At 33.8% G+C, this 116,344-nt stretch overlaps 1 protein-coding gene across 1 annotated transcript; it reads right to left on the bottom strand.

The window, feature by feature from the left end:
* Positions 1–7,094: 7,094 nt before the first annotated feature.
* LRRIQ1 (leucine rich repeats and IQ motif containing 1) lies at positions 7,095–109,394 on the bottom strand. Its single transcript, XM_031507743.2, has 27 exons — positions 109,227–109,394; positions 108,588–108,750; positions 107,320–107,431; positions 106,335–106,405; positions 104,989–105,091; positions 104,082–104,248; positions 102,142–102,216; positions 100,777–101,964; positions 99,826–99,978; positions 98,504–98,654; positions 94,449–94,642; positions 93,414–93,541; positions 87,365–87,438; positions 86,988–87,081; positions 84,074–84,250; positions 76,699–77,175; positions 74,648–74,786; positions 72,124–72,243; positions 56,851–56,940; positions 56,029–56,153; positions 55,329–55,424; positions 54,907–54,992; positions 45,648–45,749; positions 25,580–25,703; positions 23,979–24,039; positions 19,086–19,206; positions 7,095–7,333 (listed from the first exon to the last, which is right to left on the bottom strand). The coding sequence occupies exons 2-27, from the start codon at positions 108,714–108,716 to the stop codon at positions 7,194–7,196; spliced, it is 4,497 nt and encodes a 1,498-aa protein (XP_031363603.2). The 5' UTR covers positions 108,717–108,750; positions 109,227–109,394; the 3' UTR covers positions 7,095–7,193.
* Positions 109,395–116,344: the final 6,950 nt, after the last annotated feature.

The following is a 116,344-nucleotide window of genomic DNA, read 5'->3' as shown; positions in this document are numbered from 1 at the left end:
AAAAATCTAGACGTGAAAAAGCACGTTATTAAGTTTTACGGCTGAGCATTTGCTTCTTCCCCCACCCTTACCCCTGGAATTCATTTCCAAGGAGCGGGCCGTCCCCCAAAGGAGCGGACAGCGAGTTTTTAGTGAACAATTCTAAACTACCCCTTTTGCTCTCCCATCGCGAACACACGCTGGGCTGTAGGGCACTGAGAACTAGCATACCTATGCAATAGAGCGAATAAGAAGCCGTCCATTGCAAGTTACCCAGCCTTCTCTGAAGGCAGTTTGGTACTGGGACAATTCCTAAAATATAAGGGCTACATTACCGGAGCGACACGAGGCTCTGAATATACTGAGAGGCCTGGAAAGTGTGTGGGGGGCTGCCTTGTCATCTCAGATGAATTGATCTCTTCTAAGGCATGAAATATGGGTCGACATTGTGGTTTCTAAGCACGAAGGTAGAGGAAGGTGTGAGACAGAAGGGGCAGGGTTTAAGAAATAGATCCCTGTTCAAGTTGGAGGTACTAACAAATGGATGCATTGAGCTGCTTTGACAAGGACTGCCGGTTTTCAAGGCTACCTCATTTGAAATAACCCTTGCTTTTTAAACATTTTTTCCTCCAATGTGATGTGTGCTAGATGCGATTAAAAATATGTAATTCAGCGATGCTGAAAGCCACAGAGCAATTTTATTCTGGTCTTTCAGCACCGCCTCTGTACAGTCTCAGCCTTATTTTGTCATTTGCTGAGAGCTGCCTGTATCTTTTGAAACGCTAGCCTGCATTAAGGAGCATCTATCCCCGAGCCTTTAGACTCTCTGCTGACCAGAAACGGCTAGATGGATACAAAAAAGAACGTAGTGGTTAACCGATATGCTGCTAATATTTCATCCACGGGCCTCCTTCTCCTCCCCGCCCCCCCCCCCCCCCTCCCCTCCCGTTTAAAACTTCAACTCTTGGAAAAACATAATATTTTAAGCTTTCCACACAAATATTGATATTGGCAAATAAAGCCAGCCCCCAGCCTTTGGTTAGAGACAGTCTTCTTTTTGTTTCTACCCTGGGCAATCCAAATTAATCCACTGTATTACAAATTGCCTCGAAATATTTCACTTTTCCTGACAAAACCCATACCCGGCATATGTCAGTCACTATGAGAGGCATTTTTCCTAGTCCGTTTGTGCGCTGGCTCTTTCTAGACTGTATCAGACAGCGATGGGCGGCAAGATTACATGACCCAGCAGGAAATTCTCTTATTTCTGTTTGCATTTGTGCTGTGGCAAGGCACAAAATATTTAATGTTATCAAGTAATCAGGTAAAGCAAAACTGCGTAAGTTTGAATCTTTGTCTCGCCTCCTGTTCGCAGGGCAAGAGGTGTCCACCAGGTGAAAGCAGGTCCCCCACTTTGGCCATTTACCATCACAGCCAGCGCATCTCTCCTGAGCAGGGACAAGTCCTGAGCAGGCACATCGCCCTGGCCGAGGCTCTGAGTTTAACTCGGCACACGGCCAGACTGCACATTACATGAAAGGCAACAACTTCTCGAGTCATTACCTGAAATTAAATGCGAATGCAAAGAGCACAGACGTGAAGGGGCTGTGTAAAATGCAGCTCTTTGTATTGTTTTTCGTTTGTTTTGTTTGTGTGATGCTTGTAACAAATTTATTTTCGGCCAAATGTCGCACAGAAATCCATGTGTCTGGACCCGCACTGGAAAATGAAGCAGTGGCTCGTGGAATGGAAGCCGGGATCTGTGCCGGTTTCCCGGACACAGCCCCTCGGTGCCGCTCCGGAGCGGGGCACGCAGCCGCTCCGAGCTGGCACCGACCGCGGCCGCGCCTCTCACAGAACCTGCAAATTAGAAAGTAAACTGCGAGGCAAGAGAAAAAGCCAACAGAAACTGCCACTTCTCGAGAGTACGAGGCCGATATTTTTGTTCTCTTATCTCTTAGCCGTGCTTTTGTAATCTCGCAACAATCCTTTTTTCACGTATAGGACACCATCGTTTACAGGAAAACTGCTGGAGAACTGTATTCAATCGCACGAATAGCAACCTATTAGACAAACGATCCAAGCTTACGGCTGTACCTGTGTTCTTGTAATTAATAACCTCTCGAACATTCCCTACCAGGTAATGGTGACAAAATCCACGCTATTTGGATAAGACAGCTCTCATCTCATGATCGGAATGTAGCAAGAATACACAGCCCATTTTATTTGTGTACGCTCCTTTTTTTTCCTCACAAGCACAGAAAATTGTGCCGATTTGAAACAGAGACATTTATCCTGTATTAGAATTTAACTAATTATAGCACTCTCTCCTGAAAAGCTTGGCAGCAGCTTGGCTGTGGCTCAACTATTTGGTTGTGCTTATTTGCATTCAGGAGTGGAGTAGTACCTGGTAAAAAAAGAAAGGTGCTAACCTCTGGTTTCTTTGTGTAAGTGTAATTTAACAAATGAGTAAGTTAGGAATAAAGAAAACCAGACCTTTAGCTAATAACAAACGTGTTTTTTATCACTTCTTAACTTTGTGAAATCGGCATTTGTTGTTACCTACGTAAAATGCTCTTAACTGCTTTACTGTTAAAGAGCCATCAATTGCATCTCAGTCAGAAGTAATTTATATCTTCCTAGATATTTGGCTTATTGAATTTTAACGAAAGAAAAAGCCTAATATAAGTAGCAATCAATCAACTATGAAATTAAGAAACGGTTACTAACTACAAACAAATCTATTTACCATTCGAATAAAGACCAGGGGAGGAACAAATGCTAGTCCTTGGCAGCTTGTTACTAACCTGTTGTGTCAGCATCTGTCACCAAAATAATGGAGAAAGTGATCAGAAAGGACAATCCAGTTGTCTAAATGACCTGTACATAACAATGTAGCTCGTAGGATCATTAATTTCAACTTCCAGCCCTTGTAAGGATGGTCAGCCTGTCGAAGTTAGACAATATTTCCACTAAAAATCTCTTCAGAAATCTGGTCTCTGTTCATTTGGTATCATGGAACTTCATTAACATCTCTCCAATAGTTATTTTATTGCTAACAAACCTTCAGCACAACTTGGCAGCAGAAGGCACCAGAAAGTGCCTTCAGGATGTAGCCAAGGTCAGCATTTTCCTGTCCATCATCTACCTTGAAAACCAGGAGAGCAGTTGTCCACGAGACCCAGCCCTACTTTACTTTATGTATGCTGTTACTTGCAGGCCATATCTGCTTCCTCCCCCTACATTTGGCATATTTTTCTGACTTTGTGTGAGAAGAGAGGTGTCCCATTCCTATTTAACCACACTTGCATCCATGACCAGTTGACATCCCAATTTCATATTTATATAGATAGAGATATATGAAAGTATATGCAAAAGTATGTATGAAAGAGTATATTAATGTATAGATACATATTTCTCACACACGCTCTAAAAACTGCAGCGACTGATACATTAATATTCAAACACAAATATTTCACAACTGCTATAAAAATAGTTAATTTTCCACTTATGACTGTAGAAAAAAAATAAACAAAATGTTAAAATCCCAAGTTGCTGGGAGTTGTTTTGTTCGGTTGGTTTTTTTCTCCAGCTAATACAGCTAAGTACAAACTGCTTGGAACTCAGATGTAACATCAGGCAATTCAATCTTTTGTAATATAATTAGGAGTTCTAGTCCTGCTTTTTTGGGGCCATGTGGTAATAGCTACTTTTCATATGTGTTTTTCTGACAAAAGAAAACTATATTAAGATTGCACAGTATCCCATAATATTAGTCTGGCTTCCATGAATGCTAATAGAAGGAATTTCAGTATGTATCAAGGAAAGACTGTACCTTCCTAAACATAGGAAGGTACATTTGTCATTCAGGTGTGGGTGATCTGACATTAACACCTCGTTAAGATGCAGACTATACCTTTTGGGGAGGTTTTGTTGTTGTTGTTGTTGTTGTTGTTGTTGTTGTTTTCTGTTGCTGCAGGTATTTTTCCTGATGCCTCGGTTGAAACAACAGAGAGTTTAAAGAACTCCTGAGCACACCTTCAGGTAACTTGCACAGGAAAAAAGTTCAGGGATCTCGTAGTTCCGGAGAGCTCGTAGAAAGCTCTTCACTTTGCTTTGGCGAGTAACACCCATCAACTGATCAACGCATAAATGCACCTTGTTGTTTTCTTCTTTGTTTCAAATGAATGCTTTCCTACATTCCCGGGTCTCAAGTTTCATACATACAAGGAATATTTTTTTTTAAAGAGCTCATTCATACGAAACCCCTCCTCCTTCATGTTAAAGGATCTTCAGGGAACAGAAAAAAGGGTCAAGGAGATGATGCTACGGAGCCTGGAAGTCTGAAGCACTGCAAAGGCAGCAGCACATCCAGGAATGCAGTTTCAAGGTTCTGTGATGTAAGTTTTGCTGGACTGTCACTGACTCACAGCCACTTCAACATCAGAACAGATCAACAGAGAAACTTACTTTTAAGAATATAATCTTTTTCCTAAATGGGAATTACTGCATCAGGAGAGACAAAGAAAAATGGGGAAAAAAAAAAAGAAAAATAAAACAAAATGAAAAAGAGATAACTAAAAGAAAATCCTCAAAAGACTCAAAAAAACCCCATAAAACTGCTTGCAGAGTAGTGCTCGAAAAATTCATGTCATAAATATCCATCACATATATCATCTGTGTTACCTCTGACCTTACATACTCTATGAATGTGACTATGAACACCAAGGCATGTTGGCTGCTTCATCTTATCCCTGAATGCAATAAAGGTCTTTCTGCTAGCTTGAACAGAAGTTGCACCTTGCAAATTTTTCTGCATATGGTCAGACATGCTGTACTTTGAACACTGCAATTCTGAGAAAAATTTGTTGGATACAATAAGACCTCATCTTACTACACATTGCAATGTTATGTAATGGAAATAGCATGTTTTGGCATACTTTATACCTTAATTTATGTTTGGTATATTACTTGACTTAGGCAGACTAAGCATATTATGAACCTAAAAGGCTTGTCAGTGAGAATCAGAATCATCATTCCAATTTATAATTTAGTAAACTATATATTAAAAAGCTACCATTTATCTATCTCAAAATAAAAGGCCTTAAAAATGTTGCCAAAACATTTTATTTAGGCTGGAAGGTATTTCTCATTCAGAAACACCCTGAAAACAAACAGATTAGGTATGATAATTTTTATACAGCAGATTTTTTTTTCAATATAGATGTAGATGCAGATATAGATGATACAGATATAGAAAGAAGCATAAAATCTGAAATGTCCCTTATTTACTGCTTTGGTGATGTGCAGTATATTATGGATACTCTAGACAAATAGAGGGGACAATCTGCAAGAAGTTTTAAGCTATGAACCTCTTGATTTTGTATTTTGATTTCCAGTTAATACCTTTAACAGTGGTTACACACACTGCCAGGTGTAGCAGCAGAAATTTTTAAATAACAAAGCTTTTCCTACAAAATTTATAACCTTGATGTTAAAAGAAAAATCACAAAAGCTCCAGTATTTGTTGGTGACATTTAAAAGTCACCAACAAATTATTATATTGCAGATCCTGAAATCAAGCTGAACACTATACATTTGGAAACTAACTAGGTAAGATAAACATCTACTGACATTTTATTCCCTGTTGACAACAACAGCATTTCTATAGTCAGGTTATGCAACCTGACCATAATTCCCCAGAAAGGCAGATATCTTTTCTGAAATAGAGTGCATTGACTTTTCAAAAGCAGAGTGATAATAAAAACAGGACGGTGGTTCAAACAAGAAAAGTTATTTACTGGAGGTTTTCCATGAGATCAGACATCTTTTTATCTGAAAATTAATGCAAATATTCACAAAAATAGAGAGAAATGCTTTTAATCCATAGTTAGATAGGTATGTCAGCATAGAAAACACTTTAACATCATATGTTAATTTAAGTACATTTTAAAAACAGCCACAATGCAAGAATTTATATTCTTCACTGACTGAAGTTTTAAGCCCCATTACACTCTCCATCTCTTTCTCTATCTATAGCAGGTTGTGGCTTACAAAAACAGACAAGGAAATACCAAAGACAGCCTTTTTAAAGATCCAATTAGCAACTTATACCCTCAAAGTGGAAAACATTAAAATAATGTTAGGCTTTGAAATCAGGGGACATTTCTGTCCTGTATGCTGATGGACAAAGCATTGGCTACAAGTAATGAGTTAGAGATCCATGAACAGCTGAAAAAGTATTTCTTTTTCTCTAGATTTCCTTGCACCACAAAATATTTACACGAGTCCGACACATTTACGCATGGGTCTGTCTATGTGAAAAAATTAAGTTGGGTTAACGGTAACATATAGATCTAATTTTATATTATTCCAGAACTGTTGTATTGTGTTATGTTTCTGTAACAGTTCTGTAAGGGTTTGCCCCTCCACCCCCCATTTTCTCCCTTTAGCCAGGACCCAGGAGAAAATGGGGGGTGGAGGGGCAAACCCTTACAGAACTGTTACAGAAACATAAAAACACAATACAACCCAGAACAGAATAAGAATCTCTTATTTTTTTTAAATCCTCTAGGAAACAGAAGTATTTGAAAGTACAAAACCATAACAGGTTTCTTTATCATATTATAACAATAATTTATGATGAAAGATCTAGAGGACTACTCATATTCCTAATAAAAGGAAAGTGCATGATCATAATTTGTATTGCTGGTTCAATAAAATATTCTGAACAGACTTCTCTGAGAATGGCATTTCTAGCTGTTACACCTCCCAACACACTTTGCAAGCATGTATTTTATTTTGTGAGAAAATGAGAATTCGGTGTTTCAATATGTGACATACATCATATGAACATGAACCCTTATTACATTTGGACTTCTCATCCAGTTCTTCTAAGCAAGCCTAAACTTAGTCACTGTACAACAAACCTTGTAGACTTAATCAGTTCTGCATCCTATACCACATAAACATATAAGCAATTGAAAACACAAACTATGATAGTTTACTGACAGGTATAAAATACTTTGACCAAAAAATCCCACAAAACCCAAACCACTGCAACCACATATAATAAAATAAGTCAAAAGTAGTTAACTGAAACTTGTTTATTGGTAATAAATGAAAATTCAACAATTGCTATTCAGAGGCTTAAAAAGAAACAGGTCTCCATATGCTTGCTGTGCTTGATTAAATCAACTAGTTATCTCCAATATTCAGCTAATATTTTTAAACTTTTGCCTTTTTTTGCCTGCTCCCCATCCTCCGCTTAGCTGCACTGGATGGTCTCGAAATGATATCCGTTCTGTATGAGATGGACCCAAATATGATTTTTCTGGAGTAGAAATACTCTTTTCTAAACAACAAAACAGACATGAAATTAAAAAATCAACCAACCAAAACTCCCTAAATTTCACTGTATCATATTCTTTTCAAGACAATAATATTTGTAGGTCTAATTAGCACACAATTTCTATAGTTATGTTTCACTCACCATTTAAAAGTAATACAAGTAGTTTCACAAGGTAGTACTTTAAAAATATAAACTCCTTATCCAAAAAGATGGCAAAGTTACTAAACAAAATTACCATATTTTTAGAAGTGTCATTATCTGTCTTAAACACTTACAGAGACACTCAATGCTTTTCACAAAGAAACTCTGTGGATGAAGAACTAGTTCAGAAGATCTATCTATTTAACAATTTTTTGTGGTTATGTTAGACCAAATAAAAGAGAGTTTTCTTTTGTTCAAAGCTCAGGAATACTTAAATGCTGGATGGTGCCACAGAAAAATTTAAGAACACATAGGAATATGTGAAACACTCACTTTCATTGTCCTGCATACATATTCTTAAGTAATTTCAACAATTGTTTCTAAAACACTCTTCAGACAATTATTTAAATAAAATAACCAGTAAGCATGACCAAAGATATAATATTTATTTAAAATAAATTAACATTTTACACCTGATAATATCTTTCTTTGGCACCTATAAGAAAGAAAACAACTGTGGAAGACAACCCAAACTCTGCAAGAGAATGATATGATATTCACAATACAGCAGTTCATGTCTGTGAGTGTACATATATATATATATATATATATATATATAATTTACATGCTAGCTTATCAAATATGTACTTTATGAACAACTTTTTGCCACTTACCAAAGGAAAATATTATTGCCTACATAGTTTCAGTATTTTTAATATTTTAATTTTTTTTAGTATTTCTCAAGAGAAAAAAATAATTTCTCACAATACATTGTGACAAAATAGTAGAACATCATTCTGTATACCAATGTATAAAACATAGCTATAAATTTCAAAGAGTAAGAGTTTCTTTGTTTTCTCATGGATGCTTTCCTGTAGCCTTCTAGATCTAAGTGTCAGGAGGTTTTCCTAGCCTACAGTTCCCTTTGTTATGAATTCTTAGATTATTGCAAATGTATCTTAATAAACAGTTCTTTTGGCCACCAAGAGCTTTCAAGTATTTTTAACATTATCTCTATTCATCTTCTAATGTAGTAGGCTCTACAGATGTAGTCAATTCTTTTTTACTTAAAATATATAATCTACTCTAGATGTATCTCCTAAAGATTTAAAAGTCTAATATTTTGACTTTACATCATTCACAATTTCCTTGCCTTTGGATTATTTTATTTAACACCACAAATGGTAGCAGATCTCTCTAGTAGAGAAAGGCACTTGTTAAAGATCAAAGAAAATAGTTAATCAAGCAGTAAAATTTTCATTAATTATTTTGCCTGGGAACCATAGCATATTCACTAAAGACTGAAACCCTCAAATTAGTAAATAAGTGTCTAATTAGTGAAACTTCAAAATAAATTTAATGTGGTAATAATATTTTTAAAATTGCATGCCTTTAATTTCAAGAAATATTTTATGAAATTGAAAACATTGTTAAACAACAAAAATAATTAAGACTGGAAATTTTTGTTAAAATAAAAACAAAAAGGAAATCGCTATTGCACATTCAAAGTGGAAAACAAAATTGGGGTTAACTTATATTTTTCTGTGCACTCATCTTCAACATGATATCCACAATATAGATAAACAAGATATAGCAGTTTTTTCTATATTTTGACAAAAAATAGATTTTATTACATTATTTCATTATTTTTAAAACAGAATAAAAACAGATGCTAGAAAGAGCCTATGAATAATTAACTTGAAAACTAGTCTAGTAGTGATAGAGTCAATATAGGAAGACAGTCAATCAACCTAATCCTAATTGCCTGCTCTGGATTATTTCTGGACTAAGAACCTCACTTGTTTATGAATCTACGTGCACTGCTAAATAGTATTTTCATAATGGATTTCAGTAACCTGTACATGTAGGGTTTGGCCTCTCCACTTGTAATTATATACAATGCATTGGAAGGAATATATTGTCCTTCCATGAGGTTGAGATATGTATTATTGTTCATTAAAAAATCCCAAAGACCTGCTGTATGCAGGTTTAAAACATCAGAGGTTGTTCCAAAGTCTGACAGTCATGGGTCTCTTTTTTTTTAATCTACTCTCATTAGATTTTGTAGCATCTGCTTTAAACTTTATTATACAATTGTGACCTAGACAAACTGACTTGAATCACAGACTACCTGTAGTCTTACTTTCCACCCTTTACACAGTTCTCGGCACTATTCAGCCAAATTAAAGAAAGCCATTGTAGAGAATGATCAACTAATTTGGAATGAAGTCTTTACAGAGAAGCTTGTTGTAAATAATTCACTGTAAATAATTCTCACTGTAAATAATTCCCTTTGTATGTCCCATCTTTCTAACTTTGAAACGGGCATAATTATGTTTGCATTTCTGATTAAGTACTTTTGATATCTACTAAATAGTACTAAGAGATGGGTATTATTATCAACGCTGCTGTTCCAGTTATCAGTGGTGGAATGATGAAAGACAGAGCTGGCATGGAGTACCAAAAGCCTATTCCCTGAAAAAGAATTCTCAAGGATAGCTAAATCACACCACCTATTCAGATCACAGCTATTTCTCAGATGTATACTAGTGGCCATTGTAACTAGTCATTAGCTAATGGCTAAATATTATTTATGATTGAAAAATTGTGTCCTAAAGCAAAGGTATAACGGTATATGAAGCTATTAGTCAAATATGAGAAAGGGTTTTGTTGCAGTTCTTTCTCCTAGAGTTTAATGCAAGACCAAATAGAAAGATTAATGAAAACATAAGAATAGATTCATAGATTCATGAAGGTTGGAAAGGGCCTTTAAGATCATGGAGTCCAACCATTAACCCAGCACTGTCAAGTCCGCCACTAAACCATGTCTCTAAGCATCACCTCCACATGTTTTTTGAACATTTTCAGGGATGGTGACTCCACCACTTCTCTGGTCAGCCTGTTCTAATGTTTGACCACCTCTTCAGTGAAAAAAAATTTCCTGATACCTAATCCAATAATGATCCAATAATGAATGGAATGTGCTGCAAATATGGGACTTACCTGATTGATCATACATATGCCCACAAATTACTACGCTTTCTTTTACTTCATGTCTTTTGCTATTCCAGTGAAAATCTAGGTATGAGTATTTCACATGTGCTCAAGTAAGAACAGCTTTGCACTTAAGTGTAAAATGATCATCTAGGTAGAATTTTGCAAGAAGTAAAAAAAAAAATTGCACATAAACTAAAAAAACCAGTAACTTTGTTATCAATACCTGTGTTTGCAAGAGATTTTCTGATTCTGATTTACAAATGGGCAATTTTTTTCTTCAGAAATATTCAGTAAAGACACCTCCATTATGAAATGGCTAGAATTTTGTCAAGATCAAGGGAATGAGAGAAGACAAGAGAGTCTGGTAAGGGATGACAGTGGCACTTTGAATTGATAGACAGAACCTAGAAGTAGTCCTTAAAACCAGTCTTGTTAAAAGAAAAGTCACAAACCAGAAGACAAACCTGACATTCTGAAAACCCTCAACACATATCAATTGAATCCTTATTATGTTTTTTTCTCTTATATTTATTGATTGGGGGTTTTATTGAGGGCCCTTACATATTTTTCTTACAGTATTATTAATGATTGTGAACAGTTTTACATCATGCTTGGATTTCCAATATCTCCATTTCCCCCTAAACTGCAGTGTATCTTGCAAATGAATGATTTTGTTTGTGAGTTAATTAAGAGAATATAGCATGTGAGTAAATCACATTACTGCTATCATAATTTCTTAATTGGTAAAATAAAGATGACATATATGACATAATCATATTTTGCTATAAAGAGGCATATATTTCATTAATATGCATACATATACACATTGGTATGCACATGTGCATTTGTGATTTATGAATAATTGTAAACATAATCATAATACTTTTAGTTCATGTTATGTTCCTTAAATGTATTTGTAGTGGGCCTTGCCCAAAGGCAACAACAGAAAGATTCACAGCATCTCAAAATGCTATATTTAGTACCTTTACTAAATAGAATTAGGTGAATATATTAAATGTAAACTAACATGTTTACTAAATGTAAATTAGAACAATTACATTTGGTTTACTATACACAGTAATGATATTTTTGACAACTATTATTATTATTACCACTACTTGTACTAGAATTAAACAGAATTATACTGGCAAGTATATTAAGTATAATTTAACAGGGTATGTGGTTATTCTAATACCAACTAATGTGGGAACAAATCTTAGCCAAGAAAAGCAGTTTAATTTCTGCTACACTAAAGCAGGCTTTGAAAGACAGGCTCTAACACTTATTTACTGTACATTCATTTATTTGTAACAATTTAATATATGAAGCTCCAGTATAGTCTGAGAAACTTTCAGATGCCTGCATATAGCAAAGTATTTTGAGCTTGTGCTGAAAGCTTGTCTTGGGATAATGTCACATGCTTCTATTTCCAAGCAGTCACTTTTTGGTTGTTTAATCTGTTTTCTGCTATCAATTTGTTCTGGTCTTTTTTTGGTTAAAGCCTGGGTCTTTTAACAAATGTCAAGGTTTACATATCCACTGTTTTGATAAGTAATGCAATATGTAAAATGCTTTGAATTAAATTTTCGGTGTCCAAGAAGAAAAGCTTTGTTAAAAAGGTTATGATAGAAATTTTATGATGCATAGTAGACGTCATAGGACATTTATCGATCCGCCTAACATTGTATGTCTGGAGATATAATTTATTCCAAAGTCCTTACCATATTGTATTACTTAAAAGCAAATACAGCGTAAGAAGGCATGGAGAAAAAAACTTCAACATTTTAATGAAAGTGACCAGAACGAATCCTTAGCAGCAAAGCATTTACATCAATTTAAGCTCTGGAAAGAAGGTAGGCTCAGCAGGTCTGTGAAAAAGGTAAACACTAAAATATCAGATAAGTTAACCTTTTAATAATGTTACTTACGGATATTTTGAAGTGAGATTTTTTTTATTTAGTTGCATTGTTTGCATAAAAATAGTTATTGTACTGCAATTTTAATATTTCAATATTTTTATTTAATATTTTAATATTTAAAAAAAATTCAATATTTTTTAATTTCAAGATAATATTTAGACAGCATTGAAAAGTCTAGGGATTGATTTATATAAATACCTCATGATATGTAAAGATAGATCTCCTTTTTGTATGGAGATCTGATGAAAGGTAAATGGTGACTTTTGTTTGTAAATCTTCATGACTTCATGCTGGTAGGACTAGAGACTAGTTCTAAAATTTTATAGAAACAATGAACTTAAATTTCTTTGTTTATCAAACATTGATGCTCTTCTAACTAGATCATGCTGACAATTACATACTTGAATAATCTGAACTCTACAATGTGACTTAGTCACATGGAGTTGAAAGAGATAACAATGTACAAGAATATATTATAAACATTTATTCCACACAGTTAAAATAAATGTAATTAACATAGTGCTCCAAATAAATTCCTGTAAAATATAACTAATTTCTATTTACAAATAAAGACTTTCAGCACAACTGCTTATTAAAGCCCATTTGGGTTTCAGCTCCTTATCTATTTCCCCAATTTTAAGGATAAAATTGAGTGTCTACCCAAAATTTTCCAAAAGGTTGGTCACTTCTAAGAAAATACGTAAAATATTTATGCTGCCCTTTGCAGACAGACCCAAAATCTACCAAATAACAGAGCCTTTCTTGTGGGATATGTCCAAATCTGGATCAAGTATATATAAATTGAAATTCTTCCATGATCAGAGAAGGAATTATTGATCTTTTGGGAGATAGTCACTAAAATACCAGTCAGTATGGAAACATGCTTTACCATGACATTACATGGAGCTAAGCAAGGCTATCCCTAAAGGTAAAGGTGCAAAGTCAGGGAACTTAAAAGCCTGCTATTTCATGTTGTCTGTGGCAGATGGAGAATACCTACAGGAAACATGGACAGGATAAGGATCAAAACCCCTACAGGAAGAAGACTGAGTGAGGAGGCAAAGGGCTGCAACTAAAATCCAAGAGAGAAACGAGACTGACTCAGAATCAAGGTGAGAGAAGCTAAAGCTAACATGGTAAACAATGCCTTGGCACAGCTGGCACTAGAGACTAGAATGACTTGGCAAAGAGACTGACACAGAGGAGGGAGAAAAACATAGAGAAGAAGAAAACTGTGAATTGGCAAAGGGGAATTTTGTAAGAATAAAGAAGATGGATTAAGGGGCACTAGATGGTTCCTAACTCTCAGAATTAACATAATTTTAAAAAGCAAAATAAAGGTAATAATAAGAAAGAACACAAAGAATAAGTACATTAAGAGACTGGACTTAAGATCTGCCTAAACAGTTCACAAAACCAGGCCATATTTGGAGGAGGTCTAAACTACATGATGATGAATCCGAGGAATACTGTCAGAAATAATTTGGATTCAAAAAGAAACAGAGAGTGAGAGGGAAAAAGTAATCAGACTGTGATTTGTAGAAACAAACAGAAGACTTGATGGCATATGTGGGAAAGAAGAGTGGATGGGAGAGGAAGCTTGTGCTGCAATAAGTTGGAGGACAGAAACAAGAACCATTCATAGTGAAAGAAAGGATTACAGAACACAGGTGTGGAAAAAACAGCAATGAAAAAGAGACAAATTAAAAGGAAAAAGCAAGGAAAGAAAGAGTGCCTTGGGAAAGAAGATCTTATAGACACATATTTACTATCAGTGCAGCAATCTTAAGAAGTAGCCAAACAAATTACTGGACCTTGCAGTGAATGGATTTGAGAAATATTTTTGAATCTACTTAAAAAACATCCTACAGCAAAGGAAACATAAAACTGTTATTACTTACTCAAATCATAGGACAGAAATCCTTATTGTTGATCTAATGGTTCCATGGTTCTAAGTAGATATCTAAGTGAACTATAAACCAATGTCTCAACATAGATTTTTTTTTAAGCTGGTTTCTCTTCAAAAAAATCCCCAATGAAAAACTCCCAAACCCTAGTAGAAGAGTATGAGGCTGTTAAAATTAAACACTTAAAATTTAGAATATACCTCTGTATATCTGTTCTTGAATTATTTTCATAATTGGAAGCATAGATGATGAAATTACGTGAGTTTTTTCTCCTTAGCCTGTTAAATTCAATGAAAGCAAGTTCTACATGCCTTAAAATCTGCATTTAGGTAATTTTTTAATATGCAACCTCAAAGTCAATTAAGCAGCATCTTTCAAATTTCATTCTCTAGTCTGTTCAAAAAGATTAGGTATATGTTGTTTGAGTGTCAACCAATACATAGAAAAATATTGACGTGTGAAAGAAATGTGCACAAGAAACCCCTTGGTAAAATATGAGCAAATTCATAGAGAGCTTAAGAATGAGATGCTTATTACAGAGTTTACAAATCCTAAATGAAAGACAGCAGTCCTTGAACTAGAATATATAGACAATAGTTATGCTAAGAAGAAAGGAACAGGAAAGCAGTAGTTTTTTAATGTGAAGCTGTACCATACACTGCTTATAACAAAGTTGAAGGGTTTCTAACAACTCTCATGAAAGAAAGGGAGGCAAAAAAAATCAAGGTGGAGGTTCTATCAAGAGCAAAAAGAATTGAGTAAGATTTAAAAAGGAAGTGAAATAAAAGCTACTGTGTTTTTTTCCTGAGTTGGAAGACTTTTCACTGAAACAAAGGCATAATTAAACTTCATTAATTTATTTTCACTGACTAGCAGAATATAAAGTTTGAATTTACTGGAGAACTAAAACTGATAAATGTTTTTTAGGGGAGATATACATGGGTCCATTTTTTGAATTAGGGGTATTAAAGGAACGACAAGGTTCCGGTTTTAATTTATTTAATTTGTTTTCCTGGAAAGCAGTTTTACTGATATCAGAGGCTTCCTGAAAAGCTCGAATTCAGGGAAGAGAAGAATTAAGAATTCTGGGCAGTATATCAAATAAAACTTAGAGGCACAGCTCCCATTACATTTCACTTTCAAATTTTGGTCAGGAGATTGCAGTTCCTAAGGCAATATAATGAAAATAAAGTTTAAATTTGCAGAGAAAAAAAAAAAACCCACAAAATTGTGATGACAGACAATGTAAAATATGTAGGAGACTCATCTATATGTCCAACATTGTTTGGTCAGAAACAGATTAGGATGATAGAAGGTAGCTGATTGTCATAGCCTTACTCACAAATTGGATATTAACATATGCAACAAACCACACTTTCTAGCTTGGTACAGAAAATGCTTATCTTCTAACTCTTGCAGAATATTTCTATGCCCATCTTGCAACTTAATGCTGACTACAGTACCAGTGTTCAGGAAAATATTAAAACAAAAAATTCAACTGGAAATTTATACTAATGTTTATGGAGTTAATAAAAACAATAAAGAATGGTCAGACCCCCTGCCTCCCAATGAGCCCCACCCCCAAAAAAAAAAGAAATATAAAGTAAAAAATAGTTACTAAGGAGCATAAAGCAATAACTAAGAAGGAATATTATATTCCTTCTGGAACATAATATAAGTATGGTCTTAGATCATAATGTACTGGCCATTAACAGATGCAAAGTCCTAAATTAGACAGATAACTATTTACTCTAGCTGAACAATGGCTACTCTTTCTTTATGTTATGCATTTAAAAAAAAATATTTGGTCCATTTAATGAATAGTTAGTTTTCCCTTTGAACATGTAACAGGGAAGCAAATCAAATACTTTAAAGTAAACAAATGCTTTCCTTAAATCAAGATATACTGTTAAAAGCATTCCTTTTATTACTTAATTAATTTAGCTTTGTCAAGGAACAGAATTAAGTTAGTTTAGGATTAATCTATCCCATCCAAATTTTTCAGAAAAAAATAGGAAATTTGGCTTTTAAAAAAACTTAAAATAGTTTAAATCAGAATCCAAAAAACCTGCCTTTGGAAAAAAAGATCTATAGAAAGAAAATAAAAGTTTGGAAGTTCACAAAATATTTCTTAAAATCTTGACTTATCCTTTCTAAAATACCCTGTGAATTTAAAGATAATAACTTTGAAGTGTAGTATGTTTTGTCTAACAAAGACATGAGAATTCATACATTTCCCTGTATATATAAAAGTTATTTTATTTCAGCATCACATGAATTTGATCAAGATTTTTTAATAAATATATTTAAGAATCCATTATTTTATATTTGTAGACTTTCTTCTCAGCCCATAAGATCTCAACAGTTTATTTATACAATTTCTAAATTACAAGTTATATATAAGGAACATGTATGATACTCCCAAATAACAGATCTTGATTCCTAACAATAATTGATTTCTGAGGAACAGCCACAACTATGGATGTTGTAAAGGGAACTCAGTAACATTTTATTAATAAAGCTTGTCAAATCATTAGGTTGAGATCTGAAAAAATGGTACAAGAACTTAAGAATTTATTGAAATGACAGCACCTCTAAGGTGACAGCATCTTTATAATAATCTAATATAACTGCAGGTTAACTCAAAGGGAATCCACCTACTAAGTCACTGAAATAGTTCCTAGGCATCTTAATTTAATATTTCATAAGGCAAAACCAAGAGAGACTATAGAACAAGAAAGGATTCTATAACAAATACATTCTCAGCAAAGGCAAATTTATAATTTTTTCAGATTAAAGATATCATGGGGCTAATGATTTTATTCTGATAATTGAAAAACAACAGTCTTTGGCAAAGAGAAATAATGTAATGAACATATTTCTAAACTTCATTTCATATGAAATGCAAAAAGGGGACGCTAATGTTTGTTTTTATATATCATAAGTGACACAATTGAATGTATCATCACTTTTTAACTTCTTAAATCCATGGTGATAAAACTTATAAAGACACATATGCAGAAACATATTTAAAAATACATAAGACTTGGGCTTTTTTTCCTTAGTTCCTGGACTACTGAAATAAGAACAAATATATAGGTATGGTGTAGTAAATGTGTATTTTTGTAAAGTATATTAGCAGACATTGTAAACTCTCTCTTTCTCTCTTCACTCCTGTCCTGCCACACTTATGACTCTGCCAGTTGGTTTTTCTTTCCTGCTCCTTTCTTAATCTCTCCTTTTTGAAGGTATAGTGCAATGATACTTTTTTATTTTCCAAAGAAAAAAAAAAAACCTGTTCCCAAGATCCACACAGGTAAGTTCTACATGTTGAAAGAATTAATATTAATTTATTTTTGGATAGAATTCCAATATAGGTTACAATCTAAACAACATTTACACTCTAATATGAATGCAGTGTATACTATTTAACTCAATTATTCAAGATATGGACACATTCTATTCTGGATATATGAATACAACGATAATTTTGTCATTGACATCGTAGTTTAGAATTATCACACCTAAATTCGGGATCTTAGCAGTTAGGAGTCTCATCTAATTTAAATGGTATGGCTTCATCACTAGCCAATGGAGAGAAACAAAAAAAACTAAGGACACAATTCATTATTTTCTAAGATGGCTGGCACAAAGACAGAATTATGTTATTTTTCCATTGGTACAATTAACTTAGACTATGATGATAAATTTTATGTAATCTAATTTTAGGAATGTAAAACAAATGAATAAGCACAAACATATTGAGTCACTGTATTTTTTGCTTGTGGTGAAGTAATGTAAATAAATCTTCATTCTAAAGCCTTTACAAAGTATGTCAGAAAAACAGAAGTTTCAAGTATTTTTATGTTTTTCTTGAGTTTTCTTTTTTTTTATTGAAAGTGGAAATTCAGCATATATGAAAACATAATCAAAAAGTAAATCTAGCAATTTATATATCTAAAGTATATGAAATATCTGATTACTATTTTGACAACATTTCAAGAAACTTCATTACTTACAAAGTTTTAGGAATTTTGATAATTTTGCCAAAGTTATTTAATACAGCTTAAATTTTCTGTAATGTGCTTTTGGGGGAGGTTTATGTTTTTATTTATTTGAAAAAAACATTTTACACAAATAGAAAAATAGAGTATGTCATATTATCAGAAATACATTAATTTCTTCAAATTTCTTCAGTTACATTACACAAAATAAGACATGAAACTTAAAATTCTATAGATTTGTGACATTCAAGAATTAGTTTTTTTCTAGGTATAGATTATTTTGTTACCTTCTGTGGTATTAGAGTGGTGAAAATATAAGGCTTTAAAAGAGTCCTATAATACTGAGCTGTAATAAGTTCAGTGGGATCATAAACTACAGCATGAGTGGTAATCACCATGACAGAAATCTGTGCCTTGATTTGTGATATGTGTTCTGGTGCTCGGGTAACAAAACATGCATTTTTCCAAGCTCTTTTGGAAATAAAATAAGAGGAAGATTAAAAACAAATCTTTTTCATACTTTAGGGAAAAGAAAATCTTCTCAGACCTCAGCCATGAGAAGATCTATCAATACATCACAGGGAACTTCCCATTAAAATCACAAGAGGAAAGTCTATTGATATTATAGCTTTTAAACTGAACTGTAGTAAATGTATGAAAAGGCTTTAGATAAAAAAGAAACAGAAGAATAAGCAGCATGTGTTAGTAAGGATTCCAAGCATGCTCAGTTCTACCTAGCATTTTAAAGTGATCTTTAATACTGATATTGAAAAGAACCATAACTTACTTGAGGATCTTGCTGAGTGTCTGTGTGGCGGCTTATTTTTTTCTCTGTTCTCAGTCAAAGCACTTCCACTGGCCATGGAAACAAGGTCTAAATCCATGTCTTCTCTGCTTACAGGGCTTGCCTGGAAGCAGTGGGAGAGAATGTACACAATCATGAAACAAAATATAACATTTTCTGAATGTAGCTCACATTACTCCAAATAAACAAACAGGGTCTGTCAAACAACCTTCTTCAAAATGATACCACAATCCTTTTTTGTTGCCTAGGCTGAACAAATGCACTATGTCAAAGCATTTTTGTAAATAAGAGCCGATCTTAAAATTGTGGTTTGTGATCTGAGTCAATGCAACAACAAAAGAAAACATTTTAGTACAGTAATTTTGAAGAAAATCAATCTTGCATAGGGCTGATGAAACCTTAAACAGCTTAAGATCATTTACTGACCAGTCTATAATTTAAGTTATAGTTGAATGTCAGAGATGTCATATTGGATTATTTCCTGCAATATTTATGCTTTATCCAGGACACGTATCACTTCAATCAGTCATGGGCCCAGTGAGTAATTTAATCTTTAAGATTTTTGCTAATTAACCATAACCATCAGACAGCATTTTAATTATACTTTAGGCAAGAGTATTATATTAATTATAAACTCCTGACATCCAGTGATGGTATGTTTTGACATGAGGCATGTTACCTGCACAAAAATATGACAAAAGAAAAATGAAAATCGTGTTTCATTTTAGCAATGCTATTTTGGGAACATGTAGGGCAAAGTTTAAAAACCAACCTGGAAGATACCTCCCACTGCAAATTGCAGATTGCTATTTTTGCAGAAACAATTTCACATTTACTGAAGAGTGAAACAAAAAGCTATTCAGCAATAAAAGCAGCCTCTAACAATAACAAGATACTGAGGGCCAGTAACAATGATGGGGAAAAATCAGACACTGCTGATGAATAGTCTACAAAAGTCCCAGCATTCTCGAGTCAGGCTGGAAGCACTGAACATAAGAATTTACTTCCCTAGACTTTGGACCTTCAGAAGTGAAGTCCAGAAAAGCAGATTCAGTCTTTCCTCTCTCTGGGCTGAAGAGCTAGGTGTCTTTCACAACTAGATGTCAAACTGGGTATTTATTAAAAAAAAAAAAAACAAACTACCAAACAAACTACAAGAAAGGAAAAGACTCTGCTAGTGGTAATGTCACTAAACTTTTGCTTAACATTGTAGTAGCAACACTGCTCAACCAGGTATCGAGAGACTGGGTCTCAACTACTTCCTCAGGGGGCTAAAGCCCATACCTCCCTTTTTCTCAGGAAAGTGCTGTTACTATGAAGTTGCAGGCCATTCTGGAGGAGACAATTTCCAGACTTCCTGTTCAAACTACCTCACTGTACCAAAAGCAGCACTGCACCAATGCAGACAGGCTTTGTAGTCCAGTCTAACTTGGAGAACTCAGATGAAATGGAGACCTGTTTCATTTCCTTGTCTTTACTCAGTCACTGTTTAATGTAAAATTCATTAAAAAGTCCATGCATTTTCAAATCAAAACCTCCAAAGATACATAGATTTTACACTCTTCCTTCATGATTGCATTCCCTTTGTGTCCGCACAGAAAGTTTATCCCTTGTTTTCTGATGCTTACCTTTTATATGTTTAATGATGAGGAATTTATAGTTTTGCTTTGTGCAGCTAGTCTTTATTATTGCTGTTAACATCAATATTTAGTTTTCTCTTCCATAGCATTGCCAAGAAGCTTTGAAAAAGAAATGTGTTATCCTGCCAATTGTTTCTATTTTATTGACCTTAATATTTACAGTTGCTTTAAGCTTGTGAGAGCTTCCTATGTTCAGTCTTTGAACTGAAAGCTTTTAGTCTTTCATTAGTAGAAATAATGCAATGATTGTGATGCTCAAAGAGATTCAAACCAATGGAAGTGATCATTCTTATTTCTATCTAACCTGTTTAAACACACAAAAAAAATTTTTTAATGTTCCATTTCCCAAAGATTTGTGACCATGAGGCCACAAATTTTATAGAGCTAGCCTTTCCATGGTAGTATTATCCAATCCCTACCATCACAGAAACAAAGGCTTTATCATCATCTTTGTTATTTTATTTCAAATAAATGATAGTGTTTTCACTCAATTACAGTCAGACTAATAGTTAAGGCTGTATTAATCACTGGAGCAAACTTAATTTTGGCTTTTTAAAGAAGCTGATTAAAAGTCTTCTGAAGCTAATTAAAATCTTCCCTTTTTTGTTTATGATTTAGAACCAGAATTTGGAAGAAATTTAATATACTGGCACAGTTTTTTGCAGACTGTAATATTAACTTCCATCTGTAGTGATCACCATAGTCAACTCTTGAGACTTTCTGGCATTTTTTTTTACTACCACAAACCTTTCTTATTAGAATTAATTGAAAATTAATCTCAATCAGGAGGAATCTTTGCCTTGAACACAGCTTTGCATCTGTATATTTGTCTATTTCTAAGTAAAATTATCAAGATGTTCTATCACCTTCAGAGATAAAAGGTGCTTTTGAATTTGAGTTACATGTAAATGTTTGGAGATACTGATCAATAGTGAAGGGGTTAATCCTGTAATTTAAACTAAATACAAGTAAAATCAGGAAGTCTATCCTACAGGCTATTCCACAAAATCATATTAATTTAAAATAATTTAAACTGTAAGTCATCATGCCTTCCTAAGCACTTCAATGGTATTACTAAGGAGAAAAATCATCAAAATTACGAAGATTAACATAATAAGGTCTTAGATTTACTGAAGGTTACTACAAAGCAATAATCCCCAGTGAAAAGACTTTATACGCAACCACTGAAATGCAATTTTGTATCCTTGAAAAAGAAAGTCTCAAATTACTGGAATGCCCACAAATATCATTTAGAAAACTATATGAAACTTTCAGAATGCAGACTTATGGAACACATAAAAAGCAGGGGTTGTCTAACACATCAGAAAACTTCATGTTCGATCATATGGCATAGGTATAAACAACTGGAAATGACCAGGAATGCTTTCCTCTTCTAATGCTTCCTCTCTCTCTTTGCTTTTAATATATATTTTCCACTTTCAGTTTACAAGAATTTTTTAAAATAATAATTGCAGCTGTTAACTTGATTTTTATCATGATTTCATAGCTTTTAAGTAAGCTACTGTGCCAAAACAGTAGGAGCATATTCACATTTCACCCTTTAAGAGAGAACTCATATAAATTTTAAAACCAAAATTCTCCAGTCATTTGTGTGTACAAACCACATCATTATTTTACTGCCTGCATAGTACTGCTTTCTGCATTAGAGATACATTGTATTCCATTTTCTATTTTTTGAACCCTCTATTGCATTTTTTGCTGTATTTCATTCATGTGGAACAGCTATGTTATTTTGTGGCACAGGCTGTGACAATTCCATAACTTTGCCAGTTATGTGGGCACACCGCATAATACTACTGTGGGATTGCAGTAGTATTTTGTGGACAGAACCGCTTAGTACAAATAACATACAATCTACCTATGTGCACATATACTTACCAATAATTACATAATATGTAATTTAGATAACATTATTAAATTATGATTTGCTCAATTTACTGTTAGACTCCACCTAACAAATAACTATTGCTGCTGCTGCAATCAAACCCTACAACAGTAGTTTGGTTCATGCTTACAGCCTTTTAAATTTTATAAGAACCGAAGAATTGGACAAATTTGCCAGAGAAAAATATTTAACAAAATCTGACTTAAAGAACACAGAAATAGTAACATGTAAGGCTTAAAATAAATTTTTTTTCAAAGTTGAATTTTATGAGAGTTTATGGAATCATTTCCAAAATGTGCAAATTTCATAGGTTGTAGAGCTAAAGAAGGAAGAGGTTAGAAAGAGGCAAGATTGCTCAGAGAACAAAATGAGGCATATAGCACATAATCTAACTGGGAAATACTTTTAATGCAATATTTTACATCATGTATATATATATTTTACATCATGTATATGATGTAAAATATACTAATTCTGCCTAGCTTCTAAAATTTTGCCCCATGTTTTACACCCCACAAAATTTTATCAATAAGAATATTGCCAATATGGAATTAAAATGTAAAGTCTATATATATAAACATAGAGTGAATATGCATTGACCTGGAGGCATCACAACTGCTTATTATAAAAGGAGCTTTTGGGTATCTCTGACACAGTCTTTCAATTTTGTAAGTCTTCAAATTGTTAAATTGCTCGCATTTCCCCTCCTGCCAACTTATATGACTACCTGTTTCAGAAAATCCAATTTTTAAAAATGCTTCAAAAAGAGTGAATAATGAAAAGAGCAGAGGGCATTTTAAGATCTAAAAAAAATATTAAAAAGAAATTGTAGGAATTAGTATGACTTCCTGCAATGTTTTCAATAATGTCAACATATTAATATATCCTTCCAACTTACTGTATTTCAATCAATAAAACTGAAAGCATATTAGAATGATTTAGGTATGTTAGATACAGAATTTGAGAGTATTTAAAGTTGTTTAATTGACAAGAATACACATTTTCAGTAAATAATGTAGTTGGTACTGAAACTTATTTAATTTTTTTCAACTTTTTTTTGAAAATGCAGGTTAAAATGCTTTAAAAAACACACAGTAGCATTTGATGTCTTAAAAACAAACTCAGTGTCAGATCATGAAGCTAGAACCCAATGCACCTACATGGGGTTTTGTGATATTTTCTTCTGATCTCCACCAGGGGATGACTCGATTGCCAAATAGAGATAACACTACTGAATTATATAAATCAAAAAATTCTCCTGTTTTTACACCATGTATGGATTGGAAAGACCAGAATTCTGCAAAATCCCACAAAGAAACAGGTTCTTACCACAAGTTGTACTTGTCTGTTGTCACATATCGCAGGATCTAACTCAGGCAAAAAACGACAGCTGTCAAAAAATGTAGAATATAAATTTCAGTAGCTCCCACTGTACTGGGCTCACTAAAATACCTGTACAGAACCTTTTCAGGAAACACTCATACTTAATTATTTAAAATAATTCAATGATTAAGATGCATCAGGGAAATTAATACTAACTGATAAAGTATCAGAGGAATTACTATTAATATTTTTGTACTTGATTTTAAAAGTAACTAACAATTGTTTATTCAAATGATAGAATATTAAGTTAAACTATTCTAACCAGCATGTTGTGTGTTGACATAAATTGTAGAAAAGCCAGTGTTCACATTACTTTTTGTAGGAATAAAATTGTTTTCAGCTGAATAAATATATCAGCTGTTCTAAATTGCCTACCAATGAAGTTTGAATGGAGATCAGTTGGACTTTTGGCATATTAAAAAATGATATCATGATCCTTACAAAAGTCAGTACAAATACTAGGGCATAGCATACACCTGGAGAGGTAGCACAATAATATCTTAGAAAATTTATAGATTGCTGTGTCTTCTTACTTTTAAACATCATTACCTGTTGTATTCCAGCGTTTTTATTCAATTTAAAAGTTATGGAAATTATCTTAAACAAACACATTGAGTATTTCTTATGGATCATGATTGAAAGATAAATATTTCTGCAAAGCCAAATAAATATTACCTAAGGAACATGTTTTTCATATTGTTTCTACAATCATTGATACAAGCAGGATATGTGGCGTATTTTTCTGCACAAGACAGTACAAATTGCAGCCCATTGTATTATAAATAATTTTAAATTAAAATAATGATAAAATTAATATACCATTATATAGTATTGCTTGCCTACTGACACTTTGTTTGGTTTTCTTAGAGATGCTTGGCAGTGTCTACTAATGACTTCATTAAGATAACTAATGCCTTATATTGAATTTATGACCAAAATACACTTGCTATGTCCTCATGTTAGTTTAGGCAATATGAACCTTTCCCTTAATTGTATTGACATTTTACCTGTTTAATAACCAAAACTGAACATAGAAGGAACATGTTTACAACATTTTAGTACCGTGTAGTTTAAAGATGTAAACTCTGGGTTTATGTTTTGAAGACAAAATATAAGTACACACTCTTTAGTTATAGGAAAGTATTTTTTTACTTCCTTAATCAAATCTAACAATGTAGCTAATGTTACAGTTGATTTAATTACATAAAACCATAATATATACCAATAACATTATAAAATATATGATGAATAAGCACTTTTTTCTACACTCTTTTCAGTCTAAAACACACTGCATTGCTAAAGTAAAATGAAGCAGTTATTTATGATAAGATTCTGAAGATTTTATAATTTCAATTTCTATGTGGAAGAAGTATCTATGCAATGACTACTAAGCCAGTTCTAAAGGGTGCCATATTTGGGACCCAGAAATATGGTGTACTGTCTGCTAGCTGCAAAGCCATGTTTGTTTTAGAACCATTAATTTAGGTTTTAGTTTACAAGACAAATTTAAAATTAAAAAAAATCTCATTTAAAGGCGATGACCTCACCACTTCGTATTTCTGGAACTGTCTGCTTCATAATCCAAAAGCTGTGCATGAAGCCATTGGTATGTGAAATCTTTTCTCTGTAATTTCTCATCAAAAGTAGCATCCAGCTGAGAATTTTTTTTACCTGGGAAAGAAGAGAGACACTCCTGTCTTTTGCTATTATTTTAAAATACATTTTCTTTAAGATTTCCTAGATAAACTTGGCATTATAGCTTCTTGGAAAAAAAAAAAAGCAATCACTTCATTTGCATGCAGAGTCCAACTATTTACAATTCCTTCAGATATATTTAAGAAATACTTTTATATTAGTTTTAATTTTATGGTTTGTTTTCTCTTTTGGGATGTAATATCAGGTTTCTGAATAAATTTATTTTATTGGGAAATAAATCTATCCTTTGTTATGAAATCTATATAGAAGTATATGTTATACATAAATCGGTTGTAACAGCTGCAATGAATGTTGCTTACTGTGTTATCTCCATAATTAAAATATGCAATCATTTATACTTATAATTCTACTTAGCAATCTATAAGGTTAAAAAAACAAATCACTGTTATATGCAAGAGTCAACACATGGCAATCTTATTACTCTTATCTGTCTTTTACTGATATGATCTATTAAGACATTTAAGACATTTTAATGGCAATTTCTGATTTGGATTCCAAAGCAATTGCATTTATGATATTATTTTTCAGAAATTACTACCTACTCCTGGATCACAAAAGACATTTAAAGGTATAGAATAAAATAGTGACATTATGGGAAAAAAATTCTGTATATCCTTCAGTTTTTGGACCATTCTGCTGAATAACGGACATGGTAAGGAGCATGAGGAAGAGGCTGTCAGAGTTGGAAGAGCGCACAGAGGAGCCATCATTGTTGCATGGCAACATCCATGGATTAGAATATTTTTTTATTTTCTACCCTCATACAAAAACTTTATATGTTAAATCTTTTTAGCACCTTCAACTCAGGGCTTTTACGAGACATTTGAAAACTTTTTCTTTTTTTGGTACAAATGTTTGTTTTCTTTCTCTTTGATGTAATTTCAGATTACACTGATTTATTATCCCTCTTGCTAGTTATTCCTTTTGTTTTTCTTTCAAAGATTCTTCTTTCCTCAGTGATAGGTGAATATGGTAGCTACTAGAAGGTTTTTAGCAAACTGCAGGAACACTTGAACCAGCAAAGACCACTTTACACCAAGTCCATTTGCTCACTATGGATGATTTATCTTTCAGTAACTCCAAAGGGAAGGTGGGGTGGGGACCGAGATAGCAAAAGTGCCATAGTTTTCATTCATGTTTTGACATTATAAACTGAATTTACAGGATATTAATCAATTTACCTTTCAAGGGATTTGGCATATTACAGGTAGTATTTTTAAAATTTAAATTAAAATTTAGAATTTACTTTGCATAAACTGCAAAATATGCAGTTTTTGCCTCACTGGCATTTTACCTAGCTTTGCTGTGAGCTCATTGCTTTCAAATTTTAGGTCTAAGTTAAAGTATCAAAGCTGCTTATTTCATAGTCTGAAATACAAATAGGTTTTGTTTATTTGTCTTAGTATAGGGAGTCTCTATTCAAACCAAATCCATTCCTTAGGCTGAATGTATTCATGGCAAGGTCTTGGTCCACAATATAAAGTCGTATATGTCTTGCTAGTCACTCACAGACTAGAACTTCAGAAAAAATCATCCTTAGTTAATATAAAGAACTCCCATTTACCACCTTAGAAAGACAGAAAATGAAAATCTTCGATGGACAGTCACTGTATCAATGGAAATGAGGGTGTGAGGGCTGACTAAAAAAGTCAAGCAGTGAATTACTTAATCCGTGCCAAATATTGAAAGACTGATATTGAAAGACTGTTCATCAACTTCCTTTATTAAAGTGGGAACTATTTATTTTTTTCTAAATTTATGATATTACCTTCCTGGTTCTGGACTACAGTTATCTAACCTTCCATTTTGAAAATACATAGGTTCCAACTCCACTGTTATCCTTACAGCTCTTCATTCAAAGACAGATGCTGATTTATAACAAGAATAAGACATGTTGTGAGTGACTTCCTAAGAGGACTTCATCTGGAGATTAAATCTTTCACGTTTCTTCTCCAATGAGGAATAATCTCCCAAGAAAACATATTTATTTTTATTCTTATCTATATTTACAGAAAAGTTGGCCCAGCGTTCCTATCTTTCTAAGAATAAGTATGTCTTGCAATTAAAATCATTTGTACTTATGCATTCACTAAAGCGTTTTTATCTTTTTCTCTATTAAAAGAGAAATCAATATAGGGGATAAACCAGAAGTTCATGTCTGAGTCTGTGTCAGCAATGGTTGAAAAAAGATGAATGTGCAGTAAGTTATAATAAAGCTTACAAAACATATGAATGCTTTTAACTTGGTAATTTATTTTCCAAAATTATTTAAATAAATTTCTTTAGTTGCTGTTTCAATTTTCTATTTAATTATGTTTGAAACACAACAGTTTTTATTTAATAAACTTTTAATTTATTTCTATTTTTTCATGTTGATTATTTAAACGTAACTGAAACAAAAATGTCAGCAAGGTAAAAATGCAAACAAGAGAGCTTTCTTCCTTAAAATTATATATGATCTTAGAATATTCTTGTTCATATCAGTATTAATAGTGGCTTTTTTTCTCAAACAGGCAGATGATCTTCAAGATTTGTTCATAATATTGCAGAAAATTGTATTCTATTTTCTTATTTGAAACATACTCATATCCTTGCTTTTTAAGAGCAGTATCTAGTGTTTTTATTCTTACAAAAAAAAAATCTATGTTATGAATTAAACCACTTTTCTATTCTATTTCTATTCTATTCTATGAATTATCACTTTTCTATTCCACTTATGAACATCATGTGTTCAAGAATCTGGTGTATCAGTATCATTAACATGCATTTGCTTGGTAGCTTTCTTAAATTAGGGCTATGTATTTTTAAAAAACCTGGACCTGATTTTGTAGAAGCATTAACAGTCATAGAAGTTCCAAGGAGCTGTAAGCTTTCTGTATCTGTGAAATGGATCAGACCCATAATCTTTAACTGTTAAATGCGGACAACTCTAAGACTATCAAAGAAAACAGAAATACATCAAAGAAGGCATCAAAACCCAAATTAATTTCAGAAGTATTTAAAGTATCATACCCTCATTAGATTATCGTTCTAAGAATCCAATATTTTTGACCTTTTTTTTTTTACATGACACACATGTTAATAATTTAAGATTGGAATTGTCTTACGTTTGGCATTAATACAGTAATGATTTTTAGGTGTTGCCAAATAATCATTCACACAGATACTGTGCACTTAAGCCAGATACAATGCAGCAGTCAGGGCCACCTACTGGCAATTTCCACAAAATCTGAGATCTAAATAGGGAGAACTTAGAAAAGCCCTGGCATCTGAAATATCTTTGGAACTGCATATTACAGGAAAGTAACAGATTCTTTTCTGGGTCACCAAATCCCCATGCAAACCTGTAAGAACCTGAACTGTGATATCCACAAAAATGTCATCCTTCATCACTCAAATTTGTTTGCTGAGTGTGCTGCGAGACAGGACGACTCACATTCAGTATAAAAAATGGGTGCTATTATGTGCTTTAAATTAGACTATTTCTGGGTAATCCGTTAAGTGAACTAAAGGAGAGGGGCAAAGAATCTATGGACTATTTCAGGTGAAGTAAATTTTACATGGAGTCAGTTTTCTTTCTTTCCTCCAAGATATATAGATCTTGTGCCCTCAGCTGTAGCTGTCACTGTTAAGAGGACTGAAACACAGCCAAGGAAATAGTTTGGCATGTGGAAGCTGGAGATTCAAATCTCATCAGGATAAGGGGTACTTGAAACCCATGTTTCCCTGTGGCAGGACAAGTGCTGTTAACAGCCAGAACACAAAAGGAAGGAGGGTGGTTACACAATGTCTGCATTCAGAGTGAACTCAAGTTCTGTGCCTGGAAAACACCAATCTTGGTTGTTGTAAATGACAGCTATTCCACTCTTCATCGATTCATATACAAAAGGATGCTAAAGAACCTGATTCAACACAGTAATTTTTTTTTCCAAATCTATTTGTTGATGATGGGAAGATAAAAGGTCAAACTTTAATATATCATGCTTCTTATAAATATATGGAGTAGCTTGCACTGTATTGAATCTTTAAAATCTTGAGTTTAGAAGGCAACTTAAATCACTTCAAACCTTGCTTCATAGGGTGAACAATACAAATAAAAGAATAAGAAACCTAAGACCTACAATGTGAAAGAAGGGCTTGGAAATTCTTCAGCATTCTAAGTTTTCCTCCCCCAATAAAAAAATCTGTGACAAGAGTTAATTTTCTCAATATATATTCTAATTTCTACTGTCTTCTATACATTTATATATAATGTATGTATTACACATTTATAAATTACATTGAAATAAAAAATCTAAAATCCAACTTTTAAATCTCATTTTTTTTCATGTTATAGAAACAAGAAAAAAACTTAATTCTGAGTCTGTATAATACACACAGAACAGAAAGTAAGAACAACTTGAGTTGTTCCTGCTATTAAGGCAAAAAAGTGAAGTATTTGGAAAGAAAGGAAAACAACAATAATTTAAAAATTACAACCCCCCCACTGCCCTTCACCCCAAAACCCACCCATATACTAGAATGTATGAGAAATTATAGGAATTTCTTTTTTTCTACAGAGAACTTAAAACATTTGTCAGACATGTACTTTGTCAGGATTCACTGAATACTCACATCCATTACATAGCAATCACAACAGACCCCAAATTGTTTTGGATAAAGAATGGTATTTAGAGTGGTCCTTATCATGCTTACAGGTATTCTGTGACTACATTTCTACATTTATGGTAGAAATATATATGTGACTTCAAGACAGTTGGCAACATCAGGTGGCAAAAATTGGTACAGAGTTCTTACTGCAACTTCTAGAATCCCCAGATGTTTATCTATAACTCAGGTCTGGAATTTTCAGATAATGGGGCACGTACATTTCTACCTTACAAACATTTTCTTTTGATATATTATTTACTTTTAGAAGGTATTTTTTCATCTGACTATAGCGAATTCCATCTCTAGGACCAGAATGAATGAAAAAATATTAATAGTAGTGTCTGAGTGAGTTCACAGCTGAATAAAAGATGAAACAGAATTGCATCACAAGAATACTACCTCAATAGTAATTTTTGATGCTTAAAAATGCTTTATTAAATACTTTATCAATTATCACTCAATAAAGAGTTTTGAACATGGGAGTGCTGATCAATGTACAAGAGAATCTCTTTCAAAAATTATAAAAAGTAGCTATTGAAAGGAAGAAAATATTAAAGAGGGTTTTTCCTAAAACTTTAGCTCTTTTTCTCTTTATACCAAGTATTCTGTATTTTTTTTTCAAACTACAAATACAGCCTACTATATTACTATTTGACCTGCAAACCTCCTTTTCTTCTCTAATGTCTTCACCAACAAGTTAATTTCAGCAGTTATCATATTTCAGACTGTGCTTTCTGTGCTCTCTCTTTGATGTCTTACATTGGATTATGCAAAAGCTGAATCCTTTGGTTGAGATTCCTACATCACTGAAAAAGTACAAGTTTCAGCTTCTGAATTCAATGAAAACAGGATTCCATACTTGCATCTTCCCATTATTTTCTATTTTGCGACTTGTTCCTGCCCCTGCAGAATACACCACTACTATTTATCTGTCCCTAGCTTACTGTTTAAACTCAACATTTTATTTTTCCTACATTGAGGTAAATCTACATCTTATTTCATCCTCAATGGTGTACTTTTAAAACATAATTTTGAATTTATTTCTCTCTCTCTATTCATATTCCAGTAATATCAAAGAACTTCTTCTAGGATCCCCTTATTACTTAACTTCTACTGCAACCCTCTGATCATACAAATACATCGCAAACTACCACTCTGTATTAAAATTCTCACATCTTCTACTCTTCTTGTAAGATGGTGCATTTCCACTTGAATTGCTTGATAAGGTTCATTTTCCTAGCACTGACATCAAGACATCATTAAACACTTTTCCTTCCAATTTGACCAACTCTTGCAACTTTTATTGGTTATTATCACTTCCTGTACTCCTCCATTTACATTAAATACAATTTCTTACTTATCTTCTATAATTTCCTTCATAATAAAAAGCAGTTTCATGTTGTGATATTTCCTAAGACCTATGAAAATTTTCTGCATTGATGTATAAACCTAAAAAACTATTTCACCTGGTAAGTACAGGAAGCTACCTTACAAACAACTGTTCATTTCAATTTTGTTTTTTTGCTAATATATGACTGTTTGAATATGGAATTGCTTTATATTTGAAAACCTTAGCTGGTTCTTAAAAAAACCTCAAAAACATCCCTGCCAAAAACAAAAATGAAGAAACTACAGAGGTGATATGCTATCCACATGCAGAGGAAGAGTTCCTGATGTAAACTACTTCTACCTGCAATCAGCATGCTTCAGGACCCACTCAGGCATTTACAAATTCAAAAGGAACATGAAATACTTTACAGTGCTATACCATACTTGCACATTATTCTTTTGTGTAGTCTTCTATGAACACAGTGTTATGTAGCCTATACAGTACCCACTTCAGCCACTCTGCACAGGCAAATTTCATCAACAGCACTGCTGAGAAGTGAGTCTGGAGCACAGCCAAGAGTTACCAAGAGTTCTTTGGATAGTCAAGGCTCTTGAAGAACCAAAGAAATCAAGAGTAAAAAGTATTTTGAAATAGTATGTTCAAGACTTCAATGCTTAGTTATCCATCAGTAAATGTAAGGTATAAATAAAATGGAAGTAGATCGAGCCTATTTTGTTTATCCTTAGTGCCTACACTCTCACACAGTTCCTTGTCTCAAATTTTAAATCTGCCTAGTACACAACCTATCTCTAGTTCTTCTCATAAACTTTGGGAATTAATAAACTCCCGATTGATGGATATTCTCTACTGAATAGAGGATTTTTTTTACTGTTGAGGAGAAAAATAAGAGACGCATTACATAAAACCCCCTTTTTTACAGAATATTTTGACAGATTTTATTTCTATGTATTCCCACTTCTTAAATGACAGAAGCAATTAAGAACTTCAACACAAGTGTTTAGTTGCTCAGTGATGAAATGGTATTTCCAAGCAAGAAGAGATATCACTTTATATGTAGTTCAAACCAGACGAATATCTTCTTCTAAATTCAATAAACCAAGTAAAATTATTTAAGACATAAGATCTTCCAAAGGAATTCTCAAAATAACAAGTAAAAAGGAACATTTTGTAAGTGTGCAAGAGGTCTACTATGTTGTGTTGTTCACTATAAAGAGGGTGAAACCTACACAATACAATAGATTTTATTGAGTGTGACAACCATTAAGGTAGGTTTTGTTTGTAGTGAAGATATTAAAAGTACGGGAAAGGAACTGAAAAATTCTAACCCAACAAAATTTTTTTCAAAATAAAAACTAGAGGTTTCTATGTGACAAGAAGATACATATGCCAAATATTAAAAGGAATAAAAAAATTGTCATTACTCTGGAGCAGCATGAATTTAGTCAGTAAACCTGACTTACATCACATTAATAATTGTCTCATACTTCTGTGAATAATTAAATGATGTAATTTTGTGTCACAGCTTCAGAATTTTCATTTTTAAAAAGTCTTTATTATATTTATCTTGAGTATACACATCTTTCCTAGAAAGTTATCTGAATAATAGAAGAACTTGTTTTAAGAACTCATGCTCATCAACACATATGAAGTACCAAAGTAGCATGCATGATTGGTACTTATTGCAGAATAACACTGAAAGTGAAATAATGAAATTATTGTACTAATACATAGTTTAGTTATGAATGCCTCTGGATTGATTATCCAGTCTATCTATATAATATATATCATGTAAACATGATGGGTCAAGATACTATATATTTTTCAATTTAAAAGGGTTTTCTTTTGTTTGAGTAGAACTATTTCTAGCCCATTTTCTGATGCTGGCTGAAATATCTATTGATGAACATAGTGTGACAACAATTCCCAGCTCTATCAGCAGAGTAATGTGTAACAGCAGAACTATTCTCCATTGTCAAATACACACACAAAGTCTACACTGAGTGCAAGGCTGCTGTTTAGTTTACTTCATAGCAAAACCAAGAGGTAACACTGAAGATCAGGCCTATCATTATGCCAAACATTGTATAAACAAGACTTGATTTAATGTTCATTTAATTAAATGGGAAAAAAGTCTCAGATAGACTTATAGTCTTTTCTTTTTCTTAAGAACTCTACATCTAAAATTAGTTAATCCCCAATTGTGTGTTATTCTTATATATTTATATCCAGCTTAAAAACAACCATAAACATTAAACTTATGAGTGTCTATAAATAAATACAGGCATAAAAGTACTAATTCTTCTTACTGAATTATATTTAATTGGTTGATACATCGTGGAAGACAATATGAAATTCCAGTGTCTTGTAGATCTATGAAAAAAAACAACCTCCCATTTGTGGAGAAAGTCAGGCAAAAAAAGCAAAAGAAAACCACAATTTGCCTATGAGTTGCCCCAGGTTAATTCTCAATACATACATCTCAAAGACCTTAGTATTTGTATAGATTTATTCATTAATTAAACCGTGATTTTCAGCTGGTAAACACATGAAAATAAACAAGAATCAAAATATTGTATATAATTATAGAGAAATCAACACATATCCCCAGGTATGGAACTGACTAACATTGATTTTGGATCAGTTATATTTACAATGGCACAGGTTTTCTCTATCCATGCAGAGAAGGTTTGAATGATTTACCTACTGCAGGAAGAAATCAGTTGAAAAATGAATAAATTAGCCCTGACTTCTCCTGCTCTTTTAGAGAATTTTGTTTAGAACTTTATTCAAATTCTTTTTTGGTAGGAAGATGAACACAAACCCCTCAGTTCTATTTGTGAACATAATTTAACTGTGTCTAACCTTGAGTTTAAACAGTTTATGCTTATTGTAGGTGTGTTTAAATTAGTTTCTTTAATCTAAACTTGCTATCAAACTCTCCTACTCACTGTCTTTACATATGTGTGTACAAAGATATAAAATTTGTTTGAAAAGGTGGGAACAACCTAAATATTATGATGGGTACAAATAGGTGAAGTTGCCTCATATGCATTCTGTTTATATTTGCAACAGCTTTTAAGACAGCCATAACTAATTAATTTAAAAGTGTAATTTGCTTCACCAACAGCTAAAATGGTTGTTGACTTGTAACTTTGCTTGTCTGCAGCTGATGATCTAATCTCATGCCAGTAGCACAGGAATTTACAGAGCATTAAGGTCTGATCCAGAGAGGAGTGAAATCTCATAAATTTCAGATAGGAAGGCAAACTCTCACTAAAGATTAAGGAAATTCAGTAGCTAATCTTATACTGTTTACTCCAGAAGAAAGAAATAGATGATTATACTATGACTTTTAAAACCTGAGAGACTAAATGGAGATATTAAAATTACATAATCTTTAATGAGAATTTGTGGACCAAAAAAAAAAAAGAAAAAACGTGGCCAAACTGAGATTTTACTTTTTACTTGATTTTACTTCACTGTAAAGAGTTACTGTCATGAAGAAGAAGGAATAGAATTTCATTGCCATGTTTGAGTGGAACAAAACACCCACTTTCTGCCTTATATAGAACTTGTTTTACAAGGAAGATCGTAGTTTTCATACAAAATCAACAATTTTAATAAAAATTAATCTGATTGAAAAGGTTAACGGAATTCTTTAAAGCATTTGAAGAAATAAAGTATTAAATGGAAATATTTACAGAAAGATTTTAATGTAACTACAAAAATAAGCCCAAAGCATTATTTTGTTCAGCAAGATTTTTCTGCTCTTCTGAAATGATAATTGTTTTAGAACCACTAAGTTATGGGTATTGATACACAGGCTAGAAAAATGGGTATGTCTTTGCAATGAAAACACAGAAAATGCATGTAAGTAAATACAGAAACTCGTCTGTAACTTGTACCACAGTTCTTGAAACTTTCAATCTTTAAACTTCTCCATATTCTGGTTCAGTGAATACATCAAGAGGCACTAAAATTGGAGAAATATCTGAATAACATCATCACCCTTAAGGCATCCAGGTCCCAGAACAGACTCTTCTTCAGCATTCTGGCTAGAAGAGGGAGAAAACAGGAGAAAAGAATGCAATGATATAGCAAAATTGTCACTAAACCCAAGAGAACTTATTTTCAATTGTATTTAAAATCTTTTAATTCTACTCACCTTCTCCTGGATTCCAAACAGATTCTTCAGCTTTCACCTGACTGGTCCTGGGTCAGTACACCTTACAGTGCTCTGGATGCTCATCAGTACTGCCTTGTTGTGTGACTGTACTAATTATACAATGAGAAAAAGGTATTTGCCCCTAATATTTCTATATTGAACAAACATATTGTATGGGAAGTAATAAAAATATACAACACTCATAGGGGAAATAAAATTTGGAAGAAAGAAATTAGTATGATGCATGGATAGCACACATGCTTAGTAATTTAGTGAAACAGTAGTAACTATCTGTACAATGGTACAAAACTGAAAAATCCCAAGCAGCCATAAATATGAAAGAAACAACTTTTAAAATTTATTCCAAGAAAGACTTTATAAACATTTGCACTTGCAATAAATGAAAGACGTTTGAAAGATAATTTTGAATACAGTGCACACAACTCACATAGTATGATGACAGCCTATGCAGTGTTTTAGCATATGTAGACCAGACTACAAGTAGAGTCTGACAAAACCTAAGAAGGCAGACCTGGCTAAGAGTCAGGAGTCACGCTTATTAAATTGAACTCTCAGGGGTATCATGCAATCAGAGGTCACAATCGAGGCAACAGAAGCAATGTCACGATATCAGAGAAAGGGCCAATTCAGACCTGCTCCCCGACAGGCAGTGAGGTCACGGCTTGCGGCAAATAACTGTATTAAAAGGGAATATTCTCTGCACACTTTTAGAACTGTCATCTGAACAAACAAAGCCAGGTCAGTGATAGGTTAAATCAGAACTTTCTGGCTTACTGGCACATAGCTTCCTTTCTTTTTACATTCACTGCTAATTTCTCAATTACAAAATATACATCAGGTACTAAAGCAAATACTCAGAAAATTTAACTTAAAAATACACAGTAGAGTTTAAACTCCTCCTTTTTAAAAGTTACATTCTATCTTTCATAAGAGATATCACCCGTTTCTTCATAAAGTGAAAACTGCTGAGCTTGCTTCTTATCAGGAAATAAAAAAGCATGCATGTGTTTCAGAGAAATTTCTTTCCACAGTCAGGGTCTTAGTAAGCCTAATGCTCAGTGTGCATTTAGCAACCATTAAAAATACAGTTATTCATAATGTACTTGTTTAATGATGATTACAGAAATGAAGTTCTTTTGTCTGGGTACTTGGATTTCTTTATCTCATTATCTGGACTCGTTATCTACAACATTCTATAAATGTGCTAATTTATGAAGTTACAACCATGATGGATTGGGAACCTGATAACAAATCTGAAAAGAGAGAACAATTCTAGAATGTCATGTAAACAAAATTGTATTCAAAAATATTTTCTTGTGCAGACTTTCTTACCAATATGAGAAAAAATATGTAACTGCAAAATTCAGTATTTCTACCTTTTTTATATTCGCAAGCCAGATAAAATATCTGCGATGCATACATCAAACTAGCACAAGCCTATGATTTTCCAGAAACTGCTAACATGTTTTGATGAGAGTTGAACTGCAAAGTTATGAAGTAGGAAAATTTACATTACCAAAAAAACACACCAAAAAAGTTGCATAGGTATCATTGCATAATTGTACATTTTCATTAAAGTACTTGAGTTACTAGGAATTCCTTGTAAAATTAGGTAGGTTCACTGCACATTCAATTCTGGATTATATTAAATCTATAAAAGCTATAGAACTTTGCTCTGAGTTAGTATTGAACAGCATAAAATTTTAAATTCCTCTATTTCAATTTTAGTGTTGTGTTGATATTTTGCTTAAAAATATATCTGAACAACAACATTATTAGTTATAAAAACAGAAAGATAATTCAATGTGTGTTTAATATTAAACTTGTGAAAATGGCCTCTTTGGCATGCTGTAGATTTCTGACCTTATTGATAATACTAATTCTACACAACACCATAGTTCCCATTACAGAATAGAGAAAAAAGAAATTTCTTTAAAGCAAAATTTAATAAATTATATTTTCAAATTAATTAAAAGCTCTGGTGTGAAAGCTTTCCTTTACTTCACCTCTGAAAGTTCTTAGAATAATGCCATTATTAAAACATATAGCTACACAAAACATTCCTTTAATTGGGATTTAAAATGTGCCATAGATTCCAATTGAAACAAGATTTGTACCTATAAAATATTTCTAAGGCTACATTTTATTTCTTATTCATATCATCATACCAAATGGAAATTCTTTTGCAAGAGGAAGATTTGTGCAATGTAACATTTGTGACACTTTTACTGACATAGATTCCATGGTCCATGTTTAAAAACCATTTGCATAGTAATATGATTTTAGTGCTTGAAACACTCATTTTGGAAAGCATTTTGAATGTATCTGAATATGCACTTTTAATGACCTCTTCATTAGCAATTGCTTTTTGAAGTGTAAAAAAAATGTATTGGGTACTGTCCAGTGAAAGCAAAGCAAATAAACAAACCACCCCAATATTGACTGCAGTCCCCAGGCATCCAAACACAACAGCAGCAAATTCAATAATTACTTTTAACAGGACATGCTAAATACAAGTTTTGCAACACTTTATTTTAAAGGAAATTAACCAAACCTATTCTCCCTTACCCCCTCCAACCAAATCCATTTGGATTTAACTTGTTGCTAAAATTATCTGTCTTTTGCACTCTAAGACCTGGGTCATGACCTTACTTAGGGACAGGAAATAGTTATCAGGTCACTGAATGGTCAAATGAAAAAGGATTTGAAATGCTTCGGTACTCAGGGATCTATTCATCCAAAATGATTGCCTTATGCAGTATTAAAAGCTGTGGATCTGAATGAGGAATCAACTTGCTTACATTTACACTGGCTGAGATGCAGATATCACACTACAAAAATTTTTGACATAAAATATCAAGAAGAGGAGAAAAAAGAAAGGCAAAATTGAAAAGAATGCAAATAAAACTATCTGAACTATTGTATCATCTTATTTAACAATGATAAAAAGTAGTTATCAACCACTGATGACATTTTGAGTGAAATCTCTCCTACTGAAGTCATCACTGGATAGTTATTAGCAAAAGAACAGTAAGATTTTTCTTTTCTTGTGTTCAGTTCCTTTAAGGTTAATAAAAACAGGTAAATTAATATGTTATGAAAGCACAGGTAACCACCTATGCACTGTACAAAATCCTAGTTTTGGAAGTTTATTGGAACAAACAAACACTCTCTAGGTTAAAGACCACATTCATATCTGATACACTAATAAAATCCTCATGCTACCACAAATTACAACAGTCTGCAAAACAGCAGAGTCAGGAGCAAAGAGAAAGAACACAGGCAGGTGAAATATGTGGTCAGAAACCTTGAATATACGCATACAAGAACCCTGAAGACTAGAACCACAATAGGAATTCATCATCTTAGCTGGTATGCATCTATGGTAAGTACCTCCTGTCCAGGAACTTCAGGCAAAAATAAGTGGTTTGGTTTTTTTTTGTTGTTGGTTTTTTTTTTGGTTGTTTTTGGTTTTTTTTTTTTTTTAATTGAAAGTGGAAAGCAAGAATATAATAATATGAATAAAAATTTCATATGTCTAGATAATTTATAAATACTCAGACACTGAAGTGCACTGCATAAACCAACATAAATTATGTTTTACATATTAATTTTTAAACATAATTTCAGGATTACTTCATTCCATGAATACTGAAAAAATCCTACACTATCATTGACAGACAGGAGGCTAGAAAATTAGGCACAGATTTTATTTTTCAGTTTTATTTTATAATAAGAAACTGGACCAGTAGAACTATGTAACCGAAGCTTGAGTGCGTGCACTGTAAGGCCCCTGCAGTCCTTTACAAGTTTGCAGCGTACCGCTGTTGTGAACTGGGTTTGCACTCTGCCAGCAGAGCAGCTCTGACCCATGGAGAGCACTCCTTCAGATCAACACTGCCTCAGGCTTTACTGCTTTCTCCAAGAAGTCTTACATTTCAGGCATCAAGTTGAATTTCTTCTGGAGATGATTAACCCAAACCCATGACAGATTTTTTCCAAGATATCCAACTCCTTATGTTTATTTTATCCTGGCTCTTTTTGGATGTACTGGACACAAGTAACCTACTCATTTTACATGTTGAAGGGCTGGTGGAGAGCCATTAATTCCTTAAAATGAGAAAATATTTCAACGCAAGAGTTCTGTTGTGTGCGCTCAAACTAAATAATAAGAAACAAAGCCATAGAATTATGATTTCAAAAGATACAACCCCTTCTGCACTGCAAGTTTCTGTAACACATTTTCATTACATTTCAGGACAGATCTTACATTCTCTGAAAATGCATTATTTTGTCATTTTTGTCAGTGCTATATGGATTAGAAACTGCTTCCCTAATGTGGCATACAAATTTAGAGCCTGGGAGATATGTACCAGTTACAGTTTACTGTAAACATGGCAATTCAACTCATAGAATTGCAGCGAGGCCAGATTTCAGATGTGGTTATTAATCCTTTTGGGATAACAGATCAATAAAAGGCAACTTACTTCAGAAATGGATGTTTACAAACACTATGATGCCTGGGAATTGATGCCATTAATATTTCTCCATTAAAAAGAGCTGATTTCTAAAAGATGAAAACAACTAACACAAATATTCACTTATAATGTGTTTTTACATGCTCTTAAATAATAAACAACAGAACATTTAAAGCCCATATAAAGATGAATACTAGCATTCCAGCCTCAGTACCTTCTCTTAACTGTCATGTAGATTGATTTATCAAGCATCAGTGATTTGAATCAATACAAAATATATTAAATGTCATACACAGGTTTTTTAAAATGTATTCATATTTTATAATACAGAAAATTTAAGAAACTATTGTTGCACTGATCAAGTGCAACAATATTTTCATTAACTCACAGAATTAACTAATAGAAAACATTAAATTCCAACTTTCCAAAGTCTCACATTTGCACTTTAAATTATGACTAGCAATAATAATCTATAAGAATGTTTTCCAATAATTTTTGCTTGAGACTATAAGGAGTTTCACAATTAGGAGCTATTATAAAGCTAGAAAACAGATGACTAAGTGGATTCCTTGATATTTATCTTTAAATCATATGACATAATTACAAGCTCACTTTATTTCTTATTCTTGAAAAATATATGTTATTTCTACTGACAATTTCAACAGAAATAAATAAATATTGCCATAATTAAAAGTCACCTGAGAAAGCATAATCTATCCTTATCAAATTTGTATTGGTGAAACTGGTCTTAACACTATACCCATTACATTTTCCTTGGACACCATGAGCCTAAAATGACAGGAAATACAGTACTGCCAAGTAGAATTACAGGTTCCGAAACTACAGCAAACATATCTCGTCAACACAGCCTGGTGCATTTTTAATACAGTTAAACCTCCAGGCATAAATCATTGTTCACATTTTTAGGTGAAGCCACATTGCACTGCTTCCACTTTGAAGTGTATGGTATGGATGTGTCACAGATGGATATGGATATGACTAAAAATAAATATAGTATATATGCCAATAAATCACCTAACCTACAAAATTAAATAGAGCACAATCTATGAAATGACGTGAAATAAAGTAAATCATATCCAAATAATACTTGGATAGTTTAAATGGATTTTCATCTGATCTCGTGCATTCTTCCAACTTGCTCCACAGATTTGAATTCAGCTTCCCATTCCCCTGAACAAAAATTATTTGGATAACCCACCAAAACCGTTGAGGAAACTGGATTAAAGAGGACCCCAAAAGACACATACTGTTTGCAAAGCTTGTAGCAAAAAAATGTGCTTGGCCTTAAGGCTCATTCTTCAGTTCCCAGCCACTGTACTGGGACTAAGTATTCACACTGTTGGCTAGAAAAGTATCCTTCCTCTATGTAAATGAAATTACAGATCCTGTAATTACAGACCCACAGATGGCAGAGATGCTCTGTTACACGTTCAGCCAGGACTAATTGGAACTTCCCAAGAGGAGTCAAGGATAGATTTTTCCTTCAGTTCCTGATGTACTTTACCCAAAACAGTCAAGACTATTTTACATTAAATTAAGAACTGAAATAGCCTCCAGACAAAAAGAGGACAAGTAGTCATAAAGCTTTCTAAAAAATATGCTTTGATGCAAAATAGGAAATTATGACAATTATCTGTGTGCCTTATAAAGTTTCCAAAATTTTGAGAGCTTTGAAATGTCACCATCTACAAACAACAAATATATCTCCAAGAACATTTATTGAACAAGAATATTCACTAAAGAAGGCATATTTTGTTTGTCAGCTACCTGAAACTAAATGAAACTCAACAACCATGACTGAAGCATAACTTTATCTCACCAAAGAAAGCAGTGTAATAAACACAGTCCCAGGAAATGTCCAGCAAATCATCAGGAGTACATCAAGTCAGGCTTTCATCTGTCTTCAGGTTTTTGAACAGGGTATAATTTGTTATGAGAAACAGTAAATACATATTTATACTTTCATATTCTATGGCTCACTTTCAACCTACTCAAGTTAATGTCACAAAATTTTTTTTATTTAACTAATAGTTTTAATGTATCTATAATGCAATGACTACATGCATTAAATTAATTTTAAATAAACTGAAACTGTGTCTGACAGAAAGTGTTAGGATTTCAAAATGCATGTTGATACTAGGAATTACACCAAAGAGTAATTGTTCATAATTTACTTTCCTTCTAAAATACACAAATAAAAAGTCATAAGTGCTACATTTATTGAATTATTATGCCTAATTACACTCCTGGTATATGCTTATATATTTGTGTGAGTATAGACACATGTACTGTATGTAAATACATTGACACATACAGACACAGATATGTTGACACATACAGTAATGCACTGAATTGCATTCCCATGGTTTCTGCCTCCACATGCTGCCTGTATTTTTAAATGGTAAACTCTTCTCTGTGAGAATAATATTTCCTTGTGCTATTAGCATGGTGTTTGCATTGCAAAGGGGTTTATTTCTGCCTAAATTCTGTGTGCTACTGTGATTCAAATGTGAAATAATGGTTCCTGGTGGGGATTTGTCTAGCATCAGTGAGCAAAGCATGACGATTCATCCAAAATTTAATATTTTTTTAAAATAATTTTTGAATAATTATGAATAAATAACTCAAATTTTGAAAATGTATTTTCCAAAAACATGTATGTCAACTTAGAGGTGTGTGCATTATCCTATGGGATTAAAGTTATGCACAGCATACTGCGTATCAGCTTATCAAAGCAGGAAAATGTGAAGGAAAATTATGACAGAACAATAATCTCAGGAAAACAAAAGCATCAGATATTAACCTCATTTCTTTTCACTATTTTTGTATCTCTTATGCTTTTATTAGTTTGGTCTTCTTTGTAGTCTTACACACAAAACCACAATGAAGACAAAAGACATTCATCATTCATTTTAACTAGATTTCTTAAATATTCATTACCATGATGTGTTCCAGTTTGAAAATCTAAAACTGTTCTAATTGTTTCACTTCCTAGGGCATCCCCTTTCAAAAGTAGTGATTCTATTATTTAACAGATAACACGTGTGTACTTGCTGTTTTGCTGTTGATATTGACTTCTCCCCTCCATTTCCCAATTTAAAGAAATAAAGAGGGAATATATAGAATGTGCTTTTTTCTTAACTTAGTTTTTTTATGAAGAAGATGATTTGGAGTTCAAATTTTCTACCCAAGGACTCCTATGAGTCTGTGAAAGTAAAAGGTTTTGAATGGAAGAAGTTTATTTCCACCACACAAAGGACAGGTGTGGGTTCTATTGAATTAAAATACAATGACCACAAGATTTATGGATACAGACTGAAAACATTCCACCTTCTGGTTACAGAAAGACCTCCAATGACAGAACAGACCCAAAGAGATCTATTGCAGGCAAAAGAGGAAGAAATGCTTAAAAGGTAAGAGGGGAAATGGGAAGCAAGAGAAGACATCTCTGATAGCACAACTCTGTGAAGTTATCATGCACGTGCAAAGTGTTACTAATTCTAAATTTAGAAACTCCTATATCTGTCTGATGATATGTCACATACATATAAATAAATGCTCTGTGTTGTACTCTCTAATTCACAACCTAGAATTTTCTGTACATAATGTCTGAAGTAGCAATAACTCTGGCAGAAGGACAAATTTCTGTTCTGGCCAAGCAGAAAAGTATTGCTTGTCTTCTTGAAGGCTCAGCAGACTGCATGTGAGCAGGCATGAGTGGTGAAAAAAAGTTTCTGTTTATTAGCCTGCTAGAGGAGTAAAATGGTCCTTGAAATGAAAGATAATTAAGAGCACCAACACTATGCTTGCCTTTTGATATCCAATCTGCCTTGGTACCTTCTCTCCATAAATTCAAAAAGTAACTGCAGTAATATTTAGAACGCGTACATCGGCTTTTCAAAACAAAGGGAAATGTTTTCAGGCAGGAGCAAATAAACTGGTGTCAGGAAAGCTAACCTAAACCTACACTGACTTTAGGGTACTGAACTTGTATTCAGGCTTATCTCTGGCCTGGTTTTGAGCATTCCTACAATTGTTTCTATTGAACATTCACTTTTTCACAGGCAGCCTGCCTGTCCTGTTTCCTCAGCATATGATGCATTCTGATGTATATAAGCATATGCCACAGAAGTATATATGAGATACTGGGGAATGCTCAGTCAGGTGCAGTGCATACAGACTTTCTATAGTCAAGGTAAATTCATGCTCGGATCCAAGGCAAATAATAGTGCAAAAATATTTCCTCTTTGGAATTCACCAAGAACTGTTTCCAAATAAATTTGAGCATGGACTCATGAATGTGAGGCAAATCTAGGCTTCCACACAGCTAAGTTAATTGACTAAACTGCAATTCATGTAGACTCCAATTTATTTCACACCTGTCTCAGGCACGTTCTAATTTTTATCCTCATACAGTGAATGCTAATATAGTGTAATTTGTAATTTTACTTTGTGAAACTGGGAATTGATCCAATAGCATATGACTATGTCTTTGAAAAAGATAAAAACATTGAGATGAGAACTTTCTGAGTACACTCCTGAGTTGCAAAAAGAATCAAAACAATATAAAATGGAGATTATTATCTTCTTACAACAAGGGCATTTTAAAGAGACTTGGCTTTATTTTAATTGTACAGAAACCAATGACTGTTTAACATGAATTTCAACAGTAAAAGAGCTACACCAGTGTTTAAATATTTGTGAAATATTTATGAAAAAGAATCCAATATTTACATGCTGAATTTTTTTCCTTGCCTTCTGTCAAATGGTGACTATCTGGGGAATATTCATGAAAGTACTTTCCAAAAAACATATTAAGGATTTTTAGGAGTTAATGTCTAGCTTCGGAAAAGGTGGCAATTTAATGAAGAATTTGAAGTGATGTTTCATTTATGAAGTTTTATTCTAGTAGTTTGTATTTTATATCTCTCTGACAGGCTTTGACATTTTAATTATGAAGATTTAATAATAAAACAATAAATAAATAAGTTAGATTCAATTTTCCTATGAATTAAGCTCTAGGGGCACCTCTTGCTCTCTGCAATGAATTGAAATTGAAATGTTTCACTGCTGTGACTTGAGAAACAGCTAAGTTCCTTAAACTTCTGCCTTTTTCTATTTGCACATAGTGTTTTATATTTTGAGTAAGCCTGTTTAAAAGACATTGCAAAATATATATGCTTATATGCATAAAATGAAATACTTGTTCATACCTTCAAAGTATCCAGCATTTATATGCTGTGTCTTCCCTGGTGGTTTCATAGAGAGATGTTTATTTTCATTGTTTTTGAACAACGCCAGGCGCACAGCTGGGTCTAGATGACAAGAACAAGTTAAAATCAAAGGTCAGACCTGGCTCACTCATTCCTTCAAGCAGCTTTTCACCTTTTAGCCACTTAATAAATGAAAATACCTTATAAAAGTAGGTTTTATATTCACAAAAGATTACACTTTCTAAAATAAAGCCATATAAATACACATGCAACTGAGAATCAAAGTCATTGTTTTGCAATTTTAACACTGTTGATCTTTCAGCTCACTCATCTACAAATTAAAAATAAACTCTGAAGCATGTATTTGCAGGAAATATTTTTTAAAAATCTGGATTTTAACCTTGAATTTGAAGCAGAAATATTAACAGGGTACATATCAAGCAGTGTTTCTAAAAGCTTTGGGTCATAATTATTCAACAGTTTAAATTAAGACCTTTACACCTAAAAATGTTAAAAGAACACAGTTTATTTTTGAGGCTACACTTTTAGATAATAAGCTAGTCTTCCTCCATCTTCCATCTTAATTAAAGTTAAAAAATTGAAATTAAAAAATACCCCAGAAGCCTATATGCTGAAGAATGAAATCTTGACTGTTTCTTAACTGTTACTTTTAAAAGTTTGCAAAGTGGTACAGATGAGCAGATCATTGTATATAAATCTATATAAGACATGTTCCTAGACTGGCAAAAAAAAAAGAAAAAGAGTTTAATTAACTGATGTTACACTGATGCAAAAAGCACGCAAGTCAGGAGAAGTGATTTTCACGTTATTTACAATTTGAAGGATGAATTTTTTGCTTGGCACAGGAGGAAAGGCAGAGTTTAAGGGAAACAGTGCATTAGAAAGAATGTGAAAATTGTAGGCACAATGCAGAATCAACCAGTGATAATACTAAAAAAAAAAATAGGGACTGAAAAAATGTAGCTACAATAGCAGATACACAATGATGAGCAAAGTATAGAGAGTTTTGTAGATATGTCATCGAGCAAGGTAATATGACTAATAGAATGCCAAAGAAAAGATACAAGAAATATGTTTAAAACACAGTAGCCCAAACAGATATACCCACTCTCAGGAATATATGAGAAACCATGAGGCAGAATAAGCTTGTCTACAAAGATGACTAAAAACTGTCTGAAAAGGGCAGAATTAGTAACAAGGATAAAAAAAGCAATGGGGTTTATCAAAAAAGTAGAAATGGCAAGGGAAGGATCTAAATTTTCTCAAAGAATGTGTGTGTAGCAAAAATTAATATGTGAGACACTGCCAGAACAGATAGAACAGAAAAACAGGTTATGGAAAGACTCAAAGAGGATTCAGACATAATACGTTGGAATTACTATTTATGTCTTGTGCTTAATTTTAAGTCTGTTACATGATCTCATTAATGTTTATTGAGAGGTTTATAAGACCATGACAATACTGCAGCAGAGTAAATAGCTTTTTTGTCAGTTTTCTTATTTCTGAATGACCAGAATATCCTATTAAGATGGAGGGCAACTTCTTATGAATGAAGAAGGTGGGAATTTTAACAACCATTTGTAAAGTTGGTTTTGACTAGCTCCCTACAGCTGTAGTAGTTACTTCAACTACAAATTAAAGTAAGATAAAAGGATCCCAAGACCTCAGCTTTTTCCCAGAGAATGGGAAGATCAATGGTAAACCTGGAGAAGATTCCTAATGGGGTGTGGCACTCTAAGAGATAATGCATTGGCAAAACACGTCAAGATGTTAAAGTATACTTGGTCAGTCCACACTGCAGCAGCATGTGGTTGACAGAATGTTCTTAATGGTACTAACCCTTCACAAAGCAGCAAACTTGACTAATGAAGAAATGGTGGCATGTGAGGAGGGACTAAATTAGGTCATGTCTTCACAAGGCAGAATCAGTGATACCTTACAATTTGCTATCTCAATTTGGCTAAAGAGCCTCTCTCATTTAGTTGTAGGATGTTTAAAGCTTTCAGATTACCCAGAGGATGTCATATTTAGAGTAATTTTAACTCACTTTTACTAGCTAAATTCAATGAAACCATCTAAGAAACAAAATAAATAACAATTAGCTCCATTAGTTTCAAAGGTGGATTATTAGAATGATTCTGATAATCAGGTAATTTTATTCACAAACTGTATTGCCAGGTTTGTAGATTCTTTCACTCTGTATAAATGGATAAAGTAGCCATCCAACTAAAAAAAAAAATTGTATCAGACTAGTGTTCATCAGGGTAGCAAAATTTTGGGATCACAGTAAGACTTGTGATTAAAATACCTTGAAATTGTATTACAATATACTTTAAATGTTCTCTTTGAAATTTTAGATAATAGAAGTTATAAAAAATATTTTAAGCATGAATTATTATTGTCTGTTCTATAATTATAAGATACATGGCCATACAAGTCCTGCACATGAATGAAAATGTAAAAATACTATTTTTCTAATTGCAATTTTTCCAACATCTAGCATACAGTGTTGACAAAAAAGACTTCTTCCAGCTTTATACTAGTTACAAAAATGAGTGTCTTTCTTCAATTAACAATCAAAGACGAAGTGACAAAATCAAATAAAACCCCTTAAGACCAAATGCAGTCAAAAATTTCCAAAGTAATTTTGATTAATTTAAAATAATTCCTGAAATAATATATTTTTTTCCTATATATGTCTATTGGCATTGCTCCAAAATGTTTTAAAAATATAATCTTCTCTTATCCAACCTCCCATCCAATTCTATGAAAACACCAAGCCCAAAGTTAAACTATACTAAAGATTTTTGGTGAAGTCACTCAGAGTTATTAGTCCCAAGTTAGATTTCTCAAATGTTTATTTTTGCACAAGAATAGCACCAGCAAAGTCTTCTGTGAACTGGGAAGAAGGGCAAATAATGGAAACTGTTCTAAGAGATTTCCATCAGAAGATTCATCTTTGAATCTTTGCAAAATAACTTAAAGAATCCACATGGATTTAACCCAGTGCCAGACTACTTGAATTTGTACCTACCTGGATCACCTCAACCACTGCCTACAGCTCTTCTGTTATTAAAAATGAGTCCTTTTCTTTATTTAGTCCCAAATGTAAGCAATATTACATAGATTACTTCATAATACTAGTGGCTTTTCAGTCTCTGAGTGAGCTAGGATAATGAACTGCATGTATGCTTTGATGATGAGCAATCAAATGTTTTAGATTTCACACAGAGAACTGTGAAAGAGTCCAATAGTTCAAAATCATAGAAATATCTTCCTGGATTCAGGCATACTCATTTAAATGTGGTTTATCAGATGATGATCTGTGCTCTCAATCTAGAAACCAGGGAGGTAATTTAATGTACATTCCTTGGCTGCCTCAAAATATAGAAGTTAAGTTGGACAAACACAAGATATCTTATGGAAATAATATGGAAGGATTAGTTACTGCCTGATCTGGCACCATGTTCCTAAACTTCTTGTTAATATCTGAAACTGAAAAATTAAAATATTTACCATGCATTTTTGTTGTGCAATACCTGTAATTAGGAAAACATAAATATAATGCAACAACTTTAAAGAGATGATAAGTCAAAGTTGTACACAGCAACAGATTCTTATCTACAATGTAAATTCACTTGGAAGAAAGACCAGATTTTGTTTCATAAATGGTATAGCAAATAGAACTCCAGCTCATCCATGGCTGGAGTTACTAGAAGACACTTCTATCCAGAATTGACAATCACAACCAAAGAAGCTTTTTTTCTGTTACTAAGAAAACATCAATGGTCATTCATGTAATGTGTAATAAGGAATAATAATATGGCACGAATTTTCATTCTGACTTGTTAAGATGGATTATCTGTTTTGGAGTTGTGTATTTGAGGAAGGTGGGTTGAGTTTTTTACTGTTTTTTCTTTCATTTTTTAACTAGAATTGATTTGCTGTCTAAAATTCTAAACTTCAACTAAAAATATTTGCTGACCTCTATGAAATATCTTTATCACTGTATCCTGGTTCTAGTGATCAAGGTCCACTTCAGCTGCTTTTTACCTTTTCTATCTTTTTTTTCCTACCTATGTGGCATCAAGAATTACCATAGAATCATAGAACCATTAAGGTTGGAAAAGACCTTCAAGATCATTAAGTATGTTTGACTAAACACCACCATGCCAACTAAAGCACACCACTAAGTGCCATATCCAGTCATTTCCTTCCAGGGATGGTGACTCTGCCACTCCCTGGGCAGCCTGTTCCAATGCTTAATTAAACTTTCAGGGAAAAAAACAATCTTCCTGAATCTTCTCTGGCACTGCTTGAGGCCATTTCCTACTGTTCTGATGCTGGTTGCCTGGGAGAAGAGACCAGCCCCCACCTGGCTACAGCCACCTTTCAAGCAGTTATGCCTGAGCATAACTGAGCAATTAAGTCTCCCCTAAGGTTCCTCCCTTCCAGGCTAAACAACCCCAGCTCCCTCAGCCACTCCTCATAGGACTTGTGCTCCAGACCCTTCCCCAGCCTTGTTGCCCTTCTCTGGGCATTCCCCAGCACCTCAATATCTCGCAGTGAATGGCCCAGAACTGGACACAGGACTCAAGGTGGGTCCTCACCAGTGCCAAGTACAAGGACACAATCCCTGCCCTGGTCCTGCTGGTCACATTATTGCTGATCCAGGCCAGGATGCCATTGAGCTTCTTGGCCACCTGGGCACATGCTGGCTCATGTTCAGCTGCTGTCAACCAGCATCCCCAGGTCCTTTTCCTTTGGGTTGCTCTACAGTCACTGTCTCCTAAACCTGTAGTGCTGCCTGGAGTTCTCGTGATCCAGCGGCAAGACCCAGCACTTCCTCTTGTAGAACCTCATGCAATTGGCCTTGGTCCATCAATTCACCATGTCCAGCTTCCTCTGCAGAGCCTTTCTGCCCTCCAGCAGATCAACTTAGTGTCATCTGCAAATTTACTGAGGCTGCCTTTGATTCTGCTCCCCTGTCCCTACCCATGATCATCAATTAAGATATTGAAGAGGTCCAGCCCCAGTACTGAGGGAATTCCCCTAGCAACCAGTTGCCAACTGGATGGAGCACCATTCGCTACCACTCTGTGCGCCTGGCCATCCAGCCAGTTTTTAATCCAGCAAAAAGTGCACCTGTTCAAGCTAGCTTCTCCAGGAGAATGCTTCACTGAAATCCAGGTAGACAACATCCACAACCTTTTCCTCATCCAGCAGAGAGTCACCTGGTCATAAAATAAGATCAGGCTGGCTGAAGCAGGAGCTGCTTTTTCTAAACCCATGCTGGCTGGACCTGATCCACTGATAAGAGAACTTTTTTTTTGGAGAGGAAAACTTTAAGCAAAAAGTAATGCACCAGTGTAGGAGAGACAAGCTTTCAGCTGTCTTAAAAGAAAAAGAGGTTAACTGAGATGCTAATATAAAATCCACAGGATGAGGGAAATTCCAAGTTAAGCAAGTAATTTGGTACTGTTGTGCCAATACATCTTTAGGAAGCTAATATTGTTATGAGTCACATCCACTTAAGCACCATGAGGTGCAATACTGTCTGCTGTATTTAGATTTTGAATTAGAATTTCTGTAGAATATTATGCACCCAGGTTAACAGGAATATTTCTGATATTATGCCAGTTTTACTTGGCTTCAAATTTCTGGTTTCTTGCCCATACTTTTTATATTATCTTAATGCATAGTAAAAATAGTTGAAGCAGACACAGCATACATTTCATATCAGTAAAATGCAGGCCTTTAACTTTAACTACATATGGAAGCATACATAACAGCAGTGGATTAGGGCATACAGGCCTTAAGGTCATTAGTTGGTGGGACTGTCTTCTGCAATATAAGCCTTGCCTGAATCACTCCCTATCAAAGGCTATGCTACTTTAAGCTCTCTCTCCCTTGAAATACAATACAAATTCAGTGCACTTGCTAGTATTTTCCATACCTTTTTCTTTACTGAGAAGATATGTGGCCAGACATATGAGCTAAGACACTTCTCAGTTACTTCTACATATCTAGAGTTTAACTTTGTACTTCAGCAATTCAGTCTAGCTTTTGCATCTAGGCAATGGAGAACTATAAGTGCTTTTACAGTGGGATACAAGTAGCCTGTTTTCGAATTATATTTTAAGAGAAAATTTCATTTCATAAAACAATGCAGATGACTAACTCAGATGTGGACTTCTATAATTATCAAATGTATACCATCACTGTTGCACTAGTAGAAGACAAATGTTTTATCTGGAAAATAAAAGGGAATAAATTTCCACACCTATACTGTGGATCAAAGATATTCAGGGCTATCCAGTCCAGGTTTCCAACCCAGCAGATGTCTTGAAAATATTAAAAAGCAACTGTATAACTCTCTGAATGCAAGCTGGTTTAACACTTTGCATTTGTGAATCTCAGCTCTAACTAAGGTAAAGGACTTTGACAGCATATGGAAACAGAAAACATACTCTGACGGCTAGTTTGTTCCAAGGGGATCCATCAATACCTTATCATTACCTGCAAGTAATGAGATCTTTACAAAAAATATAAAAGATGTTTGGGATCATATTGCAATCTCAACATAAAAGCTACAGGTTTAATGTGAAGAGCTTATAATTTATTTGTATCTTGAATCTTTAGAGTTCTTGCTTTGCATTCTCTCAAAGGTTGAAGTTTTACTTCCAAGTCAGATGTGTAAGTAGGTATAACATTGAAAATTTCTTATTTATACCTCATAATTCCCACTTCTAAGTGGCTGCTGGTTGCTTACATTCTAGTGGGTATGAATGCTTATCACACACAGAATTATTTTCTTGTAGTTATCATCCTTCAGCTACTTTCAATTAGAAAGCTAAAAAGGAAACAGTTGCAATTATAACACTGAAGACCTGGAAATCCAAAAGAAAGAATAGAAACAGTTTGCTAAAACTAAATTCTACAACTTTCCATATGCATATCACTAAGTACGAGATAAATGAACCTCATTTCAGTGGAGATGAAGGCAATAGGATGGCAACTTTTATGGGAGCATTAAAAGACAGTGCTAACATCTACTTATCCAAATGAATTTGAATCTGCTTTTGAATATTAGAAAGAATAAAATCTCTCTTGCAATTGCTGCTTCAGTAGGGTTAAACTCAAAGCAATAGCCTCAGAGTGTGAAGTCTCACTCCCCAGTTACACTGAAATTGCTAAAAGTAATCTAGCATGAGCTGTACCACACAGAGAACTAGGAAAGGTTACTCGCAGCCTAATGGGTCTGATTACAGTTTCCTGATCTGGAGCTGGCTAGCCTCAGGATAAGGTGTGTCCACTCTAATTTAAATGCTGAAAAGTCCTTCTCTCCTACCAGACCCTCAAAAAGACCCTGATTTACTCTCATCTCTTTTAGAGGATATACCTGATGGAAAACAAAATTATATATGTGGAGATTCTTTTCACATGGAGAATATTTGATCAGGATAATTTTTGTTTTTTGGTATGAGATCAGAGCTTTAAGATCAATTAAATATAAAAATACTTGTTTTGATTTATAATTTCCATTATCAATTTCCATTAATAATTTCCTTACAGACCAAGGAAGGACTGACTGTCAGTGTGCTGTATGAGAAAGAATAGTTAGTTTGATAATCTTTTCACTGAAAAGGGATGAAGTGAAATATTTTTAGTCACATTTTTTTGGTACTGGAAACTATGCTTTCTCTTCATCTGAAAAAACCCTTGTGATTTCAATGACTGACAGAGAAACCCATACAGGCAAATTATATACACAGGTTATTTTTGTGCTTGATGTAACAGTCAGAAAGACAACAAAAATCTATATGAGGTAGTGTCAAGAGGAGAAAATTTGAAACTATAAAAACATTGTGCAAAAGGTTTTTCAATTTTTTCAAAAACTAGCAATGTACTTTGAGAATATTCCAAGCACTACATTAAAAAGCTCAACACCTATACATCATATTGAATAATCTGAACAAAGTGAACATAAACATACCCAAGAAATCCATTAGAACTACAACAAAAACAGGACAGCAAATTTGATATGCTCAATCAGACATCTAGGACTGAATTAATTACTAATATAAGACAGACAGCAAATGGAGAAAAGAAGATATAAACTAATAAGTTTTATTCTTTTAAAAATTATAGAGGCCAAAAATTGGAATATATATTTAAAAACTCAGCTGCACACCAGATACTTATTACTTTATTTTTTTATATGCAGTAACATGGTAGGGCACTATGGAAAGCTATGCAGATTTTAAAATATTAACTTTAACTTCTTATCCATATACTATCATTTCCACAAAGCATGATTTGCTGATTACATGTCTTTTTGTTGCTTACCCCTTTTATTATTTTTTAACTATAAATAATTTTTATCATATTTAGTCTTAGTCATAGTTATGGCATTTAACACAGAAAAAAATTTACAGAAAAAATCTTTGCTTAGATATTTGTGTAGATTGGGTTTTTTCCCTTTGAAGAGCAAAACATCTTTGAATATGTTCAACACTTAATACAGAAGAGTTTTGCAAAGTTATACAGAAGAGTGTAGCTTGTGATACAAAATATAAGTAAATAAGGGTGCACTTTCTAAAGACCATTTAATATTGGGTCCTATTATCAACTAGGGTCTTACATGTTTAAATGTTTCTTGTACTATCATTATTTTACTAATACATTTATTAATATATTCCAGCAACCTTTCTATTAGCATATCATGTTAACAACTTCTAAGGAAGGTTCATTGACATTAGAAGTATCTGAGAAGAACAAGAACACAACTGGATGAGAAATTGGATAAGCTTTATCTATTTGCACAGTAAATATGTAATTTTAAAAATGGAATGATGTACTTTCAAATATTTCACACTGTTGTTTTCATAAATAGTTCTTGCGTAAGTCAAAATTTTTAACCTAAGATTTTCTCAAGAAGAAAATACAAGAAACACAAAATGCAGAAATACAAATTCCACATCTAGAAAAAGAGATACATGAACAGGAGGAAATAAAATTTCTGCTTTTCATAGCTGTCAAATATTCAACTTCAAAATCCAGTAGAATGGTTTTTAAAATTGAAATATGTTGATTTAAACTGAGTTGTTTTTACTGAATCACACTCCACCTTTATTCAAATTAATGTTTAATGTTGTACAAAGTTTTTAAAGAGAAATACTATTTTAAGAAAGGAAAAATTACATCGATATAAGCATTATTTTAACTGTTGACTTACCTAAACTTTTATTACTGTACTTTTTAGGTTTCATTTTATGGGCCCTCTTCAGCACTAGCTGTGCAGTAGAAATATCCTTAAAACCCCTAAGGGAAGAAAATGACTCACTAAATATTTCACATGTATTATGTTACACCAGCTGCATATTATTGTATAATACATTTTTCAAAAACAATACTGGTGTGTAGTACTGATCCTTAGTGTGAATCTTTCTGAGTTACAGAGATAGCTGCAATTCTTAACATTACATTATTGCAACCTATTAAGATAGTTTCCCAGACACTTACAAAAATAATTACAATAATTTTTACTTTGGTAGAAAACAGAGGTTCTTCAAAAGTGGAACTTTAAAAAAGTAAGCAACAGCCAACTATACTATACCTATTTTTAGAATTCACTGTGTAAATAAAAGCTGAACATACCATTCTTCTGCTATTTTCTCTTCTTTTTCAGACATAAATAAAAACTCCTTTTTTTCTTTCCAGTTAGAAAGCTGTAACATTGTTTCCTTCCCTGGCCTGGAAACAAAGTGTAAGAGCAATACTGAAAGGTAAGTAAATAAGAAAAGGTCTGGGGTTACCCTATTTTGCAGCCTTTGTTACTCTGCAACTTGTTTGTGCCTTTTAAAGGCACTTTTGAAGAAATGATAAAAAAAAGAAAATCTATTTTAATACTCCATGAAGGTTTTATCTTGGAGAGTAATAAAAGTCTGCCATCAATTTGAAATGTTTACATTTCAATTACTTGAGGAATATTTCAGTCCTTTCACAGAATGCAGCTGTTAAACAAATCCCTTTTAATCTTTATCTAGTCTTAAAAATCTCTATTTCAACATCTATTTCATAACAGATATGAAAAAATAGAAGTTTTATGATTTATAGTCAAACCTAGATAAATAAAACTACACATATATATTCTTATATTCCTAATTACAGTTGTGAATGAAAAATAACAACTGAATTTAATATATTTGGTTTTAGAAAGTAAATACATTTTAACCCCAGTAATATCACATTAACCAGAAGTAGTAAAAGCATCTGAAAATAGGTTCTTCTTATCCTTTTTATTTTTCTCAAATTCAAATGACTTAAATTCAGTTTAAAATAATATAATTTAACTTACCTGCTATGAAAATCGATTTTTCCTGCTGAGTATGAATGTGGTCTGTTAGCACACTGCCAAACTTCTTGTGGTGCTAATGGCAAACTATTTAAATGTCCACTGGAATCTGAAGGCCTAGAAAACTTCTAAGAGAAGGAAAAGGAATGCAACTGATTATCCCCATAAGTTTGAGTTTAAAATGTGCACCAGGGTTTGCAGAGTTTATCACTATAACTGAAAGGATTCTTAATGGTGATATGCCCATTACAGACATTACTTTCAACTAACTGAATAGGACAAAAAGTTGACTTTAGTTACACTTCACATCCCCAAATATAATAAATTGTACATTTATAAGACTCTTTTCTCTTAAATGTAGGAAACAAAACATTAGTAATACTATGCTTGTAATAAGAATACAAAACCCTGCAAAAACAAAAAGCCAAAACTTCAAGGTTTATCTAGCAGACATTACAGTTCAATGACCTTTAGCTGTTCTGAAAACATTCAGCTGTTGTCATATAATGCAGATCTTAGTATTTTTAAAGTAGTTTGTCAACTAGCAATTTTTAATCCATTGCCAAATGTGCAGATGAAGCACATCATCTTTTTTTTCTGCTACTGTGAAGTAAAGTGTTGAAATAAATCCAAAATAAAGAAAAAATAAGCAAATGAAAGAAAATCTAAAAGAAAAATTGCATCTGGACATCAGGAGGAAGTCTGAGACTTCTAAAAGTAATTGTGTTTTTAAGTCACTAAATTGTCATATTAATCACCTCAGAATAGCATTTCTTTAAAGAATGAATAAAGACTGAAGACTAAGTTGTTTCTGTGACATGTTACCTTTGGCCAGTGCAGCTGGTTTGAGAGCAGGAGTGTTTTTGAAGGGAAACGGGTGGAATCTAGAGTTAGCCATTCCTTCTCTAATGCAGCCTGCATGAATGAGCAAAGTCAAATAGTGCACTGATAAAATCAGTTTAGTTTTGATAACTCTTGCAAAGCCTCTTTTAAATTCTCTTATATACTTTGTGCATCTTTTCAAGTTGTATATCAGAACTGCCACCCAGAGCAATCAGACTCAAAGCACATTTGGAGATGCAGTACTGTACTGTTTTATTTTAAAGAAATCAGATCAACAGTATTTGTGGGTTGTGGAGGTTCTTTTTGGGTTTTGGTTTTGCGTAAGATGCAACCCCTCTTTCTCAAATTCCTGTAATTTTATGCCAACATTGTTAGTAAACTCAAGTTATTATAAATGACTGCCAAACTTTGAAAAAATAGAGACATAAGTTACTTAAAAGCATAAGGAATATGAAGAGCTCTGTGTGATGTTTTTGACTGAGTATTTTATGTCCAGGTGTAGGTGCCCTGATTCTGTCAAACTTATAGAACTTGTTGAACTGAATTAGTGAGCAATTTTCATTGAAATTTGGGGTTAAAAATAAATTCTATATAATGCTGTATGATTCAATTACACAGTTTTATTTCTGATGTAATGGATTAAATGGGAAACTAAAATAATAGTTGGAATAAAGAAGGGTGACAGAATTAGTTGCTAATTGGGGTCCTTAGCACTTTAACATAGAATTCATTTTTCTTTCATAAAAACAAACTCTAGACTTTGTTTGAAACCCAACCTGTATATTAGTTGTTTTTCTTATAAGTCCTTGAGGCTTTTTACCACATCTTTTCAATGTATTCTGATAAGTGAAAGAATTAAATCACACCCATACAGTAAGTAAATACCACTGAAGAATTTGGCTTGACTTACAGGGCTCAGCCATTCAGGTTCTTCTTACTTCAACAGCAAAGAGCCTGGGGTTCATTCTTTTGAAAATGTCTACTAACAAAACTGGACTATCTTCCTCCCATTCATAAAATACTTCAGATTGTACTAATTTCTGGCCCTGAGAAATGATCCTAAGTTTGGACACCTTACTGTGTAGTTTGTGGAAACAGGACTTTGTATAGCTTTAGACTGGTGAACAAGATCTTCCAAGGCCTTTGGAAGATCTCATATTCCAGGTATTTTGAAAAGTTAGTTCAGGTACTGGTCACAGGATTTGGTGGGTCTAAGATCAATCTTTCTGCTTCCATTCTGATCAAGCTTTGAAAAATAATGTCTGATTTTATTTTCACATCTTAAAAGGGATGAACTCTTACATCTGATTGATGCCCTGCTTCTGGAATTTCCTGTTATTTGCTTACAGTATGTTTTGGGATTAATTCCTTTATTTAATAAATCTGGAAAAATTCTATGCCCTCATTATTAACAAATAACCACTCTTCCCCTCCTCAATATTTCAATTAATGATAAATATATAACATTATCGATTTTAACATGCCTCCTCTCTTGGCTAGTTGTATGTGTAAAGAAATCTATGTAAATAAACTGCAGAGGCATACAAAAAACAAAATGTATCACACTCCTTAGCTTTTACAGTTATCTACAACCCACTAATTTATCTCTCTTCAGTGGTGGGATAACTCCTTTGCTGATAACCGCTAAATGGCTGATTCACACAATTTTCATTTTAAAAAAATCCATTCCAGAGAGCAGACTGTAGTAAATCAAATCCCAAAAGTGATCAATTAAATATGTGACACTGGTACTATTTGAACATAGAAGACTGACAAGTTCATATCTCAGCAGAGACAAAGCTAGAACAATTCATGTTTTACAATTGACTGAGTGCTATGGGCAGAATGGTCAAAAGGAAAAGCTATGAAAAAGGTATGACACCTGACTGAAAACTTCCAGAGAAAACAGATATTATTCCTCCTTGTGCTCTTTCAATTTACTTCTCAATTGCACTATGCAAACCATATTTTTAAGTTCTCAGAGGAGAATTTTTCACCTATTTTTGAAGACTGTGCACACAATCCAGTCAACAGTGCTGGTATATATAGGTATATGACAATAGCAAAATTTGGAAATTATCCTTACTCCTCTGTTTGCAAAAGAATCAACAGGTGGGAGAGAAGTAGATTTCCACTTGTACAATTTAAAGTCAATCAACTTAATCCACGTGTACAGTGATGTGTTCATTATTTACCTCAGTACTTAAAGGTCTTCCAGTAGCAGTGAATATTATTCAAGCTCTAATGTAAAATCTGAGGCCAAGCCTCCATGCTGGCTAGTTGAATTTTTACCTCTCTGATGAAATAGTTTGTAAAATAAAAACAAACAAACAACCAAAAAAAACCACCCCAAAACAAACAACCCCCCCAAACTAACAAACAAAAAACTAAAGCAAAACAAAACTCCTCTTGAGAAATAATATTCCAAAGATGTAGCAAATTTTTGGGAACAAGAATCACTTAGCAATACATTGATTGAATCCTTTTGTTTTATAGTTGTACCATAACTCAATTATACTCTTAATATTTATGTTTAAACTTTTCTTACTAATATTTTCCTAGTCCAGTGTTTGCCATTTATTAACTTAGTACTAGTAATAGTTTTATTTCTTTTGTAGTCTATAAAAGGTAATTCAGTGTCCTGTGTGTTCAAAAGAATTATCAGTAAAAAGACAAAAGTATGAATCAAATATATAATATGCACAAACAAAAGAAGACACCTTATTTACCATTTAAGTACATCTTTTACTCCTTTGAATGCACAGCATATCATAAAAATATACCACAATGATATTTGTTTTGTCCACAGAAATAAACACTATTGATCTTCAAACACACCCTCTCACTATCTTTTGCTTGGACATTTTCACAGGACTAAGCTGAACAAATTTCTGCCCACACCTTCCCTATAAACAGTCGTAATGAAAAGTTTATTACAGATTTACCAACACCCAAGGCTTAAAATTAGATCTGTTTCTACTGACATTGTTCACTAAGATAAAAGAAAAACAATCTGAGATTAATTACAGAGCAAATAAAATGACAGTTTTTGATGCTATGGTCTATGCAAACAGTTATAGATGTGCTATACTTGTATTTATTTCTAAAGCCAAATTAAGTAATTTGCTAAATAATGTAGCTTTACTCAAGTGTGTAAATCACACATAGTTTATTTAACACATATTAGTATCTGAAGACATCTTTTATATTTTTGTATCCTCCATACTTTATTTCCAGTATTGGTTTCAAAAAGTCTGTATTAATTACTTTAAGTTTCAAGTTTCACAAACATACAAAACGTACATAGACTTTTCTATTTTTTGTTTCACCTTTTTTTTTGATAACCCATTTGAAACAAATTTTTTAAACACAATACAATTATCCATGATACCACTCTTCAGGAAGAAGGAGGTGTGCATCCATTGGTGTTAGGGTTTTCTTTCTGAATTTTAATAATGAAACTTTAATATTATTAGCTATTTCCACTTATCCATTAGGATCAAGAACTTTTTATTCTGATTCACAATGAATGTCTTGCCCTTTGAGATGCTACTACTACAGGGTTCCTCCTTTGATTTTGCAGCTCATTAACAAACTCTGGAGGTTTACGGATTTTTTTTTCATGACACATTATATATAACTTCCTTCATTTTGTTCCTCCTCCATTTTTCCAGTATTTACTCAATTGCTTCCTTTTCAAAATGCAATGACTATTTACATCAAGCATTGAACTTCTCTAGTCTCAGAAACAGAATTCAATCCTACAATGATCAAAGGGAGTGATAATGGTTCTGATAACTTTAACTGGGTCTGAATGAGCTGCCCAAAAGTCAGGTTTTAGTGGAAAGGTTATTTACAAAATGTAACCCAAGGCATTTTTCATATGCTCTGGATTACATTCTGGAGCTAAATAATCTTTTATAATATATCATGACTATACATGTAATTAGGGCTGTTCTGAGACATATTTACATCACAAACAAAAAATAGTTCTCAGGACAGTGTCAAACTTACACTCAGGCTTTGAAGTGCTTCTACAAGCAATTGTCCAAACTGTGAATAATGCCATCACATACTGCCTTTCATCTCTCTGAGAGATCACAAGAGCATAATAGAAACCAAACCAATTCCCGAAATTGTACTATGGTTTGAAGCAGAGGATGCAAAAAGGCATTAACAATACAGGCTGAAAAGAAAGGCCATTGCTTGACATCTAACAGCTCTGTTCTAGTCATTGCAAATATCCATCTACATCAGTATTCTGCTTCCAGACAAGTTCAGCAGCAGCTGCTTAGAGAAAGAATGAAAAAAGCTGGATGTGATGAGGACAATCCTTCCTTAAGTACATTCTTTTAGACCTTGGCAACTGGTGGTTTAAGGACTTTCTGCTAAAATCTAGATAAATATCCCACACCCAAAACAATTACCTAATTTCTAATGACAAATGTAACTATCTTGTCAGCATGTTTATCATGTCTTCTCTATGTCAACCTCGAAAGAAGGCAAATCATGTCTCTGACTCATAGGATGTTAATTCCTGAAGCAGCGCAGATTAACTTCAAAAGGACCTCATTTTGGACACCACAGGAGCTGAAGCTACCTCAGGTTTCCAAGTGTGGTGGACCTCATAATCACCACCTAAGAAAACAGTGAAACTATCTTTGAATATCAGAGAAAACTAACTATTTATACCTCTTTCCTTTCTTTCATCTCCTTATTGACTGATTCACTGTTTTCAGGACAGCAATGGTTTAGTCAGAAAAAAAAAATGATACTTATGTAGTGCATTTAATTATAAAGAATTTTCAAGTAAAATACCTAACAACAAGTAAAATACCTAAAACAAGTAAATTACTTTACAATATAAACAAGCAGAAGCAAACATCCAAAACATATCTTAAATTAAGAGTAATGACTGGCTCGTGATCATTATAACCTAACAGGAAGAATGGCAAGGTAAAAAGAAAAAGAATCTTCTACCAGAATCAGTATTTCCACATCAGAATTTCATAGAAATAGTGTGCAGAATCCTCTGCTTTGAAAAAAGAATCACTCTTCTTTCCAGTTCATCCGCCTGGTTTTAGCCATAATGTTTTTTTGTAATTCTGCTCCCTTCTGTGAGGTAAGCCATTAGCCTCATCCTTAGGAGGAATGACCCTTTTTCAACCAGATGTTGCAAGTATCTCCCCTCTCCACATTCAAATTTGTTTTCCTTAAGAATGTACAATTTGAATTGCAATGTAATTAGAATAAACAAATAAATTAATAAGAATGAATCTTTCCATTATATCTTCTCTATAGAATACAATTTTTTATAAAGTTCTTCTGTCTGGTGATGCCCCTGATTTCTAGTTTTTAGTGAGTATATTTGAATAGTGCAGTTAAAATCTAGTTCACTAAAAGACAATAGAAAACTTAAAAGCAAAAACAAATGAAAGGCAAAACTTTCAACATCATTCTATGACTATTTTAAATAACCTTACAGAAATTATTTTGGGGCAATACATTCCACATGAAGAACTACTTTTCCTGATGGTAAACATCCTCTAGGTTAAATACTTGCTTAGAGTGGGAGGGGGTGTGGTGAGGCTGAAGGAGCTTATGCTGAAGGTTAACCCTCTAGATACAGCCAGCCCACTGGCTGTGTGTCTTTCATCTGGCAGAAAGCTGTAACTTTCTCTCTTGGTTCCTGGCAAACATATTTCACTTTGTAGTATATTTCATTTAAATATCATGCTAGTCCAGGAAAACATATTTCATTTATTTTTAAACTAAACTTATTTCTGCCAAGGCCTGAGTTTTTGCTGGAAAAATCTTCCCTTAAATGCTAAATAAGCTTTAACAAATTTCTTAAGAAATTATTAACTTTTAGCTCTTACAGCTGAAACAGAAGAGCCAGAACACTCTTCTATGCTCTTTTGTATATTGTTGATAGACTGTGATTGAAAACTTCCTTTGAAATTAAAGATCTGAATATATTTGTGTATTTAGCCTTTTCTTTCATCCAGTCCTTTGAGGAATCAGATTACTCTATGGACTAGTTTTTCTGTGAAACTCAAGTTCATGTGTAAAGCTTAGTTCAATGTTAGGAAGCTGAACATCAGATCAGGTTCAGACTTCATAAATAACTTCTAAAGCTAAGAAAATGTCAGATATGAACATTCTCAATTGAATCTTCTAGTAGCTGCAATATTATTCCACTTACAGGACTACAAAAATTCAATCTAAGCTCTACCATTTTAAATTATATGTAAATGCATTAACACTATTATTATAAAAATTATAAAATCTTTTAAATTAGACAGCTTAGAGGATACACATTTTACAGAAAATATATATCTGAACTTCAAGCAGCAGGAAAAACAGTCATTTTCTCTGAGTTGTCTTCCAGTATTTTTCACATACTTTATGTGCTGAAGATAAATAGGTTAGCACCCTAATAAAGGTTATTTTAACCTTTGGCAATGCTTCTTTTTCAACCCTGTCTTTATATTAGACAATATATATACATTAGAAAAGAAATCTGGATACAGATGCATTCTTATGACTGCTAAAACCAAACAAAGTTTCAAGCCAAAAAAAGTAGTGAGTATCACATGAATTCCAGAGAAACATTGCAATGATTAATTGACCTCAAGAGATTTTACAGACTTACAAAAACGGGTTAATTATTAGAGTACATTCTTGTAGGAAAATGAGAAGACATGGAGAGTTGTCCATTTCTAAGAAGGATATATTGATGATTATTGGAAAAATCACATTCTGTTAACAAAAACATTAAATAAAATTTTATTGTAGGATGCCTTCCCCAAAAATAATTTTTCCTAATTTTTAATAAGATTGTAAAACTAGCTGTGCTCTAAAATTCTAATGCATATGTGTATATATATATATATATATATATTTATACATTTATATTTAATACATGTACCAACATGTTTACACAAATGCAAATAAAATGAGATTAATTTATTGTGGTAAAGTAAATGAACAATGAAAATTTCAAGGACCACAGAAATTTTCATTCAAATAAAAGGTTGAATATCTACATATATAATTAACTCTCTAAAAGTCTGAATCTTATTGTATTTCATGTCAGTCATTCACAACCTACATCACCTAAACTTTTCTAAAAATGCATTTTTCTCTTACACCTGACAGCATTCAAAGGAAGCTCTGTGTCCTTTCTTTGAATACAGGAATAAATAATACAGATGAGTAAATGGTAACCTCAACTTCAGAGGTTAGACATGATTCAAGTAAGCATCAGAAATGTGTGCTTGAAAAATCTTTTGAGTTATAAACCTCCACCCATCTCAATAAACATCAAGCTCCTGGAACCTTCAAACCAGCAAGACCCCAGATATAGTTTTTCCCCAAAATGACAAGAATCTTCAGGACTTCCCCTTTCTGACTCTGGCACATGACACAAATTTTTGCTTTTATGTCTCTATAAACCTTTTCTGAAGTTTTTCTACTTCCATGAAAACAAAGAAACAAAACTTTCAAGGGGCAATGAGCTAAAAATGCAAAAAACCAAAACAGACAAGGAACTGCTCAACCCTACCCCTTGAATACAGTGCATTCAAAGACTTTTGAAGGAACATAATGCAAAATGTTTTATCCAGCTGAGATAATGAATACTAAAACACAATAAAAAAGAAAGCTGTGCTTCAGCTTGCAGTTTTGTCTAAAGAAGGGAAATCACGCAGAAGAGCACAGGGTAATAAAAAATAGACTAGTCACAAGTTTATAGTCATTTAACCTTTAACATGTTTCAAAGTTCAGTTCACATGAAAGATTAGATTCAATTTGAAGACAACTTTTCCTTTTGGTTTAAAAGTCCCTATTTCAGAAAAAAAGAACAACAACAAAAAAGTTTTGGAAGCTAAAGAGCAAAGAAGAGCTCAGTTATAAACAAAGATTTTTTGGAATATATGTTTAACCAAAAATACAAAATCCTTAATTCTAAGGAGGTACATCTAAATCATCTCTCAGCTTCACTTATACTGTCCTTCTTATATGCCTCTAGCACTGTCTGTTGTATTTGAAATAAATTATCCACAAGTGAATCTGCAAATTGAAATGTGTTCATTCATGCCTGTATTCCCAACACTTTAAATCTTTTGGGACATGTAATGATACTCTTTGGAAAGAAGCAGATTCTTTTGGATTTTTTCCTGGTTTATGGAATGATCAATAGCTACTCCTATACCTATATTAAGAAAAAAAAGTATTTTTCATGCAAAAAAATACTAGAGTGAGTAGTAGGACAGTATTTAGCATTTAGGATTCCTTAGCCCACTCTATTCTAGGACGTAAATAGTTTTTAGGTAAATTAAGACTGCATTATAGCATATGAGGTGTTTCGGGTTTTTTAACATTCTTTGTTTAAGAGAAGTCTATTATGACTACACATCCTTTTCTGTGAGACTGCTTTCTAGAAAGTCAGACCCTAGCCAGTAGTATTGCCCATATATTGGACTTTGCACTTGGTCTTGAACATTATGAGGCTCTGGTCAGCCTGTCTACCTAGCCTGGGCAGGCTGCTCTAAATACCACCCTGATCCTCCAGCATGCCAGCCTGGAGGCAACCCTCAATACAGTTTCATCTGCACACTTGAGATTGCATTCTGTTCCATCAGACAGGTAGCTGATTAAATTTTTTACTATTTTGATCCTCCTACTATCCATGATGAGCTCCATTAATTACTCTCCACCAGTAATTACGACTGTGTGATTTTGCACCACGAAATGCAACTATTTCAGCCTGGGAGTGCAGTCAATTTTCCAATGACCTTATTGCCTACTTTTCCAGCCCATATTTCAATAAATTTTGGGAATAAGACTCTGGGAGACATTCAACAGCCTTGCTAAAATGAAAGCATGCTATATGCACTGCACTCCCCTTATTAATAATGTTGGTCACCTTGTGACAGAAGACAATGAAAGTGACAAGTCCCATGCTAGATTTTCACAATCACTTTCTTTCATGCGTTTAGAAATAGCTTCTGAATGTATTTACTCCAAACATCCCCAGAAAGTGATATAATGTTGATAGCTTCTAGTTCCCTGGATCTTTCTCAAAAATTTTCTGAAAATGGGTGCAATGTCTGCCCTTTTCCAGTCAATAGTAACCTCCCCAGTTGTGATCTTTCAAAGATAAGAGAGAGTAACCTCAAAATGATACCAGGCAATTTGTTTCAACCCCCTTGTATGCATCCTATCTGTTCCCTTGCACTTGCAAATGTTCAGGGGAATTAAGCTGTGCTGCAATTGGATAATATCAGCTTTCTTCTAAACCCAAAGGATTTCAAGGTCCAGGCAATGCAGAGATTCAAGTGCAAATGATCACAGAAGCTGACACCTCACGTTCCTTTTTGGTCCCCCACATAAGAATTGCAATGTAATTCAACAACAATATTCACTGGATCAATGGCTTCTCCTTAGAGAACACAGACAAATCAAATAGGTTAGCTCCTGAAATTTGTAAATAGGGACTACTAAAATATCTTTTTTAATGGAAATCAATGTATGTAAACATGCTAAATATATATTAATAATATTTAACTAGATATTTTAAACACAACCTATATCTATACTAAAACATCAGTTTCAACATTACACAAAAATTAAAGAATTTAGGGAAGATATAATCAATTATTAGAGATTCTTAGCTCAGCTTTCAAGAGACTCCAGATGGAGATGTACTCATTGAGAAGAACTTACGACTGTGTTACTGATTCTACTTATAACAATGTTTTTGGTTTAGAACAATTTTCCTTTGAGGCTAAAGTAGTGAGTAGAAGCTTCAAAGAACTAAAGCTTTTTTTTTTCAGCTACATTTTTCCGTTGCTTGCCTTACTTATTCAATTTTGATACTTGACTTTGCCTTTATTGATATAAGACTAGGAATTATAATTATTGCTATCCTTTGGTATGTCAGAGAAGCTAAATGTAATTTAGAAAAATACTACACCATTTGCTATATGTAGGTTCCAAATTATATCTGTAGTGCCATGCATCACTAGTAGGGTTTCCATTGGGAAGTATATGTTTGAATCTGGCTATTTAACCAAGAACTGGATAGAGACAAGTGATCAAGACAGGTTTTGTTTAAAAATTAACAGCATTTCAGGTGGCAGGAAGAACTGAGATCTCATGATGTAAGGCCAGAAAGAAACCAGAGCACATCCTGCACAAACTGTGAAGCTGGAGTGTTAGCAACAGCCTTTAGTAGCTGTGGTTGTGTTTATTTTTCCAGGTACTGACTGCAACAACCTACTTCTAAGCCCAGACAACTAGAAAATGAGATAAGCAGCACTGCTATGAATGGCATATGACCCACTAACACAGCAGCTGAAGCAACAGGAATGTACCAAGAGATAATTGATAAACAATAATGAAAAAAAGATTGATCCTCCAAATATATTGCTTAGGAGAGAGTTTTTTCCTCCTTTTTAAAAGAAGGGTATGGATCCAATGAAGTTTTCAACAGATGCTTTTCTGCTTTCCTACAACACTGTAACTTTACATGAAATTTGATTAAGAAAGGATCATATTTTTTGCAGCATATAATACAGAAAAGCTGAATGCTGCTTTGACATTCATAAGCAATTACAGGAGGTAGACATACATAAGAGTGCCAAGATACAAGAAGTGTTATGGAGACCTTCTAATCCATGGGCTACACTTATTTCCTGGCACTAGCCAGAAAACAGCAATCACTGTCACAAGCTCACAATCGTAAGCTCCCAGTCTGAGACAAACTGCATTATGAAGGATTATCAGAAAAGCAAACAAAACACATCATATGGGTCTAGTATGGACATGTGATAAGAAAATTAAAGATGTGAGACATGAGGAATTTTTTTTCTAATTACCATTTACTTATTAAGAGTTAGCACACATGAGCTAGTTCTTATTCTTTCCACCCCTCAGAAAAGAAAAATTAGAAGAAAGAAAAATAAAACTGCTACCTATCTGCTGTGGAAGCCAAGCAAAAAATTAGGAATGGCTATGTGCCTGATCGTAGAGATGCAAAAAAAGAAAGAGAAGTAAACTCTTGAACAATAATTTCAAAAGCTGTCAAAAAGGCTGGAATATAAAAAATCTACATAATCAAGCTCAGAAAAAGAACAACACTGTCTCAGGGCAAGAGTGTTATCTCCTTTGATGAACAAAACAGTAATGGATTTTTTTTAACTTGGTTGCAACTTATAAAGCAACTTTCTTTTTGAAAAAGTATGACTAAAATGATTTAAATTAAATATGAAGTTTTTAAAATAGAGTACTTACTTGGTGTGCCATGTAATCATCAATATTGATATTTCTCTTGATGAGAATGTGTCCATACATTTATTCTATGTAGGAAAACAGTAATTTAATAAAAATAAAAAACTGTGGTCATTGCTCAGGGTAAATAATTGTCTAATTCCTCATAATTGTTAATTATTCAGCTTTCTGACACCTTGGCAAGTTTACACATTTGGCTCACATCATATTTACATCAATAAAACAACAATACTGATATTTAGATGGTACACAAGTAAAAGCTGTGTCAAGCAAATGTGCTGTCAGATTTCATCCACCAGAAGTAAAGTGAGCTCTTCCTTGTACATTGTTAGCTACAAGGATGGACTGCTGATGAAAGGTTGCCTTAAGATCAGCCTTCTGGAGCATGTAGGTTGGAATTCTCCAAAGTCCACATGAAAGATGTGAAGAAATCACTAAATACCAGGCTCATACTTTGTGAAACATCTGTTGGCCAGATCTTGCATGTCATCTGGGATAGCCTGTTTGACATCGTGCAGTCAAACAGACACAAAACATTACTGCCATCAATTGCTTCTGAATGGCTTTGGCAATGTATGGGAGCTGATATGAATACAGGAAGGTATCAGCAATGGTTCAGGTGAAATGATGAGCATTCACGTTGTTGACAGAAAGATAAAGCCCAATCACATACAATGCATTTTTCATGTGATATGTCTCCTATTGTTCAATAGGCATAAATGAAGCTTTTTGTCAAAGATTAGTGTTTTCCTCATACTGTTTCACAACCTCACCTTCCATGGAACACTGGGTACACTGAATTTATAATGAAGATATTAAACATTTTTTTGTGAAGACTGAAGCCTAATGACTTATTGTATTGGGATATTTACAAATAATTTAGAAAGGTGCTTGCACAGTGGTGATTTTGTAGAATGTTAGATAACACCAAATAAAATAATGACTGAAACCTACATAAGAGTATAAGAAAAACCTAAACCACCGCAATACAAAATACCCTGAAGCATTCAAAAAGCTTTTAGACAAGATTTAAGACATTTGTATCAGTTTCCAACAAGGAAAGGTTTTTCTGCCCTTCTTTTTCATTTCACTCACCCTATAAAACACTGAAATCTGCAAAATGGTATCCAAATATTTTTCTCTTCCTCCAAACCCCAACATATGGGATCTCTTAGCTCAGCAATATGTACTCTTCCCTACACACTTGTTTGAGACACAACAGATAGCCACTGATACCATGTGTCACTACTTTGCTCTAATTCAGCACTTTACTATAAAACACTGAGACCAGAAAGGAAGGAATAGGAAGTATAGACTGTTCCAGGTTTCTGCTGCTTGTTTCTCCGAAAGTTGGAAGTCCACATGATTTGATATTACCCAACTGCAGAGAACGAAACAGCTACAGACACATGGAAACAGACAACCTAGTACTGAGTAACTAGTCTGGGCTAGACAGAGCAGATGCCTATACTATATGCCTAGTATAGTTATGCTACACATTTCTCAAAATCAACTTTTAAGCACAGCACAATATATACATTTGGAAGAAAAAAGAAAAAAATTATAAATATCGCAGGGTATAATTCTAGTTACAGTCATCTATGTTGAACATTGAAATATTCACTTACTGAGAAAAAAATATCCTTCACAGACATATACACTGTAAATTTATCATATATACTGCTCTGTAGAAAACAGATGTTGTTATATTTTTCATCACAAGAAGCTAAGGGCTTGAGTAACTTATTTGACATCAGTCCGCAGTTCAGCCTTTGAGCCTGCTGTGCAAATTTAAATATCAGCTTATAGTTCACCTGTCATCATCTCAATGCAAACGCTTCCTGAGAATTTCTCTGTAAATCCATGTTTTATCTCATTACTGATAAACTCAATAATAATATGAGAAAAAAAAAAAAGGAATAAATGTGTGGCAACAGTAGAGGGTGATACAGTACAAATCTCTCTGAAATCAGCTGGGCTTCTTTCTCCTGCCTTCTCCATCCCTGCCTTTTCTCCCTGACCTCAAGAACACCTGCCCAAATGCAATTGTCTTGTTGACAGAAAGATGGAATTGTCTGTGTAGTTTTCAGTTAAGCAATTAAAAAACCCCAAAACCAAACATGACAGGGTTATTTTGGCCAGAGAGAAACAAGAATGGCTCGACTGAATTACTGTGTGTAAAACTCTGGCCTACTGGCTGAGTAATTCAAAACAGGATATTTTCCTTCCATAGTATACGAACAGCTACTTCCTTCCTGTGTGAAGAAATAAAACCTTCAATGTTCTGCTTTTTATTATTTTAGAAAGAAGCCAGGGATCAGAGAACATCAACTAATGAAACTGTTTTGTATATGTATTTCAAATTAAAACAAAAAAATCCTAACATTTAAGCCAGATCTCTGTTTACACACACACGTTTCCCGTCTACTAAATGATTCTTGGAACTTCTGCCTGAAACTTTTTGCATGCTCTTAAATAAAGCAGCAATTCTGAAAATGTACCTTAAAATAGCTGCGAAAAAGGAGAAGAAAAAAATAAAATTACCTTAAGTCATCAACTGATTGGCAATAATTTCATAGAAAGCCCAGCTATTTTCTATGGGGAGGGGTTGGTAAAAGAAGCCTGGTAGCAGATGAACACAGACTGATCAACTGTAAATTGCACAGCACCAACCAACAGCATACTTGGTTTCATAACTCCAGGATCCATACAAACATTTCATTATAAATGGGACCTACTCCTGCCAGTAGCAGGACTATTGCATCAACCTCCTCTGCAACCTTACAGTGAAATACTGATAAATGGCTCTTGCAAAGACACAGCACCTGAATAAGCACATTCGGAGACAAGGGTTCATGGAAAAAACTTAGTTATATCCTCTTAGGTCTCAAAAGGCCAAATTGCTATTAGTTTTCTTTGCTTTACCTGAAACCATTACAAAAAGAAAAAAAAGAAAAGGCAGCCAATGAATGTGAACAATTAGAGAAAGCAGTTCTCCAGACAAGTACACAGGTGACTCATCAACAGCTGCCTTACTGAATAATATGCATACTTATGTCTAGAACTTCTCATATAGACTGTCTTTTGAGGCTATAAATAAACTATTTATTTAAAGATTATTTTCCTTGTTTACTGAACGGCAATATTGATCCCATAGACATTTTTTATTTTTTACCCAAGTATAGCTAAATTTAGTTTTGAATGTTATGTTATTCCTCAAATTCTTCTGAAGCCCAATTTTATCTCTTAGAATGGAAGCTTCTCATCCAATTTCAATCCTTCTGAAACTGAAATAGCATTTCTAACTATATAAATTGTAAAAATAACTAGTGACAATTTCTGGTTATTTGCCATAATGGAGCTGCTAAGTGTGAGGTTTGTTTTGTTTTTTTTTTTTTTTTTCTGATTTAACTACATTTCTCTTCATAATTTACTACTGTCTTTAAACCTCTGATCTTTTTAGCACACTGCACATAAGATAATAAGCCTGCTTCACCTTTTGCTTTGGGGATATGTTCTTTTTACTGGAATATAGCTGACATTCAGTGTTGCAGTTATTTTCTAAATTGATATTCTATCATGAAAATGAAACAAATACACATTAAAATATTACTGAAATTATAATTTGTTACTGAAGTACTAAAAAGATAAACATTTAGGAACAAAAGAACTGTTCCCTTAATCTCATTTGATTGCCCTTCAGCTGTAAAAATATAAGGTATTCTACAGTAGGCGTGACATTAAAGCAGAGTAAGTACCAGAGCATCTCAAAGAGCAGGAAGCAGTTAATCCAAGACAAAAACATTTAAATCAGCTATAAATAAGAAATGCTTCTTTATTTTTCGACATCCAATGTGTTAATTCTAGCCTTGGTAGTGCTTTCCATTTTTGTTTTTTATTTCCAACACCTACATGATTACTTAAGAATAATATGCTAATTATGCTAATTAGTGTGCTTACTTCAGAAAATGTGAAAGCATCCACATTAATTTCTTCATATTCATCTTCCACTTCATCACTTTTAACATCTGCAAGAGCACTGGCCAGTTTCTTTCGTAAAAGAAAACCCTTCCAAAATGCCTAAACAAAAAATTTAAAGCATGTTATACATAGCCATAGATCAAACCCAAATCCAGATTCTCTGTGTTATCCCATTAGGAAGATAAAACATCTTGGCCCTTTGTTTAATAGCTCAATGGTCTGTTTTTTGAACTTTATGTGACATTTAAAACTACAAGACAAATTAAATGCCAACATATGTCTAAAGCTTAGAGTACTCAAGAGGCTCTCCACAAGTAAGCAGAAAGGAATCCTGCAACTCCCTCAACTACAAACCTGGGTCAACTAATTAATTATATGACAATTCCTTCAGGGACTATTAACAACTGAAAGGAAAGCCTACAAAATAAAAACGTGAGTGCCAACTTTCAAATTAGTGAGAATAAAAATACAGATGTACTAAATGTCCCATGGTTTGCTATGGTTTACAAGTAGCAATTCTTGGAGGCATCCCATGTAATTGACCTAAGTCAATTACTCTCTCCTAACTTAAGATCTTTACTTAAAAAAATATTATCAGTAAGCATAATAATCTCTAAGAAAAAGGAGCACACTAGGAATTAAAGTGCTAGAAAACTAGGAAAGGTGTTAGGAACACATGCCAAGCATAGAATCATGTCCAGCAAAAACACTTCAGCGATCACAATGAGATAGATGGAATTAAGAAAACTCCATACAAGATGGCAACTTCCCCCCAAATCAGTATTTGACAGCATTAGAATTCAAGATGCTCCAAGTGTTTAAAACATCACGCAAAATATTTTCACTGTCATAAAAGAAGTGGTGTTGTATACCTTTAATGGCTCTGCAATGAAGGCACTAAAATAGGAAGGGTAAATCTCATATTCTGGCTTAACCTGTAGATAATTAATTTTTAGAAAAATTTTGTCTAACCACATAAATTATTGAAAATGTTACTATTTTACACACATATTTCCTGATTATTATAAAATTATTAAAAGTTTTAGAACTGCTTCCTTATAATATCATTGTCACTATTTTTCTACAGACATTTATAAGCATCCAGATAAAATATCTGGATATTACTGAGTGACCAAATGGCAAATATATTTCATTCAACAAAGGCAATTATCTTTTACAGATTCAAAGGAGAAAAGCAATCCTAATGATATGTGCAGAAAGCTAAATTGTGAGGCAGCTGCTAACGGAGATCTATAAAAGCACCAGGTCAGTGTTCAGTCATGATCAAAGAGAAAAATTACACATTGTAGTTTTTAAGAAATTAAATAAAAACTTTCTTGCTGCACAAATTCATTGTATTTTTGCCTATGGAATTCAGTTCTTGTTGCTTCTTTAAAAAATATGATAACATAGTGCGGCAAAGGTTCAGAGAGGAACAAAAAGATAAAAGAATTACAGAAAAATGTGAAAAGAGACTAAACAGACTAAAATTTTATTTACAAAAGGTGGATGTAAGGATGGATGTATGAGAGATTTAAGAATCTGTAATATGCACAGAAGATAAATAATAGATCACTTTTATTTTCATACTCTCTGGTAATTAGCATGTTTGAAACAAATGAAAGAAAGCACGTACTAATCACTATACAGATTTGCTAAATGTACTACTTTTATATATAGAAGAGGTTCAAAAATAGATTAAGTAAATTTATGGAAATCAATTGTTAATATGCTAGCTACACATGATACTCCAGTAACAAATTTTTGCTTCTAAATCACTGTAACTTTTGAAATTTGTATGTAAGACTTACTCTATGGAATGTTTCCAGCTACCTTGAAATATGGAATTGACAGAGTTGACTTGCTTCAACATGTAGGAAATAACCTCATGAACCTTGTCAACTTGAGTCAAGGTTTAGACTTCAACTCTTGTCCATAGTAACCCATTCTATTTAACTGTTATTAGCTCAGTATCTACCACAGAACAGCCTAGGCCATGATCTATTCCCAAGGACAATATTAGGTTTTTTTGCTATTTATTTGCTATTTATTTTTGCTATTTATTTGCTATTCCCAAGCAATCTTGGGTTTTGGAGATGGAAGAGAAGGAAAGAAATTGGATAGGTAGGATAGAAGAGGCAGGAAGATTATTTAGTCACATAGGTGACAGAAACGACACGAGTTGCACAGTACCCATCAGTTTCATAGCATACACAGGCCCCCATAAGAACATGGACACAGTATCTCTTACACATAATATTAGAATTATATCAAATAAAAATAATTCAGGGAAATACTTGGTGAAGAAAGGGAAAATATTTTTCCATAAAGTATCTGTTTTAGAAATACCAAGGTTATGCTGGTTAAATAAAACAAAAAATATTTAATTATGAAAATTAATAATATAATAAGCAAAAATAGATAGAATATGACAAATACACAAAATAGAATGATTTTTTTGTTGTTGTTGTATTTACAAAATAAGAAAATACCACAAACCAACCTGAATCACTGTGGCAGCTTCGTGTTTCTGTCTTAAAGCTTCTACAAACTGATGACTCTCTGTTTTATTGCAGTCATTTTTCCTCTGAGCATGGTACTGCTGCCAAAAGGGCTGGATCAGGGATGCTCCCATATGTAGTCTCATGGAGAAATAAATACATTTATGACTCACATAGCCTCACCAATACAACTGGATTATCACATCTGCCAAACTTCAACCATAAAACATAGCACTGTGCTTTGAGACAAATGAAGAGTTGCGCTACTAAACAAGAAATTACAATCAAGATGTGATATATACGTTCACTGGAGGATATTCACATTGCATAACTTCTGAATCCAATTACCTAAGGACTGATCTCCACAGGACTCTAGTCCATGAATAATAACAGTAGAGGAAGAGTCCTCAAAGGAAGGATTAAGAGCAGAAGTTGTGTAACAATGACTGAATAATCTATTAGAAAGGTCTACGTATTTCCACTGACTATACCAAAAAAAAAAAAAAACAACAACAACAAAAAAGAGAAAAAACCCAAAAAACCCCAAACCACCAATCCACCAAAAAATAACCCAACCAAACAAAAAACAATACAAACAAGCAAAACAAGCAAACCCCACCCCCAAAAAAAACCCCAAAAATAAACAACAAACACAAAAGAGGGATAAAAACTGAAAAAAAAAAACCCAAACTACTTAGATCTGTTCAGTGATTCTGATTGCTAAATATATGTACAACTAATTCATAATGATGGAAAAAAAGTCTAATGTCAGCTCTGCATTATGACTTTACTGTCTTTACTATCTTGGAATTCTTTTCTCCACAAAATACTCATCTCAATTGAATAGTGTATTGAAGAAAAGACATCTAAATTTCCAATCTTTACATAATTCCTTTTCTTGTGTAGTGTATCTGTTAAATAGAGAACTCCTAGTCAGCAAAAAGGAAAAAAAAATTCACGCTTCACAGTTCAAGACAAATATAAAAAATGGTTTGTATTCTGTTTTGAAGAGAACTCTCAAAAAAACCCCACTCACAGAATCAATTCAAAACATTAACAAAAAACTAAATGAACTATTTCAAAAATTTTTTTAAATATTCATCTCATAGAATACACTAATGTATTCTTGCTTTCAGCTTGCAGAGAAATGATAATGAATTGCATGGTCTTCCTTAATCATAAATTTTATAACAAACCATTAGTGTCTTAAGTACCTATAAAGTTGTTTCCTATTTACCATAAGCATAAACAGTTCAAAGAAGCACAACCGCCATGCTTGCTTTTCATACTATTCTCAAAATAGCTGTTTTTGAAACTGAATTCTTATGAAATTTTAACTCAATTCTTGAGGATTTGCTACAAAAAATCAGATTCTGTTTCCCTTGTCTGTTTGAACCACACAAATCAGCAGCAAAGAGGTAATAAACCAGTTTGTTTCAGGAGAAAATCTGGGGACACATAACAAGTTGAACTGGCCTCTCACCCCCGCCTCTACTTTTAATAAGCAGGTTAGGGCACGTTGGAGAGGTACCAAAAGCAACGAAGGCCATTAGCTCCTCAGTCATCACAACAGCAGAAGACTGGCCAAAATCAAGGGATTAGGACAGTAGATTTAAGCAATATTTCCTCTTGCCTTCTAAACGGTTGTAAAGTTTTCACAGAGTAATCTTGAATGTCTAATGAATAATTTTGGCAAAAAACCTTACACTAGTTTGTAGTTAATTTCCTCCAAAATTTCTGCAAAACATTTGTCATTTGCATTCCTAATTCTGTATGTGTCATTGAACTGGTGCCTTAAAATTATTTTGAGTACATAAATATCTATATTCTAATATACCAACTGGGATAATAACACAAAGGATTCTTAACTGTTAATATGGAAGCCTAGTATGCAACATATAAGTCTTTTTTGTCTAATACAACTCTTTATTGTCTAATAAGCTTAAAAATATTACAAGTTCTGTGCCTCTGTTTTAAACAAAAAATCCTCACTCCTATTACCTATCTATATAATTGATTTGAAAGCAACCTGCATACCTGACATCTGTCTTACCTCTCTGTATCATTCCCAAAGTGCTGGAGATTTCTTCCCATATCACCTGATACTATCACTGACTGTTGCAACGTGAGTTGGCCTGACATGTTATTGTTGCCTTTGCTCTCCCCACTGTAATTAATACAAGATTCAGTGTTCTTCTGCTTCTCTCTCTGATCTCCTACATTTTCCTTCTGATGCACAGGTATACAGGAGTTAATGAATGTGGCCTGAATATCACCAGTAGCAATCCATCTTTTGGAAGGATCCAACAAGACCTGTTTATTTTCTGTCACAGACGTAATAAAAAGGTTATTTTCCTTTAGGCAGCCAGTGGATATTTGCTTTAAGTGATTTGGAAGTGCTTCTGGTCCATCCCTGTCAGTAATGTTTAGTTCACCATACTCATGTACATATCGATGTTTAATACTAAGTTTCATCAGCTGATTAAAATACCAGCATTGTCCCAGTACAGAATCAATAGAAGAAGTAATTCTGAAAAAAAAAGGAAAAAAATTTTACATGTCTGTTAGAATGCTTTAAAAAAAAAATCCCTCTATTATTTTCTAAAATAGCTTGTATTTTCAAGTATTCTTACATGTTTTCATAGTCTTACAGCAAATAGCAATTACTGTGATTGGAAATCCAGTTTCAGTAATCATGAATCTTAATAATTTTATCTTTTTGTGGACATATTTAAACTATAATCACACATATTTCTTATTTTACTCCGAGTTTTCCTGAGAGAGAAAGTTTTCAGTCTTTTTAAAATAGCCATTACAGCATGCATTTCATTATAAACTTTCTGGGTTAGTGGCATATGAAGCCCAAACTTTTGTAAAGTTTGAGGCAATTTTGTCTTAACAATCTAATCTTACCTGGCAACTATGAAAGCTCATATAAAAATAACAGTAATTTTAGAATTTAGATAAGAACTAAAGCAACAAAACCCAAGTAGATTCAAACCAACAAACTACAATGTCTAAAGAAAATTAAGGAAGAAAAACTTTTAAGTACAGATCTTTTTATCAACACAGGGGAAAGTGCTAGACTGATCAACAGTAATCTATGAAGTGTGGCTCTCATTAGTTCTTTGTTACACTGTCTAAATTATGAGGATGAGAAAATATGAACTAATTGTTACAGATTCAGATGGCTGTCTGTACTTTGGATGGTGTTTGTTTATTTTATTAGGTAGCAGGTACTTCCAGGATCATGAAAACATTTTCCTTTAATAGTATAGATATATGCAGAGATCTGTAATCTGGTGTTAATTTCAGAGGAGTATTAAGTCAATTCTAGGTAAGCAAGCCAAGAGAAAAAGTAGAAATAAGATAAATTTTCTTGTTAGTCTGGAAAAATTAGGTCCTAAAATTATAGTTAGAATAACAGAAATTTCCTTCCTGTTCATCATTCTGGAAAGGTGAATTTTTTATAAAGTTCTGGGGACTCTTTACCATTATAATTATATTCTCAGTGAAATTCAACTAAGAACATTCTAGATTTTTAAGAACATAATCAATTAGACTCTATAAGAATAAAAAGAATTCCAACTCTTCCACTGCTAGTGCAACTTCAGTGCTTTTGGACAAAATCTGAATGTGTAAATTGATCCACACAGCTTAAGCACACAACTCACCGTGTACATTTGATTGTCCACTACAAAATATTACTAGTACTCCTGCTAATTCCAGTAATTAAAATATTGCTACTACTCCTGTTAATTCTAAAAATATTTAAACCAATCTATAAATTTGTTTAAGGATATAACATGCTACATAGTCAGAATAACAATTTCTTTAAAAGAAAATAATTAAAGCATTATCTAAATTTTTTTGTTAAATATATTGAATTAGTTAAAGTATTTTAAAAAAGTGTGGTACAAGATCATTACCAAATTTCTACATAAAATAATATGGAGAGAAGAAAAAAGAAAAAAAAAGGAAAAAATCAATTTCCACTTGTTTTTTTTCCTTTGCTTTATTTTGTTGATTTGTTTATGAAAATCAAAATATTGCAGAAAACCCCAGAATATTTTATATATTGAGCAAAAAAAAAAAAAAAAATTCCTATGTGAACCATATACTGAGTAACCTCGTTCATTGTCAAAAAGAAAAAAAAAACAGAAAGAAAGAAAAACAGACCACTGTAACAGTGAATCCTCTCCTTTGACAGGTGCAGGGGTATCTCAAGAAGCTGTTACATCCTTCTAGTGGCTATGAGTATGTCAAGTAGAAATGGAGGGATTGAGAAAGTGAAAATTCAGGCAGGGAATGATTCTGTGATCATCAGGTATCGTGTGTTAGTTTTTTTACAGAGGCGGTTTTTTGGGCAGTTTTTCCAAGCAGTGTCTCTGCTGGTATGTACCCTCTCCCATACCTTCCCTGGCAATCCACAACTATATTTTGGTTTTGAAGGATTTTTAGGCTGCCTTCTGTATCAGTAGTTTTTCCATTTAGCTTTTTCAGGCATATTAGTTTAAGTTAAAAGAAACTACAAAGGAAGCTGAAGATCCTGGAGACTGATGGGCGATGAAGTGGCATGGTGTGTTTGAGGTTCTCCTGCGAAGCTAAAGCTCCAGAGCACAGACACCAAAGGTCACCACGGGCCTGAGTACTAACTTGGTGGCAGTCAGCTTGGTGGTTCCCTTCAGTGAACAGGGATATATCAACATCCTATCAACACCCTGCAAATTGCTCAGTGTCTCAATTGCACTGCACTCCTGATAATAGAGAAGTGGTCCTAAGATTGCTTATTCAAATCACAGCAAGGAAGCTGCTGTAATGGAAAATATGCAGGACTAGTTTATATCTTTAATGGTAAAAAAAAAAAAAAGATACAAGGAAAGAGATAAGACAAAGTAAGAAATATGACAATATTGAGACTTCTGATACAGAAGTATTTCCTTTTTAATTAATGTAAATTCATTGTTTGCCTTTCAGACCTTTTCCACTGCTATTGGTCACACTTAACCTGGAATAACTTCTTGGTTAAGATCTGCCCAAAAGGTTTTAAGCATAAATTGCCTATTGAGACAAAACAAGAAATGGAATTATCCTATGGAAGTACCAGTATTATCCATAGTGTCTGGCTGCTTAGTATGTGATGAAATATAGATAAATATGGTAGCCTTGCATCAGCAAGATTTTTATGGCTTTCAGCTTTGACCAGCACATTCCTTCATGTGCAGCTGCTGCCAGGCTTTATTTTGATCATAACAAGTGAAAGTGATTTATGCCATATGCAAATTTTAGCATAACCACAAAACATAACCACTGCTTTTGCAGTGGGAGAAAGGGGTAATAAGCCAAAAGAGCAAGGGTTGAATCTTGCAGTACTGTACAAGTGTGCTAAACTAGCAGCCCTGATACTAAAGACCAAGATATTATTTTCACCAAAAAAAACCTAAGAGCAAAAAGCTACTTGTAGCTTTTTTTTTTTTTTTTTCCAGATACCTCTTTGTCTGTGGTAGTATTTTCCAGGGACCTTGATGAAAGATAAAAACCTTATAATCAGATTTTACTCTATTTGGAAACTTAAGTAAGGCTTTTATTAAGGACTGTTACAGCTTCAGTCCTCACATCAATTCACAAAAAGTATCCATCACTGTCCTGGTTAATTTAGACCAAAACCTGCTCAATTCCCATGCAGTCTTTGGTAACAGAGGAGTAGAGAAGGGAAGGAATAAACCCCACTGGTAGCATCCAGGATACATAAGGATCCATGCACAGGCTGACTTAACAGGTATAGAAAAGGACAAATTATTAATGCTTAAAGGCCTTCCAGTGATGTTTTAAATCAGAAAAAATGTTACTTAAGAAACTTCAACTTGCAGCAGAGGCTTGCTTGTAGAGCTAATACATTTTGTATAGAATTTTCTACTGCAATTACACCTGCAATGGCTGCCTGGTTATTCAAAGAGCATAATTTTGTCAGAATAAGAGACTAAATCTGGAAAAGTCAGAAGAACAAATCTCTCAGAGGCAAAAAGGACAGGCTTGGGAAAAACAAGCCAGTTCTGATAAGGAATGGCAGTTTTCTCCTGGCCCTTGCAGTTAAATAATAATTAACATTCTACTGCTTCGTATGCTAGTGTGTGCCAGTTAAAACCTTGCTTAATGTAATGTTTTTTCCCTACTGTGACTTTCGCAATTATAATACATGGAATATCCAAACAGTACACCTAAATTTGTGAGCTTTTGTCTGCAATAGGTTAAAATCTAATGTCTTCAGGGAAACGTCTATAAGCATCATTACTGATGTTCAGCTGCAGTTTACCAAAGTCCCTTATAAACATGAAACAGGTCACTGTTGACATATTCTCTCCTTGCAAAACCATTTATGAAATTCCTGTAATTTTCACTGTTAAATACATACAGTACTTATAAAGTTCAAGTTCTACTAGCCAGACAACTGCACATCTGATGGCTGAAAAAAAATTGCTGCAGCATAGGTATCATATTTTTGTACATGACTGCTTATTACAAGTCATCTAAACATTATGTGACAGAAAACATTTAGTATGATAGAAAAATTACATTTTAAAGTCAGTTTTATTCTTAAGCATGGCAACAACAGAGAAGTTTTGGGAAGAAACTGCACAGAGAATTTAACTGGGCAGCATTGGTGTATGAAACAGATTAGGGAAACAAGCAGTGATTACTTCTGGCAGTTTACATAGTTGAGGTTGCACCTACAGGGGCTCATAACTTAGCAAGATGTGAAACATAGAAATTTGCTCTATTGTTGACCTGTTGTTTAGCAATGTCACATTAATTCAGTCAAAGTATTGCAATAGGTACATATAAGAGCTATGCCACTAAGGCTTATATATAAACAAGTTGTTTAGAGTTCCTTTTATGAACTGCAGTTTGCAATGGTTTTCAAGTCATCCATAAATTTTACTTCAGTGAAAAGATAGATGGCTTTAGCACACAAGAAATTAATTTTAAGACCAAATTTGATACAAGATATTTCAATCATGTCTCATTTAGGGATTTAAAAGAGCACAAATGAATTCTCAAAAGCTTAAAAAATCCACAACTCCCCCTCCTCTGCACTCCCCACCCTCCCTCCACCCAAACCATACATTCAGGAGAGATGTTTACACAATCACCTCTTTCAACTACTGTTCTTCTCAAACATCTGCAGGCTCTTTCAAACATTTCTCTTTCAAAATTTACATAGAGTAATAGAAAGATTCTCAATTGAAAGAACCTTCAAGTTCAGGTCTCTGGTTCAACCTTCTACTTCAAAGCTGCGTTAGCTCTCAAAGCAGACCAGGTTGCTCAGGTTTTCATCCAGTCAGGTCTTGGAAATCTCCAAGAACAAGACTGAACAACCACTCTGGGCAGCCTGCTGCAATTCATCACTGTCCCACCCTGAAAAGGCTTTGCCTTGTCCAGTTGTACTGTCTCTGGCTGGAATGAATTAATTCCCATTACAGTTGCCCATATAATGCTGTTTAGATTTGTGACCAAAACTGTATTGATAAAACACTAATGTTTTGCTGAACAGTGCTTGGACAGAGTCAAATCCTTCTCTCTTCCACTCAGCAAATACCCTGTGAGTGGGCAGAAGGCCTCCTTTCTTTACTTCCTTCCTAGGTGAAGAACTGTGTACTTGCCCTTGTTGAATTTACAAGGTTCCTGGTGACCTGTCCTCCCTGTCTGTGTCTGACTGGTAGCCCTCCCCTTAACAACTGCCTTTGAATACTTGTGGTGTGCAAGCGTAGTAAGTGAGCACTCCATCTCCTGCTCCCAGTCTTTGACAAAAGACATTAGAAATACACGTCATCTTCCAGAAAGTACTGTGAGCCACATACTATTCATAATTAATGGACGGTCTGAGTATGATGACCCGACACCTCTCTTATTTTTCTTATGTCCATTCATATAGAATAAAAAAAAATAAATTTTAGGAATATCATCTTTCCCTCTCATTTTTTACCATCCTGCAGAAAAGTATATGAAAGTTAGGTCCTTAGATTCTACTACAGTTTGCTCACAAGTCATACCCTAATTATAAACTGGCTTTTTTTCTGTAAAAGGATAATGATGAAATGTCTAAATATCAGACACAGAAAAAAAATTCTCAATCATAGAAAAGGAGAGCTTTATTTTCTTTTATGAAAAAGGAAGGAGAAAATACCATTTCAGGATGTTAAATAGATTAGGAAGTATCAGCTTCCCACCTGCAAGCCAGAAGCCAAAAATCACAGAAGTGGAGGAGACATATCTGGATGGTTTAATGGAGAAACATATGACTTTTAGGAGCCACTTACACATTACATCTGTCATGGAAAAATGCACTATATAATTTCTCCCAACTAATTTCAATCTAATTCTTAATACAAACCTCTTTTCAAGTTAATCTTATTCTGAGCTATGAAGATTTTATAGCAGCTTAGTAAAAGCTGCAATAATACAATGTAATAAATTGCTAGCTAGTAACAAGATACCATGGATATACAGACTTACATGCAAACACAAAATCGACAGATTCAGAAAAAAAAAAATGTGCATACTTTTCCTGAACCAACAAAATATGCAAGGCAAAGTTTAAACTAAAATGACATAAAAGAGCATGTGCTTTACCTGCTCTGGGCTGATGTTCAGTACCTAGCAGAATCAAGAAAACTACTTTTCAAAAAAATTAAAACGTAAGCTGGAAATTCAAAGGACCATAAGGATTTTCTGAATCTGCTAGGAAATTAAAAGGAACTATGAAACAAAAAACCATGCACTATTACCAAGTGCAGAAATGAGAAGTATGAGATACTTAGATATTACAAAAAATTAAAACATAGCATGTGTAAGTAATAAATTAACATCTGCATGGTCTAAACTGTAGTTACTGGACAACTAACCATGGAAAAAGTGATAAAGGTAGCAAGTATGACAAAATTAAACACTTGTAAATAGATCCACTTAATTCACTACCTTAAGAGAAAAGAGGTAAAATCTTTTGCAATTATTTAGAATATGAATAACATACACATGGAAAACAAATGCAGAAATAAAAATAGAGCATATTGTATCAACAGCCAAATTAGACTTGATTAAGTTAAAGTTAGAAATCATGTTAATATGACTATTCAACTCCCAGGAGTTAAGCTACAATTCCTGTATAGCACTATTCATTCAACTACTACTAACTGCAGGTTTTGAGCCACCTGTTTTCTTGGACTTAAAGAAACAAAACTCAAGGCCCTCCTAACTTAATATCTGTCTAAAACAAACTTTGCTCTGAAGTCAATGATTCTAATCTCTTTCTTATCCTAATATTTTTCCAGGCAAAAAACCCTAAGTAAAATTCATATGCGAACACAAACTTCAGTGACAATACATAAAAAATATTTCTGAATGCAATTTATATTCACATAAATACATACTCCAATTCAGCAGCCTTTTTTTTCAGTTGAATATTTTCTTCAATTTGAACTTGACAAAGTTCCAGAAAAGTTCCTATTTCTGATGCTTTGATTTCTTCAGTTGTGGGTAAATTATGATGGGTTAAGATTTCACCATCAAGTAACTGTAAACTAGGAAGGACCTCCAATATGGAAGACCTTAGGAAAAAAAAAAACATTAATTAGATTTTTGAAAAAATCTTTATACTAAAACCCCTGTTTTATTTACAAAATCATATAACAAATACAAACATGAAGATAGTCCTCTAAAAGTCTGCATGTATTTGTCTTTATTTCATATGTTAACACATTAACTAAGAATCTGAACTAAAGAAGAGTAAAATAAATAAAGAGTAATAAATAAATAAATATAATAAATATAATAAAATAAATAAAGAGTAAAAAACAGAACATAGCAAGACTTCTTAACACTTCATTGGTATAAAGAACACTGCTGAAATACTGACACCAAGAAAGTCAATGGTACCAGTCTCAAATCACTAGAGCTAGAATTTTTACCTACAAAAACCTTAACAGGAAAATTTGACACATTCATGCATAGGCACCTGTAATTAATTTGATAAGTAGACAACACAGCAAATTTATAGGATTAAGATAAAGTACTGATTTTGTTGACATATCACAAAACTTAAATTTTAAAACTGCACAAAATACTAAACCTTGCTAATTCTACTCCCTTTATCAGTTGCATATCCCATATTTAGTGACATGCTATTTGGTATGCCTGACAGGAAAAAAACATACTGAATTTAGGTCAGGGAAAGGAAAGAGAGCAAAGATGAAACTTCCTTGATATAAAATGGACAGCTGTGGCCACTGATGTAACAAAAAATATGTACAAGAAACTTACCTAACAAAAAAAAAAAAATTAAAAATGTATCATCACTGAGGTCTTGTTTATGTTACCGAGATATGTAAGCTGGTAGTGCAATCTTGTTTCACGTATTTCTTGTACCAGACCAAAGTTGTTGAAAGTTTGAAGACTGCAAAATTATATCAACTTTCAATATTTTCCTTAACTCAGTTTTAAGTGACTCTTGAAAGAATACTAATTGTAAACTGTAATAATAATCTTATAAAAATCTTATAATCATAATCTTATAATAATAATCTATTATTTATCTTCTGTGCATATTACAGATTCTTAAATCTCTCATACATCCATCCTTACATCCACCTTTTGTAAATAAAATTTTAGTCTGTTTAGTCTCTTTTCACATTTCTCTGTAATTCTCTAAAAAGATAGTATTGTTTTCAAAATTTTGGATCTCCCTGACTATTCCCTTTGCAGGTAAAGGATTACTACTGAGCTCGGACAACATACACTAAGTTTAAAATCAGAGCAAGTTTAAGTTTAAAAGCAGAGAAAGTTATAATATTCCAAATAACAGAATAGAACATCAGTTTTTGCAAATAGAAAACTTGCCTTCTCTACTGCCCATTAATGAAGGCTAAGACTATCTGAAGTATGTTTGGAATAAAATTATGGGTTTAGATCAACAGTTCCTGAATGCGTAGAGAGAAATTACCAAAGCTGATGTTGAATACACTGAAACAGTGACATATCAAAGTTCATCAGTGATGGAAGTTTTGTCTCTTAGACCTGTGGGATCTCAACACTCATTTTTCCAGCTGGGTTTCTCCTGGTGAAGGGCTGAGTCAATATTTCATTTAGTGAAAACTTCCTGGTGAATATTCTGTCACTTAAGAGGCTCTATTAATCATTACAGCATTGAAACATATTCCCCTAGGAGTGTGCAGACTGATCTCAGGGTTTAATTTTTAGAAAGAGATTTCTTACTACTTCACTTTTGTTGGTGTTATCGCTGGCTGGACATAAAAGTACGAAACCGATAGGGAAATTTTACAACTAATTCCTTTGTTGGTATCCAGGGGTTATGTAAAGTTCACTGGAACATATTGTCTGAAGTTACAGTCAATGCTGTATTCAGCAAATCCATGTTTCATAGTATCCCATATTTTAAATCCTTCAGACAAATTAATCTCTTGTCTAATCATAAAAGCTCCATTGGTTTAAGCAACCTAAAGTGTGAGTTCTCAAAGTTACACTGAAATTCAGAGAGCTTTTCCCTGTAGGTTACAAGTGAAATAACACTTAGTTTTGTAAAATAGTGGGAATTCAAACAATAGAAATGGAAATTTAAAACACTGTCACAGTCAGAATTTTATGAATGAAATTACCTGCAGGAACCATAGGGTGCAAATAAGCCTGTTCATTAAAAAATCAAACAAACCAATCAAGAATGTACTTGCACAGCTATCTTTTAAACTACTCAAACACTTCTAAGTAAAAGTTTGAAATGGTTTAGTTTTTTCTTTTGATTAGTAATTGTAAATTTGTACAAAAATCTTCAAATGGAAGATATAAATGTAAGGGTGGTTTTAGTTTTTTAGGTTTTAGTGTGGCCAGCATGACTAGGGCAGTGATCACACTCCTGTACTTGGCACTAGTGAGGCCACACCTCAAGTACTATGTCTAACATGCAAAAAAATGATACAAAAAAGCCTATTCATTTGCAATTTTACTCCTATGGTTTACAAAACTATTTAACTACTTTCAGGAATCATAGTAACTGCATATCATTTTTCATGTAAAGTTTCTTTTCTACCCTACTCATTTTTTATATAGAGACATGTCATAATCTCTAGGACTAGCTTTTTGACTTTTCAGATCATTATTCCAAGGAATAATGAAGGGAAAATGACAGCATTACTCTTACATCTCTTTCATAATTACAAGGGCTATAAATTTTCGATGTAGAGATAAGGAATTTGAAGAGGCATAAAAAATGCTAATATTCAACTCCTAAGGATTTTGATTTTTTGATTTAGCAACTTGAAGCCTTTTTCTTACCTCCAGTTCTTTTCTTGGAGAAGAGGATTCCCACTCAATGACAACTCCTTTAGTTTATGGCAGCCACTAAACCAGGTATGGACATCTTTAAGATCTGTAGTATAGCAAAAGAAACCTAAATATGCCTGAATGCAGAACCATCTTGTTTCCCATAAATTGTTACATGAAACTGAAATGTATCAACATCATGCAGTCCTAAAAGCAAGACTGCTATCTATACAGCATAATCATTATCAATAACACTAATGTTTGAAAAATATTTGTATATTTTCCACATAAATGTCTCTTATCAATTCATGGGAACAGTCCAATTCAAATCAGTTTATAATTTGACTAAGAAGTTATTATTTGAAAGTTATTTTTTTAACACAACTCACCTGACAAGCAGTTATTTTTGATATCTAGCTTTTCCAAAAATACAAATGAATTTAAAGGCACAAGGTCAGTTAATCTAAGAATAAAACAGAAAAGATTTTTAAAAAACTTAAATTTAAACAGCACTTCATAAACAGAAAAGCACCAGAATCTTTTGCAGGTATGACAATTTACTTATTTATGTGAGAAAATGGCCATTTATCTATCCAAGGTGCTAGGACTAACTAGTAACATTTTAACCTGAAAATATTTCTTAGTTTTCTCAGCACCTTAGTTTTTAATATTTTCTAATTAATGGTTTTTTATTTGATAAATATTTCATTCTGTTCCCTGCATTTAGTGCTGATGATCTGATGTCTTATAAAATTTACACAGCTCAGCTGGCTTTTGTTTAGGTACTATAACCAGAATGGTACTAATAGAAGGTCCTGATTCTGGAGAAAAAATAAAAAATTTGCTTGGCTTCTTTCCTCATTTCTCATTGCTCCAACTTTTTATCAGGTTGTTTCTCTTCTCCAATCAGCACATTACTTGCTAGATCCTAAAACTAGCATAACAGTTGTCATGAATGCCCTTTTCAACAGGTCAAGGCTGCACTATCCTGTAATATATTTTTAGTGCTTCCTCTGTCTTACTACTTCTATCACATTGTGTCAGATAGGTGCTGATTACTGAGACAGTTTCATTATCAGAGCTTTTACTGAGAAATAATGCAGCAAAGCAGTACTAAGGACAGGACAAAATTCTTGTTTGCAGCATTGAAGAGTAAATGTAAAGAAACTGAGATGACATTCATCTAGACAAAGGAATTGGAACTGTAAGATGTGTGCTATTGCTACTACTAAAGAATTAATGCTCAATGTTATTTCTTTGCTTACAAACTTTCATTTAGGCAAGAATGAATGCTGAATGGTTTGTTCAGCTGCCAAGCTATTGCCAAATATTTCAGATTAAAGTTTATCTTAGTTTATCTTGAATATGAAAGAGGCAGAAAAAGGTAAAAAAATCAAGATGCAAAGAATCCCAATTATCAACTACAACTAGAATGTTTAAGCACATGGTACACCAGCTACACATTTTTTAAAGAGATACACATTTAGTAACCTGTTTTATCTCTGTAATGGCAAGGCCCTAGCATAACAGGAAAATGGTATGTGGTCAGTTTTTGACTGCTAATTTTCACTGAAAGTAGTATTTTCTGAGGGTATAGTGCCTTTGAAAGGTATAAATCAGAATTCGTTTTGTCTGAAATATGACACTACAAAAAATGAAATGTACTCAAAATTAATGAGGGACAAAAATGCGTCTTTGTTGCTGAAAGGTACAACTACATTGTTTCCAGCACAGGGTTTACAACTGAAAGGCAGAGTTGAATTTTACTCTGATGCACTAATTATTAACTAAATGTTAATTATAGATTATTTAATCTCATCGAAAATACAACCAAATTCAAACCAGAAAAATAATTGGTTTCCACATTCAGTTGAGAAGTATTTCTATGCAACGACATGACATTTTAAGAGCAAATTCAGAGCAACAGATGCAAAGACAACTGAGTACATGTCAGTGTACTTCCATTTCTTTCTCAAACTACATTGTAATGTTGTCTTGGATCTAACCCTACTTAGTTCTATTTCCTTTGTTCTATGGAAGTTTTCCATGGAATCAAACAACTATGAACAAGTATTGACTCTGTAAAGCATTAAGCCTTTTATGTAGACCTGTATATATAGTAATATAAATTTCAGCCTTTTAGTTTCTCATCATCAGCCAATAATACATGACTATATTTAATATTCATAGCAAGTATCATCATAGATATTACTGGCTAATAGTATGGCTGCAAAAACTCAAAATTCATGACTATAGATTCATACATTCAGAAAACAAAGACATAAGGGACAAAACATCATGCAGGGTTTTTATTTATAATGACTTCTCTGGCTCTTTATCAGCATACGCTATGGAGAATTAGAAATTGTCTACTGGACAGTCCTTGCCTGCCGTTGGCATTATGAGAGTTAAAACATTTCTCCGTCATTCTATAGCTTTCCCTTTACTGACATTCTTTGTTAATTTTTTTTCTAAGAAAATTCAAACCAGAAAGACAAAGGACATTACTGAAAACTTAATACTACTTGACCTTGTCACATTAGCCCTGGGCATAAGAGAGATATAAATTACAAAGAAGACACAAAAGTAAAAGATATTCACAAAAAAGCAAGCTATAGCTTCCTTTTTCTGTTCCCATTTAAGGCACTACCAGAACAGTCAGAGATAGAGTTTATGTCGTTTATGTGGCTATATCCAAAAACAAGGTTTAAGAATAGTTGCAAGTATGCATCACAGAAAATAAAGATTGTGTTTCTGAACATGAATAGCAGTTACTGCTCAAGATGGTCTAAATTCTGCTGTGCAACTCCTTTTCCCCAGAAAAATTAGCATTGATGTTAATAAGCGGTGAGTAGGAAGCAGGGCAAAATAACTCAAATAAATTTATCATAATCTAGATATTTAGGTAAAGACCAGATTGCTTTTTCATTCCTTAAATTAAAGACAGCTCAGTTTTCAATAATCATCATATTTATAAGCAGCAAATATACAGAATATAGGAAATCTGTCAGGTAGCCACTTCGCTTCTTGAATACTCTAGTAGACAGTACATCAAGTATATTATCCATTATGCCATATACTTAGAGATAAACTTATCACCAGCAAAGTATTACTGAAAATTATTTTAAAAAATCTAGAGTGGTAAGGATAGGATGGAGAAAACCACTAAAACATGATTATTTCAATACCCTATGACATTTAGATATGTTATGATAATTCTGGAAAAGTGGTCTAATTCTCAAAACACCATGGCTTGCAAGGAGCTAAACTATCATATCTGAGAAATTCAGTTGAAAACACAGATACCATATATTTAAGTTGAGAAAACAATGTATGCTAAGAAAGAACTTAACCAACTTTTTAGCATTTCTACTATAAAGCTTTTAGGAATAATATGAATCTAGATGTCAAAACATGAGAGCAACATGGTCACAACAAACTTGATTTGGGCCAGACTATTTTCTCAAAATAAAAAGGAACTTCTGCAGGTGACTGAATTTTTTTAAATATTAAATTTTTATCTATCTCAGTTAGGTTATCTTAGTGAAAAGCAAGTGATAGCAAAAAAAGAAGAACTTTGTCTTATTAACACCACATTGAAACAGAAATGTTAGGAGAGATTTTGTCTATTTTGAAGTTGAAAAAAAATGGCTACCGGAACAGCAAATTTAGTGTCTCACTGTAAAACTTTTAAATAAAAAAGCCATTAACAAGTGAGTTGTATAATTAAATGGGATGACATGTAAATATAAATGCCACATGAATGCTGAACACATTAAAAATTTATTAGTTTTACACAAAGACAAGGTTATTTTCTCCTACACCTAAATTTTTATCCACAACAGAAGAAAAAAGAATATGTCCCTCTTTTAAATTAACTTGACAGTTGTGTCCTCAGCTGCTATAAAATACAGAATGGATCTTCATAGTCTCAACACTGCAGAAACCAAGTCAAGAGGATATTCATCATTGTCTTTGGTCAACATTGATCAAGAATATAGTTTGTACATAAAAGCCACAATAAAACACTTAATAAAAGGAACAGTGATGAAATAGCTGTCTTTTTTCTATTTGAAGGAGTTAATCACTACCTATTTTAGTTTCTTGTTAGACTGTAGGTTCAAAACAATTTAAACTAAATAATTTTTGGAGTTTTACCTTTGACAATTTCTGGTTTATGATGCAGACAAAGCATCTCAGGAATAAAAATGTCCTGTAAATTAGTGTAAGAATTTTCTTTTCACAGTAGTTCACTTTCAGAAAGAATACAGATTCATAGCATTATCATTATATTGGCTTCCTGCAATCAGTAAAGAGGAAATGGTACTCAGTGCACACTTGGAAAAATTCACAAAATTGCACTGGCTGTAGGATAAAAGTAAAGAAACAGCTTTTCTTTCAACAGCTTACTCCATTACATTTGCTGTTTCTATAGAACATCAAGTTACTTATACTACAGCACACACATATGGAGTTGCTTATAAGTGTACATAAAGTGAGTGTAACAGAGCAGGCTACTGAAATGCCAGGAATTTTGAGGCTTTTAATATGGATTTAAGGCTATCTTGTCCCGTTTGTCACAAAGATTTGACATAAGCTATAGACACATCAGAAAGAAAGGTAATTGTTTGGGGGCAAGATGTATACTTATTTTCAGCACATCCAGTCCTTTCTCACAGCCCAGCAAAAGGAACTGAGCAGACCAAACACTGCATCTCTGCTTAGCTACTGGAAAACCAGAGCAAGCACTACAATGGACTTTAAAAACGCTAAGATTATGGGATAGGCAAGTGACTTAAGGTACATCTACATGGCTAGTCCAGCACAGCTGAAATCCAGAGGCTGCATTTGAGCTATCACTGAGACTATGTTTGCAAGTCCCTAGCAGGCATATGAGATCTTCAAGTTTTGCAAACACTTTATTACACACAGGATAGCTACACTGGTGGAAGAAGAGGAAATTACAACAATACAGAGCCACATTATCCACAAAGAAGCTAAAGAGGACAAGGAAAACAAAATAGCTAAAACCAAGAATTAAATCAAGCAGTGTGACTTGAAATCTAATGCTTAACATATAATGCTCTTGCTTAATCACAGGCAGGAAGCACTTTCTCCAAACTCTAGAAGAATTAATAAGGGGAAAAAAAATCCCAAACCCTAGAAGCCTGATCAGGAACTTGAAGATTAGATTCTGTACGTATATTATTTACATCCAAGAGTCTCCATGAATAGTACTTCACCAGAGATGCTATGAAAACAATCTGAAAAGTTATATAGAAATATACGTTGTATATACTTAATATTCAATTTCCATGAAGGACATTGCTTATTATAACAGGACTCAGTCTTACACATCCTTTTTCCCACAGACACAATTGGCTAAGCTGAACTAAATGTCACATAGGGTGGTATTCTTCTGCTCAGATGTAGACATCTACACATGAGGTGGTAAATTTGATTTTTATACTAGTCAGTGAAGATGAACAGGCACTTTAAGGCTATATGATTAGTCTCAAAGCAAGCAGCTACAAATGGCAGATGAATCACCCTTTAAAAACATCTATTCACTAACAGGAGAGTGAAGAAAATAGTTGAGGGTGTATTTCTATATATGTGGTATGTAGTATTCTGTTTGTTAAGCTGAGATCAGTCTTATTCAGAACAAAATGATCACAGTATAGAAAAATAATGGATGTTAATTTAAAATTAATTTTCCTATTAACATATTGCAGACTGTAATAAATGCTTCATATATTTTATAGTAGAATTTAAATAGAAAAAAGGGGGGGTGGGGAAAATAGAGATTTTTAGTTCAGGATGTCTGGTTATTCTACCTCTAAAGATGTATAGAATATCTTATTAAACAAACAGAAAACTAATTACAGAGTACTTGAGTGCATGATCCAGTTTTATGCTGCTTGTCTCGATTCTTTTATACCTTTTAAATAGAACCATAAGAGTGAAAAATTAAAGCAAATATACTTGTTTTGGAGGGCATTAACATACGTATGTAAAATAAAAAACATTCTTATTTGGCCTTTCTAACTCTAGTACTTGCCATTAACTTAGCCTTCAAAGTCTGTTTTGAATAAGCTAGCTGTGAAATATGAAGTTTGACAGACATACTCTAGAAACAATTGCTAAAGAAAGAAAGAAATACACCGTGGTTTTAATAATGCCACAATGCTCAAGGATTATTTTCACATAATATCCAAGAGAAAAAAAAATTAATTTACATAGTTAATGCTGTTTCAAATTTTCTTAGATAGAGGTAGCCAAGATAATTACATGCCAACCACATATTTTTATTTTTAAAAAATATACCAAAAGATAGTTAAATTTCAACCATACTGAGAATTATACTTTTCAGACAAGTGTTGTGTTAGTAAATTCCTCTGGATCAGTTCTGTAAGTGGAAGAATGTTTCTTACTTACCTATTTTGAGACAGCAGAAGAATCTGCAATAGAGGCAACCAATACAAAGAAAGCATTCTCACAGAAGAAATGCTATTGTCCTCCAAATATAGTTCTCTTAAGAGAACATGATTTTCCAGTCTTGGAAGCTAAATAGAAATGAGATGGTTATTTAAGAGTAATATAAATTAGAGAAACAACAATGGAATGCTTACCAGATGCTTTTCATAAATCATTACTAAATACAAGAAAAACTGACATTTTGGATATAGGTATCATTTCCTTATTATGTATGTACCAGTTGACACACATAATCCCTATTTATCAGGTGGTAAATACTTTTTAATGTCTTCTACCACACCTGAATAGTTAATATAAAAAATTAAAGAAGAAAAAAATTCAAAAGCCCAAGAGTCACAGTCTTAGTATTTTATTCATGCAGTTATTTGCTGCTTATTGACAATACTTTTCATCTCCTGAATTCATAGGAGAATAACTGTTAGCAAATATGATTAAGCATATGGTTAGCAAACAACTTGGCTATTTTAAATGCTGCAGCATGAATTTCAAGTTTTGGAGAATCAACAAACATTAAATAAGCATGATTATCATCATTCTTAGGGTGATAATAATATAATCATTACATAAGGGTAACAGTAAGGAGCAATTACTTATATGTAATGACAATTATATCATTATTACCAGCCTGATATAATTATCTTACTATTATAACAGGACCTATAAGTAATAATAATCTTTTCTGACAGTATAAACAAAATCAGAATCATAACTAGGAAAAAAACTATATGCTATAAGTGAAGGGGGAACCATAATCACTGAGAGTCCAATTTTCCAAGGACTTAGGTGTAAGAAAACAATTAACTGCTAGCCATTTGTATCTTTGAAAAATCACCCTCTGATAAGGGGAAAAAAAAAAATCTTACCTAAGAGCATGAAACATCCCACACCAATCAAAGAGCACATGCTCAGAATGCTGAAAAATATGACTGTTAGCAAAGATGTATGCACAACAGCCACTAAATTCAAAACTTTTACCTCCTGGAGATTATTGCCTTGCAACTTCAGAACTTGAAGGAGGCCGCAATTCTCAATGCCTTCAACTTGTGCAAGATGATTGAAAGAGCAATCTAGGTGAATGAGAGTAGGTGCCTCACAAAGACCTTTTGTGCTGATTAAATTATTATGGTCCATAATTAATTGTTGAAGATTTTTCAGTGACTCCAGACCACCTGAAAATTCAAGATTTAAGACATGATAAAATAAAAATCTCTTGTCATTCAAGTACTAAGGAAACTTGAAATTTTCTGTACATTCTCTGACATAACAAGTAATATGACTTCTGTATAGGGTTTAAAATGAATTACTGTATTTTGACTCTATCACAAATACAGCACATATGGTTCACAAATCTCTGATCCTGTTAATCATGCAATAATAACAGTTCATAATCTCTTTGGTACTTCTGTAGGAAGAGAACATTCTTTTAGTGATAAACTGTACTTACAATGCTTTAACCACTTTAAAACTGCTGTGAATTCCGTGAAATGCTAACAGACCTCTTAAAATCATCCATCAGAATGAAAACACTATGTTTAAAAGTTAATTTTTATTATTTCATTTTTTAAAGTTTTTTTTTTTTTGAAAAAAGAAACTGTATTAAAACTTAGGTCAGTATCATCACTATTATTTAAATTAGTCTTGTTTAAGGAATTATGACAAAATAAGTTTAATGAAGGCATTTATAAAGAAAATTTAGTGTCTTTAAGAACAAAGCTATACCACTGTAGCCATTCTACTCTCAACAAATTTACTCCTGCCATCTACATTAAAGAGCATGCAATCTCTACATACAAAAGAAACGCAACGGAATTCCCATCAGCATCTGTTTCTTTCACAGAATGTAACCCAAATCATCCTCACAACAGCAAAAAGTTACATTGTCTTCCCATAGTCTTACACATGCAATAGCAGTGATCCATCTAACTTGCTACAGGTATGAGCAGCTTTTCTGTATCTCTGTAGTAAAAAATTCCTTTGAAGGGATACCCTTCACATAACTTATGTAAAATAAGGAATTTCTGATTTTATGTCTGTTTCATGTATTCTTATATAATTTAGTTAATTTAGGATTATTTGAGGGAACACTTTGTCTCATCTTTATCTCACCCAAAATTTCAGAAGTTCCCCATAGGAATCTGAATGAGCTCGATTCACAGTAGGGAATCTCTTTATGACTGTTCTCTGAAAAAAACCTAGATTATGAAACCAGAGATCAAGCTGCATCATAAAGTATTGAAAATACAGAAGAAGACTTAAAAATGAAAAAAAATTATAAGGAGAAAACTGAAGCAAAACATTAAATAACACAACAGTAGTAAGTTTTTAAAAATTCCCAATATAGGCATTCCAATTATTTTAATTTAAAAATGGAAAACACTTTGTGAAAAGAATGCAATTGTCTGACATTAAAGTGATATAATCTTAAATATAGCACACATGTCCTATAATGCAACTTCAAAACTGTGTTTTAGCAAAAAAATATACAAGTCTTTAACTATTCTGAAAAATTTCAAACATGCCCATGACATAATATCCTGACTGCAAGTTCCTGATCTTGCATTTTTCTTTCGTGCTTGGATGAAAATAAAAAAGGAACCAGCACCATCTAGCGGTTTCACAAACACTTTAGCGTTTTCGTGTGTTTGCTCCCAAGACTTCCTCCTAAGAGAAGCTCTTCAAATCTCCACTTTTCAGTTACCAGCTTAGCAGTACTGGAAACTTTAAAAGCACTATGTGAGCCTGGAGTGGGACCAAGAAGAGAGACTGCACACAAAATAAGAAAAGGCAAAAAGGTACAACAGAATCTGGAATTTTACTTCTCTGCATGCTTCTCAAAGCAATTTCTTTCCTCTTACTCATCTGAATGTCATTCAGAACATTCTGGAATCAAATGCAGTCCAACAATAAAAAAAAACACAAGAGAGAATAACTACAATACAAACTGATAATATATTACTGGTTCTTCTGTCCACATGCAAAATTAAATATAAGCATGAAAGTCTTCTGCACCTTTCCAGAAGATATTGTATGTTTTACATACGATGCAACAAACAAAAGTTATAGCAGTCATAGGAAAAGCATTTTGTTTTACACGGTTTCAGCAAGATTCAAGGAGAACTTTTATGTAAGTCCTCAGCAATTTGCAAAGTGCAGCTAAAGTCTGCTAGCTAGGGACTCAATTACTGATGCAGCTGTGAAGTCACTTTTACGTGGGACAAAGACAACTAACAACAGAGTGAAAGCTGACAGTGAACATAAAAATGAAAAAAAAATCCCCAAAATAAAACCCCCAAACAACAAAACCAAAACTAAAAAGGTGTCTGGATAAAAAAAAAAAAAAAATCCTCTCTGTGCTGTCTTAAAAAGACTATATTGAAAGCAGCATTTATGACCATCCATGGCTATGCATTCCTTGAGCTGCCAGCACCAGCTGCAGCTGCTGCTACCCAGCACTCTATGGCAATGTAGAACACCCTAGAGAAGCATATTTGAAGACCTGAGTCAAAATGCTACTTTTTGTGCATGAAATTTTTTAAACAAAGCATTAATCCTCAAAATATATATGTATGCACTCCACTTTGGTGTGTTACTGTTAGAATTACTTAATTTGTGATCATGTACTCCTAAGGGAAAAAAGCATAATTGAGACTATTTCTCTTACTGCTATGTTTAAAGGGTTTTTGGCAGCTCTACTTTTCCCTCTACTGATGCTATATTTCAATGAGAGGAGAAAAGAATAAAAAAAGAAATCATTGTATGCCAGAAATTTCCTAAAATAAGTCATTAAAATTTAAATATTATGAACGTAAATAAGTTTTACTACACAGTACTGGAGGTTCCAAAATTGCTAAGGGACATCCTGCAAGATTTAGAGATGGGAGTGATATGCTAACTTTTTATAACACACAAATCCATTTTATGCATTCTGTGAGCTACTCAATATGAAATAAATCCTGTATTATGTATCTGCTTTAACCTAAAATCTTCACAGCAATTCTGGAGAGGAAAAAAAAAACCACATTTGAAGATTAATTTTGTGAACATTTATTTGCACACTTAAATTCATTAGAGACTAAATAATTGTAGCAATGTACTGCACAAAAGAGAAAATACCAGAGGATTTCAGTCCACTTGGCCTGTATGAAGTTACCACACTCCACACGAATGCCACATTCTTAAATGTCACTAAAATTATATCATTCTTAGACTCATCTTGCAGACATTTTTATCAAATTAGATCAATCTGAATAAGAACCTTATCAAGCACTACACAGAACAATGCAGATGAAACATTTCAACCATATTATTTTACTGTTCCTCATTAGAGTACTGGTATGCTTTCATGGTAAAAATTGATTTCCCAGCACTTTTATTCTCACATATTAAAAATTTTCTTCATCAATAATAACATTTACACATATTAGCAAAAATATTCATAATATCTTCATCAAAGTCTCTACATCTACAGATGTTTTAAAGGTTTCCCATTTTCTGTTTGCTATGCTCTTGCCGTTTAATCATTGTTCAGTGTTATTTAACAATTTTATTCAACAGTGGAGCTGCTTCTTATTTACAAATTTTATGTTAAGTTGTTTAGTCTATGAGCTTAATAATTGTTTTTAATTATTCTCCTATTGTCCAGCAGACTCAAGACAGACAACACAATTTCTATGTAACTATTTACTGTGTCAGTCAGGAACACACTGGAATTCCCTGCAGTTGCACAGCTAGCCTTTGCTTTCATTATGTCTGAGATAAGCTGAACTCAGCCTACTCTCATATTCCAGCTGACTTAGTGCAGAGAATGTTAGTGGCCCTTTCAGAAAGATTTTAATTCTCTTTGGCTGACAATAGTTACATGACCTGCTAGATGGAATACATGGCAATAGCTAAGCCATGCTTTAAGATGCAGGTTTTTTGTCAAGTCTGTCTCCTTGGGTTTAGCAGCTGACTGGCTCTAAATCCAATGGGTGTATAATTCTGAATATAAACTACATGAATTGTTATACAGATTGGAATAATTTTCTTACCAATTCGAGTGATTCTATTGTAGGAAAGTTCAAGATTTTGGAGATTTTTGCATCCATCTAAACCACAAACTGATGAAAGATGGTTCTTATTCAGAATGAGAATGCAGAGATTTTCCAGATTTGCACAGTCAATTACCTGAATGTTGTTTTCCTTCAATAAAAGAAAATGAGAATATTAAATAGCATCTGAAGTGAAGTAGCAGAACTACGTAAAACATAACAGATTATCTTTATTGCTTATTTTTATCCTAAACTCTTAGCTAGGAGTAAGGGCATCTGTATTTTTCCATTGGGAAAAAAAATGATGAGTCCTAGAAATGACCTTTTGTATCCTTCTGAAATTGAACAAGAAAGTATTTTGAACTTCATTCTGGTTCTGAAAATTACCAAAGTTGAAACAAAAAGAGCATAAAAAAGAAGTTAAGAACAGAGCAGTCTCTTCCATATACATTTTCCTACCTCTCGAAGCCCTGGGAGACTGAACTAAAAACATCCATAAAACCATCATGTTTACTAGATGCTAATGAAGACAGCTGTAATTTTGATGGAATCCTATTTACTAATAGCAAAAGTCTGCATTTAGAGGTAATTTGGTCACAAACATTAACACTGTTCTAAGCTAATACTCTTGCTCCAAGGGATCCTGCTTTTCAAACATCCTCTTCCCCAGGCCATTTTAATAATGCTGCCTCAGATGTCTCTTTCACTATTTGCTGTGTTTGGTCTTTTCATCTGGAAAATGGTGTTGTTAAAACACATTAAATTAAAAATGTGAACAAAGCTGTTTCATGTAAATTGTCAAGCTCTGGAACAGAGATGCATTACAGAGAAAAAGTTCTCTTTAATAATTAAATGTGGTCACGTAAGACACTGCACAGTAGCAAATACCTAAAAATTAGGCCTCTCATATAACTCACTATATGTACTATTTCTTGAACATAGATGTTACTTTTAATTACCCTTCAATGTGTATGTTGCAAAGGACTCTTCCCTCTCCCTATTCTTGCTCAAGCTGAGCACCTGCTATGGTGAACAGCTTCTGTCCACTCATCAGTCAGAGACTGAGTAAACAAAGATCTATACTCTTGCTAACTGTAGCCTGATATTTTCTTAGTATAGGTTGAATCATTTGCAGCATGTTGTTTTTTGTTATTTGCACTGTAAATCTGCTTGTAAAACTTACATTTGGGAGTATGTTGTTGCTATTCCTATGCTCTTAAGGCTAAAAGTTACATATTCAGTTGTACAACTGAACATTCAATTAAGAAGCAAAACTGGCAGTTCTCCCCATGTTATAACAAAGAATCAAATATGCTTGGTACCTCCACATTGATATACTTCAGGTCTTTGCAGCTACTTAGTCCTTCGAGTGCAACCAGTCCACAGCGCCTCAGAGTCAAAACTTGAAGATGTGAACATTCAGATAAGGTTGAGAGACTACAAGCTGGCAAATCTTCGAGCGTAAGTGTTGTGACCTACATGCATTTATTGATAAATAAAACTAACATTTTGTATATTGAAGATTCAGTGCACAACATCATAATATGGTAATTTTGTTTAGGATGAAAAGAACAAAACTACAATCTATTAATTCTCTATAAAATCCAAGCAGCTAATGGTAATCTTTTTATATAGAAAAGAATGGCAATGATAGGTTTGATCTGTCCGGTGGGAAGAGCTAGCATGAAAACAATATTCACAGTATCATAAATAATGAGTGTAGAACAGACAAAAATTGTTCAGACTAGAAGTGTGTATAGGCTAGTAGGCCATCTCAAGAATGGACATCAAGATGAGAGCATGGAGCAAGCATATGATAAGTTAATAAGTGGTAAGAAAAATAAATCCTGGCAACCAGGAGATGTCCTTTATGGCAAAACACTATCTATAACCTGATCAGTAATATCTTGTTTCTAGAAGAGGCTATTGCTCTCAAAACTCAGAATGAGCTAGTTGACCAGAAGCTGAAATGTGGGCCTTTATACAAAGGGAAAACCTTGTTAATTAAGCAGGATGTAAAAGCTCTTTCCTTTTAAAGTGTTAATATTATCAATCATCTGAAGACTAATACCACATTGTCTGTTTCACAACACTCACTGGAATTCAAGTCATTGTCATTGCTCTTATTGTGCACTTGGGCACAGGAACTGTTACAATATCTATTTCCAGCTCAACAATAAACAGCATTCTGCCAACATACCAAAACAGAAAATAACAACAAAAGTGAAAGTATGTCTCCCATTTCATTCTCAAAGTTTCATATTACCAGTTACCTGTTGCAAGGTACTCCAAGGGCCACTATGAATTATCTTTTCTGTACTTAATGGAGGCATCTTGCAAACTGAACTTTTCCTTAGTAGTTTTCTTATAGTTGCTTGCTTTTTTTGGTTTTCTTCATATATTTTAGACCAAGATTTGCATGTCTTCATCCAGTTTATTCTCTTCTGTTCAATATCATGAGGAATAATTACTTTACTACATGACTCTGCTACGTCTTTACTACTGTCCCAGGTGTCTCTGACTTCTGCAGTAGCATTTTCCATCAGAAATAAAGTTTTCTTCACAGTTTCATACTGAGAAAATCGATCTTCAATTTCTCTGTTATTAGCATTTGGCTGGACATTTGGAGGACTGCTGCATATGCAGTTTGCCTTTTTTTCTACCATGTCATTAGCACCGAAGTGCTGAGATTCATTCTTTGAAATATGACCATTTGAAACTTTATGACTTGTTTGTGAGTAATTTTCTTCTAGTTGTGTTACTGAATTAATGTGTAAGTTCTCATTATTCACTTGAGAAGGGTGTTCCTTCTCAGAGCCTAGCACACTTGGTGTCAAATTTCTTTCTGCTAGACTCATCCAGTTATTTGTTTCATCCATCATTTCAGCATGCTTTTCTTTTGGTTCCTCTACTTGTTTATTTAGTTCCTCCTTCTCTTCTCTTATTAGTGTCGTATTTTCTGTCTTTTCCTTTTTTGTGTTTTCTCTGTTATTTTCTACATTTTCACTCATCACAGCTTCTGCTCCTTTTTGTTCTAATTTTCTTTGTTCTTCTCTTGTTATTTGGAGTTGTTTTTTCAATTTCAGGCTTTCTTTCTTTTTCTCATATTCCACAAGCTTCCTCACCTGTTTCAAATATTCTTGTCTTTCAAGTTCTTGTCTATTTCTTTCCTTTTCTCTATTTAACCTGTTTTCTTCCATTTGCGTGTTCAGTTTTTCCTCTCTTTCTTTCATTTCTCCCTCTATTTCCTCCAGTATTTTCTGCTTCTTTCTTATTTCATATTTCCATTGTTTTAAAATGGGAGCATATTTTTTACGGACTAAAAAAGCTCTAAATCTAGCTTGGATTTGAACAGCTGCTATACTCTGCTGTTCAGCTAGTTGCTGTCTTTCTTTTGCTTTCTGTTCTTCCAAGGCCTTTTTCTCCTCTTCCACTTGCAATTGTAGCTTCGTGATCAATTCCTAGGCCAAAACAATTAGGATAGATTTCAACCACTTTTAAAATGGGACAGGTATTGACACATATTTATCATTCATAAATAGAATCTAGTATATTAAGCATTCCATGATAATATTTATTCTCAAATATATAACAGTAACCTTACAGTCTTTTGACAAAAGCTCACTGTACAACCTTACCTCATGTTGCCTCATTTTGTCTCTCCAAGCTTCCTCCTCTTTCTGTAACTCATCTTCTATTGCAGCCTGGCGTTTCTGCACAACAAATGAACTTAAATGAATATTGTACAAAACCAGAACAACACAAAACACCCTCTCTCCAATTTCATCCATCTTCTTGACTTTCCAACAATACAATTTTGTGAATGTCTGAATTTAAATGAGAAACTGAGCCGTGTGTGGATCAAAATCAACAACAGGGCACTTGCATCAGTAATGTATATTTGGTCATGTACTGAGAGATGCATACCTTCACAAAGCCAGCATCTAGGTATTGACCCAAACAGCTGCCACCTTCCTCTCCAAGATCTGTACTACTATCAAAGATGACAACTAGTTACCAAACCATTCAAAGTACAGGCAGAAAACAGAAACATGTCTGAATAATATCATGAACAATCTCCCTTTAATAGCATTGGTAGGTACTGATAATATTAAAATCCTCAAATGGGAATTTTGTTCAGTAAAGCTGAAGAAATTTTTCTGACTGAAACTGCTTCTCAACAGAAAATGAAAGTTCAAGTCTACTTTCTCACTATTTGCAAGTAAATAGCATTTCCCTCCTTGCCCAACATAACCTCAATCAGGAAAAAGTCTCAATCAGACTGTAAGTTAGCAGACAGAAAGTTAGTTACCTAAGTAACTAAAAAACACGCTGATCCAGTACCACATAATTCCTGGTGGAACCAAGATATATCAAGCAAATCAAATATGGAGGATATGAAGGAAGTAGTATAAGCAACCACTTTCAGCTTGGAGCATAAAGTCTCCCATGTGTATAAGCATTGTTTTTCATGGGCATGCTGTTCAGACAACAGGAGACCAGGCATCTACATCCTTCTGTAACAGGAAACGTTGGATTCTATTTCTCATCTCCAAAAGAAGCATTCCTGCAACAGCAGTATCAAAGTGCCTAAACGTGGCCATGCTCATCTTTCCCTAGAGAAAGCCATCCTACATCCAAAAATGTTTTGTGACAGCAAAGACCCAAGAAGGCCTATCCGTTTTTCTACCTTTTGAAAAGAGAGCTATAGTAGACACTGAACTGGCCTTCAGAGATCAAAGGTCTTTTCACTTACTAAGCCCTTCCTTACTACTGGTGACTTGAATTACCTTGCTGGTGCCAAGGCCCCCATCTCTTCAAAAAGCCACAAATTAGGTAACTGAAAATGTAGTGTTAATGCACCTTTCAAAACACACCTATTTAAGCTAAATAATAAAATTGTGTGGCCTCACAAGTATAATATCTGAGAGTTAAATTTCTTCATGTTCTTTCACTCTTTTATCCACTATGATGCTCCACCCACTATAGCAAAACATGATTAGATAGTCTGAGAGTGCAACCAGCTAATGTGTTGAGTCATCATCTATTGTGGCAGAACTCAGTAGATGAAGCCTGAGTAAGTTTCCCAGATAAAGATAGGGACAGCAAGTATTATAACTTTTACCTAGTGAAAAACAGTACCAGCATTGCTGAATTGAGTAATTTTGATTCTGATTACTTCCATTAAGATTTTAACATTGAAATGTGAAATTGGAGTGGGAGGTCCAAACTAGCTAAGCATTTTCTGTTAGGGCACAGTGACCATTTTTAATTTGTGATTAATTTCAGCACAACTCTCATTTCTGGTACTTTGGATTATTTCATCATATAAAAATTTTGTAAAGGCAAAGCTTAAGGAGTAATTTAAAATTTAGCATGGCAAATTCATTCACTACTGATTAAAAGAATAAAAACACAAAAAACAATGGACTACACTTAAATATGTTTTACAACTCACTGGCAACACAAGTAAGGTTTAGGACAGTCATGCAGTTTGAGATAGTAGACTCTTTTTCACATTAGAGCTAGAATTCAGGTAGTCTAGATTGGAACAGATTGGCTTAAAATCATTCATTACCTTATGAAGAAGATCTAACTTTATTCTTTCAGCCTCAAATTGCTCCAGATGCTGCAGCCTTCTTGCATGTTCCTGTTCATTCTGTTTTTCCTGTGAGGCTCTCTCTGCTTTCCACGTTTTCATCTTCTCATCTTCAAGCTCAAGTGCTCGTCTACACTGTTCTTCTACTTCACAATGGGCAAGACTTATGCTCATTTCAAGATCAGATATTAATCAACCCAGAAAACATGTTATTTAATTTCCTAATAAGCACTGGGGAACACTAAACTGTCTTAAGGCATTTGACAAGAAAAGGATCCTATGATTATATAGCCAGCAATATATATCTGATTTCCTACATGTATTATATAATATATATAGGAAATCAGAGCTACATTAAAAGTCCCTTCCATCCGAGATGGCTTATTATTATTCTGCACACTAACTGACTCTGCAACCATTCTGCTTATTCTAAAAATGTACCATTCAGGCATTCATACAATTTACGTCTTCTGTGGCTTTTCGTGGGCCCTTTAGTCTGATATGCTCCAGCCCAACTCATCCAAAGGCCATGGCAAAGGAACATTCTCAGCCAATGTGACCACAAAAAAAACCAAACCAAAATTCAAAAACCAAAACAAACAACAACAATAAAAATCTGTCGTCAAAGCAGAACCTGCTTAGTGCCTCTGAGCAGCTTTCATTTTTCAGTGCTATTTTTTGATATTAATTTCTATGATGATTCTGTGATCTTGAAATGAGATAAAGGCAAAAGTGTTTGTTTATGTCCAATCCATCAAGTAACAAGCCCTGTTGTATACTGCAATGTGAAATTCTTTAAAAAGAATGCTATGATACTTATGACAACAGAAAAGCAGGAAATAGTGATATGTTAAAGATCAACCAAATGAATAATGTGCTTGCTTACCTGTAAGAAAGCAGTCATCACTGACTGTTTCATCACTGATGGACTGACTATAATCAGGTGTTGTAGCAAGCGGCAAATCTTCATTTTCAACTTCAAGCAGTATCTAACATAGTTTAAAATTGTTATTAAAAAACAAGAAACAAAATTTAAAAGCAGAACATTATAGAAATCTCCCAGAACAAGGATAAGCTTTTTATCATATGACAAGTACAACAATGTGAAACTTACTGCTGACTCTAATCCTTTCACATTGAATAATGCTAACATATCAGTCAAAATATTGTTTTCTAGAGTAACAAATATTGTAGTATTTATCAAAATACATAATATTTCTATGTGTTTTTAAAATATATTTAATATTTTGACTTGGAAAAATGAATGTCTTGCATTTGTGATTTATTTTACTTTCTGCGAAACCAAACATTTATGCATGAATACTGTTATGCACACTGGGGAAGAACTAGTTACAGAGCAAATTTTTAAGAAGACTATTAAAAAATAATACTATGGGCACAAGGATTGCTATATTTATTTCATTGTTCTTTACTGGCAAGTAATCTATTCCTGCTCATTTATCATCTGTTCATCACATTCTTTGGGCCTATATTAATATTTGTAATGTAGCTGAAGTCACATGAAGTAATTGTGCTGTTTTAAACAATGGTCTTCTGAGAACAAAAAATCGTGTCTGCAAGAGTGCTCACTAATAAAAGCCAGGCAGCCAATTAAAAGTGAATAAATTAAATATAGTTTTATATTTTTCTAAGAAAACTTCAGCAAGTTATTCAGTCAAATGCTATGAAAATATAAAAGCAGTCATGTTCATAACTCTTGATTTATCTTTGAAAGGTACATTTATATTTTTGAAAGGTTTTTTTGAAAGGTATTTTTAAGTTTATCTTTGAAAGTTATGTTTTTATTTTCCGTAAAATAATGGAATATATAAAGAGCAAGATTAATAGTAGTACATCTTCCTGATAATCATAAAAAATAAGATTAGAGAAGCTTAAAAGTGCTATCATAATATTAAGATAATATTCTTCAAATAGCTATCAATAACTATCAATAAGCGATTACTCAGTTTTGTTTAATTTTGTTGATTTTTGTGCTCAATATATCAGATAATTTATTTCAAATTTGAAATCTTATTAGAGTTGATGTCCTAATTCTAAAGATTTGTATGTAGAAACTCATAGAAACTCATCTTAATACATTATGGATAGTCTTACAGAAAAAAACCTAAACACATTTATAGATCTCCTTAGGAGGCCATAAAGCAAGAGTAAGTTATCTAGATGATTTAATAGAATTTTATTCCCTATAAATAATGTATAAATAAAATATACCTTTTCATTAAATTGTTTTGAATTCTCATTCGATTCAGAAGGATGGCAAGAAAGTACTTCATAAATGTCTTCTAAGAAAAAATAAATAAAAAATTTAGTTCACAGAGAGAAAATCCCTTACGAGTGCTCAGTTTTGGTCTACATTTTCTATCTATTCAATTTGTTTAAACTAAAATAAAGTTCTCCTTTTCCCCCACTTTTACTTAAATATGTATGGGAATCATTTATTTACATTAAAAGCAGGAAATGTGTGTAACAGAAACAGACAAAATGATACTGTAAGAATACAGCGATAGCAAATATGAAAGAGAATTCCACATCATGAAACACAGCAGAACATTTTCTCTGCAGAAAAATACAGTAGCACTTGTATCAGAGAGGTCAAAAGTTGAAAAAGAACAATTAAAAAGAGTAAGATTGCATTACAAAAAGAATAAATAGGGATGCTCCCCAGATATCAAAATTGGTAGCCAATGCTGAACTTCTGATCACCAAGCCTACTGCACTAATGGAACAGGCAGTGGCATATACACTATGAGCTTGGATTCAGTCGCACAGCAAACAGAAATATTTTTTTGCCAATTAACGGTCATTTCATCCAATGCGAGCTTGGGCATCTCAAGACAGACTTTAAACAGAGCCAATTGTATCTGAACCCTGCATTTCAGCTCCTACTGACTTCAGTTTCGACTTTCACAAAGAGTCTGGCCTGGGCTCTTAGAGAGTAATCTCACAACTTGCCTTCTTTAGCATGAGATGAGTTTTTAAAAAAGCTTAATTTCTGCTCAGATGCTAATTCAAGAAGATAGCACTGCATGGCTTTATTCCTAGAGATTTTCATCATGCATTCAGAAGCTGAGGGAATAGGTTTCACTGCTTGTTCTACTTAAAAGTTTGCATTATTTTATGGATGCTTGTTAGTCTAACTTCCACTGGTAATACAGTGTAAAGGTATACAAACATTTTAACTGTGATTAATGCTTACTTCTACTTTGCTCATCTTCCAAGACCTGCAGTATAAGCTTTTCGGCATCTTGATTGCTGCTCTTGATAAAGTTTAAATAGGCAAGAACTGATTCTGGTAAGTCACCTGAAATCTAGAAAAACACAACCTTTGACATATATTCTACATTTTCGTCTCACTGGCTTGAAAAGTGGTAAAATACATAAGAGAATAAAGACTTGGCTTCACTTATAAAGCATTGATGGAAATTAAGAGCAATTTCCACCAAAATGTTTCCAAATTACTATACTCTTCTCATAGTCTTATTACCCACTGAACAATTAATAATTCTAGTTTTAATTACATTCTAATCAAATTTTAGTCATGTATCTTGCACTCTCTCCAGAAACACATTTCAATAAATTGTTGTGTTTATAACTGTGATGGACCAGGAAATAAAGGAAAAGGACAAGATAAAAATGAACAAATACCTGTGATGTACAGGATTGTTTTCTTTAAAATGTCTAACTTCTCACACAATAAACAAATTTTAAATTTACTAATGTTTAAAGTATAAATGTAGAACCAATTATTCAGTTTTCTTTATTACATAGAAATTTTCTATTCAAAAGACTACTTTTAATGTCAAGATTTTGGGAAAATGGTCTGCCTTCTCTGATGTGCATATTGTGGTTGACATTGCTGACATTCAATATGTGGGTACTTACACACTTATCAGTCATGCCTTTGTCTATGTTATATGAAACATGATTTATGATCAATATTATCTACCCTAATATCCTACAAACAAATCCCTATGCTATGAATCTGAAAGATTAAAATGTCAGAAAAGGACCCAAATAACTGATTTTATTTCAGAGGAAAGACACTTCCCAAAATAAGAAGTCATCCAAGAAAGAGGACTTGAAGAACCTATTTATATCAAATTAGTGTCTGGAAATCTTACAAGAAATCTCGTAAACCAGTCCCTTGTAAGACTAAAATACAGATTTCAGTGAAGAATCATCTACTTATTCATCCAGACTTAATTTACCTCATCAAATCTTCCAGCTTCAGAGGATTCTAAATCAAAATCTCCAGGTCTGATCTTCTCAAGCAGAATGCTGATATTCATCTCTCCTATTGTCCTGTCACCACATTTTTCATGAAGCAATACTACCAAGACTGTTCAGCTCAAAGCCTCGGGTTAGGTGTTGGGCAAACATTCACCCATCAAAGGGACTTTCCAATGCCAACCCTGCTTTGGTACTACACGCTACAGAAGCAGTTTTAGCTCACTGAATACTTACAGTCTCACTGTCACTCAAAGGTTCCTCTGATACCTCTGTGTCAGGATCATCTGTTCCAAACGAAGAAACACTGATTCTATCCAATTCAATTTCTACTTCTTTTTCAATTCCCTTAATATCTTCCGACATTCTACTTCCCAAAGCGTCTTATCCGTTTTGAAAGCTACACAAAAAAAAAAAAAAAAAAAGTATCACCTTTCAACAGAGCATGAACCAAAATAAACAGAGTTCTCAAAATAAGACTAAGAACATAGAAAGTTTTAATGATACAGAGAAAGCCATGAGAAATAATGTAACCCAAAGAGGTAAAAAACTCGTGGATGGGTGCAGGCAGGGGGAAACGGCTCCCCTCCCTCCTTTCGCAACCCGTTGTCCCCTGCAATTAGGAGAATGGGAGGTAACGAGCCGGCTCCTGCAGCGGGAGACCGGGCACACGGAGCGCATTTCTGCCGGGAAGGCGAGAAGCAGACCCTGGCTGAGAGCAAACTACATCTCCCGAAAGGCACCGCGCCCGGAGGCAGCACCGCCCACCAACGCTTCCTGACAGGCGAACGGGTCCGCCCCTTTGCATGCTGGGAGTTGTAGTCCAGCGCTCGCAGTCCTCCGGTCCCCCCGCATCTACTTCATGTACCCACTCACCTGCTGTTCAGTCAAGTTCCTCACGGAGCCTCCTCCTTTCTGACCGCCTCTGGAGACCGGCCGCCCCTCCGCCCTGAAATCCCACAGCCGCCAAGAGCGGACGGTGGGGAGCTGCAGGGGCAGGACGAGAGCCGCGCACCGCGCTGCTACCGCGGGAGCGTCACCGCGGCAACGGGAAACAGCAGCTCGGACGGGCAGCGAGAGGAGCCACACTTCGCCAGCAGCTGCCTTTCGCGTTCCTGGGCCGCTCGGCTGCGGCCCCAGCGTGAGACGGAGCGCCTCGCAGCGCCTCTTTTCGTGGTCTCGTTTGTTCGGGTTTTTTCTTTAATATTGGGGTTTGGGGTTTGATTGTTTTCGGGAGTTTTGTTTGTTTGTTTTGGGGCTGCTGTTGTTTTTTGAGAGTATTTTTATTTTGGTTTTGGATTATTTTTTTTGTTTTGTTTTGTTTTCAGTTTGTGTTTGGGGATTTTTTTGAAGCCATAGACTGGAATTTAGTGTTCACAATAAACTGCAAGAGGCAATTAAACATAAAAAAATATATAAATAAAAGCATCCCAAGACAATAGTGTTATAAATGAGAATTTATTCAGCCAGATTAAAAATAAAAAATAATTTTATTAGCGGTCAAATTCTATCTAGCCAGCCACAAGGAAAGAACAGTGCCGAGCCCGGGGTCAGCCCTGGGTGTGCAACAAGGAGTCAGCCTCAGGAGAGGTTTTCCCCCATGCCCACACACCTCTATCCTGGCACAAGCGGTTTTTATAGGGAAAATTCCGCCTAGATAACAATTTAAAAAGGCAAATGCAATCGGTACAAACAAAACTAGTGATAAAGTGTTATCCTTATAAATTAACTTACATTTTATATTGCATTGTTTCTACACAAGAAAATTTTTACCAGCATTGAATATTTCCATCCTACCTTAAGGACAATGGTTAAATGATCTATTTCTTTCTGAAGTCCAACATAACCACATCTTTAAAACAGAGAAGTTTTCTTATGTTGGCCAGCCCTGACTTTCTGGATACAGGCAACATGTTTCAGGAAGTTTCAGCTCATTTTGATGCACTTCCTGTCATTCCATGTCATGCAATTATTTTACCTGCATTTTCAAATTTGTGAAATGGATCATTTTCATTACAGCACAGCTCCAAGATTGTTCACGCTACAATTTTTGAATCGGTGCCACACTGGTGATGGGGATCTCAGCAGCAACAACAAGCTTCACTTGGGGTTTGTGTGAGGGTTCAGAGAGCTGCAGAACCTACAGCTTCAGGGACACTGGCAATCCAAAAGGCATCAGGGCATGGTGCCACAATTGATAAATCCACACCTTTCAACCTGCGTAACCTTTGGCAATGAGGATGTCTGCACAGTCCCAAGATTCTTTAGGATCAGGGTTAGGGTTAGTGCTGAGTGAGTCAAAGAGCCCACAGCTCCAGGAACATTTGGGCTGGAAATGGCATGCCGAGGGCAATCCCGGCACAGCCCCAGCACTGCTGCTCCTACTTCTTTCTAAAATCAAGCACCCATGGGGATTGAGACTTCAGGTTGCTCTGAGGGTTAGGGCAATGTTTAGGGTTAGGGTTGATCCTACAGCTCCAGGAACAACATGGCCATTCGGGGTGTTGGTAGCAGTTCGGTTGAAATGATAGCTGCTCCTCTTGCAGTGGCTGATGAATTGCAGCTGCAGTGGTGATCTTTAGAAGGGTATAGTTTTCTCTGAAGATCTGGTGGCAGTGGGGCCGGTCTTCCTCTGCGCCGGGGCCGCCTCCGAGCTCCGCCGCCGCCGCCTCACCGCGCTCCAGCCGCTTCTCTGGGAATCCCGCCGAAGGAGCTGCTTCTCTGGGAATCCCGCAAACAGAGAGAGAGCTGCTCTGTCTCCCAAAAGGTACCCCTTTATATAATAAAAGAGTGCTTGGCTTCCCCCTCTGGGTGGAGCATCTCACAATGGGATGGTGTTATGTTACCAGCCCTGCAGTGAGTCAGTCAGTGGCCCATTAACAAACCATTACCTCTTCGGAGCAAACCATTGCTCTTGGAAGAGATAACAAACCTGCCCAACCTCCAACAGATGGCAAATAGAATACAAGCTTATCTTACAACCCAGGACAACAAGGTGCATTGTTGACCTCATTATTGACTCCACTCCACTGCAGAGCTAATTTGAAAAACTTGCTACAGTTTTCTTTGTGCTGAAATCCAGCAGAAGAAGTTTTATAATCCAGGCATTATGGATTTTGACAAGGCAGGCTAAGTTTGTGTTTGCTGAATATTTTCTTCTAAAAAATCAAATTTGATACATATGTAATTTTTTCTATGTAAAATAAGTTGTTAATGCAAGATATTTTTTGACTGCAGAAGCTGCACATTTGTCAGCTCTTGTTTCAGCAGGTATCCTTACCATTTAGTAAGTGCACTGAGAATAGAATAACAAGTGTATGCCAGGCTATGTAAATCTTGCTGTATAAATCTTCCAAAATACATGCTGCTTCCAAATGTCTTTAGCATCTTAAAATAAAAAAGACGAAAACCAAAAAGCAAAACAGAATAAAAGTATATGTGTACAGTGTAACAGAGGCAATGGAGACTATACACCATCTTGATGCTTCTACTGTTGCTGTTAATTTTTTGTTCAATGTATCAGAAAATACTCTTAAAATTTATGAAACATTATCTGGGGAAATGAAGTTCTATTGAAATCTATAAGAGCAGTTATACTTTTTTTCACAATGAACTGAATATATTATTGTATTTTCAAAACTGAAAACAAAAAACTGAAAATAAGATATAAAAACCAAATACAGAACATCTATTTAAATCTCTTCAGTGGAATTTTCTTGGCAAGAAATCTGTTTTCTTTCTCTTATTTAGCAACTTTACATTTTTTTAGATGTTCTTAATTAAAAAAACAATCCTTCCCTCCCCCCACTGCTCCCCCTGCCTTCCCATCAGGCTCTGGGTCTCATGCTTTTGACATTTGGCTTGTGGCTTTTATTTGACAGAAAGAGTTTATTTGGTGTTTTTTTCTCAGTAAAAATAGAATTATTGTTTTATTTTAAATGATTTCAGAATAAAAATGCCCCATCCCTGGAAGTGTTCAAATCCAGGATGGAAGCAGCTTTAAGCAACCTGGTCTAGTGGCAGGTGATCTTGTCCATGGCAGGAGTGTTGGAAGTAGAGGGTCTCTAATGTCCCTTCCAATCCAAACCATTTTATGCTTGTATGCAATCGACAGATGTAATGGATTCTTTTTTTCACGAGGTGGCAGTATTGGATTGAACTGCATTGTTGCAAGGTTTTCTTCCTCTGGAGTATGTTTTCCATCATTACATGGTATGAGTATCAAAACCGGAGAAAACATATTGCTATATCTACAATTTAGATATTGTTATAATTTATGCAATTGATTTGTTTCTTTCTCTTGGTGTACAGCTCATAGATGAATCACTGGAAAATAGATCAGCTCTATACATATTTTCTTTATATCATTTACCAGACTCTATTTGACCTGCGTTTGATGTGATAACAGACCCTTTAGGCGAGGATTAAGGTGGAATGAATAAGAGTATAGCCTCTCCATATGGATATTCCTTTTTCCCGTAGTATCAATTTCTTTTCTAAGAAAAGTTTTGGGTCACGTAATAATAGATGTGCTCTTAAAGAGCAGCCTGCCTTGGCTGTGTTAAGTGTCAGATACAAACTGATGGCATAGGCACCATCCAATGTGGGCTGGAAGTAATGAAAACCACTGCTACTTTCCATATCTATGCAGAGGAGAAAGTGGCCAGTCGCAAAGAGGGAGGACAGCACTGAATCTTTAATTTATTGAGACATATATATCTATCTCCCCATAGGATCTGCACATGTGTTAGTAATTCTTGGCAAACAGAAAAAAAATCTGTAATCTTAAATTGTAATTGTTCACTGATTTCCTTGTGAGTGGTTCATAATGTTCAATTGAGAATGTTTTGTTTACATCTCATATGTTATTACCATTGTCTGCATTTATGAAAACATATCTTTTTCTTTCTGTGAATATAGGGGAAAGAGGAGGAAGAAGAGGAAGAGAAAGAGGAAGAAGAAGAAGAAGATATCATTCTGTTATTTTCATCCTTTCAGTAATGGTGTTGCAAAGATATTTTTCTGGAATAATTTGTGTAAATGGAAGTCTCATAAAAATAAAAGGAAAACAAGTAACAGTACCAATGTGCTGTGTTACAGTTTCTTCAGTCAAGAACTAGCCAGTGACATAGCTTTCTTGTATAAAACTTGGCTTTGGATCTGTTTTTACTTTTACATTAGCCATATAAGTGCTTGTAGTGTTGTGGAAATCCAATGTCTGCTGGTTACAGTACAAGGAAATCAGCCTCCAACTTTTTTGTAAATTGAAAGAGAATGTTGTGTGCGTGAAAAATTTGATCCTGTCTTGGTGTGATGTCCACATACAAATTTGTTGATAGAAGGACATATTTAGATAAAGTCCTGGCTCAAATGAAATCTCAACACAACTGAAGGTCTTACCATATCACTGCATGAAAGTTTTCAATGACCAAATACTTGCAGTTTTATGGAGAAAATATTTTACTCACTGTATTTATTAGCATAGATGATTTTAAATACTTAGTAGGTGTTGTAGACATAAAGAAAAGCCTGGTCCAGAATATTGAAACTTGAAGGCACAGATAGGTACAGTATGGCTACAATATTGAAATATCAAAGTATGATTAAAAAGCTGTTACCTATGTAGACTAAACTGAAGACTCTCTGTTTATATAAAATTCATACTTTTTAAGTGAATAACATTTTAATTGCTGAAAAATTGCATTGTAACTATACATTCTTATTCTCATTTTGATACCATTTTTCCTCCATCTTTTGTTTATTGTCACCCCTTTTGAGAGACCTGTTTTAGACTGTGTGAAGGCTGAAGCAGAGAACTGTGCTACTGATTAATTTGTAAAGCACTACAAATATAAACTTGCACAGCAAAGAGTGAAGCTCTGGTGCTATAACCAGGAAACTTCTTCCTTCTACTCACCTGCTACTGCCTAGGCATGAAGAGTGTGCCTCACAATTTGTTAGGTGATAACAGAAAAACATGTGTGTCATTTACAACGTCCGTGGAATCAACTACTATTACAGTATCTAAGTAATATTTTCACTGGAAATAAGCAAAATCAATTCTTTTTATTTTGCATCTTATAGCTCAAAGGAGTTCTTATATAGGCATGGGACTTAGGTACTATCGTCTTTCAAACAGGAAATAAAAAAATAAGAATTTTCTTCAGTGAAGCACAGCCACTTAAAACCAGCTTTTGTTCTTTACTTCCAAGAAAGTTATGGCTGTATCTTTAAGACCAACACAGTGAGTTGTGCTTTGCTTGAAGTCTGCTTCTTAGATTATGAGGTCACTTTCTGCAGGTTTCCAGGAAAATAAATTCTTATTTTTGTCAAAATCACTGTAAATAATAGTCATGAAGGATTGTTCATGAGGTTCTGAAATTTTTTATTGTATTATTCACTTATTCAAAATAATGTTTATACATAGCTTGGGTTTGTGCATTTTTTCAGTATATGAGTTTTCATATCCTGGTGTTTATAATCCGTATGGCAATATTGGTGCTGATAATTATTTAAAAATAAGTATGTAAATAAATTATGTGGAACTGCTGATAACTTAAAAGCTGATTCATGCAATTAATTAAAACTTGTTTAGTGGTCATTTTCACTGTAAACTGTATTACATTTGATTGAAGTTGACTATTTTACATGTTGACCAGGAATAGTAGAACATGTGAAAAACTTAATTTGAGGAATTCAGCATGGTTCAATATAGTAAACTGGAATGCATGGAAATATATTTCCAATTTCTCCCCTGCAAAAAAAACCCCATAGTCTTCCTATTCAGGAATGTGGAATCAGCAGTGGAAGGGGCAGCTTTATTCCTTGTTGAGGAATTATCCAGGAAGTCACTCTTTCCTGGGTATCTGCAGGCATGGGAGGAAGCATTAGATGCTGAGCTGTGTCTGTTAGCAGGTGACAGAAGTTGTCTCCTGTGCAATTGATCATAGGACTTACTGGTATCATGGCATACAAAGTATACCAGTGAATGATTAACTGTATTGTTTGAACCTGTATTTTAGGTACAAGCAGAGATCTAGTAGAATATGTCATGCACATATCTTCAATTTGAACAACAGCAAGCCAAAATAAATACCAACATAGCTGTTGTCTCTAGTAACTGTTCAATACTTTTAAACCTTATTCAGTAATTTATTTCTCTACATATACCAACTGCAATATCTTGAGTAGTTCTCACAGTGTTATATGGAAGGTAATTTGTATTGAATCAATCAAGTGGCCTTCCCACTTATCTATTCCATAATATCAAAAGCTATGGTATAAGAAAACCTCCAATGAGAGTGTTCTCACAAGGTTAATATGGTTCTCCAAAGCCTCTTGCTATTTGGGCAGAGTACATCACAAATAAATCACTTTTAATCCTTCAAAGTGCATCTGTATAATCAAATTTATTCATCAAATGTTGATTTATAATGGTGGAATCATCCCTGTTTTATATAATGGTTTTATATTTTGAAAGATTTTAACTGTCAGGAATAATGCATTCTGGAGTCAGCTACTTGTGCTAGAAAAATTGATTGGAAAATGAAAGTTAAATTTATTTTATATCAACTGTAATTACACTTGATCTCAACCTTAATTAAGCGTTGCTGAAGTATAATGATGGTTACATCATCATTCACGGTGAAAACGTTGAGCTTTGTTTTTAGGATGGCTATAGCAAGGAAAATGAGTTGGATAGCTTAATTTTTTCATTTCTTTGTAATGAAATCTTTTAGTGGCCTAGGATTTCTCCTCTGCATACATTCTCTGCTACATTCTCTCTAATAAGACTCTTTATGAAAAGCTTGCCCCCTTCAATTACTGTTGAAGGTGTATTTTATCAGTCTCAGCAAGGATGCATTATCTAGGGCAAATATGAGCTGTTCATTGCCCTGGCCTATAGCAAAACACGTCCTGGCCAGATTCTGTGGTTCTCCCAAAAGACTGTAGCACATTAGGTATAGAATCAAGTTTTGGTTGGTGCTTATTAT

This window comes from Lonchura striata, chromosome 5, assembly GCF_046129695.1.
Source record: "Lonchura striata isolate bLonStr1 chromosome 5, bLonStr1.mat, whole genome shotgun sequence".
NCBI lineage: Eukaryota > Metazoa > Chordata > Aves > Passeriformes > Estrildidae > Lonchura > Lonchura striata.
The sequence above is the reverse complement of the archived record's forward strand: the minus strand, read 5'-3'. Positions and strand labels throughout refer to the sequence as shown.

Bases quoted from the DNA above. Each gene is read 5' to 3' on its own strand.
- LRRIQ1 (XM_031507743.2), bottom strand. From the start codon at position 108,716: ATGTCGGAAGATATTAAGGGAATTGAAAAAGAAGTAGAAATTGAATTG. The intron at 56,154-56,850 runs GTAACATGTCAC...TCCTTCTCTTAG, and splicing joins ACCAGCTGCACTGGCCAAAG to AAGTTTTCTAGGCCTTCAGA. The intron at 24,040-25,579 runs GTGAGGTCATCG...ATTTTTTGACAG, and splicing joins AGTTCCAGAAATACGAAGTG to CTGTCGTTTTTTGCCTGAGT.